The 123831-nt window shown below is 43.3% G+C and overlaps 11 protein-coding genes across 11 annotated transcripts in view; 3 read left to right on the top strand and 8 right to left on the bottom strand.

Annotated features, from left to right (window-relative positions):
- The first annotated feature begins 2434 nt into the window (after positions 1-2434).
- LOC307227713 (serine protease 23-like) lies at positions 2435-5763 on the top strand. The gene is made up of 2 exons (XM_079997128.1): positions 2435-2712; positions 3978-5763. Exons 1-2 carry the CDS (start codon positions 2687-2689, stop codon positions 5158-5160), a joined length of 1209 nt encoding a protein of 402 aa, XP_079853254.1. The 5' UTR covers positions 2435-2686; the 3' UTR covers positions 5161-5763.
- A 1325-nt stretch (positions 5764-7088) lies between these two features.
- On the bottom strand, positions 7089-24137 carry tmem39a (transmembrane protein 39A). The gene is made up of 9 exons (XM_079997566.1): positions 24051-24137; positions 23153-23364; positions 20358-20580; positions 19985-20068; positions 18662-18816; positions 16805-17162; positions 14826-15013; positions 8901-9021; positions 7089-8785 (listed from the first exon to the last, which is right to left on the bottom strand). Exons 2-9 carry the CDS (start codon positions 23263-23265, stop codon positions 8546-8548), a joined length of 1482 nt encoding a protein of 493 aa, XP_079853692.1. The 5' UTR covers positions 23266-23364; positions 24051-24137; the 3' UTR covers positions 7089-8545.
- A 1505-nt stretch (positions 24138-25642) lies between these two features.
- ildr1a (immunoglobulin-like domain containing receptor 1a) lies at positions 25643-32572 on the bottom strand (the record flags this gene model as incomplete). Its single annotated transcript, XM_079997327.1, has 8 exons — positions 25643-25824; positions 27615-28226; positions 29292-29473; positions 29670-29792; positions 30869-31015; positions 31107-31226; positions 31639-31788; positions 32377-32572. 8 exons carry the CDS (start codon positions 32570-32572, stop codon positions 25786-25788), a joined length of 1569 nt encoding a protein of 522 aa, XP_079853453.1. The 3' UTR covers positions 25643-25785.
- Positions 32573-36827: 4255 nt separating this feature from the next.
- LOC307227884 (immunoglobulin-like domain-containing receptor 2) lies at positions 36828-54710 on the bottom strand (the record flags this gene model as incomplete). The annotated part of the gene is made up of 10 exons (XM_079997326.1): positions 36828-38458; positions 39246-39954; positions 41293-41650; positions 42128-42253; positions 42509-42676; positions 42858-43004; positions 45438-45494; positions 48601-48720; positions 51122-51514; positions 54665-54710. The coding sequence occupies 10 exons, from the start codon at positions 54708-54710 to the stop codon at positions 38423-38425; spliced, it is 2160 nt and encodes a 719-aa protein (XP_079853452.1). The 3' UTR covers positions 36828-38422.
- A 2909-nt stretch (positions 54711-57619) lies between these two features.
- On the bottom strand, positions 57620-61595 carry gpa33a (glycoprotein A33 (transmembrane), paralog a). The gene is made up of 7 exons (XM_079998080.1): positions 61465-61595; positions 60590-60756; positions 60186-60408; positions 59888-60052; positions 59605-59721; positions 59383-59512; positions 57620-58889 (listed from the first exon to the last, which is right to left on the bottom strand). The coding sequence occupies exons 1-7, from the start codon at positions 61508-61510 to the stop codon at positions 58460-58462; spliced, it is 1278 nt and encodes a 425-aa protein (XP_079854206.1). The 5' UTR covers positions 61511-61595; the 3' UTR covers positions 57620-58459.
- An 8690-nt stretch (positions 61596-70285) lies between these two features.
- Positions 70286-73059, top strand: grpr (gastrin-releasing peptide receptor; the record flags this gene model as incomplete). The annotated part of the gene is made up of 4 exons (XM_079997325.1): positions 70286-70593; positions 71789-72137; positions 72254-72367; positions 72781-73059. The coding sequence occupies 4 exons, from the start codon at positions 70286-70288 to the stop codon at positions 73057-73059; spliced, it is 1050 nt and encodes a 349-aa protein (XP_079853451.1).
- An 8429-nt stretch (positions 73060-81488) lies between these two features.
- vegfd (vascular endothelial growth factor D) lies at positions 81489-87718 on the bottom strand. The gene is made up of 8 exons (XM_079997451.1): positions 87201-87718; positions 84111-84360; positions 83416-83536; positions 83041-83110; positions 82770-82897; positions 82543-82658; positions 82261-82426; positions 81489-81675 (listed from the first exon to the last, which is right to left on the bottom strand). The coding sequence occupies exons 1-8, from the start codon at positions 87309-87311 to the stop codon at positions 81666-81668; spliced, it is 972 nt and encodes a 323-aa protein (XP_079853577.1). The 5' UTR covers positions 87312-87718; the 3' UTR covers positions 81489-81665.
- A 2037-nt stretch (positions 87719-89755) lies between these two features.
- pir (pirin) lies at positions 89756-100707 on the bottom strand (the record flags this gene model as incomplete). Its single annotated transcript, XM_079997324.1, is given in 6 exon segments — positions 89756-89862; positions 89989-90023; positions 90025-90059; positions 100323-100384; positions 100615-100662; positions 100665-100707. Coding segments are annotated over 6 exon segments (330 nt in total).
- Positions 100708-103522: 2815 nt separating this feature from the next.
- On the bottom strand, positions 103523-108611 carry LOC307228260 (uncharacterized protein). Its single transcript, XM_079997879.1, has 10 exons — positions 108475-108611; positions 108059-108257; positions 107463-107647; positions 107125-107340; positions 106260-106641; positions 105802-105935; positions 105365-105604; positions 105094-105255; positions 104733-104822; positions 103523-103982 (listed from the first exon to the last, which is right to left on the bottom strand). Exons 2-10 carry the CDS (start codon positions 108249-108251, stop codon positions 103836-103838), a joined length of 1749 nt encoding a protein of 582 aa, XP_079854005.1. The 5' UTR covers positions 108252-108257; positions 108475-108611; the 3' UTR covers positions 103523-103835.
- A 3691-nt stretch (positions 108612-112302) lies between these two features.
- LOC307227958 (interleukin-1 beta) lies at positions 112303-113166 on the top strand. Its single transcript, XM_079997406.1, has 2 exons — positions 112303-112393; positions 112928-113166. Exons 1-2 carry the CDS (start codon positions 112310-112312, stop codon positions 113144-113146), a joined length of 303 nt encoding a protein of 100 aa, XP_079853532.1. The 5' UTR covers positions 112303-112309; the 3' UTR covers positions 113147-113166.
- A 1804-nt stretch (positions 113167-114970) lies between these two features.
- The window catches only part of ace2 (angiotensin I converting enzyme 2), a gene marked incomplete at both ends in the record, with an annotated part of 12040 nt that continues 3179 nt past the window's right edge, over positions 114971-123831 (bottom strand). Inside the window, 12 exons of the mRNA XM_079997322.1 lie at positions 114971-115073; positions 115210-115404; positions 118059-118175; positions 118287-118384; positions 118476-118534; positions 118709-118887; positions 119257-119379; positions 119605-119703; positions 120365-120509; positions 120986-121212; positions 123288-123457; positions 123686-123783. Coding sequence (XP_079853448.1) covers positions 114971-115073; positions 115210-115404; positions 118059-118175; positions 118287-118384; positions 118476-118534; positions 118709-118887; positions 119257-119379; positions 119605-119703; positions 120365-120509; positions 120986-121212; positions 123288-123457; positions 123686-123783 — 1613 coding nt within the window. The remainder of the gene's footprint in view (positions 115074-115209; positions 115405-118058; positions 118176-118286; positions 118385-118475; positions 118535-118708; positions 118888-119256; positions 119380-119604; positions 119704-120364; positions 120510-120985; positions 121213-123287; positions 123458-123685; positions 123784-123831) is intronic.

The raw sequence follows: 123831 nt of genomic DNA, 5'->3' as shown, positions 1-123831 counted from the left end.
ATTCCAGTCCCAAAACAACATACTTTTCAAAATGAGCAAAACTAGCAGTGACAGCGCAGGACACAGAGCTGATCAGAGGGGGAAATGGAGACGTTGAGTTGGCAGAACCTTCTGACCCAGATAGACTCTCTGACCAAGTTGGAGAGGGGGAACAAAAGAAAATAGGTGTGTGTGTGTGTCTGTGTGTGTGTGTGTGTGTCTGTGTGTGTGTGTGTGTGCGTGTGTGTGTGTGTGTGTGTGCGTGTGCATATGTGCGTGTCTGTGTGTGTGTTGGTGTTTATGAGAGGGAGTTGATTGTAAAAGCGTTTTGCAAGGTGGGTGCGGTGTTGGGATAATCAGACTCTCGTTTGATGAGCCAGGAAGTCCACCCTGTGTGCTGGCAAAGGTAGCGCTTTATAATCACTGACAGAACGGTCCAATAGGAATTAAATTTCACCTTCAGTGGAAACTGAGCCAAGAACTATACCGGCCTTGATCTGGATTATACAGCCAAAACTCTTGAAACTCGGCATCTGGGGACCGGTGATATAGTGTTCCTATAGGTCCAACAAATACACCTGTCAATGAATACTCCCCCCTCTAAAGGGCTGAGAGGGGACTTGGCTCGCTGTCCGAACATGCATAGAACCCCCTGGGGGGTCATGATTTATGGTGACCGGAGTGCCAAGAGCTCTGCGACGTATTATTTCAAAGATAACGTGTAAGTATGCACGGGTGTGTGTTTAAAAGCAATGACCCACATTGCATATACATTGTAGCACTTTTGGTACTTATTCTATGATTGATTCATTTTTTATTGTCTCTTATAACCCGATTTCATCGTCTTCTCCTCTATTGCTGTCCTCCTCCCAATGTCCTCACTTTTGGACAGGCAGCATACTTTACATCTGTCATGATTTTCACGCTAATGGACCTCGTGTGTTTGCAAACTCTAGGGAGCCCCTTAAGATTGGTTCAGGTGTTCCCTGTTCACAGTGGTGGCGTAATGGAGGCGTGGCCTATTGCTGCTCCACTATAACCCTCAACATACATTTGCAATCGCGAGCGTGGCCTACCCTGTTCCTTTGCGTTCTTCAATATGCAATTGCAATTGCGGGTGCGGCCTTATTTTGTTCCTTCACCACGGAAATGGAGGCGTGGCCTCATTATGTTTCTTTACGGCGAATTGCAACTGGGGGCGTGTCCTCATTATATCCCCTTACAAAATGAAATATGCTTTGCAACTGGAGGCGTGGCTTAATTGTATTCCTTCAACAGGGTAATGAAGGCATGGCCTAATTGTGTATCTTTACAAAATGTCATATGTAATTGGGGTGTGGCCTTATTATGTTTCTTTACAACGCATTGCAATTGGGGGGGCGCGTCCTCATAATGTTCCTTTACAACATTTATTCGTTGCAACTGGGGGCGTGGCTTATCTGTGTCACTTAAAAAATCCTCAATATGCAACTGGAGGCGTGGCCTAATTGCGTTCACAGAGGTACTCAACTTCGGAGCCCAAGAGGGACACATTTAAACCACAACAGATGGAAAGGGCCACAACGTATTAATAATTAGTTGTGTTAAAGGAGTCCCATCTGGGTCATTATGGTAAAAAAACAAAACCTCAGTGTCTGGATCTATCCCACTGCTGATTTAGGATTGCTCATCAATGATTCATTAGGTCGTTCCCTTTGTAAATTACTATGACACCTCCCTTACAATTTCTTTGGTAAACTGGGATCAGGATCTGCATGCAAGAATTGCACTTTATGCAATATTACAAGCTATAATAGAGAATAGAGATATGGTGGTACCATATCTCTGGAGATGACGATTACTTTTAATGCTTAGTACATTTAAGAGCAAATAGCCAATATACTTCTACTCAAATAGACATGTTTGTGGTACGGTCACTTTGACTTCACGGGGGGCAGCATAAAGTGTAATATTTTTTACGCATCTCATGTTGAACAAAAAGTAAGCCTCATAATTGTGGAGAAGGGGTAAACATGTAATGCATTGCGTTTCCATAGTAAAAAAGTTATTGAAGTCGGTTTGCGGAGGACAGCGTCGCATTGATTTAGACCTGCAGTACTCACCCATTGTCATCATGGACAGAAGCATCCCATAGATCTATATGTATATGTCTTCTGTAAACCCACAGCCAATACTTGCAACCATAGTGACCCTGTCAAAGCAATTCCAATTCATTTATCCTGGGATCAAATTTTGTATATTCTATATTTTCTTTGAGACATATCGTATATTTTTGCTTTTTTTGTTTATTCATTTTTCTGTTGTTGTCGGATTGTGACGAACCGCGATCCAACTCGACGTGATGAGGCGGGTCTCAGCCTAAAAACCCGTGGACTGTATCCTCCCCCCGTGGAGCGCTGAGAGCCGGATCACCGCACCGCACAGTGCGCACACACACGCACGCACGCACGCACACACCCACCCACCCACACACACACACACACACACGCACGCACACACACGCACGCACACACACACACACACACACACCCTCCGCGATCCCCAGCGATGCTCTGCACACCCGCCGTCGGCCAGCCAGCGTGTGGACTCCGCTTGCCCTCCACATCCACAGCGTGTGCGTGTTCCAGGAGGTACTGATGCACCGATGCTGCAGGGATCATCGTAGGTTCGGGCTTTTTCCAGTTCCACCTCCTCCCAAAAGTTCACCATGTTCTCGCGCGGATCGCCTCGTCGGTAAGTGCTCTTTGCATTTGCATTTGCATGCTCGAACAAGGACTAATGTGGGAAAAAAAAGTCGGACGCGCGGGAGAGCTCCACTTCGTACAACCACCACCGGTTGAACGCTGGTGTTTGTTCAGGGTTTCAACATAGACGCGACCATCGACATTCAATGCGGGGAAAGGAAATCGCAGCGAAAGAAACAGAGCTGTATCGGATCCATTTATATCTTCCTACAGCCTACATTCATTTGAATTATTCTAATATAAAATAAGGAAGGTTGTGTGAGTGCCTGAGTGTATATATGTACTATATGTGGGCTGTGATATGACGTGACACTACATATAAATACAAATGTGAAAAAATACGGGTCGATGTCTGATCCATTTACAGCCTACATTCATTAGAATTATCTTTATATAAAAGTAAAGGTGAGAGAGAGAGAGAGAGAGAGCGCAGCAGAAAATGGTCATCTGTTGGAATAAAAGTCAGCCAACCACAAAATAACCCTTACACGTAAAACAAATAATAAATAAAAAGCCGAGATGAATTGCTTAACTAATAAAATCCACCCAAACACATTCTCGATACTACAATCTTAAGAGGAGACGAATTATCCACCAGGGCCTACAATAACCTGGTTTTGCCCTGTGACACTTATATATCTTGCCTGGCAATGGTGGGTTTTTGGGCTTCATCTGGGGGGACTCCAGTGTGTATCAAAATGCTTCTGTTGACATAGTTGGAGTGACCTTACCCATGCCCCACAGTCTGGTTGTTATAAATAGAAAATGCTGCTTTTGGGGACATCCAGGCGCACTTCATGGAACAGCAGAGTTGCATGCCTACGAAAAGAAACCCTTCCACTTGCTGTTTCCTGCATCCTGGCCACCAATGCTAAGACTAGAGCCCTATGTTGGCATGACGACACATGTGGACGCTCTGCTGGCCTTCACGACTCGGGACGCCTCTCGCCGGGCCCACGCATGTTTCACACCATGCTAATTTCACTCTCTTGCAATTCCTTTGGATCGTGGTAGTTTTCCTTCGGTTCTCTGTTTTCGGGGTTTTCTATGGCCTAGCCCTCCTAGAAAGGAGGATCCCTTTGTGTTTGGGTCTTTGAGAGTTTTTCCTTCCCTGTGTCTCGTTGGCTTTGGGGGGTGGGGTCCAATCAAAATGTCAGCGAAAATGTCGACGATCACAGTTGAGGATTTAGTCTTGCAGTTTAGTTGCATATCCATCTCACATGCCTTGTTCTGTTTGTCCCCCCCCCCCCCCAGATTTACCTCCATTCACACCCTTCTATTCCTCCTGCTCCTACCCCCTGTTCTCTCCTCCTCCAACCCCCAGTGGGTTGTCCAGCGTGTCCCAGTGGTGCTTCCACAGCAAACGGAGGACCGCCCACCCCCCCAATTCCTCTCCTCTGCCCACCTTAATGTCACTTCGCCTTGTGACCCGGAATGCCACAAGCGAGCCCCGCGCCCCAGTTACTGGGACCTGAGGAGTCTCCTGGCGTACGAGACGCTCCACTCCAATGGCCTTCTCACTGAGACAGCCGTTGGCATCTATGGCTACAACCCCAACGATAATACCAGCCCTGCCTACTCCTCGGAGGCACCCGGGAAGACTCAGCGCTCCCACGTCAGGAGGAAGCGGCAGATATTCGGCCACGATGGCCGTTTTAGCATCGTTGGGCGGGACTTCCTATTAAAGTATCCATTCTCGGTGGCTGTGAAGCTGTCCACGGGATGCTCAGGAACCTTAGTGGGGGACCGTCACGTTCTGACGGCGGCCCACTGCGTCCACGATGGAAAGAACTACGTAAAGGGAGCCCAGAAGCTCCGCGTTGGGTTTTTGAGACCCAAGCAACGAGAGGCACAGCCTTCCTTGACCTCCTCCACCTTCAACAACCACGTCGAAGATGGCCCAGCTCCATATTCCCCACCGAGCAACGACAAGATGAAGTTCCAGTGGATCAGAGCCAAGCGGACTCACGTGCCCAAAGGATGGATCAAAGGGAACGCCAACGACATCGGGATGGACTATGACTATGCTCTCCTGGAGCTCAAGAAGCCCCACAAGCGGCGGCACATGAAGCTGGGGGTCAGCCCCCCCGCGCAGCGGTTGCCCGGGAGACGGGTCCAGTTCTCGGGATTCGACAACGACCGCAGGGGCCAGCTGGTGTACCGGTTCTGTCGGGCCGGGGAGGAGATGCCGGACCTCCTGTATCAGCACTGCGACGCGCAGCCCGGTGCCAGCGGCTCGGGAGTCTACGCCCGCATGTGGGATAGAAGGCGTCGCCGCTGGGAGCGAAAGGTGATCGGTGTGTTTTCTGGGCATCAGTGGGTGGAGCAGAACGGGACGTCCAAGGAGTTCAATGTGGCGGTCAGAGTCACCCCTCTGAAATATGCCCAGATCTGCTACTGGATAAAAGGAAACTATGTGGACTGCAGAGAAGGGTAGCGGCCAATGTTTGTCGCAGACGACCACAAAGACAATGACAAAGCGTAAAAGGGGGAAGGGCTGGTTGATGTCATACTCAGCATACTCCATTTCGTTTATTCTTTTGGCCTAATTATTGTAAAGATTGCACTGTTGAACTTTAAGGGTGGGTACCTACTGTAAACTTTTTTTTTTTTGGTGAATGAATGTAATATTGTGCGCTGCCAAAGTACTACTTCTCTCTTTCCAACACTATCATGTATTTTCTCTAACCCTTGACATGGTATGCTCTGTCTGCTTACTTCAACACAAATATTAATGGATTGACTTCAAATGAAGCAGTTGACTCTTTACGTAAGAACCTCTATTTTGAAACATTTCTTATAAGCCATTACTTTAGAATTGACTTCTAGCGCAACCCTGCAGGAAAGACGTGACACTGCGACTGTCAGTGTCATGACGAACGGGCCACCGATTCCAACTTGGACTCTGGATATAGCAAATACAAACCGTTTCTGATTTGTGTTCCACAAATAGTAAAGCCTGTGGAAATGTATAAGATGTATTTAGAAATAAACTGTTATATATACATGGACCCTTTTCTTCACTCCAGTTCAAATATGACCCCCTGTAAAAAAAATAAAAATAAATAAAACACACAACCAAATGGATGCAGACAAAGGAAAAAAAAAAAAAAGCACTCTTTGATTCACCACCATTCTTTTATTGTCGTAGATGTCAAATTGAAAGACGTTGGCTTCGAGAAATTGGGGAAAACATAAACTGAAGTTAAACATACACCATTGCAGACTCCCTGTGCACACCCTCACAGCGCTCCAGAAATGAGTGGGTTGATTAACCAAGGAGTCACAACGCACCCATGGATGCGGCACGCAGATTAGAATGATATGAGATGACATGCCTGCTCTCTACCAGGAATCACTGTAGGACAATTAGACTTTCAGATCATTTGGAGCCTTGTGACCACAGGCTAGAATGGCCTAATCTGCCATCGCCAAATGCACTTACCAAGGCCATTGGAAAAAGAAATAAAGGGAAGGCCGGTCATCAGGGGTATACACTTTTGACATCCAATTGAAGACTGATTAAAAGAAGCTAAATCTAAAGCAACCCATCATCCAGCCCTCATTTTAGGTGAGAGAAGGATAAAGATAAAGCAAATGCATTGACTCCTCCAAATGTGATTCTGCCAAAACGATGCATTATTTGATGTCACACAGACAGATTCAACAGCGTCGTTGATTTGCAAAGTTACAGTCAAGTGTAAAAACAGCCAAATGCAATCACATCTCCTAATGTACAAGATAGGAGCCAAGGAGTCAATGAAGGGTTGTGTTTACAGACCGGAGAAGACGACATATGTATGGCACTTATCTCGAGCCATTTCAAGGATTCCTTACAAATAGGTTGAGTTTACAGTGCACCACTTTCAGACATCAAGCCCTGGTCGTAGCATACACCGTATCCAATCAGATTAAACCAGATTTTGGACAGTCGAGTTGGTTTTGTTCCACAACAGAATTCCTTTATGGCTTTATTTAACCTCGATAAAGAGGGCCCTGTCTGCGATTTAGACTTGCATACATTTCTTATGTGAACACTAGAAGGGCTTGGCCTGATGAACACAACCCGAGGCTCAACTTCATTCTCTGCACATCGGTAGCAGTCTGCAAACAGAAAGGAAACCTATGGAGGACATGGAGGCATCCATCTTTCTAACACCATTCTGGTAACGGAGGAGACTTGTGCGTTTGTAATAACGGCACATAGACGTTTCGTCGCCATTTGCCTTTACCCTCGGTGCTGTTCTCAACCATGTGACATCAAATTCTGATGGCAACTTATTAGCTTCTGACGCTGTGGAAACCACGTAAGGACAAGCTGACGTATACACACTTGGATGAAATATGGGTACCAGACCAACAGACACCTCTCTCAGCCACTTTTATTCTTTTGTCTGCTTCTAAATGAAGCAAAAGGCGAACAAGGTACCATGGCAAGGTGGATGCAAATTCTGTTATGCCCCCCCCACCACATCGTTGTGGCACAGTGAAAATAAAAATAAACCGTGACTGGATGATCTTAGAGCACATAAATGAGATATAGATGAGCTACATTGTACGATAAAATTTCAACTTGCATGCTGACACAGACAGACGACAGCAAGGCAGGCACAGGTTGACATGCAATAGCATGTCACTCAGGAAAAAAAAAAAAAAAGATAACAGTTTGTCCACAGCCAGGACCGGGAGGTCAAACCACTAATGAAGCAGTTTTCGTCTCACCTGATGGCGCCCCCTGCTGCACTGACTTGGTAAATACTGGTGATGTAACTTTCTGCACGCCGTTGGTAGATAGCCATAAACAAATACAGTAACATGAGGATGAGAAGGATTACAGTATTAGCATAGAGAGCGAGTGGATGGGAGCACATCAGCTGATGTCCCTACAAACTGATCTATGGTCACCGCTTTGTCTTGTCATCATAGCTGCTGGTTACAACCACCAATCTGAGGCCGTGCGTCAAGCAAGTGTACTTGCGTCTAAGAGCCATTACAATGCAGTCTTTTCCAGAGAGGTGTCTTAGCAGGGTAATCGCAGTCATAGCCCCTACATTTGTCCGTTGCATTTCATAGATCCAGTGATTTTATAGTCACCGGTATAGACAAAGTAAAAGAATTGTCTATACTGTTAAGAGCAATGCCTGCGACTACCCTGCTAAAAAACTTCTATAAAAAAGGATCTAGATTTACAGTGAACGTCGACCAAGGTGATGAGAACCAACCAACGCAACGCCGGCCGTACAACCACAAAAACAGCCGTGGCCTCAGATCGAAGCTTTGAGAGGCCTGGGTTTTTGAGTAGGATCAGGTCATGGATCAGTCTCCAGGCACGCCTCCTCGCCACGCTTTCCAATCTCTTCTCGTGAGCGACCAAATGAACAGACGCTAAAACCGACAGGAGGCCTACCCGAATCTGCCGTTGGCCACCTGCACTTTAAAAACATCTTTGGCGGAAGGTCACTTCCAGGCATTCCCTGACTTTCCCCGTCGCCTTGCGAGACATTACGCGACATGTACGTGGTGTCGGTGTGGTAATGCCCGGCGCAACTGGAAACAGTATACAAAATAAAAAAATATTCTTTAAATAGGTATATAAACATTGCATGAAAATAGAACAGTATCAAAACATATTTATTAGTTCACAGTCCATCCCTTGGCCTTCTGCTCCACTGAAAACGTCTGCGCGCATTTCCGCCCTCCCGCAAGAAATGTCTAGAGATGGAGGGCGAGGGATGTGAGCGTGTGGGGCGGGGGCGCTGGCGGCTGCTCCTGCCCCATGCTGTGGGGAGCCGCTGGGAAAAGAGGGAGGGAGGGTGACAGGGCTAATGCACCTTGAGCCCCAAGCCGTCAGCAGAGTGCGGGTGGGAGTAGGCCTTGCCTAGGACGATGCGGTCTCGGAGCAGTTTGAACAGGACGTAGTAGTTGCAGAAGAGGATGAGGCCCAGGGAGAGCGTGTGGTTCCAGCGCTCGGAGCGCAGCAGGGAGTACAGCTGGTACAGGACCACGCTGGACTCGATCCAGATCAGCAGGTTCAGGATCCGGAGTGGCTTGTGGAAGAGGAACTGGAAAGAGAGGCGCAGGACGACGGCGGTCAGACGGACACGGACCACGGCAAGATAAAAAGAAAGGATCTACATAACCACTACAGTAATATTCAGAAGATACTATTTTACTCACGTAAAACCTCGCGTGGGAAACATCTGAGGGCAGAGCCACGTTGTAGGGCCCCACCGCCTTGTACAGGCTGCGACTGTGCCGCACCAAGACTCCCTGAGGCCAAATGGTGCCATCTGACCATCTGCAAGACAGGACCAAGAGCCTCACAGCTTTCAGCTAGGCAGGATAGGGCTGCGCTGGTTATTTCATAATCAGACAATTGACGGTCAATAAACACGCATGCAAAAAACCCGCCATAATTGCTGGCTGTTAATGTTTTTCTAAAATGATTGTATGCGGGGTCGTGTGGAGCGGACCGAGGGACTCTCTCCAACCGCATCAGACCAGACGTCACTGAGAATCGTGGATTCTCAGTGACGCTGAGAATCCAATCCGCTCTCCATTTGCGGGGACGGGGGCTGCGCCGGGCTCGGGTTTGGGGGAGGGCGGGTTCGAGTTTAAATTGCCGTTGGAGGAAGACCCGCCGTGTCAGCTCCGTGGTGCCTCATCGCGGCCGGGAGAGAGCAGAGGAAGCACTGGCGCTGCAGCTGTATGATTGGCTGTTCGTGTCACATGGCTGTTTCCCTGCAGGCTGGACCCCTAATAATAATAATAATAATTATAATAATAAATATATATAGCTGCAGGCAGCAATACACAGGTCCAGTGAAATCTAGTCGTCAAGGTAATTTTAGACTGGATTTTTGGACAATAGCTTCTTCGTCATCTTAGATTTTGGGCTATTTTTCAGCATCTGCAACAATAACAAATACGTTTCATTTTATAAATATATAGAAATGTTAGTTGCAATTACTACTTAATTTATTTTTTCTGTTCATAATCTACAATTGGACAATTCAGTTGAATAGTTTACTTGTCAATATTGTAATGCAGACAACATTTATAGAACTTTAGCATTCATTTGACATTAGAATTATTATGTAAGAACTTATACAACAAACACTTTCTGCCTTTTCATTTAAGTTTGTTAAGTTTAGGTGTAGGAAAATGTTTATACACGACGTTTACTTAAAAATGTTTATTTTTTACTTTTTTTTATTTTCATTGTTACCTCACGTTTACGTAAGTACATGTGGCGTCTCTATCACGTATTCATGTGGATTTACGACCGCGGTCAAACTTACATAATCTAATTTAGTTTATGTTTTTCCTTGGATTAAGTTTCCAATAAATTATGTTTCCACGAAATAAGAAAAATGTTGTGGTACTTCTGTGAGTAACCATTGCGCGGCTTCTATTTTCCGACACCTTGATGGATCTTGAACGCATCACTCAGTCTCACATTTCAGTGGATTCGACTTGAGGTGGTCATGACTTTTTGTGGATTACTTTTTCCTTATTTTTCATTAATCCAGCAAAGTAATGGGGACTACGGAGATAACATATCTATCGAACAGATCCACAGACATCTACCAGGAAAGAAGATACATAAATACACATGTAAATCTATAGTTGGTAACGTCCAAACACTACTGAGTGATGGACTAACACCGCACAGTGGACACTGTCTGAATGGACATTCTCAATCGGAATCTGTACATTTATAGTAAATAGTATAATGACGTCATAAAGTGCCTAAGTCTCATCTGTTTAATTTTGTTTATGAATGGAGGTGTGTCAGTTAAGCAGGACCAGCTGAATATTTGGGGTCAAAGTTGTTTGGTTTTTCACTACTATCTGCTCTGTATGTGGATACAATTTAAACCACAAGATGCTTGTGATTTATCGGTTTTAATGTCACCTGGAACGTGTTCATAGATTCTGTCATTATTGTCTTCCAGATATTTTTAGCTGGGTTGGACATTTTGGTGGTAAATGCATTGGACCGTCTCTGTGATAGATCAAGGTTCTGCCACTGGTTCTGTTTGTAGGTTCTGCCAATTTTGTGTGTTGGTGATGGTTTGAGATTTCAAAATTCTGAGAATGTTCCCAAAACAATAACAAGGGCTATAATAATAATAATAATAATAATAATAATAATGATAAATATAGCTGCAGGCAGCAATACCCAGGGTCCAGTTTAGTCGTGTTAGATACGTATTACAGTTCTCAGATTTCTGTGCAACGTAGCATGAGCTACAATTTTTTGATTTTTACAACCACTCAGCGACGAACCGTGGATTTATACAGCGTTGGTTCATGATGTCACAAAGTGACTGTTCTCAATGTCACACCAATGTTCTTTAATATTTGGTGAGTTTTCAAGGTTTTATCAATATTTCCTGATACAAATGTAGATCTGGGTAAATCTAACTTTGACCAAAACCACGTATGAAACGTACCCATCGCTGTTTCGGAAAAGAACTGGGAAACATTTTTCTTCATTGGTTTCATCTCCCAATAGTGGTGCAGGGTTGTTACATTCTGCTGGTGCTACAGACAAAATGTCATTAAGGTTCTGCTCTAATACTTCCTGTACAATATCAACTGGATGAAAACATGTGTCCATAAATGTACATGTTGTTTATCAGTCAATGTTTCATCAATATTTTCATCTTCTGAACTTCAATCTGCATTTTCAATATTATCAATGCAAATAGATTCATTATTGTTGTTTGTGGTTTTTTGGATCTTCTTCAATTTTGGAAAGAGGATTATTCCACTTTAACATTAATTTGTCATTAGAATAATTATGGAAGAACTTGTCAATACTAAACACTTTCTGTCTATTAATTTAAATCTGCTACCTTTAGCTGTAGGAAAGTGTTTATATACCTTTCTTTAAAAAAAAAAAAAAAAGATCTTTTACTTTAAAGCAAACTTTGTCATTATTATAACTTACATTGTTGTATGCAAGTACATGTGCAATCTTAGTGACGGCAGGTGACGTTGGGTTTAATATATTTACGTAGGTTTACGTATTTATGGAGATTTACAATAGTAGTCAAACTATTTTAGTGGTGACTTTTCTCCTTGAATTACATTTTCAATAAGTTATGTTTCCATGAAATACAAAAAACATTGTGGTATTTTTGTGAGTAATTATCATAACAGCTTCTATTTTTCCGACGCCTCGCTGGATCCTGAACGCATCACTCAATCGCACATTCAAGTGGATTCAACTTGACGTTGTCACGAGTTTTTGTTGGACTACTTTGTTTTGTATTTTTTATGAATCCGGCAAAGTAATGGGGACCAAAGAGACAAAATACCAAGCGAACAAATCTATAGACATCTACCAGTTAAGAAATTACATGAATATATACGTAAACACAGTCTGTAAAGTCGAACCACTACAGAGTGAGGAGTCTGACGGAGTCCACACCGCACACTGGACAAAGTCGGAATGGAGATTCGGAATCAGAACCTGCACATTTATAGTTAACAGTATGATAACATCAAAAAGCGTCTTGATCTAAATCTGATCTGGTTTATTCTGTTTATGAATAGTGGTGTGTCAGTCAAGCACAACCAGCTGAATATTTGGGGTCAAAGTTGTTTGGTTTTTCACTAATAACTGCTCTGTATTTGGATCGATGTGGATGAAACTTCAACCAGAAGATCAATCATTCAAACGAGATGTAAACTGTGTTTATAGGTTCTGCCTTTCTTGTGTTTCAAATAGTTTTATATTTCAAAATTCAAAGAATTTTCCGTGTGCTGGACCCACAGTAAATATAACTGCAGGCAGCAATACATGGGGTCCAGTTTAGTTGTGTTAGGTACGTATTACAGTTTTCCATGTTTCCGGAAGACACACCATCATTTCGTATCAACAGCGATTACAAATTCCTGACTTCCCACTATTCCACAATTCCAGAGTATAACAAATTTCTGCTTGAAATATAGACCGATGTGGATTAAATGTAGACCACAGCACCCGTCCAGGGCGATGCGACTTGGTTGGGTCACACTGGGTAACAAATGTGTTAACAAGTATAAATTTGTAAATTTCCCCAGTGTGGGACTAATAAAGGTTTATCTTATCTTATAAATAAAGACATAAATGTGGCAATATATGTATAAAATACAAATATTTCCAAACACATACACAATAAATACATACAAATATACAATAATAAAAAATGTTATAAATAATAAAATAATAAATGTTCCTTGTGCTATGTAATGGTTTATGGTTATTGTTACAAGTAATTATAATTAAGTTCAAGTTCAAGAGATTATTTGTCACATACATATACATACATTCATACATATATGCAGTGAAATGTCAGGAAGTTTGTATACATTGATATCTCTGCAACGTCTATAAATTGACAGTGATGTTATTCCACAATAATGGACCGATCTGGATCAAACTTGGACGATTGCAGTCGGGACCACCCTGAATACACATTTTATTCATCTTGTCTGTAAGTACAGCAGATCCGTGCGATCCACACACAACTGAGGTCAGTTTTTCATTATCAAAAACAAAAGGGCTCCGACTGCCAATAATAATAAAAATAATAACAATAAAAACAACAACTAGGCTTCTACTACTACTATTATTATTATTATTATTATTATTATTATTATTATTATTATTAATAATAATAATATTAATAATATGTATAATAATAATTTATCCGAATAGGTTTTCAGGGCCGCTGGAAACATAGTCACCCTCCATATATGTATGAATGTATGTATCTATATGTGACAAATAAACCTCTAGAATCTGCCCGTGCCTCAAACTGGTGAACCTGAACATGCTCGTCGTGTTGGCAGAGAATTTCAGCTGAAAGTCAAACAGGCCAGACATTTTATTTTATTGTTGTGTTTGCTTATTTGCTAATTTGTTTATTTATTTAACAGGGACTAGTAGAATAAACAAGGACTGGCCCATAAAATGGCATTTTGGCCTTATCCCTTCAGGCAATGCTGATGTATTTGATTTAGTTTTATTTATTTAACACTACCATACTTAAATGTTATATTGTTTCACATTTTATATTTGAGAATATTAAGGAAGGCCATTTCATTCTATTTGACTTAACTTAACATAATTCAAATGTCGGAGCCAGAAAGACGCCCTGGACAGGCAATGCCGGTCTGTTTTATTTAGTTTTAATATAGCGTACTTTGTTTAGCACTATAACATTTATTTAACCCAAAACGTTTGGAAATGTTAACTGGGACGAGCAGTGGAGTCACCTTAAGCGTGTGACACACACACACTACATTTAGCAGACGCTTTTATCCAAAGCGACTTACAATTGTTCAAACACCGACAGACGCAGCCTTCAGGAGCAATTAGGGGTTAAGTGTCTTGCTCAAGGACACTACAGCATGCTAGCAGGAGGAGCCTGGGATCCAACCACCAGCTCTACCTCCTGAGCCACCATCCATTGAACATCGTCTACCTGTCATCTCCTGTCCTGGTTGCGCGCTATGCGGTCTATACAGTGCAACCCTCCGAAGGCGAATGAGCACCGAGGGACGGAAACCGGAATTATATAACAGTGGTTCATGATATCACTAAAGCACCTCGCTTCACAAACGAATCAAGGTATGCCAAAATTCTTCAACTTCTGGTTGATTTGCATATGTAGATCAATTTGGATAAAACTTGCACAACAAAGTGTCTGCAAAGCCCCGGTTCTAACGAAACCTAAACCATGTCCGTGGGTTCAGTGATTGCCGCGTTCCAGATACTTTTAGCCTGAAAAGCGCTGAGAAGAAAATAAACAAATAAATAAATTGGTAATGAATGTTGAAAACCGGACACTTAAGTGTATAAAAGACATCTGTCAGGCCTCAGGACAGGCAGCCCGAAACTGGACAAACCGGGACGTCGGGTCACCATATGTTAAATCTTTGTTCTGTTCGAAGAAATAAGTGTGGTTGATTATATTGTACTTCTGCTGCCTTTTTGTGACTGGAACACCGCCCCCGCCGCCCAAGACGAGATGATGAATACCGATTGATTCGATTATTGGGCGACGATCGTTTGGCAGCAAAAATTGCTGGCGGGCCACTCACACGTGCTGGGGGGCGTTGCTGTAGGAACCGTGCTCCAGCTTCTGCCAGCGGCCCAGGTGGGCGGCGGAACGGTGCAGCAGGTCGCAGTAGCTGGGCGGCAGCAGCTGGCTCATAAGCATCACAAAGGCGTTGATCCACACCATGATCAAGTGCTCGCAGGACCAGCGCATGTCGTAGTATTGCGTGCTCTGCGGGAGGGATAACACAATCAAAGGCTAATTAATATCTGCTATGACCCTGACACAGGGTCATAAAAATGAATCTACTGAAGGACACCGATGTCACAGAAAATCAACGATTCCACATATGGAATTCAGTGCTGCTAAAGGACATTTTTTCTTAGTAGAAGCCAGTTGTGGCAATTAGTTCTGATGATGCCGTGTGCTTTGTAAAATCAGTGTCACCATCTTTAGCGATGCAGCTTTTCCTCCTTTCCTTTGTTCTTATCCATTCTTGGATGCTTTTAGCTGCGTGTTTTGGGTCATTATCCTGTTAAAGGACCCATGACCTGTGACTGAGACAGAGCTTTCTGACACTGGGCAGTACATTTCGCTCCAGAATGCCTTGATAGTCTGATAGATTTCATTGTGCCCTGCACAGATTCAAGGCGACCCGTGCCAGACGCAGCAAAGCAGCCTCAAAACATAACCGAGTCTCCATGTTTCACAGTAGCTATGGTGTTCTTTTCTTTGAAAGCTTAATTTTTTCGTCTGTGAACACAGAGCTGATGTGACTTGCCAAAAAGCTCCAGTTTTGACTCATCTGTCCAAAGGACATTCTCCCAGAAGCATTGTGGCTTGTCAATATGCATTTGAGCAAATTCCAGTCTGTCTTTTTTATGTTTTTCTGAGTATGAGTCTTCTTACATCCACTGTCCACTGAGTCCACTGTCACTCAAAAAGCAACGGATGGTGCAACGAGACACTGATGTACCCTGACCTTGGAGTTCAGCTTGTACCTCTTTGGAAGTTGTCCTTGGCTCTTTTTCTACCATTCACACTATCCTTATGTTCAATCTGGGGTCGATTTTCCTCTTGTGGCCGTGTCCAGGAAGGTTGGCGACAGTCGCATGGACCTTAAACTTCTTAATAATATTTGCAACTGTAGTCACAGGAACATCAAGCTGCTTGGAGATGGTCTTATAGCCTTTACCTTTAACATGCTTGTCTATCATTTTCTTTCTGATCTCCTCAGACAACTCTCTCCTTTGCTTTCTATGGTCCATGTTCAGTGTGGTGCACACGATGATAAACAGCAGAGTGACTACTTTTCTCCATTTAAATAGGCTGAATGACTGATTATAAAATTGAAGACATGTGTGATACCAATTACAGAAAACAGTTTGAAATAGCACTATAATCCAATTATTTATAATCTTTTCTACGGGGTACCAACAAATCTGTCCAGGCCATTTTAGGATACAATTGATCTCGAGCAATAATTTATCTCTTTTCACAGTTTCTTTGCTTTACTCTATGACATACCAAAGGCATGCAGGTATACATGAGAAAATTGCTTTTAATTTCATCCCTTTGCAGGAGGAATGAAAAGTTTAAACGAGCTGTAAAGGTACCAACAAATTTGTCCACGTCTGTATGTCTATGATGTTAGTGTTACTTTCTGTTTGTCCATTAGATCCTTATCATCTACTATTTGAAGCTGCGTTAAGCAACATTCAAGGAAATTATTTTCCATTGACCTATGGTATCATGTAAACAAGAAGTAACAATAAAAATAAAACAGTTTGACAAAGATCTCATGCAGCGGTACTATAGATTTGGCAGACGGTTGTCAGAGCAATTGGCAGCAGCAATCCTTCTACCTTTTCAATTCATCAGCAGAAATATCACTTAGCGCAGCTTATCCCAATCATCCGGATTCCATTTCACCCTTCTAGAGAGTTTGCGGGTATAAGAGGGAGAGAGACATCAAGCTAAATTCTGACGTTGTGAATAAACAGACTTATCAAACCAACCCACCTTGACGAAGCACAGCGGCAGGAAGGCGACATAGTATGCGCTGAATAGAGAGTTGAAGAGCACCTCCTTGATTCGCCGGTTGAAGTCGCTCTTCAGCTCCTCCACCTCGGTACGGATCAGCTCCGGCGTGTGAGTGTGCGTGTGTGGCGGGCAGGTGTGTGTGGGGGCGTGCGGCGGGCTGGCGAACTGCTCCCTCAGGTTCTCCCGCAGCAGGAAGAGGAAGTCGCGCGGGCGAAAGAGCGCTGCCTCGCTCAGCTCGCTCTGCTGGTGGTCGGACGGGTAGTCGCAGTCAGCCGGTGAGGTTTGGTTCCTCCCGCCTTCCTGGTGGAAGCAGCAGAGAGGAATGTACACCCCGAATCTGGCAGGGGGGGAGGGGAGAGAGAGAGAAAGTGTGAGAGAGAGAGAGAGAGAGAGAGAGAGAGAGAGAGAGAGAGCTGTTGCAGTTGTAACCGTTTCAACAGCTGGTATCAGCATTTGGTTGTTTCCATTTCGATTTATTATCATTTTAATGTTTATAGGTGAGTATTCGCAGAGGTGGTAAATTCCAGGTTCAGAGAGTCCTGCCATGTTTTACCTCCAGCCGTGCACTGATTACATCTGATTTCATTCATTTGTAGTGATCCACCAATTGCAAACGATTCATTCTTAGTAAACAAAAAGCTTTTAAAAAGGAGTTGGGAGTCACTCTGGCAAAAGAGTTTGGTAACTGCGGCCAGGCACACAGGAATTCACTTAGACCCGACTCTCAAACCAAAAGAGCTGAGAGCCCCGAGTTGTGATGATGAAATGATTCTGGTGAAAATTCCATTCACAACTCAAGAGCTTAACCGACTCTTCCAATTTTCATTACACCGACAGGATCAAACAAACAGAGCCTAAAATTGAACTTCTCTTTTTACTGAGTCACTCATAAAGAGCCGACTCTCCAAAAAGAGCCAAACTTTTCAACAAAATTCAACTTACTCATTACGTAGGACCTCTGGGTTGATACTAGGCTTGGGAGACTGGACAAATATATCAACAATTTTTATGGGGCATTTTTTGCCAGATTTTTGTCCTTTTATTTTGCTAATTTAATGGTCTGTCTCCTCAAGAATTCAACTCGGCAAATTAACCTGTCTTCAAAATCGAGTGTGTCGCAGCCGGCAATGATATGCATCGCTTCTGTGTCATTTACTTCCCGGTGAAATCACATGCGCTGTTTATTTTACTGGATAGCGCTTGCTTTCGGCAAACCACATGGCTTTGATGTCACAATGAGTGACGACACTGAGCCAATCAGGAGCTTGATTACTATCCACCACAGTCCACCAATCACATAAGAGATTGTACAGATCCAATCAGCTTCAAGCCATGTGCATCTTTTGGATTGTGTTGTTTTGTTAGTTATTGTCTGCATGATGACGTTACAAAGAAATGTCTAAGGCCACGTAGAAATGGAGATTGGAGACTTTCTACACCAGCATTGGAAATTATTTTTGCAGACAGAGGCAATGAGAAGCAGGAGATTAATCTGAGCCCAATCACCGAGAATGGGGACATATCGCGCAACCCTAGTTGATACTAATGAGCAAATCCAGTGGCTGACTCAAAATCCTGGAGTGGCGTTTTACCTTCTGGACTCGGATTCGTGACCCAAGGCCAAGTAGGTGGGTTTATGTGCAACTGTGTAGAAGCATATAGGATTGGTGTCGAATCGCTATTCTGGCAGCACTGCACTACAACTCGGTACTCCCGTTCTGGACCCAACATAAAAGGTGGGATAAACAATAAAAACAGTACTACTATGCGCGTGTGTGTGTGTGTGTGTGTGTGTGTTTGTGTGTGTGTGTGTGTGTGTGTGTGCGCGACACTCACGGGTAGCCCAGGAACAGCAGGTTGAGGACAGAGTGGTTCTTGCAGAGGTTGACCAGGGTCCAGCACAGCACCCAGCCGCACAGGGTGAGCAGGCTGAGCCGGGCGGCGATCAGAACCACGTAGCGGACCAGCGAGCCCCCGCTGCTCTGGGACACCTGAGGTGAGACCAAAAAAGTAAAATGGGATTGTGTGTGTGTGTAGCGCTTTGTTGACACAATCAAGAAGTTGAAGTTGGAGTATGAGGCAACTTTACGAGTGACAATTTTATTTTTCCGTGCAAAGAGAACGAAACCGAGTGTTTGATCAGGAAAAACAACATTAAAGTTGCCAGCGGGAGTTACTTAGGGTGGGGGGGAAACATTTTTACATCATAGTATCGCGATATTTTGCGTGCCGATATTTTATCGATACATAGACGTATCGATATTTTATAAATTGCAAATACGAATTATATTTTTGGTACTAGAATGATAAAATCAATTAAATCAATAAAACAAGCTTGTTCCTGGTTACAGTTTGTGTTTCCAATGGCAACATTGGAAAGCTGGAATCAACACATCACCAGGAAGTCCCGAAGAAAAACTAAATGACGACAACAAATGACGCGATGTGTCAGCCACGACGTTCCTCCACGTCATGCGTATGCGACAGTTTTAATAATGTATGAGGACCTGAGCACGGTCTTGGCTGTGCATCCTTTCCCAATGGAGGATTTTGATTTGTTTTGAGTTTCGGATTTTTTCTTGCTGCTCTGTTATGTGTTATGTTATTTATGTACGTAAGCAGCTGTAACAGCTACGTAGCGCGTATCATTTTCAGTACCAGCTAGCCACTATTTGTCCTACCATTGGAAACAAAAGGTAGGATTTATTTCCAATAGTCACAACACGACTGGTGAAAATGGGTGGAAAAATGGAAAACACTGTGGAGCTTGTCTCATACGACATGACTATTTTAACAATGGCGCCGTTGGATGTATCCGTATGCGCAAATTGACGTCATGACAGTGTTTTCAAGAAGACCAAAAAAGAGAAAAAAGATGTGTTTTAAACCTTTTACTGCAGTCAGGTGAGAAAGAAATTAATAATATATCACAATATTGTATGTATGCACGATACTTGTATACTGTATTGCAAAACGTAACAAATCGGGATATTATCGTAACGGACCTAAGTATCATGATAGTACATATCGTGAGATCCCTGGCAATTTCCACCCCTCGGAGTTACAGATAAAATACAATTATAAGTAGAGCATAAAACCCAATAACTGACTATACTTTGTGTTTGTGGGATTTGTAGTGCTCCTGTTGATTCTGTTTACCTCAGACACGGCGGTCCAGACAAGTCTCCTGGCCAGCATGACTGTAATGAAGACAGCTAGGTGGTAGTCCATCAGATGGAAGTTCTGTGCAAACAACACAAAGATGAACTATATAGGGTTCAATCCAGAAAGACAGAGAGAGAGACAGAGAGAGAGAGAGAGAGAGAGAGAGAGAGAGAGAGAATCATGGTGTTTTGACCACATTGCAAAAATAACCATTTACAAGGCATTTCCATTAAGCAGGTACATAAAATCTGTGAGGAGTGGATAAGAAAATTAAAAAATCTGATACCTGAGCCTCTACCAAAAAATAGGTCCAGTATAACACACTCATTGATTAACATGGGAGCAGGGTGTGTGTATGTGTTCTTACCAGAGAGGTAGAGGCAGCGGGGTGGCTGTAGGGGTACCACCAGACCGTCCGGTAGATGTTAATGTACTGGACAAACAAGGCCACAAGCAAGTAGAGGAACAGCAAGAACTCGAACAGCAGGCTGCTGTCCAATGGCAGCTCAGGGATCCGAGAGTGACGGACAGGCTCCGGAGTGATGACAGCATAGAGCGGCGGGGCCGACAGACCCACCGAGTTGCTGCTCCTAGGTGGAGGAGGAGCATTCAGCGTTCATTCAACAGTCAGTCGGACGCCGGTCAGACACAAGGCTGCATCAGTATCAGAGAGCGCCGTCAATGAAAACACCCAATACCATTTACGGCTTTTAAGATGGTGCATTTCCTACTGTACTCCAGCCTGATCAGGTTGTGACGAAACTCACTTGTTCTCGGTATCTTTGGGAACCATTTTCCATGGGTGTCTATTAACTTTGCGAAATCTCCCAATGGAGAGCAATATCTTTCAAGAGAGGGGTGTAGATGACAGCAAGTGCGATATCATCTTTTAAAGGCTGTACTAGACTCCCTTTGCTCAGAAATTTGGAGGCCAGTTTCACAGAATGCAAACTCGCACGGTTCTGTTCAGATATTGGAGGAACAACGCAGCAGTGTAGAGTGCACTCGGACACACACACACACACACCTGTTACTGGGGAATGGGGGGGCACCGTCCGGGGGGAGACACAGCCGCCCGCTGCCGCCTCCTCCAGGGAGCAGAGATGCATACCGTGACAGGCTTTCACCGTGATAATTACACTATTTGATCCTTTTATATTTTCATTTTGCTATCTTTTTCAAACGCCAAATTAAGTGATTGTTTTAACCAAACCTCCACACTGTGGCCGGTGAGACCTGGTGCTCCATCCCGGGCAGCGTTTGCAAAGACGGCAAATTACCTATTTTACGTCTTTCAGCTTGCTGGTTGCGTCCGGTTGAAAACCATATAGGATTGCAGAGGGAGAGGCGCATCGGGGCGCATGTGATCTGATCCGACCCACCCTCCATTGGCAAATATATCAACAATCGCCAGTTGTTGGGCTGACGGTTGCCGGTATAGAAATTTTTGACATATCGCCCAACCCTCGTGTGTGTGTGTGTGTGTGTGTGTGTGTGTGTGTGTGTGTGTGTGTGTGTGTGTGTGGAAGCATGTGAGCGTAGCTTGGCCACATTAAACTCTATTAAACTATGTGCAGCTATGCGGTACTCAGCTCTGAGGTCAACCGTGTCAGGGCTTTGCACCTCTAGTCGCACCATCTTCAGGAGGTGCGATTTATAAAGTTATTGGACCAATTTCAGCAAAAGAGATGTTATTTGCTTCTAAAACTACCGGACAACAACATTTGACCAACCGCATCACTGCGGACCAGAACATGTCATTTTGATGTCATCATCGCCAGTCATCTTAGTTCCCACTAGTAAGGCGTGGGCAGGAAAGCACATATCTCTTCCTTGCTTTAATTTTCCCATTTTCAAGGGCTCGACGCAAAACAAATACAATCAATTTTCATCATGGTCTTTTAATTCAAATATAATATAATCTCAGTCTCATGTCTGTTATTTATCTCAATGTCATCTATTATAAGTCTATATTCCAAACCATGCTGGATTAAATATACATTTTCCTGGCATAAGCTGTCAGAAAGCGTTTCTGGGAATTAATATAACAAAACCAGGGGAAATATCACAGGTTTTTAATTGTGATGATTTTTTCAATGAATTTTCAAGCACTTCAGAACAAAAGGGGGCTAATTTCAAGGTATTCCGGTACTTACATTTCTGAGGATGAAATAAAAGCACTGCAAGCACCTCAAGGTCCTGGTAGGAACCCTGCTGACCATCAAAAAGAGTGGAATTCCAGTGGATTCCAGATCCCATAGGTTTGCATCGCCTGCTCCCCTCTAGCGTCACTTTGCCCAGGTGTGTGTGTGTGTGTGTGTGTGTGTGTGTGTGTGTGTGTGTGTATGTCTAAAGCTCCTTTCACACATGCAGTCTGTCCCAGCAATATTCTGGAACAGTTCCGGCATGAGGTCATGTGTGAATGGGAGCAGGGATCGATACTCTGGGAAATCTGTTCCAGTAATTTCCAACCTCAAGAACTAGTAACATTTCCGGGGAAATGCCTGGATGGCTGTGTGGAAGCAGTAACGTGGCCGGAACAAGCACATGAAGTAGGAGTGGAGCCGAATCCAAATATTGTATTTGTTTAATTCTTAAAAATGCAACTTATATCCTAGACATGTTTTTTACAGTTATGGGTGCGGTGCTGCTCTGATGTCATTCTGCATAATAATTAGCCATGTGCTTCTGTATTACATGAACAAGTTAACAAATTAGGTTAACTATAATTTCAACAAACGTTCCAAATAATAATTATAATGAAACATAATGTATCTTTCTTCATCTGTCCATTGTTCACACTGAATCTTCCATTGTTTGTCAAACAGACGCACGTGTCTAATTATTATGCATAATGATGTCATTGGACCTTCCCAGGTGCAATAGGACATTTGGGGTTCTGGAATAATGAGGTGTCAGAACAATGTGCAGTCCCCCTGCCCTCACACCGGAAAAGGGGGACTGCACTGCACCGGAGCGGGAAAGAGCAGACAGGGAGAGGTAAAACGGGTGGAGAACGTTCCTTCTCTGGAGGCAGGCGCAAGACGGAGATGTTCCCGAATCTAGCTGCATGTGTGAATAGTGAATATCACTAGCAGTGCTGGAAAGGTTATCCCAGTAAATTACTGGAAACTATGTGTGAAAGGGGCTTAAACTGTTCACCTGTTTCTGAAACCTGTGCCATTGCTGAGGTTGCCTCCGACCAGAGTCTGCAGGGAGGGCAGCGCAGAGCGACTTAGCTGCTGTCTGCTGGGACCCCTGCGACCTCCTGGCATTGTCCCCAGTTACCGTGGCGACCACGGAGACTGCCCACCAGGCAATGGCCACCTGGACCCCTCCTCCTCCTCAATGACTGGCTGGAAGCACCCAGGTCCCTGAGGAAGGGAGAAGCACAAGGTGAGGGGAAAAACCAGATGTGATTAATGGTGGTTCATTTTTGACCTGCGTCTGTCATTCTGTTCTCTCATTCCCAAACTGTACAGAATGGACTATTAAAGCAACCCAGGCGCTTATACTGGAAACATGTATTCATTGTGCTCTCACAGAAGGCTACAGGCAGCTACTGTCAAACCAGTGCTATTGTTACAGCCTGATTCAAGATGGGTTTGTTTTTTTTATTTTAAGGGCCAACATCCAAGGGCTGTGCAAAAAACGAAGTAGGAAGAATAAAAAATAACGACATACATATGCAAAAAAAAACCATTGCATGTCTATGAATGTGTATGTGCCGCATACCACAGTGCACAACAATATAAGCTCAACGGTAAATACTGTGTACGATGCTTGAGTCAGACACATTATAAACCAGCTCAACTGCCATTTCTGTGTTTAGCTCAAACTTTGTAAGGTGAATATGTGGTAACGTCACACGACCTGTGTGAGTGAGGACACCGTGCAGTTGTGGTGGTGGTTGTTGTTGTTTTCCGCAGCACTTGTAGACATTTCTTTTTAGGCGGTGGGTGGGTGTGGGGGGGCTCCCAAACCCGCGTTGGGAACCATTTACACACCGTGTGCAGCATGAGAAACAAACGGCTTTGCTGTCGGACGTCGCTGCTCTCACCGTATCACTGCCAGGCGGAGGGTGTTCTGGAGGATGCATCAGTCACTCGTGCGCTTTCCAGGCAGAGCAGTCCACACGGCACCAAACATTTTCGTTGCTGCTTCCGGCGTCAATTTTCCAAACTGCGCGAAACTAAAGCGGCCGCCGCTCCCCCGGTAGGATAGCTTACCCTCCGATTCGGAACGGAGACGCGCTCTCTCTCTCTCTCTCTCTCTCTCTCTCTCTAAAAAAAAAAAAAAAAAACCAACTAAAAACAAAAACAAAACAAACTTCCACTGGGGTCTGATGAGCAGCGGCGCAGCTCCTCGCACAGACCGACGTGGCAAACCTGCACCTCCACTCCGCGCACGTCATCAGCTGCGCGACGCCCGCTCGCGCCGCGCAGTCGCAGTTTTGGCGAGAAGCAGCCGGAGACGCACACGCGTGGCGTTCCGCGGGAGCTCGGAAATCTGCGATTCCGACCCCAATGGGATCCGTTGCCTGTCGGGGGACATCGGTGGGGCGGGCGGGGGGCATCCGTAGTAAATGAGTGTTTGGCTGGGTAAGCTTCTACCCCTCGCCTCCGCTGACGCTACCGGGGCAGAGCAGTGGAGATGGGAGGTCGTCGTTTAACGGCGAAATGACTTCAACCGTTTAACGGGGAGTGACGTCAAACTCGGGGCCGATTCCAATTCGTGGCTCGGCGTTAAATGGACGGTTGCTGCGCTTCGACGGTTTTTTTGTTTCCGAGCTCCGATGTCACTGGAACGCAGCATCGAAGGAGTCCGTTCTGCTTGTTGTGTTGACGTAGAGAAGTTATGGAAATAAAAGTTGTTTTTTGTTTTTTTTACAAACGCAAACGCTCTCACATAAAGATAAAGTTCTTTTATTAAGTCTTGATGGGGAGTGTCTCGCCTCAGGTCTACTCATTCATGCCTCTGTCCGTTTCCAAGACGAATGGATCTCATGTTTAGTTTGTGGCAATAGTGAGAAGAAATAAAACACATCCAAACAGGCCGAGCTGCAGCCTTATGTATATTGCCATTTCACAAGCCATTACGCAAAACCCTTCACCACCACCGTGTCACCTCGGAATCTACAACATAGCTGCATTCTTGGATAAGTGAGAAACTTTAATATCAAAGTTTGCCCCCTTCGTTATTCACACGCACACTTTATGCAAAATGTACAATCCGAGCAAAAATGGAGAAAAAACAAAACAAAACACGAAAACTATGACTTGATAAGACATTTAAAATACATTGGTACAGAAAATATAAAATGAAAAATGACACGTAACTAACTTTCGAGGAACTCGACAAAAAAAACCGGTTTGCAATGTCATCGCAACGATGACAAGTTCGGCTAGTACAAAAAATAACAAATTTTATTAAAGCTCAAGGGGGTCCCGGTGAAAAGTACTCAGTGTTTCCTTCATTTAGTTCTTAGACTGACACGTTTCCACTTATATCATTATAACTACAATAAAATCGAACTATTTTTCTTTGCGCAAGGGAATTCAAAACAAAATATTAGTATGAAGCTGACCAACACGTCACGAAAAAAAATGTTTAACTCAAGTAGAATTCACGTCATTTCAGACAGACTTAAAACATTAAAAGCACATAACATTACAAGCAAGCCATGTGCCCTTGTAAAACATAAAAATAAAAGGCTTCTCCAGTTCTCCAATATTAGTGGAGTGTGTGCATGTCCCGCAAAACAGAGACCGCAGTGCACTTCAAAGCAGGAGGGATCAGATGACGACGCTGGTGCCACTGCGAGAGCTCTTGTCCTGAGAGAGACACAGCCACTTTAGACTCACTCCACCAACCACAGGAAGGACTCGGCATTCAAACAAAAAACAATGCGTCTGTCGATGTGTGTGAATGAAAGTGCAATCGTGTTGCTGCTTCTCCCATGTGATTGGTGTGTGTGTGTGTGTGTGTGGGGTGGGCTGTCAAATGATGGTTCGATATTCAAATGCTATTCGAATTGTAAATTTTTATATATGACTTTTGAATCTGAAAATTAACAATAGAAAAAAAAAACCATCTGCAGTGTTTCAGCAGAAATGTTTTTTTCTTCTATAAAAATATTGCTCGCATACGTCCACAAACATCCTCTTTGTGTGCGCATGTGAATGCGCTTTGTCCGTGCGTCGCTCTCCGGTGTCTGTGTATGGAAGGCCGCAAGGATCACAATTGGTCTAAATTTGGCCAGCATTTGAAGTATTGTAAACACCACCGGGGATTTTTAATCTCCGTTCTAGTCGCCTCCAGGCTTTTAAACCCTTTAATAAACGCCTGGTGGCGGTTGGTAATTATCTCCGCCCTGTGGTTTTCACAGCCAATACATTTTAACTGTAAATCACCCAATCGGTAAAGAAGGGCAGACCACAATAACAAAGCACTGATCTCCTTTACTGTTTGTTTGGGTAGCCTAAAGAAAATCCCAAGCGTGCACTTGGGTGTTATTTATTCATATATATGACTGTAGGTACAAATATGTGAAATAGAATGTAGTTATATCAGCCATTTAAGAGGTAAAGGCTGCCCATTCGTGCTTGGGGACTGGGATAAACCGGATTGCCTGCTGTTACTGTAACATTCCTGGGGGTGGAAGCAGAGGACCATTTATAAATTAATTATTGCCCTGTAAAAAAAAAAAAACTTAGGGCCATTTAGAGCTTGGGATTGACACATCATTTGACACAATTTCTATTGTAAGGAATCCATTTTAGTTTTGGTGTAGACTGTTTACTGTGTAGATATTGATGTTATAGAGTGTTATTGCTATTGTAAGGTCCACCGTCATTTTAATATATTTTATTCCATTTGTAAGCTTATTTTATTAAGACCATACGATCACAATGTAAAGACGACAATGTTAGGTTTTTCAAGCCAACATGTCTCAGGCTGTGGTGGGAGCAGCTGTGCCGATCCATCTACAGTATCCATCTTCCTGAACTGATTGTCCCAATGCAGAATAAAATACTTGACTGCCCCATCCACCTTGATTCCTGTGCCAAAACTAGAATGGATTCCTTACAATAGAAAATATGTGTTACTTAATCCCATACTCTAAATGGCCATCGTTTTTTGTTTTTTTTACGAGGGAATATTACGCCCGGTAGCGATTAGAACGGCGTTTATAAACACTTGGTCGTGTTTACAATACTTCAAACACCAGGAAAATCTTGACGAATTGTGATCCTTTGCGGCTTTCCATATCTGTGTCTCCATGCCACCGGCCCCTGAGAACACGGGCGGGAATATTTTCACAAGCGACCGGCAATCTTCTCCACAGTGGAGCAGCAGCAGGAAACGTGATTAAATTAAATACATTTAGAATAAAAATACTGTTTATATTTGTTTAGTTTGGAGAGAATATCGCTCTGATCGGAGCTTTGGAGCTGTAGTGGAACCGTGCTTAACGCCTGCCTCCCCTTCACGTTTTGAAATTGGAATAGATAATCAAATATATTCAAACTTATGTGCTTTTTCAAAAGGAATATTCAAATGTGATTCTTGGCCAATGTTGACAGCCCTAGTGTGTGTCAAACTAAAGCAGTGAGTGCCTTACAGAGTAGCGCTCATTCCTCCGTGCCCCCGGCTTTTGTCCAGGCTCGTATTCAGTGTAGCTGGGGGGCTTTTCCACCCACCCACCGCCTCTCCTTCCACCTCCGCCCGCTCCTCCTCTCCGACTGCTATCCTCATCGTCCGAGCTCCACGAGCCTCCTCTGGATCTCCGCGATGCCGGCGGGGAGTAGTTTCCCCGCGACCTGGTCTCATACAGGTCGTCCCTGGAGCGGGAGCGGGGGCGGCCCGTGTCCCGCCCCCCTCCGCTGCGACTCAGTCCGTCCAGGGAATCCTGGCTGTAGCTGCGCGGGACGCCTCTGGACCGGGTCGGCGACGGGTGGCGCCTCGCCCCGCCGCCGCCTCGGTCGTCGCGGCGATAGGCGTAGCCGGTGTGGCTGCTCTCGCTGGAGCTGGGGGGACGCGTCCTGGGCGCGGGGGGCGGGAACCTGCCGCCGGGGTGAGGCTGCTCGCCGATGGGCGGGAGGGTGATGACGCGGCGCTCCTTGGGGTCGTTGTTGAGTGCGGAGAGCATGCTGGGGGGGCCGGCGGAGAAGGGCACGGATAGCGGCATGTTCTGGGGCGGGGGAGGCATCTGCTGGTAGGGGAGGGGCTGTGGCTGAGGGGAGGAGGGAGGGAGCCAGGTAAGTAACACTAAAATGCTGCAGTGAGGTTCGCATTAAAAACACCTGGAAAATGAGAATCTGCTTTCGACGGCATCCTAACACCTAAACCGCTGGAGGCCATTATTTTTTTCTTTTTTTTTGCAAATCTGAGCATTGATTGTTCTGATATCACTTCAGGAGTTGGTTACGAGTAACATAATCAATAAATAATCCATGTGCCATAATGTAATAAATAGATTGACAGACAGTTAATACAATCAAATAGAAAAAATGGCAATGCAATGCCAATGCATATATGCAATAAACCTAAAAATTAACAAACGACAAAAATAATCTAAAAACAGAAAAGAAAAGATTTCTCTTTTTTATCGTTGATTAAGGATTTAGGATGAAACAAATAAACGATAAATAAGAGAAATTTGGCAGTATACAATAAACCAACAATACATAATTTAATAAATCATTTACGGTTAAAATAAGGTTTATTGTCTATCGGTTCTTGTCCTTTTTTCAGGCTTAAATTTATGTTTTGTCATTAGGTTCATTGTACATTAACATTTCTATTGTATTTTTCCTCCCATCTTAGATTCACCTTTCTGGTTTACTGCTCGCTTCATTTAATTTGTTATGGCATATAACCAAATCTTTCAATTTCTTTGTATTTATTTTCTTACTGTTTTTCTGTTAATTTTTATAGTTTAAATATTTTGTTGTTTATCATTAGGTTTAGTGTAAATTGTCAGATGTTATTGTGCACAGTCAGCGTATTTTGTGTATTTCCACATTTTCTTTTATTTTTATTCCATTGCTTTATTATTATTATTGCCTCGTTTTTGATGTGAGCTGTTGCTGACGCTACAATTTCCTGATACAATAACAATAACCTAAAAAGACAACAAAACAAAACCCCCGAACAACTGTAATGTTGAATTGTTTAAGAAAATAGTCAATAGTTGACGCTAAGAAGACGACAGCATGAAAATAACATTTACATTTAATACATTTGATGGTGATACACTCCTTTTATCCAGATTTAAGGAGACTCCATGGTGGTTTACCTGTAGCAGGGGACTGGCCATGTCCATCCCCCTCACCTGGCTCTCCAGGTAGTCCAGCATCTGGTTGGTGCCTGTGGGCGGATGGCTACTATGGACACTGGGCGGGAGCATGCTGTAGGCGGAGGACTGTGGAGGGGGAAGCGGCATGGGTTTCATGGGGATGCTCTTTCCTGAGGCGGATCCTGGGGAGATTGGGCCAAGGGGAGATTTGTTTTGAGGGATTAGGGTTAGTTACCAAGGGGCTATGGGGTTATGGTGGCCGTCAAACGCAAGCCTTTTAGGACTTTTAATCATTAATTCTGTTAGGCTTGTGTATACAAGTATGTGTGTGTGTGTGTGTGTGTGTGTGTGTGTGTGTGTGTGTTTGTCTACACGTACCTGAGTAAAGCAGGGGGTTCATCTGTGAAGAGGCGTGGCTCATGGGTCCGTAGACAGGCTGCCCTCCCATCCAGGGGACCATGGCCCGCTGAGCCTCCTTTATCATACGATGCTGCATCACCACTAGAAGCGACGCAAAACCATTTTAAACACAGTCCATCCGGGGAAGTGCAATACATCTGAAGATATAGGCGTTTCACGACACTTGTGTATTCGTCCATAAAATTCAAAAATGAATGAGAGAATCGCATATGTCAGCAGTATCGTAATAGACTGGCATTGAAAATAAGCCCAACGACCGTAGTATAAAACCATGAAAAATAATGGATGCAATCATGATGTGATATTTTGGCCATATCAACCTAATTCCCATTTCCGGTAACTATATGTCTCTATATAGGACTTCCAGTTATTGAGAAGACAAAGAATGGAAGAGTGAATCCTTTGAAGATGTCTCCTTTAGAACAGTCTAGATAAATGATTATTAGTATTGCATCGAAAAGTACTATATTTATACTCTTTAATAATTTTTCTCTTTTGATTCTCTAACTCAGCCATTCCCGAACTTAAGAATGCCGCGGCCCAATTTGACATCTGAAAATCTTCTGCAGCCCACCCAAGCCTTTATACACAACTCTGATCAACACACAACTTCTGTGAGATGAAGTGTTTCCCTGAATATTTTTTATCTCATAAACACAACAATTATATGTGAACGTGGACCTACAGCGATGCAGTGCAAATTAATAATCCATCCAGCTTTTTTTTAATCATTCTGTTTCCTGTTAATGTTAATATTTAATCGAAACATTTTATGGTAATCTCAAACTTAATTGCAAAATTGAAAATTAAAAACAATTTATTTTATTTATTTATTTAGTGTAAATGACTTCGCCCACCTGCAGTACCGTCGGCCACCAGGGGGCTGCAGCCCACACTCTGGGGAACACTGCTCTAACTGGTAAATCTTTATTGAAGACGTTTCTCACTTTGATACCAGTACAAGAATTGTACAAAAGTTGTAATTGTTTGTTTTGCTATACTTGTGAGGACCAGTCTCGGAATTAACAATTTCTTTGGCGTAGAAGTGCACCAGGAACACAGGTCCATACTCACCAAGTGTATTTACTTGGACCTCACTGTGTGTGTGTGTGTGTGTGTGTGTGTGTGTGTGTGTGTGTGTGTGTGTGTGTGTGCACCTTTTTCGGGGCAGCAGCATTGCTCGGGGCAGCAGGGGCAGCGGACGTAGCAGCAACAGGCCTGGGGGCAACACTGGCAGCAGCATATGCAGAAGAGGAGGAGGAGGAGGAGCGCTCCGATCACGATGAAGAGCACCGTCAGCCAATCTGCGAGAAGCCAGAAGGAGAGGATTTATCCAGGGACTGCAGAGTTTAACCTCTTCGTTTTTGAAATGTTCGTCCCGGCGCGCCGACGTACGGTACACGATGAGTTTGATCTCTTTATCTGAGTCCCCTGAGGTGTCACCGGCGGCGTCCACGGCGCAGAAATACACCCCGTTGTCCCACCACATGATCTCGTTGAGCACCAGGTCCGCTTCTGCACAAACACAGCAAAAAGTGTCCCGTCAGAAAAGCCTGACAGAGAATGGATAACAACTTGTCAGAGGAGAATCCTCGTGCTCTGTTTGGCATCTGCGCTTTCCGTCAGGGAGGTTTTATGTCACTTTTGTAATCAAAATACATCCTTGTTTATTGAATCTTCATGAATTTTTTATGAATTCTCCCAGTAAGCACAACTCCCATCAATGAAGGCTAATTCTACGTCTAAATCGGGCCCAATTCTGTAATTAACAGTGACAGGGTGCATGACCGTTTTCAGTGTTGTAGCTCTTCTAACAGGTCTCAGGTGGTCGTTGTGTGGAAGTGCTTGCTCTCATCATGATCTCATTATTATTATTATTATTTATTTTTATTTTTTATTTTTTAAATGGGGAGTCGCACAAACTCACTGTTCTGGATGGAGATCTTCCGCTCGCGGTACTCTGGCCCCAGAATGGCCTCATTGGATCCTCTCTTCTGCACCACGGTGCGCACCGTCCGCTGGCGATCCGGGCAGTCGTTGGCCGGGTCCTGCCCCAACTGTAGGGCAGACTGGTAGGCTGCAGAGCCACAGGGAATGGCTCTTAGATCTTTTATTTACGACACACCTGCATCTATGCATTCAATGTCAAACATTATGTTTGATAACCCCAAACAAACAATGTCAGTAGGTAATGGATTGGGTCGATAATTAACTGATCAGGCGATGACTATCCGACATGTGCCAATATCTTCCATGTTTCATGTGAAGGCCAAACCGCTACAAAAAAAAGACAGGCAACGTTCTGACCACCCTCTCAGAGGAATCTGACCAAAGTGCAAGGAAGGAACTTACTTATACCTAATAAGTTAGTTCCTCTTTCCTGCAAATGTTTCCCTTGAGGAAGAATAAAGACCTGAGTTGAACGGCTAGGGGCGGGGTCAACGAGAAGACAAGCCAAAAACACCAGTACAATTGTGTTCAAAACATTGTCATTGGTTTTGTCGTCAGCAAAAAAAAGTCAGAAAGAAAGGACCGCAAACTGATCAACACTCTCCCAAATTGAAACAGAAACTATTGACGGTCCCGGACACGGCCTCCCCCCAGCCCCCACAGAAGAGCGCTCAACTCGCCACACTCCTGTATTTCAGCAGGCGTTCGTTCTTACCTGTGGAGTAGTATTCCAGGACGGGGTCCTTGCAGAAGGACTTGAACCTCCAGGTGACCAGGACATCCTGGAGGTTGGCCGACGTGGAGTAGTCGCAGCGGAGAATCACGGAAGCGAACAGCGCCGTGCTGCGCTCCCTCTGCTGAACGGTCACCTGGATGGAGAGCACCTCTGAGGAAGGACGGGCAGACACCATTAGTTAGGGTGTGTGTGGGTGTGTGTGTGTGTGTGTGTGTGTATGTGTGTGCAGATAACTTTCATGAGTGTATGTGTTATTAGTGTTATTTAAAGAGGCCTTATGTGGAAAGTCAAGGAAGAAAGACAGGGAGAGAATGACAGTAACTTCTGTTTGTTATGGTTTGTGTGTAGAGTGTGTGTCTGTGTGTGTGTAGAGTGTGTCTGTGTGTGTGTGTGTGTGTGTAGTGTGAGAGATTGTAGTTCAATGTGGTAGAACCAGAAAAACTAGTGAGAGACAAAGGCAGGAAATGGCTAAACCCCCGAAACCAGCCACAACCAAATGATAAAGTGATTGAAAAGAGGCCATCATGACTCGCATTAGCAAAACATGAGTAAAATATTGGTAAAACATTTGAAATTTAATTCCAAATCTTACTTCCAATTGGCAATGGTTTCTTTAAATCGAGCCAAATGGCTTAAAAAAACAAAACAAAAAAAAAGACAAACATTGTTTAATAAAGAATTTTAAGTGAAATGATAAGTTGAAAGAGGGATCATGTATATTGATGCGTTTATTATTAAGTCCATTGATTCGGCCGATGATGACGAACCGAATCAAAGTAACGTGACCGATACCCCGCACAGGTTCGTTTTTAGAAACGCTGCCGGTTTACAAAAGGAAAGTTATAGAAAAGGAAAAGGGGGGAAAACAACAACAACAACAACAACAACAACAACAAACATTAGGCAGCTGACATAGATGAGCTTACCTGGTAGGAGACAAAAAAGAAAAACGGCGACAGGTAGTCTCCGCATGGTGGACCCAAACCAGCCGCCAACTCCTGTTCGATCCGGGTGACAATAAATAATAAACTTCCTTTTTTTTTTCCTAAAAAAGTCCTAACTTACACACTGGGTTCCCTGTTAAGAGCCCATGGTTGCGCCGCGGTCGGGGTGAAACGGTGTGAACGCTGCTGTTCGGTCCCTCGGGTGCGGGGTGGAGTGGCGTCCTCTTCTGTGGCGTCCCCACCCCCGGTAAGGGTGCTCCCGGTGTGACGTCACCAGGGAAATAGATACCCAGAAGGGAAACAAACACATTTGCTCACAGTCGTCCGCTCCCTCGCCCTCAGACATGTGACATGACAGACATGATTATGATAACAACGCCAATGTTTTTCCCCTTTAATTTTTTTTTTTTTTTATGAATTATTTATGAAGTCAATTTTTTGGCCAATTACATCATTTTTCATATCTAATTCACGGCCTTCTTTCCCCCCATTCTTTTTGTTGACATAAAACCACCCCTCAAATCACGTCGTCTTGATGAGAAAAGGTTTGCTTTTTAGATGATTTACGCCGTTAGGTTGTTAATTTTTGTTTTATATACTGTTTCATACACCCTCAGCCCAAATGTGCCGGACAGCTTGCAAGAGTGTCCAGCACCTCTTCAACCTCTCTCCCTGACCTCTCTCTCCCAGTGACCACAGGCCAGTGGCACTGACCCAGCACGTCGTGAAGACCTTTGAGCGACCGGTTCCGCAGCACCTTAGGCCCCTGCTGGGCGACTCCCTGGACCCCCTGCAGTTTGCGTACCAGGCCCAAATCCGCGTGGACGATGCCATCGTCTACCTGCCGCGCAGGGATTCGTTTTTGACTCCTTCAGTGCGGCCCCTCCTGCTCGCAGAGAAGCTCTCCGCTAGGCAGGTAGACCACTACATGGTGGCCTGGACTACCTCACCAGCAGACCACGGTACGTCCGGCTGCGGGGCGGCCCCATCAGATGTGCTGATGATGGGCAACACTGGCACACCCCCATGGAACCGTACTTTGATCATTTCTACCACCATACATGTGACTTCAGCCTCATCGCTGGAACACGCCACCTCCAAAAGTTCTCTGATGACGAGGGAGCTTCGTAAGATGGTCTGGGGAGAAGCACCTCCAGCTCAACAGCATCATCATCAAGACCAAGGAACTGGTGGTGGACCTCCCACGGAGCAGGAAGCCTCCTATTACCATCCAGGTGGGAGGAGGTAGAGATGGTGTACTTAGTATAGGTTCCTCGGAGTGCGCATAAACGATAAAACGGACCACACAAGGCTCTCTATCAGAAAGGACAGAGCAGGGAGCTCTTTCTCAGCAGGCTCAGGTCCTTGGATGTGTGCAGCAGGCTCCTGACGTCCTCCCAGTCTGTGGTAGCCAGCACACTTCTCTGCTGTGGCGTGCTGGGGAGGCGGCATCAAGGCTGGGGAGCTGCACAAGCTCAACAAGCTGGTGAGGAAGGCCAGCTCTGTCGTTGGGCTAGAGCTGGACAGTCTGGAGACAGTGGTGGAGAGGAGGATGAGGGACAACATTAAGACCATCCTGGACAACCCCTCCCGACCCCTCTATGACGAGCTGTGGCAGATGGGGAGCACCTTCAGTCATAGCCTCGTTCCCTCCACGTGCAAAACGGAGCGGTTCGGGCGTTCCTTTGTGCCAACAGCCATCAGATTATACAACACTGATTATAGTGATGCAAATGATACTGTTTCAAACTTATTCCAACTTGGTTGGTATACGTTTGAAACATTTTGGTATACTTGTGTTGCAAAAAAAGAAAACAAGAAAAACAAGATTCCATTAATCGGAAATCAGTAAGTTTGTACAAAAGTAAATGTTTTTTCACTGAACCCCCTGTAAACTAGTGAATTTTATTTTATTTACATTTTTCATATTCTATTTCTTTATCTTAATGCACAAGCGTGTATAGTTTTAGTAACTGATATAAAAAATGTAAGTTCTTATTTATTTATATATTTTTATTTGCACTTTATCCCTGTTATTGTTTGGTTTGTTGTCCTCTGTATTTCAGCTGAATGTCTTGTGTTCCTGTTTTCTTTGCATGTGTATGTTTATACTTCCAATTTAAAAAAGGGAAAAAAACAAAAAAATAACTAAATTAAAACAAAACACTGGCCAAAATAATAAGATAAAATGGAGCAAACAAATAAATAAAGAATAAATAAAGCCAGAATAATAATAATAATAATAATAATAATAATTATTATTATTATTATTATTATTATTATTATTAGTAGTAGTAGTAGTAGTAGTAGTAGTAGTAGTAGTAGTCGTAGTAGTATAATTGTAGTCATACAGTATGATGAGAAATATGACCCTTTCTCCCTTTACTTTTTTTAGGTCATCTGTAATTGATGTGTTGATGGAATAACTAAAAGCACCTAGATTAGATGACATCAGATGATCCATTGCACATTAGATCCAAATGGTCATTTTAGATTTGACAAAATTATTATATGATTGTTGCCCCCTGAAAAAAAAGGAACACAACATGGAAATCATTTAATGAAAAATTAAGAATAGGAAAACTATTCAAACTGGTATTTTTTTTTAATTTCTTATTAAATTAAATATGTTTTTATTTGAACACATCGTGGAGACAGCTAAACAGCGTGGTCTAAAAGCAGCGTAAACATTTCCATCCATCCTTTAACCACTAGATGCCACCCAAACTGTGCGGAATTCACCAGACTTCACTCGGGCTCCAATGGACAAACGGCTCAATTGCAACGTAATAGCTAACCTGCTTGTACGGAGCTTCCCTGCTTCACGTTCAAGTTCAAGAGATTATTTGTCACATACATATACATACGGTCATACGCAGTGAAATGTCATGACATCCGGCGATTATGCTTCTGTTCTGTCCTATCTACTTTACATGCAAATAGGGGGATATCTGGGAATTAGTGGTGCAGTCATGCCCTCTAAAGAATTAGATAAAGCCTTGTATGCCATTAGAAATATAACTTAATTCAGTAGACCACTACAGGAGATGCACCTTGCACAGGTTCGAGCTGTAGTTGTTAAGAGAAAAACACGAGGACCGCGGTGATGTCATATTTCCACGCTGAGTATCTCGGTAGGGAGTTGTTCGACTACATTCCTGGAATAGTCTGGAGCTCTGCAGTAGTTACTGGGGCCAAACCCTCCAAACCCCCCCCCCGTCATGTAAGCCGACATCTGTGAGCTACACACATCACTCCACAATTTAAGGAATACTTTTGCACACACACACACGCAAAGAGAAACTCAAAGAGAAAGAGAGATGCCGCACACACTAAGAGACTCTTTCCTTCCTCAAGACAAGGCTGTTGTTTGTTATTTTGTTTTTCTCTCCACTGACTTTATTTGCTGAGTCAAAGAATAAACAACGCTAGTGGTTAAAAACAAACCAGTAACAAAACATAAAAAAAACTAAAACATTACTGCATCCTGCCAGTTTAATAAATAGATTATTAATGCACGGCATGTTTATCTCACTAAGTTAACACTGCTACATACCATTATTCATGTATCATCGCTTATTGCAATGCGTCAAAACAACTTTAATGCTGGTTTCGGTTGTTAAGCAAGCGGCCGTTTCACCACAGTTGTATTTTCAATGTGTTATGTGTGTTTTGAACTTGTCGTACGCTAAAGACAGACTGTGTGTGATTGCAACAATGGACAAAGACTCTGTGGCTCATGAGTCAGACTCAATAACACATTGTCTCCTTTACAACAAAAAACTAAGGAGTCATCTCTACGACCCCCCCCCCCGAACACACACACAAAGCCAGCAGTACCAGAGAAACAAACATTACACCAATGGAGAGAGATTAAATGCAAATATTTCTCAAAGCAAGAACTGATACGAACTTAAACTTGACACAATTTGGTGTGTGTGTGTGTGTGTGTGTGTGTGTGTGTGCGCGCGTGTGTGTGTGTGTGTGTTAGATAAGAGATAATAGTTCAGTTGCACAGTACGATAAGAAATGGCCAAATGAATCAAAAGAAAAACACTGTTGGCAACACACAGTTACAGACTGTGCAAAGACAAACATAATGATACTCAAATCACAATGATTAGAAGGTATTAACACTTGATAACCACCACCATAAATAGCCACGCTTAAGTGTCACATCAGAGCAACAAAAAGAGGGCCCAAGCCAAAGTACAAAAATCTTTTCTTAGGACAAGTAGCTAATGGTTGCCATTAAATTATAATGAAAAAAACCCCCATTTTGTTGTTTTCAATTTCCTTCAAGTTGTTGCCTGACTCCTCTCTTCCTCTGACTGCTTCTCCAATCTACTGCACAACCACGTTTGGCCCCTCTGAGCCTGGAAGCAGAAAAAGTCCAGCACCTCAGCAGGTGCTGGACTTTTTCTGCTGGGCTTTTTCTTCCCTCTCTTATTTCAGTGAAACAAACATAGGTTTGGGTACGTGAGTGGCCTTTCCCGATACTTAAGTTTCACCCCGTCACAGTTAGTGTCGCTGAACGATGCCCTCCATGTCACTGTGTTTCAGGGCCCTTGAGGACCTGAACTTCGTCGAGTCGTCTCCAGGGTAACGGTGATGCTTTAGTCCGGTGGCTGTCCCAGCCGGTGCTAATGAATGGAGACATTATACTGGGAGCGCACGGGACGTCATTCTGGACCAGGGCGCTTTCTAAAGGAACCAGGGCTGGATTTACGGTCCTCGCAGGATTATTAGCTCACTGCTGGTATGACGTCGCTGCTCGATACCGAGGGGAGCGGTGGCGACATCATCGTCCGGCGACGTCACGTATAGAAACCCCACCCCATCCACCGCCATCCCCCGGATCGGTCCAGAATGAAAGGTGAAAAAAAAATGTGCTTGGGTGGAATTGTGCGTGTCTGTCCACTTTGTCGCCCTGTGTCTATCCAGCTGCGTCCCTGCCCCCACAGTCACAGTAGTGCAGTGTTTTTCAGGCTGTCCACCCCCTGATGTAATCCAAATACTGGACCATTTTTAAACCACGTTATGTGCAGTTCCCAGATCCGTGATCACTACCTTTCGGACCATCAGACGATGAGGGAATCTCTGCTGAGAAGGGTATTCTGGTAAAACAAAAAAAGAAATATTAACAAGAGATTAGAGAGTGCAAGAGAAAATTGGACACAAGGGACAAAAATCTTAGTTCTTAGTAGAGTGAGATAGCGGATATTTAACATAAGCTTGTATTAAAGCGCACAAGGACGACCTGGGACAAATGTTTATTTTTTACAACTTTAAAGCTAGCTGTCAGGGTTGGTTCAAGCCTAGGCTCAAGGTTAATTTGCTTGTTTTATTTGATGTTGAATTGTTTTTTGGCCCAGGTGTGGCAAGGTGGAGGCAACCAGGAAAGATTATTAAGAGTTATATGATGCTGTTGGATACAGGGCAAAATATTCTACCTAGATTTGTGTCAGCATGTGAACCTGACCTGTCAAAGGTACAACAAAAACACTTAGATCTATGTATTATAAACGTTGATGTGCCAACTTATACAATATCTCATACAATACTATATATGCTATTGAATATATGACTATATTGTTTATATGAATATATGACTTATTTAGCTGGATCTGAAATCATGGTACTTTCTAGACTAGGCTTCACAGATCGTTGCGGGAAACTTCTTTATACTTGCAATTTTGTGAATCTAAGGGCTATGAACTTCTTTTCCATGATTTAATTACTTTTATTCAAGCTCATTTCATTAGGCAATAAAATATGCAAAGCGATGGGTTAAATAGCAGTAAATTGTGCCACATAGTTTCTATTCTATAATGTTAAAATAACCCGTACATTGGGGTCAAACTGGTCACAATTTGGCAGTTTCAGGCCTGGAAGTTAACTCACCGTTTTCCGTGACTTGTCCCTGGGTTCTTCTCTGCGACCGGCCTGCGCGTGAGGAGGACGGGCGGATGCAGGAAGGGGCCTCGGCGATGGCCTGTCTGTCCTGCTTCTCTCCATCTCCGAATAAGGCGGCAGGGAGTCAGCTTCCCCTTCGGGCCTGGTGCTCGGCGAGCGGCTCTGGTGGCGGCTGGACTCCCCGCTGCTCTTCCTCGAGCTGCCCCTCGAGGGTGTGTCTGAGTCTCCTTCCGCTTTCCCCGGGCCCACCCCCCGCAACCTGGCCTTGCGCTCCAGCAGGCTGTCCAGGAACGTCCCGTCATACTCCTTCTCCCGTGACGAGGAGGAGGGCGGGCTGCCGCGTGGCGGAGGCGGCGCGGGGCGCTCGCCGTCCCACGTGCCCCGCCTCTTCGTAGGAGAGGGAAGAGGGCTGATGTAGCGGCCGTTCTTCTTCTTCTCCCTCCTCGGGTGGTCGCCGTCATCGCGGTGGCCGTTTTCGTCGTTGTGGTAGCGCTGCGGCAAGCCGTCCCAATGCGAGGGGTAGCGGTTGAACTCGCGGAGCTGCACGTCGTATTCGCCCATTTCTTCTTCTTCTTCTTCTTCCCTGGCGCCCCTCTGCCTGTAGGAGTCGGCGGACTCCTCCAGCTCGTCCAGGGAGCCAGTCCGCCCCGCGGCACGGTACGTCTTCCTTTGCAGGTGCTCGGAACGGGGATTCCACCTGCGAAACGAAAATACAACAAGCAAACAAAATGAAATATAACAAGAAGCTGAAAAGAGAGAAAAAGATTTTGGGACTTGGGAAAGATCTTGCGATGCGATGGGGTAACTCCATAACGAGGGCTTTGCACGAAAGGCACGAACTTTTGATTGATTGTAATTATTTAATTAACAACAATATATATTACCACTTGTACTTTTATATAGGTGTGGCTTAAGTGAGCTACTATTTTAAAAGATAATTGCATGGAAAACAATAAACTTTTTGCGCACTAAGCTAGGCTTGGGCCGATATACGATTCAGTCGTCTATGGGTGATCGACTCCGTCATTGGCTATCGACTCCATCAATCGTGATTGACATTGATGACAGACGTTTTTTAGTTTTTTTTATCCGCCAGGAAGAATCAGAGAATTGAACAGTATAAGTGCAGTTTACAGTGTTCTGAAACTGTAGCAGAGAGAGGGAGAGCTCAGAGGGAGAGCTCAGAGCTTCCCAGTGACCACTGGTGATTGGGTCTCATTTGCCCTTTAAAGTGCCGTACAGAGGCTTTGCGCGGGGCAGGGGCTCAAAAAAAAAAGAAAAGTAACATGGACCCCCAGCTCCGATTCTAGACATTTTGCCGCACTGGGCAAACGGAGCAGCACAGCGGAGCCACTGATCACTGGGAGGAGATGCCACGTTGGGTGCCCTTGATCTGCACTCTACTGTGCGCACATTGCAGGTGTGCCGAAGTTCAAGGTTCATGAGGAATCCCTCATGAATATATCTTACCCAAACAATCCGCTACCTTGATACCCATTAATTAAAATACATTTTAAAAAGCGCACCTGATAAGAAGGCCACCGTGGCGTCCATCGGGCAGGTGCTCGGACATCCCCACCATATATGATTATAATATAGCAAACTATAATATGATCTCATAGAGAAAGATTTAGATTTATTTTGTTTCCTTAGTTTCTTAATTGTATGGAAAATGAAAAACGTAAACTTAATTCATTCGCCAATCGCTGCTCCCCAGGAGCAGGATGGAATTTTGCACGATTGCCCAAGCCCACACCAAGCTCCACCAAACTTAATTTTTTCAGTCATCATTTGAAAAGGAATTGTAACCTTGTCCCACTTGATAGGGCTTTCAAATTATGTATAAAAATAATTTCCACTCAAGGAGTCGCCCCTTTAGCATGGTGATTCTGTGTCGTGTGTAAATTAGTGGGTATAGTATGACTCTACACCATATTTTGAATGTGGCTTTGGAATCAATCATCAAAAAATGGCACTGCTCCAATTTTCATTAAAAATGTTCATTTGTGTGGGCTGTTTTCTGTGTGCTCCGTACCTCTCGTGCCGCTCCTCCTGGCCATGGTTGCGCTGGTGTTGGCTACGGTTGGACCTGTGCGTCCGGGAGGAGGAGGACGGGGGGTTGTCACTGTAACGGCGCGGGGGAGCGTCGTCGCCGTGGCGCTGCAGCCCGGCAACGTCGGGGTCGTCGCGGCGGCGTTGGGGGGACGACGGGCCGTCGCTGCGGTAATGCCGCAACTCCGGGCTGCGGTTGCCGCGGTAGTGCTGGGGCTCTGGCTCGGGGTCACGCTCCTGGTCGGGAATGGCGGGCAGAGCTTTCTTCTGGATGTTCCTGTATGTCTGGCGGAAGCCCGTATCAACCTCGTGGAGAGAACTGAGCTCTGATAGGTTGCAGGCTGGACAGGCCACACACCCCAAAAAAATATAGAAATGAGTAAATAACACAAGTCAAGCAAATAAAATGCTAAATTCCCTTTTTTTGATGGCAAAAACAAAGACTTTGAGGAAGGGAACATGACTGCATAGGAGATGTTGAAAGAGAAATAAATCTGATTAAAGTTCAGCAAGACGCTATTGGAAATGTAAACATGCCAAAAACATGCTGACACAGGTCCAAATGCACATGCACGCATCACTTTGTGTTCCTTGACTGAAGATCTATGGACTCCTAAATATGCAAGAATGCTTAGGAACAGAAAGGCATGCCACCACGAGACTAAAAGCGCCCTAAGAGAATGAAAAAAACAGAAGTGATTGATGTTGTACTACTGCATCTCATGCAGACAGAGTGTTCGTTGGGTAGTTAAGCATGCTATAGTGTGCACTAGAAGCATGCAGAGGGCTCAGCCACAGGACTGATTTCGGAGGCTTACACTGGTGACTGGTGGACCTGGCAGGATTGAATTGCGCCAGCTGCTTCTCTACGTACTGTAGCACCCTGAGAGAGTTCTGATCCTGAGACGAGGGCGGGTGGAAGGGAACTAGTCCGTGAAAGGGCACTGGAGACACACAGTTCGCCCATCAGCATACAGGACATTCTGGTGTACATGAGTCTGGGTATTGACATTTGTTGGAATTTGTACTCGGCCTGCAGAACATCTGAAATTTCAGTTTGTTTCGATGGAGTTCACGTGTTATGAAATGGTATTTTTGTATCAGTAACAGAGTATTGGTACCAATCAAGGGACCAAAGGTACGTTGATTGGTTTGGAATGATCTCCAATTGATCATCATGTGAACACACGCGGCTTTACCTGTCCCCAGCAGGCTGCTGTCAGACGGCGGCACCGAGGAGATCTTGTCAACCAGGGATGGGGGTGCGATGGGGAGCATGGTCGGCACGCCGGAAACAAAGTAGGGAGGGAAGGCAGCGATTTGGGGGGTGGGCGACCCCGTCTTTATGCCCTTACCTGCCTCGTACACTGAAACACACAGACGCATTACCTCCTGCCTAACGCAGCAAAAAGAAACAGTACGGATGATACTATTTGAATCAGTGTTGCAATAAAAGAGGCGTGATTATATCATCTAGAATCTAGATTGTAAGGGGGTGAGAGTTGGCGGTGTGTGTCTGTGTGTGTGCATGTGTGTGTGGACACTCACAGTGTCTGGGGCAGCAGCATGTGTCCGGGCAGCACCAGCAGCGCACGTAGCAGCAGCAGGAATGAGGGCAACACTGGCACCAGCACACACCCACCAACAACAGGAACAACACGCTGCCCAGCGCCACGGCAGCCACAAATACCCACTCTGGAAGCACGACACACACACACACACACACACACACACACACACACACACACACACACACACACACACACACACACACACACACACACACACACAGCATTATGGTGGAGGTACACTTCAAAGAAGTAGAAGTTTTTGACCTAAACGAAGTCTTCAGAACAAGATAAGAACAAATTGACGGGGTGATCTGGGTTCGAGCGGTGTTCTCGGTCCAAGCCCCTGAGGCGAACTTTGCCTTTCGTCTTTGTCTCGCTCTGAGAGCTACCCTTGTCATCATTGGTCCAAATGCCGTTGTGTCATGGCAGAGGACGGATTTCAGCCTCCCTTTCCGGGTAATTCAATCTCCTCCTTTTCCCGGGTCAACAATTTTTTTTTTTTCTGGAGCCGCAACATTCAGAGCATGTTTTATATATACTGTATTCCTCAAATATAAAATGGTACTCAAATAAAAACTGGTAAACAAGGCTGAATCTGAGTCAGTGTGTATTTTTTTTTTCTCTTCTAGCGATGCACCGCGCTCCGAGCGCACAGCGCCTCCCGTGCGGTTTCCCTGCCGGTCTTCCTGTGTATGATACAAACATTTTAAACCCAACTAAGGGACATACCGCTTTGGATCAGCACAGTGGATTGTTAAATGGACAGAGAGCAATCTCTGGTCCAGTGTGCATCCTGTGTCCAAACAAAAAAAAAATGTAAGTTTTTTTTAGATGTATTTATTATTGAGGAGCACTCCACCCAGACGGCAGTTGGGGTAAATAAAAGCTGCTGTCACTATTTAAGGAAATATGGGTACTGTCAATAAATTACATTGAAAAAGCCACCGCCGCCTCCTCTCACTGTCAAGTTCGCGCTTCTTTCACCGCCGAGTTATTATGGAGTATTCTGCTGACGGCATTTTGGGACTCCGGTGGTTCTTACGTCTTTTGTTCTCACCTCTTTGTAAATGTACCTCCTAACACTTAAACAGTCATCAAAAAGACCAACCAAAAGGAATAAATATATTGAAATGCCCTCTATCTATCTGTCGGTCTGTCGGTCTATCTATCTATATATTCAGAAAAACAGCAGCCATAAGCATATTGTAAAAAATAATACTATATGTAGTTAGAGAAGTAAAGTCATGTAATCTGCCATGTAGTCTACAAGGACACAAGGGAAGGAAGAGAGGAAATGGCTGATAGTTCCTCTCTGTCACACACAGACACACACACACACACACACGCGCACGCACGCACGCACGCACGCACGCACGCACGCACGCACGCACGCACGCACGCACGCACGCACACACACACACACCCACAGGAAATATGACTACGGAAGGGGAAGGATAGGGACAACTTGTGTTATCTGGGATACTACAGATTTTGGATGTTTTAACAAGTTAAGATTCTGATGTGATGACATTACGAGATTAAGCCCCGACACCAACAATGAGTTGCAGACGCCCCCGTCCCGAAGACTGTTTCATGGAATCTGGTAACAGGAGTTAACCTTGACAAGAAAAGGGCGTAATGCCAAACTAAGACTGGAGATAAGCCTGCGGTAATGAACCTTACTGAATGAATCATACTTAGTCACCGTTTTGGGAGGTATTTATATCCAGGCCCACCAGTCATCATCCCTCCAGTAGTGAATTCACAGAGTAGTGAATGAGGAAAAAATGCACATCATAGGAATTTAATGTGAGGTAAGCTAAACACCCTGTGTTGTGTTTAATGTTTTCCTGGAAGACGCCCAAAAGATTTGTGATGATGAGTTAACCGCAACCATACATAAATAAGATAATAGCTGTTTTCAAAAAGCACATCCCTGGAGTTGCAAAGTCAGCGCATGATTAACTCCTTGCTTTGGGCTACAGTGGCTTCCAACACTTTGCTTTCAACACTCTGCAAAAACACCTGCTGCTTAGGTTACTGACAGACTGTATGAGTAGATTTATATTATATATACCTAGGTATGATATGATAGGTATAAGTATGATTGTATTTGTACCAGACTATTGAGCGGACATGATTGGCAATAGTACAACTCCTTAGTTTACTTTACATTTTTATAGTTTACTTTATAACTAAAGTCAAAGTGCTCCCTGGTATTTTGAATCGATCATCTGCATTTGCTAATTAGCACAACACAAAGGTTGAGGTACAATTAAAACATGATGGGAGCTTCTGAACCTGGAATGATCCAACTCTACTTTGGCACTAAATGGAAGGTTCCCTCCAAAAAAATCCAACCCCCTGAAAGCTCTTTCCTGTCTGCAATTAAAACAATACTGTACCAAAAAAACGGCAAGTTGTCAAACAACCTGCCTCAACCCTCTCAATTCCCTTGTAATGCATTGACTATGGCTATTTTCTTCTCCTGCTCAGTGGTTAGAAGGTTAGATGGAATGGGATGTGTCAGGCAAAGCTAGAGGACAGGCAGCCCTACCTGGCATAATCTTCAAATCAAAGTCTGGCAGAAGGTCTTCAGGATCACTTGAGAAACCTGGAGAAAGTAAGAGAGAGCGGAGGGAGAGAAAGCAAAAGTGAGGAAAGGACAGCAAGAGAAGAAAGGTCAAGGAAGGAAGAGAGTGGAGAGGAGATGGAGCTGAAATAAATTGGGATGATTTATAGAAAGTTACTGGTGCCGCATGCATGAAAGACGGAATAGGAGAGAGAGTAAGAAAGAAGCAGAGAGAGGGTAGAGAGAGAGCAGATGACAGGCAAACACAGCAGCATGCATTTGAAAGTGTGGTGATTGAGGTTCCAAAACCTTTTTGTGTCAGAGCAGCTCAGCTTGTCAGAAAGATTATAGGGCGGAACCGGGGGGGTTGAAATTTGTAGAACTTTTCGGATAAACAATCAAATCTTTCCGAGCAGCTTTTGGTCTAGAAGGTCCCTAGATAATGTCCTAGTCTCTTCTAGAACATTGTCTGTCATGAACTTGAGTTGCACTTACCACATTGCTATCCACAAAACTATCCTTCAATAGGAGTCTCTGGCTACAATTCCATCCAGTAGTAATTGTGGCATTTTATCTACGTTACAATAGTTACAAAAGTCTTTTAGTATTGACAACACCATAAGAAACATTCAGAAGTGATGATAAATCTTGCATGTAAATAAACCAAATTGCAGGGCTGCACATTATGTTCACTCTAGATCAGTGTTTCTCAAATTGGAGTACTGCAGGGGGTACTCCAAAAGTTAAAACAAATGTGTGAAAAGATATTGGTTATATACACATGTTTCAAATAACACATACGACGCACATACAGTACATCATTTATGTCCTTTTTTTTTTTTTTTCCTTTTACTTTCCCAATGCCGGTGAAAGGGGTACTCAGCCGAAAAAAGATCTTAGAGGGGGTACACGACTGAAAATAGTTGAGAACCACTGCTCTAATTGATCATGAAACAATACAAGCAAGCATTTGAGTAATGATCCATTGGAACGACGAGAGAAAAATGTTCTTTTTCCACACCGAATTTCCGAGGACCATCCCATTATCCTATTGTAAAGCTTGACGGTCCAGGATAGTGGGCACAGAACACACCACCCCTCTCTAAGAGTAATCATTATCAAGTCAACAACATGGACTTCCACAAAAGTCTGCCTTTTTATAATTGATTGGTTTATCCTTTCTCCGTGACTTGTGGAGGTGGGGATATTTTTACATCGGAGGGCGCTGTTCTTTTTTGCGACTTTTCATCCATATCGGCAGTTTACTGACCACAACTAGCTACGGCGCTTCATCAATCATGTCACCAAGAAAATAAATGCAACTTAAGAACCTCCTTTCTTACTGGAACTGCAGATGACAGTTGAGTTGTGGAATTCCTTCTCATTCCTGAATTTATCTGCGGGTAACACAAATGCACACACAACCACACACACAAAATCCAGCCCCCCAGGATACACTAGTTATACTGAGAAAACCCTCTAAATCCTCTGCTCAGACTCTCTCTCACCATGTTTATTTTCTCTTCTCCATTCTTACTCTTCACCCTCACTCACTCACTCCACTGCTTAAGTCTCAGCAGCACTCTACCATCTCCACCGTCTCCCCCTTTCATATCATTAAATCTTCCTCCCTGTGAAACTGTTAACTCGACACAAAAGACCCCCGAGCCAGCCCCCCGGCCCCGACGGTTGTTATGGAAACACAAGTGGCTTACATGCCACACTAGCTTGACCCATCGGAGGAAATTCACTACTATATTCCCTATAATGTATTGAAATAACAGATTAAGAAACTCCTCATTAAGATATAAGGTGACATTTTTCTGTTCATAGAATCAGGTGAAATCCAGTTGATTGGAATAGGACTTTGTCGCAGTTACAATCTCAAGACGCTGTTCACGCTCATATTCAATGGATACTTTGGTGGCAATCCCTAAGCCATGGGGTTGGCACGGTGGAACTCCCAATGGGAAAGAACTCCCAAGAATCCCAAAGGGAAGAAGAAGAAACCTTGAGAATCTTGAGGAGCCTCCTTCCATGATGGCTTCACGAGCGATGGTGTCAAATGGGTGAGTCAAAGGCGATGTCTATTTAAATAACGTGCCGACACACTTCACTTCTTCACTAATTAGCCTAAGGTCTAAAAATGTAAGATCCTATTGCGAAAGTTGGATGCATTCACTCATTCAGTGTTCCAAACAAATTCTGAAACCTGCTGCCAAAACTTGTCCTGTGTGTGTGTGTGTGTGTGTGTGTGTGTGTGTGTGTGTGTGTGTGTGTGTGTGTGTGTGTGTGTGTGTGTGTGTGTGTGTGTGTGTGTGTGTGTGTGTGTGTGTGTGTGTGTGTGTGTGTGTGTGCCCATGAGTGCCAGCCAAACAATGCTAAGTCCTAGGATGAATGGGAGCCCACGGAGCCACATGGTCTCGCAGCCATCACTATGGCAATGCCTGTAACTCCCCACAGAAAAGTAAGCTGTCATTGTGAAGACACAACAAACTACAAATGCTACAAATGCTATGACCACATGGGATAGAAGGGATTTGTGTACACACACACTCACACACACGTGCACTCAGAAAAAAAACCTTATGAAGACAGCAAATACGAATCCACATGGAAAAACGTACCAATGAGCCCTGCGGTGCACTGCAGTCCCCGTAGCTACTGTGCAGGCATGTAGAGGAATGCCCAGATAGAGCCATTAGTTTAAACGGATCCGCTCCATGACTCAAGCAATAAATATGTTACACTAAGAAGGGTAAATCATATAACAAGAGGCTCTAAAAATACCAGAATATACAAATGTGTGTTTGATGGATAACAATGTATAATATATTAGGAAAAGATGGGTGTATTGGTGTATGTGATGTTCAAGTTGAAGTTCAAGTGGTTATTTGTCACATACATAAACATACGGTCATACATATATACAGTGAAATGTCATGACACCTGATTACCATGTGACCATGACCATGTGATTACGTACAATAAACTCTATAAGCTCTATAAGCTCTAAAAAAACTAAAAATATTAAAAAGTATGGTTGATTGATTGATTTTCATTACAACTGTGCTACTTTGACGGTTTTGTCTGTTTGTAGCGCTGAAGGCACTTTGTGAAAAAGTGCCTATATAACACAAAGACTTACCTAACACCAGCAGCTCCACTTTGGCTTCATTTGGTCCTTCCAGATCATCTGATATCACAACCTTACAGATGTAGACCCCACTGTCTCCCCACTGGACCTCGCCGATGCGCAGGTCGGCTTCTGCATCGGGAGGAGAGGGGAGGACTTGGGTGAGAGCTCAGTGACCTGTTTCAATTTCATTATTGCAGTTGTTTTATTTTTACAATTTGAATGGAGTGGAAAGAGAGTCGGTGGAGTACAAACTAAGAAGATGAAAGGAGGTGGGATGGAAGGTTTAAGCGGTTCCGATTGAATCAATGGTTAAAGGATAAACAGAGCTAAATGTGCAAGACCATTGGGTCCATTGTCAGGTGGTTAGACATGTCAATTCCGTGGAAAGGAAAAGGGTTGTATAATGCACTTCCTTTTCCTGGTTTGGTTAGAAGAGGGGGAGGAAAACAGGCCGAGCAGACTGCGTCGCTGGAATAAATGACCCATGTGGCCGCTCCCTTTTCACTCCGCAGACTAAAAAAAACGACATGTAAAAATGGCTAAATCACGCAGATCACTAAGAGTTGCAGCCATTGGAGCTCTACTCCTAAATCCACCAAAATAACTAGACTTCCCATATTAAAATGGGCCTGGCCCGCTCCCGAAAAGGCCTCCTGTAAAACAATGAGGTGGAGATCAAGAGCGCAGGAAGAAAGAGACAAGAAAAAAGGGTGATATGAGGGAGGCATTACGTCAAATCCCATCAGTGGAAGAGACGAGTGAGCGAAGGAATGCGGACAGAACTGCGGGGAAAACTAAAAAGGAAATATGAGGACATAAAAGTGAAGGAGAGAAGGGAAGGTGAGAGAGGGCAGGATGAATGAGAGAACATTAAAACTGTGGCTTTTGTCTGTGAGCTTGGCTGGCAAAGAAAAGGCTTATTCTTCACCCAGTTAGGGCTTCATAAATCCCCCCCCCCCCCCCCCCCCCCCCCCACACACACACACACAGACACACAGACACACACTCACACACTCCATGTAGCCAGAAGGCAGCGTTGTGTCTGTGAGATGACCCTTTAATCACATGGATGGTCAGCAAAAGCCTAAAAGCCTGATGCCATCCAGGGTTCCTGGTTCCTGCACATCTGTAATTACCTGACCTGGTATATTTCTAAAATATGATATAACTTTGGAAATATATGGTTCTACTTTTACGATACAGGTTCTCCTCACTTAATGACCGTTCAGACTTACAACCGGCTCTCTGACCAGTCTGTATTGTACGCTGAGTACAATACCGCAGCGTGCGAGGAGGCTCAGCCTCAAACATCTCGTCGCGCATTAACCATTTATATACTATATACATTATATACACTATATACACGATGTACACTATATACTATATACACTATGAATACTATATATACACTATTTATATATACTATATACACTATATATATATATACACCATATACACTATATATACTATATACACTATATACACTATATATACTATATACACTGTATATACTATATACACTTTATATACACTATAAATACTATATATACTATATACACTATATAAATATACTATATACACTATATGTACTATATACACTATATATACTATATACACTATATATATACTATATACACTAAATACACTATATATACTATATATACTATATACACTATATATACAGTATATACACTATATAGTCTTCTTATATATACTATATATACTATATACACTGTATATACTATATACACTATATACACACCATTCTCAGTCAGTCTCATTCCTGCAGTCTGTCAGTATTCACTACACTAGCGTTCACAATGGCCACGCCCCCTCACCGTGAAATAACACGGGTCCTCACTTATCCACCAATTCCCTTAACGACCTGGTCCTAGGAACAGAACTTGGTTGTTAAGTGAGGAGTACCTGTGCATGAACAGCAACATATGATTAAAATCCAATTATTATTCTATTAATAGCTAGAAACATTAATTCACGACCCACTACAGTGTCATATGTTTTTGCTATTTAGGTTTTAAGTCACAGAAAATATCTAATAGCTCAATGAGTAACAAACAACAACAAATATGTAGATGTGCCACACTGTACTGACATGTTCCGAGCTGAAAACGCTTGACTATAGCGAGCGTGTAAGGCTGTATGCACAGGAAGTGATTACTAAGATCCCACATCTTTACATATCATGACTTAGTGCTCATTGGTAAGTTAATTATCATAATATGAGAAACTCGCCAGACAATTTTGGGGTGAAAGTTGAAAATCAGCATTTTTTTACATAATCATTTAGCTGAGAATGCTGCTTCACTGCTTAACGTTCCACCCAGCTATTATTTTATACGCTATACAACATGTAAAGGAACAAGATATTTGGTGACCATTGTGGCTACCACTTGCCTGTCGGGTCATAAAGTCCAACATTTCCAACTGGCCAGTGGATATTAATCTATCATGGCAATGATAGATGTATTGCTAAACGCTGTCCGGAACAGTGCTTTCACTTTGCTCTTACTGTTGATGATGGAGATGTCGCGGTTCTTGTAGTACTCAGACAGCGTGACCGAGGAACCAGAGATGGAGGCCACGGTGCGCACGGTCCGGCTGTTGTCCGAGCAGTCCAGGTAATCTGCGGTGGCTGTCCCCGTCTCGTACCCTCCTCTCCCCGCCGCCCCGCCCCCCCCGCCGAACGTGCCACCCATGCCCCCGCCGCCGAGGCTGTCGGAGAGGCCGAAGGTGTCGCGCGTGCGGTCACGACAGTAGGACTTGTAGACCCACTGCACCACGGGGGTCTGCGTGGACACACTGGTGTAGTGGCACGGCAGGACCACGGCCTGGAACAGAACGGTGGTCCTCTTCTCATCCCTCACATACACCTGGACCCCGGAGCAGCAGTGAGGGAGGACGCCTGGGGAAGGAAACAAACTAACTTAATGGTTCAAAAGTGTGCCATCAGTCATATGTAAAGGTAGTCTGTAGGTATGCAAAGTGTCTGGTGGACAGCATCAGAGAATCATAGGGCTGGGCGATATTTACAAAATCAAATATCAAAATAGAAAAAAAACTCCACTCTAATTCTCTAAGTTAGGTTTACGTTTTGCCTCAAATGCCAAGTGTTCCCAAACAGCACTCCTGTTTTCTTTCAAAACCGGTCGCAGAGGCTCTGAACTTGCCCTCTTCGATGAGCTAACACCACAACAAATCGGAGCGAATGAGACTAGTGAAGGAAGCGAGTTAGTGAGAGGAGGTGGGGCTATGTGGGCGCTGCAGCAGTGTGTGCGTGTGTGTGTCTGTGTGTGTGTGTGTGTGTGTGTGTCAACTCGCTGTCAAAGAGAAGAGAGAGCAAGGAAGCGCAGCTGCTACCAGTCTATCGATAGTGCTGAAAATGAGTATTGAAACTGTTTCAAATATTCAGAATCCATGTGTATAGATTAAGAACAACACTAGCCTGCAGACATTTTTGTTTATCAGACTCGTGAGGGCGGGTATCGGCCGATGCTGATTATCCCAAAATGCCGAAATATCGGCCAAATTAATCGGCTGACCGATCAATTTGCCGACCACTAGAAGCCGTAGTCATAATATGACTTAAGCACAGTAAAGAGGATAAGGTATAGAAGAGACTAAAGGGATGCAATAGGATTATTGGTGAAAGAGATGATGAACATGTTTTCATTCTCGTGCTTACGAGACTCAATATCAGAGGTTTAAAAGTAGAAGAAATATTTTGCTGGTGACTTATGTGGACACTGAGTTTCTTATTTTTATTCTTATTTTTACACATCAAGAAAAATAGTTGAAACCTGTTTTGATTCCAGTGTGCACGCTGTTTTCATTAGGCCAAAGCAAAGACCCGACAGTCAGAACATGAGCCAGTAACAACCACTAGTGTATAATGAGGGGGATTCATGGACTACTACAGGTTCTGATGCTGAGTCAGTTTAGAGAGAGAGAGAGAGAGCGAGAGAGAGAGAGAGAGAGAGAGAGAGAGAGAGAGAGAGAGAGACACTCGGCAGGAGGGATTTCACAATAAAGAATTTGTCTAAATACTGTACCTCCCTCCCTTTCGGTAAAAAAAAAAAAAGGGATGTGTGCGTTTAGCTAGAGGTCGAAAAAAAAAAAGTAAAAGGTTGTGTGTGCAGCGAGCACAACAAGATAACAAGATAAGGGGTTGGGTCGGAAAATGTGTTTTGAGTTCTAACTCTATCCTTGAGGGCCGGCTGTGAGCTGAGCTGACTCGAGGTTCTTTGGGAGCTTCTGAAGCCGCGGGGCTCCGGGTCACATGACGCTCAGGAGCGCTGCTGTTGGACTACAACACACACACACCGGAGAGCATGGCTGTGGGAATAAACACACCCCAGCGCACCCAGAAACAGCTGAGGCGAAGCGTAGGTTTGGTATTGGCATTGTGTAGCCAGGTTTGTAGGTTTGACTGCACCGACGGTCCTCAACTGACGTAGCGGGACAGAGATATGGCGACGGCTGCGTGGGGGCTATCTTTTCTTAAACTAGACCGGGCCTGTGTTGTTTTCTTTCAATTACAATGGATGCACTTAACTGAGCACTCTAACCTGGTGTCTTGGAGCATAGAGCTAGTAATAAAAGCTACTGGCACAATGCACTGCTTTCAGGCCAGAAAGTAGTATTTCTATCTCCAACTAAATTGATTGTTGAGATCTGCTGAATGGGAGTTATTTTATATATAATTATTTTTTTATTATTATTATTTTTTAAGTATGTTATTTTGCCTTTACATTTCCAGTGCAATTGTGCAGGGGTAATAATCTAATCTAAAAGTGAAACGTTACTTACTAATATGTTTCGGCTTCATGTTTGTTTGTTTGTTGGATAGTGTCTCGGTCAAGAAGGTGTTTCCAGCTGCTTGCGGCAGCAGAGACACTGTGTAAACTAATACTTAAAAGTATTAACATAGCTATAACGCTGAAAAAAATCATTGGATTGGCGTCACTTGCATCTACTCAAAAAACGTGCTTGAATTTGCTAAACCTAGATACGTTTTTTTGGTTTAAAATGTGCATCTTAATTTCAGTGACTGAAACAGTTGGCGTGGAGTAGGCATTTCATACAGACAGACAGGTAGTGAAGTTGGGTGGGGGCAGGGGGCGTGCATTTCACAAGGAAAAAACAAAGGAAACATAACAGTTCCTAGAATCAAAGGGGGCCACGGGTGAATGCGGGAGTTATTAGTTTTCCTCGGAGGCCACCTCCAGAGGAGTGCGGTGGAGGAGGCGAGGGAGCTTCCAACAAGACGCCCTGCAAGAAGAGCTGGAGGAAAAAGAAATGGAAGAGTAGGCGTAGCCTAGCTGAGGCCAACGTGCTTTTTTCCCTATCTCTGCAAAGTCCAAAAACATAGGTTGTCCACCACCAAACACTTCTAACTCTTAACGCTAACAACAAATTAAGGATGACTACTACTTTCGGGTAAACCAAGATACTTCCAATTTGACCACGTTTTATTTGGAAACGTTCTTTTAGTTTCGGTTCAATATCATATTTAACATTATAATCAGTTCAGTGTGATTGACCTCATTTGTTGTTTTGTTTGTTTTGCTCTATGTTGAATTCTGAAAAAACAAGCAGATATCATTATATGAATGTATTCCCCATGATTGGTGTGATAAATTCTTGCACATCTTCCCAGCTCTATAGTTATAGATGTTGTGGAGGCAGAAAAAGTGAAGTTAATATGTGTTAACCCCAAGTGCCCTTTATCCCAAACTTCAAATGCAGCCAACTAGCCACAACTGTTTCAATAAATACTTTAATAATCCTCAACCCCCAGACTGGTTTAATCACTCACACATGACTGAATACAACGTCGAAATCAGCTTGAACTTCGCCAACAACCGGAATTGCCATTACATATCTAATTTTACACCGTATCACGATGAATAAAGTGCTTCACAACTTATTGTCAGACGCTTGGTTCCAGGTCTTCAAACCTGGCAACCCGTTAACTGGCCTCTCCATCAAAAACATTTTCCTGGGATGTTTTGTTGCGTTTCGTTTTTTTCCCCCCGTTTGTAAATCATCTTACCTGCCAGGTAAAGGACGTGGATCCACCACGTCGGCTTCCAGGGCATGTTCACCATCGAAGAGGAACGTTTTTGCGCGGGTTCCTTATTCACATCGTCTTCTTGCAGCTTTCCTCCGTCTCTCCGCTGCACCGTTATCACCCCGACTCATAACGGGAGGGACCAGCACTGGGAGCGGTGGGAGGGGCCTGCCGGTTCCCCGGCAGAACAATGGCTGCTGGGGGTGGGTGTGGGTGTGTGTGTGTGAGTGAGTGAGTGAGTGGAGGCTGGGACACCCACTTGTGGCTTTGGTTTCGAAGGTAACATATAATGTTATCAATACTTTTCTCCGTTGGATAATGGACACTATGGAATGGCTGGGCACCTGTTGAGGGCTTATAATTAGCACTTAGGGTTGCCAGTTTAGGGGGGGGGGTTTTCTCACCAAATTGGGTCGCTCTAAAACGCATGACTCTGCTGTCGTCATCTGCTGACGTCATCGGAGAGACGCGACAGGTGTCGTGCCAAAAATTGATCGTCCGCCAAAAAACTGTTTTCCAAAAAGTGATATGCGTCATGTACCTCGTCACTGAAAGGTTATTTGTGACTCAGAATCTCTTGGTTTCATTCATAGGGGTTATATTTTAGAGATTACAGCCAACCCTGTCCCTTTTACCAGTTGAAATATATTTAAAGGACAATGCAACTGATAAAGGGCAGTTTTGCACTTCCCAAACCACAGAATGCAGTTTTTCATTTTCTTTTGCCAAAGTTGAATGGTTGCAGCGCCTACCTTGCGGCTGAAGGGTTGTTTATGCCTCAAAATGACTTGGCTTCATTCATGAGGGTTATATTTGACAGCTTCTAGCCCACCCAGCGGACGGCAACACGTTCTCGGCGGACGGTCACTTTTTGGTACGACACGTCAAGATCGCGATGACGTGTTGATGTTGTAATGCATGTAAGTTATATTTTGTGCTTGATTATATTTGATATCATTAATATGAACAATTATTTTCTTCGTTGGCTAATGGACAATATAACCGTTTACGGCCCGGGCCCTGCTGTGGGGTTATGATTGGCACTCCAGGTTGCCAGTTTCACGGTTCTCTCTCAGCAATGCTGCCGCCACCGTGTTCCAAGAGAGGAATGCGATTCTTCTGTTGTCATGGAATGGTTTTCGCCAAGTTATATTTTCGACTCATCCATCAACAGAACATTCTTCCAATAGCCTTTTGGCTCAAAGTGGTCAGACTGGCAAACTATATACGGGCAGCAATGTTGTCTTTGGAGCGCAGTATAATATATGAACATTAAAGTGGTAATCCTTCATTTTTTTAAATCCAATATTTGAGAAATATCCCGATGACCTCAAGTGAGCAATTAAAAACAAAACAAAAAAACAAAACATTAAAGAAAGAGAAGAGAAAGTAAACCAGATGGTGGAAATAAAATAAAGAAGCATTGCCGTTTCGAATGGAATTCTTGGACTGCCACCCAACACAGTTAAATCTCCGCTTTAACGTCACTGCTTTTTCTTCCATATCATCATACCTGCTCTACCCCTTAATCTAAACCCTCCATCTGTTACTATGTTCATCTTCAGCATTGTGTTGGAGGAAAGATGACCAACTGCGCCTGTCAAACGGCACCATCTAAAGACCAGTTTGCATATTTTCCTCCTTTTCCATGCAAAAAAAGAGAAATCAAAAGGTTTTCAGTTTGTTCGACTTTTATTAAATCTTATTCCAGATCATAGAATACATAAAATTGTCAATAAACAGCATATCAACATAATGTCACTTACAACTGAGTCTAAATAAAACAGTTACAATTATTACATGAAGAATACATTTGCTTTAAATGTTGAGATATACAAAAAAACAAAACATCTTTCCACAGTATGTTGCATAAATCTGTTGCTGATAGATTTTCTTTGATTTTATACATAGGTTGAGAAGTGGGAAATGCAAAATACACAACTTAACCGTTCAGACACATGCCAAACATTTTTGGGGTGAAAAAAAAAAAACCTCACTATCAACAAAAGTAGAACAGCGTCAGTAGCCTCTGAAATAAAACAACTTCAAAGTGGACCTATTATGCACCTTTTCAACAAGTTAATATAGGTCTCTGAGGCCCCTAAAACATGTTTTTGAATTTTTGTTTTGCTGAAAATACCACAATTATGCATTTGAGCCATCCTAAACATGCCTCCAGGACGCTCTGTTTTAGGGGTGGCGCCTCCCTCCTGAGGGCCCTAGTTCTGTGAACCAATGGGTTTTAAGCTTGAGTTCCTGGTTCTGTTGTACTGTATTGCCTCCATGAACTTTCACTGATTTCACCTTATCAGTCCACCAAAATCTATTTTTGAACAAATTTGAGGCGAGAAATAAGCAACCAAGTTGCTACATCTTCCCTCATATTTGATCTACAAGGCCTAATTTAAAAGTTGGTTCTGACTTTGCGCAATCCACAAGCAGCAATCCATGCAGCAGATTAACGTTACGGACAATACACAATTACTTTATAACTTACATTTCCCTCCTCTGCAGTTTTGTCACGGACATTTGGTATTAGCTCCTCTTTCTTTTAAAAGATTTGTGCTGGTCTCTGCAGCCAACAACAGAGCACCTCCCATGCTTAGCTCTTAGCCACCAGACCCGCTAGTAGTGTAGGTGGAGAAACTCGGATGCGGGGTGGTTCTAATTCTAAGGATTGAAGATTCAAGAGGTTTATTCGTCACATACATACTTTCATACATATATGCAGTGAAATGTCAAGGAGGACACCCAATTTGACTTAGGCTTGGGAGACATAAAAGGTCACCTTTCACTCCTAAAAAAAAAAATATATATATATATATATATATATATATATATATATATATATATATATATATATATATATATATATATATATATATATATATATATATATATATATATATATCTCAACAAAAATAAAAAAAACCTAGCAAATATAAAAACCGTAATAATTTTAAGACAGATTATTTGCATCACAAGATGTTTGGCTTCATCTTTGATGCAAAAAACCTTAACAAAGTACTTACACAATTGGACTACCACCTACATGTACACACCATAAACAAGAGGAGCCTGGTAAAATTATCATCTTAAAACATCCTGTAAGAGAACATTAAATTGACTTACTAACTACCAAATGGTTTTCCCCACACATCTTGCAGCTTATGGATAAGGTGACCTTGTTTTCTCTGGTCTGCCTGCTCGGACACAGTGTCTCTGCTGCCGCAAGCAGCTGGAAACACCTTCTTGACCGAGACACTATCCAACAAACAAACAAACATGAAGCCGAAACAGATATAGCCTCGAAAATCTGAGCGTACGGCCTTAAAAATAAAAAAATAAAAAGCATACAGAAAATACTTTCAGACTGTGTGAAGTTTAGTTCCGAGGGCTGATTCAAGGATGCAGCTAAGAATCCAGGGCCTCTTGATGGAACACTCTCGCCTAAGGGGTCCCTTCTGGCTTAGAGTCCCCAGGAAGAGCTGCTTTTCAAAGCTTGGTGGCGTGGTACAGTAGCCTACAAAACGTACGTGTTTGAAAGGATTAAACGGCTGAAACTCAGGTAATCTGGGTGTCGCATCTCATTTGTTCAACATTATTTTACACAAGTACAAAAATGTATTGAAAGGCAACCTGCAGTAAAAGCAGTAAGGTAACAGGTTACCTCACTATTATTATCACTAACAGGCCAATCACCTGACCCAGCTAATGGAGAACAAGGCAGTAAAAAAAAAAAGAGGGGAGTTGATATCTGATAACCACTGTGGCTTTTTAGATGTTGTGATCCATCCTTGACGGCTTGTTGGAAGGCACGCTTGGGGGCCTGGCACGTTCTCGCTCGTCGTATGGCTCGTCATAGTGGTCGTCGCGGCGGTCTCTGCTGTCGTAACGGCGGTCGTCGTAGTGGCGGTCGTCGTCGTCGTCGTAGCGTTCGCGCCGGTCGCGCCGGTCGTCGTAGTCGCTGCGGCGTTCGTCGTAGTCGCTGCGGCCTTCGTCGTAATCGCTGCGGCGGTCGTCGTAGTCCCGCTCGCGGCGGTCGTCGTAGTCCCGCTCGCGCCGGTCGTCGTAGTCCCGCTCGCGCCGGTCCGAGTTGCTCCGCACACTGTAGTCGTCGTCGCTCCTCACCTCCTCCGGCCGGTCATCGTGCGGACCCTCCCCGTTGCTCAAGGGCTCCTTGTCATACACTCCCCCCTCAGGAGCACTGGGACACACACACACACACACATACTTTAGTTTAAAAGGATATTTTGCCATTTTTCCTCGCCGGGCCTGAAGGAAACGTGCCACTCTGGTTAAATGCAGCTCAATGAGGCAAACTTTCAAACCTTAAAAAAATGTTTACGCTCCGAATCAAAAATCGGAAACTTCACAAACTTCATGTTTGTGAAGAAAACATGTTTTGAATAACAGTAATATCACATTTTATTTCGGCAGTACATCCAGAGCGTAACTTTGCCTACAGTAGGTCGCCAGTGAGAAGTGTCATAACTTCCTGTTTCTAGTCTGAGCGCAGATGTAGCCAAAAAGGCCGATATGGAGAAGTGCAAAAGAGTCAATGAAACCCTGAAAGACCACATAAAACTATAAAAAAATGATATATATATAAATAAAAAAGGTCTCAATGACATTTGAGGGGGACTAATGCATGTCATGTACTGATACGTATGTGTGTAATAGTGAGAGAAAGAGGGTACCCCAAGGCGTATTCCTCCTTATCGTCCTTCTTCTTCTTTCTGCAGCAACAGCAGATGACGATAATGAGAATAAGCAAAACCGCAGCAACCCCGCCGATAATGCCCGCGGTGGAGCCGATGTTCATGGACGCTAAGGGAGGAGTGGGGAAGAGCAGATAAGCGGATTTAAGTAACTGCAGAAAATTGAGAAGTCTAGGTGTTGGGAATTGGACCGTTTCGTACGCGGCATGACCGTGACGGTGAGGTTGCAGGAGGCCGAGCGGATCTTGTTGGTAGATGTGCAGGTGTAGTATCCGGATGTTTCAATGGAGATGTTGAAGAGGGACAGGACGCCACCCACTGAGAAGTGGTGAGGAAAAAAAATGTAATGTAGTCCATTATAGTCAGAAAATATGCGTCCGTGCTCGGTTCCTCTTTCAGCCCAAATGCTACCAGTCAACAGTTTATTGTTACAGTGTAAACCACTGACTACAGGACACACACACACACACACTTACACACTTACTTTCAGTGGTCCTGGGCTGGGGAGCGCGAGGCATGTTTCGGACATCGCGACTCTGCCATTTGTAGGTGGGCGCTGGGGAGCCTTCCGCAGATAGGCAGGTCAGGTTGATATTCTGGCCATATTCCGCTTTTCCCACCAGCTTACAGACGGGCGTTGATGGAGCCACTAAGGACAAATTCAGATATAGGAATTAAGATTAGGTGTATTTGTACTTTATAGGTGCCTTTCGTCGGTGGTAGTAGTATCTTTAACGATTGATTTAGAGCATTCTCTCCATTGACTTTAATTCACCCGTTACCTAGTACTACCAGCCGTGTTGTGTCGGCCAGCTTGCCGGTGTCGTCATTTGGGATTTGGACACGACACTCGAAAACCTTGTTGTCTAGCAGTGTGATGGAGTCAAGCTTCAGGTTGCCGTTCCCCTTCGTCACATCCCCGACAAACTGCGCTCGGCCTTCGTACTTGCCCGTGACGTCCGTTGTTTTGGTGCCGCTGGTGTAGTAGTGGGTGAGGACCACCGACTGTCCAGAAGGAGGGAGAAAAAAAAAAAAAACACAGGAGATGATTGAGGGGAAGAAAAAAATAAATAAGAAAAGACACTTTGACGGACTCAACATTACTTGTAACAAAGGACAAAGAATGAGCAAACACAAGAGGGAACCATCTATAAACAGAAGTGTCGGTGGCGGAGTGTGGTTGTACCTCAGCAGAGCCGGGTTTGACTCCCTCTACGGTCCAGGTGACAAACACCAGTTTGTTGACGGTGTTCTTGGCAGCGAATTTGCAGGGCAACGTGATGTTGTCTCCCCTCGCAAACTCATATTCCTTTTGAGGGATCTCTACCTCGAGCGCCCTGGCAAGCGAAAAAACTGGGAGAACAAGTACACAAGAGACTTTTGATACGTTAACGATCACGTTGCTACGACAAGCTTACCGTAAGCATCATCTAAAAACACATTTCCAAATATGCAGACGTACACACAGAGAGACAAACAGTATGAGGTTTGCTTTTTTTTTTTAATGCCAATAGATTTTCTTTTGGAGAATACAAAGGAAAACCCCACCCTGTGACTTGAGAAGACATACTGAAAAATAAATAAATAAATATATATATATATATATATATATATATATATATATATATTAGTTAGTATCGTCGACATGGCAAGCGAGCGATACATACACAGAGATCACTGTATGTAAATAAGATCTTGTGTTTACCAAATCAAATAAATACTCAACTACCTAAAGCAAATAACTGATTCAAGATTGTTTTCGTTTGTCACATGCGGTGCAGTGAAATGATATAGGTAGAAAAAATATGATATATTACAAATCATTAATGTATATACAAGAAAGCAAAAATATGAGCATTATATATATATATATATATAAATATATATATATATATATACACACACACACACACATATATATATATATGAAAGAAGAATATCATTAAGAGGAAATGTGACTTCGAAAAAAAATTGCGGCCTATCTTCAATAATGGCCAACAGTGCCGAAACAGGTGTGGCACAAGGTGCGAAGTTACATGATTATTTGAGAATAAAACTCACCGAGACAATTCAGAGTCAGTAGGAAAAGTCTTCCCTTCTGGGCCATGGTTGTCCTTTAGAAAAACCGACCTGCGATCAATCGGCAGATTAAAAATAAATACATAAATATATATGGTATTTTCTAATCGGTCGCGCCTGGACTGGGGAGCATTTGCATAGAAACCTGCGCCTGGCTGGGATGAGCCGTTTGGGGTGTGGCTTTCCGACGTGATTGACACCCCTCTCCACCAATCACGGGCCTTGTTTTGCCCCGGGGCCACATTCTTTGTCCTGCCCCTCTGATTCCTGCCGCAGCTTGCCCTGTTTCCCTCGTTCCAGCCTGGCCGCCTGCTATCTTCAGAAAACTTTATTAACATTAGGGTGTGTAAAGAGGGACTTTTATTTGGTTATTTGTCCTGGCATTCAAACAAACAAAAAAAAACAACAACAACAGAGACATACAAGTAGAGCCCTAATTCGGTAAAACAGTGTAAACACTGTTTTTTTTAAATTTAGCCTACATAGAGTACTATGGCTGGTGTTTTTCAAAAGTTGTTATTTATAGAGGCAGATACAAGCGAAGGATTCAAAATATGAAGGTGGTGGCTTCTTGAAAGGAGATAGGCCTATTTGCTGTGAAATAAGCAACAGGAGAGGCGTCCCGTCCTGTTGGACTGGTTTGACAAGGAGTTGAACTGAATCGCACACACACACCTCCCACAAACAGATACCCACCCGAAAGTGTCTGTTTCATAAGTGTGTGTGTGTGTGTGTGTGTTTCCAGTATCCACACACAATGTTTTCCATTATCCATGTAAGGGCTGAGACAGACTTTAATCCAACAGCACGCTCACATACACAATCAAATAGACGCAACAGTTCTTTAATGTTCGGGCAGAAGACAGGGAAAAAGACAGTTGAGGAGGTCAATCCAGGAAACCAGTCCGTAAGGCTAACAATCCAAAAGGGGCAGGCGAAGGGTAAATCCAAAATCCATATGGCAGGGAACCAGGCTGGCAGGATACAGAATAAGAGACTGGACTGAAGCAAGCTTTTCTGACAGGCTTGAGCATAGAAACATAGAACGTTGGGTGGATCTTCATAGACCAGGGCAGGCAAAAGCGGATCGCCGCAGGGTGAATGACCTTGGCGACAGGGAATGGTCCCACAAATCTGGGAGCCAGCTTCCTGCTCTCCACAAAGTCTGGTAATGGAGTCCAGGGATATGTGGGACGAAGGATGATGAGGCAGAGGCAATGGCTGGACGAGGCCAAAGCGAGCCTGTAGCACATTCTTCAGCTGGGCACAGATGCGACAGGTGGCAACAAAATCCTTTGTGTCTTTCTCGATAGATGTCTACCAGAAGCATTGGGGCAGCGGGGCCAGAGTGCATCTCACCCCAGAGTGAGATGCGACGAGTGACCCCACTGGAGAACCTCAGATCGGACAGTGCCTGGCACATACAGGCGATGAACAAGACAGGCACTTGGAGATGGAAACTCAGAGTGAGATTCCTTAACCCTGTTCTCAATGTCCCATGTGACAGTGCCACCCACCTTCCGCCCAGTTGGTGACCCAGGTGGGTGGAAGGATGCCCTCAGGGTCTGCTGAGGACGTGGCAGGCTGAAACTGGTGAGATAAGGCGTCAGGCTTACCATTCTTGGTAAGTCAAATCGGTTAAAAAATAGCATACACCTGGCTTGACTGTAATTCAATTACTTGGCCGAACGGATGTACTTAAGTTTCTTGTGGTCCGTCCAGACCACAATGGGCTGCTCCACCCCCTCCAGGCAGTGCCTCCATTCTTCCAAAGCCAGTTTAACTGCCAGCAGCTCGCGATTACCAACATCATAGTTCCTTTCAGTGGAAGACAACTTGCCTGAAACAAGGCATATCACACACAAGGCAGGGATGCATCTTCTGATCCTTGACTGACCTCTGGGAAAGAATGGCCCCGACCCCTGAGTTGGTGCATCCATCTCCACCGCAAACTACAAAGTAGGATCTGGGAAGGTGAGAAAAGGGGCCGATGTGAATTTCGCCTTCAACTCACAAAGCGCCTTTTATGGGACGTGAGGGCTGTGAGGAAGACCCACCACTGAGCTGTAGTTCCGAATGAAGCAATGGTAGAAGTTGGCAAACCCCAGGAATCGTTGGAGGGCATTGAGGGTGGAAGGGACAGGCCAATCTGTGACTGCCCGCAGCTTGCCAGAGTCCATCTGAACTCTTCCGGTGTTGATAACGAACCCCAGGAATGACACCTTGGACACATGAAATGCACACTTGTCTGCCTTTTCTTTATTGTGACGTCGTTGAGACTTCTGTAGTCAATACAGGGCCGGAGGGTCTTGTCCTTTATGTTCATGAAAACGATTCCGGCTCCGGCTGGAGATGAGGAAGGGATGATAATCCCTGCTGCCAACGACTCATTGACATAACTTTCCATGGCCTTAGTCTCTGGAGCCGACAGCGAGAAGAGCCAACCACTGGGAGGTGAGGAGCACGCAACAAGGTTGATAGCGCACTCATAGGAGCGGCGGGGGAGCAGCGCCATGGCCTGAGACTTGTTTAACACCTCCTTCAGGTCCAGATAATCAGAGGGAACTCTTGAAAGATCAGGGAAGACAGCGGGGTTAGATGTGGGCAAGCAGGCAGATTTGAGACAGACAGCATGACAGTTGTTATTACCCAGTCCCAGTCCCTGGGACTGGGTAATGCTCCTTGGGGCTGGGCATGGGGGTTGCTCCATGGTCCTCTGGCTTCTCTGGGGGCCTGGGGGTCTTCTGTGGCTGCAGGGCAGGGTACTCAGGGCTTTCCTGCAGCCGTAGGGTGCCTAACGGGAGTTTGGGGGGCTTTGGGGCCCTTTCCGCTGCTTGAAGGCGCTGCGACATAATGCCGACCTTCTACACCAGTACCAATGGGGATAAGTCATGTACACTCACCGGTGGACACCTTACACACACACACACACACACACACACACACACACACACATACAGGCGGTCCCATCACACACACACCACCACACCTGCTTGGAGTGCACCCCAGCACCCTCCTGGTTGCATCCCTCTCCTTTCCTTCTCATTTGCTGCCATAAATATGACAGGAAGAGGCCCCGTGACCAGTTGTAGTTCCAGTTTTCCTGGACCTAATTAACTGTTTTTCAATACATGTTGTCATCCAATGTTTATGTTTTTGTGTAAATGTTGTTTGTTTCTATGTTTATTTGTCTCACCCGTGGTGATTCTCCCCCTCTTGGAGTAGTGATCAGTTGTTTATAGACCCAAACATGATAAATAGTTCTCCAAAGAGGGGGGTTGGTGGTGGTTCTCTATAACCAAAAACTGTGCTCTTGTCATTCTACAGGTCATCCACAGCACAGAGTTATTGCAGCAGTTCTTGATGATTAAGAATTATTAAAGAGTTGCATTGCAGGTTGAGAACTTGAACTCCACTTGCAGACTAACTCTGTCCTAGATGCAATGACATACAAATACTAATAGTGTTGTATGGCCAGCATGCTGACAGCACAGGTTAAAACAATAAATAAAGAAAGAAAGGTAAATAAAGAACTTCTTCACCTTCATTTTTTTATACAGTATATATTTTTCACCATTTTCTTTAAATTGATAAAATCAGTCACCATTTTGTTGTTGGTATGCCTGACAGAGAAGTAAATGTGATAAATCGTCGTTGGAATGCGGAAATGATTGTCATCAAGTTGGTCATTTTGTATTTAAGAAACAGAAACAGAAACAGTCTTTATTTGTCACACAACACACCACACTACAACACATGCTTATACACACACACATATGCACATGCTTTTGGATGGTGGCTGGTGAAATGGTTCCTCTGCATTTAACCCATCCTGGCCTGTCCTTCCTCCGGGGCCACAGCCAGGAGCAGTGGGCAGCATACGTGGACGCGCCCGGGGAGTTCAAGGTTCAAGGTGTTGACTTGGCCTCTGAATTCCCCAGATCTGAATCTGATCGAGGATCTGTGGGATGTGCTGGTACAACAGCAGAAGTGGGGGTGACTTGATTTGGGACTTGACTTGACTTAACTAAGCACTCGACTTGACTTGACTTAACATAACCTGTGACTTGACTTGCCCAAGGAAAAATGACTTGGTCACATGTGTGGTTTTTTGTGATTGGTTACGGCGACAAGTTGCTGCAGTATGATATATTTGAATAGAATGTGTCTGTAAATACCTTCAGCTTACTTTCAACCATTGACCTGTTCAGCCTATCAGAACCCTGCGCTCATCTCACCCTCACATAACCAATCACAATCAGGTTCTTGTAAAAAGGCTGCCGATGAAGGATTTTACAGGAGCACAATAGTCAAAATAAAAAATGTCTCATCTGCAAACTAACGTAGTTTATAGTAAACCAGGTTGAGCAGTCACATTCACATTGTGGCTTTTATTGCCTATATTCACACAGGCTAATGGTGCAGAAAATGAAAACAAATTAAAATATTTATTGAAGGCCTACTTTATTTTTTTCAATCTTTGATTTTTTCGAAGCAGCACAGTTTGAATACCACTGCCCGGCAGTCTTCTTTAGGAAAACATTACGGGTGAGAAATGGGTGTGAGGGGTGTGTCCATCTTGAATAAAAGAGTCCATCGAAACCCAGGAGTGGGCTCAGTGGCTCTCTCCAAACAGCTGATGTTGTGTCCGTCCTCACACGTCTTGTTAAAGTGGCATTGAGCAGGCAGAGATGCAGTATTTTTTAAGGTTCATATTTCTATTTCTTTTGTGAATTTATTCTTTTTATTTTATTATTATACATTTTTCAATACTTTTTATAAATTCTTAATTTATTATTTTTAGGCTTATACTTGTTTTTCTTATCTTTAGGTTAATTTTTCTGGTTCACTGTTTATTATTATTTATTTTATTGTGTAAGGCCAAATCTTTGTGGTTTATTTTCTCAGTCATTTCTATTTATTTTTTAGTTGCTGTTATTGTTTTTCTGTTTTTTTTTTTTTTGGGGGGGGTCATCCCAGAATTGGAGGACAGTTTTGGCATCCCAACTTTTGAAAAATTGACACTTTATTTTATAATTTTCTGTTAACTTTTTATGAAAAACAGGTAATGAACCTTCAAATAATTTAATTTGTCCAGCTCAGTCATCAACGGTACACTTTTTATGAGACGTTTTATTTGTTGTACGTGCCATGAACCTGAAAAAAAAAGTATATTTTAAAATATTGTTTAATAAATCCTTTACTATTAAATAAAGAAAGTCAAATTCACATTGAATACTCAAAATAGTTAAAACCCGTGAGCTGAGAAAATAATAATAAGATGATTTTAATAGAAATGATATCATAACAATATTGAACTCATAGTAACCGGGTGGTGCAAAGAAATAGGGTTGAATGGATACATTACTTTTGATTGTAGATCATGACATAAATGTGACAAATAAATGCTCAGGATACTTAATGATATTTTAGATATCTTTTGGCTGATGAAGTATCAACAGGATTACTCCGATTACAGTAACAGGGTTGCAAATCATGTTAATGCTAATGCTGCTAATGTTATCGTTTTCTCAGGAATGGATGCTAGCTGTGGGATGTAGCGTTACTGTCAAGGTCCAGGACAAACTTAATTATACTGTTTAAATGAAGAAAGAAAACTTTGGAATTCAGAGTAACAGGGTTGTGTTGGTGAGAGTGACACACTCAATGAAGGCTGAAAAGACGAGAAAAATAATAAAAAAGCCATAGAGATGGCTTGGTGAGGACGTTCCCTGCTTGACATGCGTCTCACTGCTTTTTCTCTTACCCTGTCAGGCTAAATAGGTTCCGTTACAGGGTTGGGGGCATGTTGTGGGACATAACTTAATCACGGGTGTCATGACATTTCACTGCATATATTTGTGACCGTATGTATATGTATGTGACAAATAACCTCTTGAACTTGAACTTGAACTTGAAGTGCATAATTACTATTATTTTTAAATATGCTGATGGTTAAACAAATAGTTTTAACAATTACAAGAGTCATATATCAACAAAATCACACCAACAAAAGTATACATTTTTTGACTGTTGTATTTGATAGGCAAGATGGTACAGTTAACGGTTTTATTTATATTTGAACATTTTTCCAGAGATTACCATTTTCTTTTTTCTATTTTTACTCCATTGCTTTATTATTATTGCCTATTTTGATGTGACACTGCAATTTCTGAATGATGAATAAAGCACTATCTATCTATCTGTCTGTCTGTCTGTCTGTCTGCCTATCTATCTATCTATCTATCTATCTATCTATCTATCTATCTATCTATCTATCTATCTATCTATCTATCTATCTATCTATCTATCTATCTATCTATCTATCTGTCTATCTATCTATCTATCTATCTATCTATCTATCTATCTATCTATCTATCTATCTATCTATCTATCTATTTGTCCATCTATCTATCTGTCTGTCTGTCTGTCTGTCTGTCTGTCTGTCTGTCTGTCTGTCTGTCTGTCTGTCTATCTGCTATATAATGGATAATGATCAATCTCGACATGGTTGTGTGCTCTTAGTGCTTTATTCCACTGCTGAGAAACAAAATATATAAGAACTCATCTTTAGCTGAACGTTGGTGAATAAAACAGGATATGGTGCTACAGCACAATGCCTCGTCATTTCTTTACTTTCTTATCAACTGTGTGTCAGCTTCCAAACGCGTGGTGTTGTTTTGGAGATCAAAAGTTGCTCATCTGAAGCAATTCCCTGAGCTGCATTGGATGGTGCATAAAGTGGTATATTCCATGCAGTATTATGACACTATCAGGGTGTGAAATTTGTGTTTTTTCACTTGAATTACCCCCCGAGCAGACAAGCCCAGTCTGACTGTGAAAATGGACATCGCAGACATTGATTGCGGCGTGCTTTTTTTTTTTCACAGGCGGGTGGCGATGAAGGACAGTCGTGGAAATGACTCCTGCCAAATTGGCCGCAATGCTCCTGACAGGAAACGCTCATCTTCTGTCTAGCCTTTCCATGACATTTTGAGCTTGATCAGTAAGCCCGGGCAGGCGAGAGTAATTGATTTCAGGTAATTCGACGAGACCTTGAGAAAGCGTCGAGACGTGAACTACAGCCGCATGGTGTATATACATCCGTCAGCTTGTGCCACGTGCAAACGAATGTGCGCGATGGGTATTTTTGGGTAGGTTTGTGCGCTTTTCTTTCATGCCCTTCCCTTTATTTGGAACAATACGAGGCCATAACCCGTCTTTCTTTTGTGAGGGGATTACGTTCAACCCTTTTTTAACTTCATTTGTCCGTGTCTCGTCCGTGTGCTTTTCAAACTAATAAAGTGGACAATACGCCCCCGCCAAAACAGGATAATCACAGAGATTAGAAGTGTTTATGGTCACATAGCGCACCAGGGGTTCATCGGCCACCATCGATGCGAGTGTTCCCTTTCCCTGCATGGGGCTCAGATAATCACATCCAATCAGACTGTCAACAAGCTGTGTGTCAGATCCCCGGAAGACACTTACCATCTTCCATTATTTCCCTGCATGCTACCTAGTATACCGCGGGGCACCCGATGGATTAAGATGTATTGCAGGATTCTGTGGGGTATGGTTCCTGGTTTTCCTCGAGGGTTTACCATCTATTCAGTGTGAACAGAACAAATCTCTTTAATTACCCACACAACATCATTTTGAAGCAAATAATGAGCAATGCCACAAGCCATTTTGTTGTCGCCCTGACGTAAAATATCAGAAAAACTCTTTTTTTTTCATCCTAAACCTTATTCTTCTACCATTGCGAGACAACAAGGGTGATTGGCATCATCATTTTGAAAAACTGAGCCAACATTAAGAGAAAAGCTTCAGAGCAGCTTGCCTGGAAAACAAGCGTCAAAATAAAGAACCTTTTGTGTGAGTTTTCCTTAAAATTTTCCTTAAATTTTTGACCCATCTGATCATAGATTTTCTTCACTGAAAAGCAGTCAATGGAATAAATCTTGCATCGGGTGGAGGGTTGGTATAGTCTTCATAAGGCAATCTGAAATAAAGGAAATACGTCAACATCTTACACCTCTTATCACCAGACAAGCTCCGGGGACCAGGTCATTGAGGTTCCCAGTTGGGAAAAACTATTTTTTTTTAGGTAAACGCGCCGCTTCCGGCCGAGTGTCAGTCACTTGACTGAGAGGCGGCGTCGGCGGACGTTATAGGGGCCGAGGCCGGACAGTACTCGACGGCGCTCGGCAGTATCGCTTGCCGCTGGAGTGCGGGGAATTCAGGACGGTCGGCTTGATTCATAAATAATACAGTCGGGCAGCATTAGTCACCGCGGAATCGGGCCCAGCGCCCCGCAGGCGCGGCGGTGGAGTAGGGTTAGTCGTCACAGTCACGGCAATGCATATGGGTCTAATTTATACTTATTATAGATCATAGACTGCAGAGTCTGTTACATTTTGGAGAAAGTCTCAACGACGAGGATAATGAACGAATTAAGTTTACGTAATTATATACAATTATCATAGTATTTAATTTAAATAATTTCATTTCATTTAATTAATTGAATTGTATTTTATATTGTCTTCATTACTTTCGTAAACGCTTTAAAAAAAAAGTATGTTGTGCATGAATGATGCTATGCAAATGACAGTTATTATATTTTGTATTATTATTATTATGTTCATGTTATGTTCACGCTGACGCACGGACCCGTGTGTGTGTGTGTGTGTGTGTGTGTGTGTGTGTGTGTGTGTGTGTGTGTGTGTCCAGTCCAGTCCAGTCCGGCAGCACTGACTTGAGGTACGCCGCAGCGCAGCTCCTCTCTTCTCCACCCCGGACCATGTGGCACGCCGGCGTCGCCATCGCAGCGGTGTACGGCGTGATCATCACCCTGGGACTCGTGGGGAACGTCACGCTGATCGGGACGTTCTGCTCGGCGCGGTCCCTGCGCAGCGTGCCGCACCTGTTGATGTGCAGCCTGGCGCTGGGCGACGTGCTGCTGCTGCTCACCTGCGCGCCCGTGGACGCGAGCCGCTACCTGGCCGAGGAGTGGCTGTTCGGCCGGGTGGGCTGCAAGCTGATCCCCTTCATCCAGCTCACCTCCGTGGGGGTGTCCGTGTTCACCCTCACAGCGCTGTCCGCCGACAGGTGAGTGGATGCATGAATTAGAAATGTACCCCCCCCAAAAAAAGTATTAGACTGAAGGCTGCAGCCAAAATAATGATTAATAATAATTAAAATAATAATAATTTTTTGAGTTTATTGTGCAAAACTCTACACAGGCTCATTTAAATGCATGTAGACAACCATGCAGAGTGGGTCAAAGGACCATTTTGTACTTCTTCAAGAAACTAACTAACTAACCAACAAACCAACGCACTAACTAACTAAATATCTATATAAATATTATATTGTTAATCTGTCAATTTTATTTCCATAAGGAACAATGTGCTTTCCCTGTAATGAGTCATCATTAGGGGGGGGGGGGGGCAGGCCAATGAATTATTCCATTTATAATGAATCATTATTGCTTCTTTCGGTGGATAATCACGAAAAAAGAGGGGATTGACAATGGATTATTTTAATTCAAATTGAATGTTATGCTTCATCTCCACAAGATATAATATAATAATAGAATTCATAACATGTTGTTAGTGCATGCTGTTCCGGACGTTTTCCAGACACCAGTACTAAAAGTAGGTTAAGTCTGCACTTATGAAATGTCAAATCTGGCAATGCTTACACAGCAGTCCAATCAAATGAATGCCGGAACGGTTGAAGGGCATCTCCAAACGACAGCTTTTGAGGGGTGTTCCCAGTATGCAGTTGTTAGTACTTCCCGAAAGTGGTCCAAGGAAGGACAACAGGTGAACCAGCGAGAAGGTCATGGACACCCAAGGCTCATTGATGCGTGTGGGGAGCGAAGTCTAGCCCATCTGGTTTGACCCCACAGTTTTCTAAGCATCTCAAAAGTGCAAAGTTGGCTGCTCTGGGTGTGCATCTACTGTATGCTGTATGACATAACCATCTCATCTTAAATAAGGATGAGATGGTTATATGGCTTGACATGAAGGTAGCCCTTCTTTGGTATCTTCCATCCTCTCCCTGCCTCTATCTAGCCCACAATGTCTGTACCTGTTGATTAACAGTACCATTAACAGTTCAATAAAATATTCCTTAACAACTATGTTAATGTATGAGTACAAATGGCTACCGTAAAGCCATATCGTCCAATCAGTTTCTTCCTTTCCTGAGTTCCTTACCGCTGGCTGCGTCTCGTCGCCAGCATCACTTCATCCTGCTCACTCTCTCTCCCTCTTTCTGCGCATGCTTTAAATGACAGATACAGGGCCATCGTGAAACCGCTGGAACTCCAGGCGTCCAGCACCACCAACATCGTCCTGCAGGCGGTGCTGATCTGGCTGCTGGCCGCCGCGCTGGCTATCCCCGAGGCCATCTTCTCGGACCTTCGCACGTTTCAGGTCGCCTCCACCAATGAAACCTTTGTCACCTGCTCGCCATATCCCCGCGCAGGGGAGCTGCACCCCAAAATCCACTCCACCGCGTCCTTCCTTATCTTTTACGTCATTCCCCTGCTGGCCATATCTGTGTACTACTCCTTCATCGCGCACAGCCTGATCAGAAGTGCCTCTGACCTGCCTGTGCTAGGAAACCTAAGTGCCAGAAGAAAGGCTAGTGCCTGTGTTCATGTTTCAAACATATGATCATGTTATATATGGAAAAATAAATGTAAAATGTGTTTATTTTACAATCAGTGTTGTAGCTAAATTTTGCTGTGCCCCTACAGGTGGAGTCAAGGAAGCGCTTGGCCAAAACAGTTCTGGTTTTTGTGGGCCTATTTGCAGTGTGTTGGCTGCCCAGCCACATCATCTATTTATACCGCTCTTTCCACTACTCACAGGTAAAACAAACATCTTTTCCACTCACTAACCCAACACAAATCTCTCTCTAGATGCCGTGATTCATGTCTCGCTGTCTGTTTAGGCACAGTCTGTGGTTATACAGACCTTCAGTTCTGCATTGTCCCATATGATCAATTTGCAGCATTGGAAAAAATCGGGGTTCAGAAATTTTAATTCCACCCCAGGATTCTGAGCCAACTGTGTGGATTCTCTCATGAGCGTCAACCCAGAGGTCCAACTACCTGATCAGTGCAGTGCCGGAGCAAAACCATGGCAGGCCTTTTACTTTCTGGACCTGGGACTTTCCATCTAAGTCCATTTGGCTTCTAGCAAGACCAACAAACACACAACGCAGCAAAAAGAACCTTAAGCTTATCCTTCCACATCGCCTCTCTCTCTCTCTCCCGCTCAGGTGGACACTTCGTTCACCCACTTTGTGTGCAGTGTGGCGGCTCGCATCCTGGCCTTCACCAACTCCTGCCTCAACCCGTTTGCGCTCTACCTGCTCAGCGGGAGCTTCCAGAAGCAGTTCAACCGGCAGCTCTGCTACTGCCTCATTGTCCTGCAGCGCTCCTTCAAAAACCCTGTGCACTACAACACACACACCACCTCCCTCCGCAGCACACACCTCTCCGCGGGAGCCCAGAGCATGAGGAACGGGCGGCAAGCGTTCCAGGAAGACTATGTGTAGGGGAACGCCACTGTATTTCAAGACATCTGTATTATTTATTATTATTTATTTGTATTTGTATTTTGTATGTGTGTTTGTGTGTGCGTGTGTGGTGGGGGGGTTCTTCTTGGCTTTGAATTGTTGAAGTAGTTCATAATTATTTATCGCTTCGTTCAAGACTGGGTAACCTTGGAAACCTGTACCTGTCTTTCTGAATGTCCAACAGTATTACTTTTCGTTATATTTTAAATGTGCCCTAAAATAAAGGACCTGTGCTGTGCTTAAGTTAATCCTACTGTCCAGTATTGTGTATGATAATGTGGAATTGTCAGGTTTATTACAAGCATACTTTGTAAAGTGTCATTTATTTGATTTATCAACAGTGAATGTAGCCGGTTTAGTGTATTCGTTTTGTGATGTTTCCATTTCGTAAGTATAACACACATGTTTTCTATCCATTTTCACGTTGTACATATCCAGATTTTATATCTAAAGAGACATTTGAGGGAAACCTTGTTATGTGGATTTTGTGGTCCATTTTCCAATGACATTGAAGATCATAATAGAAGTGATTGAAGTAAGTGCGTGGGAAGAGGTGCTTTACAGCACTTGTGTTTGTCCCACTCAAGCCAACGCCATGGTCTGGTTTTATTCATTGCGATGTTGAATGTGTACACAGATCCTATAGTGCCTCTCATTGGACCAGGTCACAGCCCACACTCGAGATACAGTCATAATATTGTACGATAAATTCCTTATTTGGTGTCTGGCGAAGGGAAAGGACTATACCAGAGGTGTGATGAGTGGGTCTGTAACTCAACTTGGAGGGTGTTTGTTTAATCAGGGTGCAGAGTGCCCTGCACCATCTCAACCAACTACTTAAAGTACTGCTTAAAAATCCGGGATAGCCTATATATTTATTTTTAATAGGAGAACGTTTGGCCTCAAAAAAGGACATTTACACTGTTATAATGTAATACATGCATGATTTAAAGGTCTGACCACTGCTCCCTCTGTATTTATTGTTACACTGCATTTATATACATACGAAGTTTCTCAGAAACCATAAATACATCAAACGTGTTCACCAAGCCAAACAAACATCCACCGCGACCATTCTCCCAACATCTCCTCATCCACACTGTTTATTGTTTAATAGATGGACTCTGTGGCGTGATGTACGGTGGGCAGCAGAACAGGACGAGTGATGAGGTTAGAGTGGCTTTTCAAAGAAAAGGAAAGGTCAGTTTCGGTAATGCTCAAGCGTGGTGTGAGAAATCAGGTGATGTGTTACTGGGATGAGAAGTTGTTACTTGTGATGGAAGTCTGCACATTTGTCCATTAGGTGACAGCGGTGCACCGCCCTCACACTACTCTGTGAAGCTAAAGTGGGTAGAAAATAGAGGGGAGGAGAAGTAATTGCGCTCGCTAAATTAATACTTACACCAGGAACTAAATGCCTTAAGATCTCTTCGGCAGAGTTGGAGTCGGGAAAGAGACTTTTTAAGCCGGGTTCGGTAGCACTTCGGTAAGTATTATTCATAGTATTACTCTTTGATTGATACACCATGGTTGCCATGGTAATTGAAAATACATTGTGGGTTGAATAAACAATTTCTCTCTCTTTTTTATGCAAAACTAGTTAGTCGTTTTGTATTTTTGCACATTTTTCCTGCATGAGTTATGGGATCATAGTAGCTTTTGTTTTTGTTGAAGTAATTCTGCTGTGGATTTAAAATGCAAAAATTACCATAGTTGTGCGTGATAGGTTCTGCATTGTAATTTTATTGTGAAAGTGAAAAAATACATATTACATGTATTAATTTTAATTGCCTTGTCTGAATATACTGTATGTGTTTATTGTTATCTTCCTCATTAAATTGCTGACACAACTATACAACCAATTGCTGATTGATGAAGGAGCTGTGTTCTCCATAGAATTAGTCTCACAAATCAGACTTTTTTCAAAAGTTATTAGAATCTGTTAGATATTTTGTGTTTCGCAGGTAGATGCATTGTCGCGAGTGTTGGGAGTACACACACATCTGTTTGTCTGTTCCCCGCCTCTAGTTTTCGGCTCCTCATAGACAGCAGTTGTTATGTGTGTGCGCAGAAGAGACAATCTTTTCATTTTCATTCACAATTTAAAAAAAATCACAGCTTGTGACTCCAGCTTTACAAGCTCATTCCTAGTGAGATTGAGGGAATAGCCCCGACCAAAATTCCCAGATCTATGAACACATTATCCACCCAATGGGATTGCTATGATAAACAATTGAGACCCAATTATGAAATATAATGTACAGAGTTCTGCGTTAATGTTGTAATATTACATCCATGGGCTCTGCAAGGTTAATCATGTAAAATGTGCAGAAACTATGATTTATTTGGAATAAACTAGTCCTCCTGGTTCTTTTATTTTATGATATTAACCTGGGACTTTGTGGCTTCACCTACTAGATTTATAGAATAGAAACAAAATAGTTTAGGTTTTTCTTTTGGAGCTTTGACATTTTATATGTTTTGTATTATATACCCATTTTTAGGTTACAAAGCATTTTGTAACCTATTCTGTTTTTGCTTTTTCAATTAAAAACCGAATCGATAATATATGCAATAGACTGTAATGCAGAACATTGTTCAGTCGTCCTATATTGTTAAAATATAACAGTTAAAAAGAATGTTTACAAATAAATAAACCATACATATTAATATTCTTGAAGAAAAATATAAATATATTGGCTTTTATGTTATATTATATTGCTCAATATATGTCAGTGTTGATTTTCCTTAGAGGTGTTCTTCCTCTATAGTTGTGTCGTGACTCATACAACATGTGGGTGTTTATCAGAAACACAATGGACGCTAATTAGAATCTATCTTGAGAGGCCTCTTACTTTGTGAGAGTTTTGATCCTGCATTGCACCCTGACTCATCTGAAGCGACCGCACATCCAACTTCAAACAAATTATTTTCATTTGATATCGATCACACCCTTCAGTTCCAAGAGGAAGAGGCAGGCACCGTCCCCGGCACTGCCGCTCCTCTCTCTCCCCACTCCCCGAGTAAAGAGGTGATCAATTCATTAGTATGTTGCATTTTTAACTCTTCCCCGTTTTGCAATTCTACCTCGAGATGTGTTTTGGAACTCTTCAGCTTGCTTCACACCGAAGCCAACAAACGATCAGAATAAAGCGGAAGTCCGTTCATTTCGACGGAGAGTCGGATTCCGAAATGGTAAATGTCCAGCTGAGCAAACTATACTCACTGTTGTACTGGATAAAAGAGCTCTCCCATTTTCCTTGACAAATTTTGTGATGCGAAACCTTCTTCCGGTGGCCACTAGGGGATGCGGTGGCGCATTCGGTGTGAAGTGGGCTTTCCACTTGGTTTGAATGTTACCAGGATTGTCCTTCTGCGTCCCGTGGGAGGGTGGCCCGTCGTGCCGGGACTGGTTAGGTGTTCCGTCTGGTCCTGTCAACCGGGGCTCTGAACCTGGCTGGGTGTGCTAGGCTCACCATGTGACCTCCTGCCGGGGTACCTGTCCTCTGGCGCTCTCGGTGCACGGGGCACTCGTCGCTGGGGGTTGGACCGTGGGTGGAGGTGCCGTCTGCAACCCTCTGTTCTGTGGTCTTCTGGGGGCTGACCAGAGGCCTGATGGGGGCGCAGAGCTGCCCGGCGTGGCGGAGGCGCATGGCGGGCCGCCCTGCGCCCGTGGCTGATCGCTGTAGGTTGGCTGCCACCAGGTACAGGAGGTGGGTATGCTAGGGCTTGCCGGCAGGGCGGGCGGTTCAGGCGAGGTGTCAGTCTGTTGGAGCGGGGCCGGGATCCGGGATCCGGGGCCTGGGTCCGTGCCTGGCGCCTGGGGCCCGGGTTCTGTGCCTGCGGCTGCATCGTGTGCCTGCACTTGGGGGTGGGTTGTATGTGTGCACCCCTGGGGTGTGGGGTCTCCTCGGGACTGGGTTACGCTCCTCGGGGCTGGGCGTGGGGGTTGCTCCACAGCCCTCTGGCTTCTCTGGGGGTCTGGGGGTCTGTAATGGCCGCTGGGCGGGGTGCTCAGGGCTTTCCTGCAGCCGTAGGGTGTCTATGAGGCTGCAGAGCTCGGGGGAGGCTTCGGGACCCTTTCCGCGACCTTCTTCACCAGTACCAATGGGGATAAGTCAAGTACACCCACCGGTGGACACCTTACACACACACACGCACACACACACACACACACACACACACACACACACACACACACACACACACACACACATGCACACATACAGGCGGTCCCATCACACACACACACACACACACAACTACACCTTCTCTGAATGCACTCCAGCACCCTCCTGATTGCATCCCTCTCCTTTCTGTGCTCTTGTCATTCTACAGGTCATCCACAGGACAGAGTTAATAAAAATAAAAGAATGTTATCAGGATTATTCAGGATATACTTTAGGAGCGCTCAAGCCTAACGTACAATCAGAGAAAAACAACACATAAAGAAATGGTGAACCTATTTTAAACCACATTGGTGACTAGATTTTTAATATTACGTTCAAATAACTTACCTATGCTTTCTAAATTAATTACAACGTTTTTCCATAATGCCCCAATTTATCCTGAAAGGACGAGGCTGTTCCAAGCAGACTGTCCAGCTGTAATTTCCTCCGGAATAACCCTGGACTGGCAAAATATTGTTAACAAACTGATAAGAAGGTCTTCTTTACTACACAAACACAACAGTATGTCTCTGTGGTCTCGAACCAAAATGGAAATGAAATGAATTAAATTGAATATCTGTGTCGCATCCTTGTCACCCGCCAGCTGCCTTCTATTGATGTATTGTTGTACCTTTCTTACGCTAACAACATATTTTTCTTGTAACAATGATGTATTTTTCTTGCTAAAACTACATATTTTCTCCTTATTGACACACAACTGTGTAATAAACTGCAATAAGTCAGACCTACTCCAGCTGTTGTTTTCTGTCCTTGCGTCCGTACTGCTGTATGGATATTATTCATAATGTACAGGAGTATCCAACTATATTTATACTCCCTCAATACTTGCATACTTATTAACCCCGGTAAATATACAGTAGCATTCTATCACAAAATGATGTTGTTGTTTTTTGGCAAAATATACAGTAGCGTTCTATAACAAAATGGTATGCTTATTCTACATATACTATACAAAATATAAATAAACTATAACAAACTACTCAATTCAATGAATATATGTATTATGAATATTCATATATATGAATATATATGAATTTATTTATATGAATCTTTGGTATTTTTGTCATATGTAATGAGGCGTGCTGGGTAATATGTACAGTTTGCTGCTCTTGTCCAATTCTAAGTCTCAATTTGATCATGTGACGTCACCAGACCATACAACTACTTTAGTTTTTTACTTTGTACCTTAGAGAGAGAAAAGAGCGGGGGGAGAAAGTCGCAGAGCTCCCGCAATGACATTCCTTTGGCTTTTTTTTTTTTACCAACAGTCGCCAGCCCCACGGACGACCCCCCTCTCCCGGCCACAATGCAGCAGCGCGGCCGGCAGCAGCACCGCTGCCCCCGGCGCTGTGTAAACAACCATGCAGCAGGTATCTTTAGGCTAGCAAGCTACATATAATGCTAGTGCTAAATAACCGTCACGTTAGGCTTTTATATATATATATATATATATATATATATATATATATATATATATATATATATGTTATAGTTTATATATATATATATATATATATATATATATATATATATATATATATGTTATAGTTTATATATATATATATATATATATAAACTATAACATATATATATATATATATATATATATATATATATATATATATATATATATATATATATATATATGTTATAGTTTATATATATATATATATATATATATATATATATATATATATATATATATATATGTTATAGTTTATATATATATATATATATATATATATAAACTATAACATATATATATATATATATATATATATATATATATATATATATATATATATATATATATATATATATATACACATGCCTAAGTGTGTGTGTGTGTGTTACGAAGACAGACGATCATCCGTCCTGGAAGTACAATACTCTTCTGATGGGTTCTGGCAACACTAAAAAATGCAATTTGGCCTCGAATGAGGCAGGCGAGGCCATTTGTAATTTTATTTTCGATTTTTTATTTTATTTTATTAAAAGCCATTGATGAGAATGCTTTGTCCGCAAATGGTTCATTATTTGCCGTTCTTTCTTTCAGTCCCAGCGGTTATGGTCATAGTTAGAATAGTGACACATTAGTCCAAGAGAGTAGTTCATTATACACTACGTATAAATAATATGTGTTACTGAAAGTAGAGCCGTCAAGGTTTTGGAAGTATACATTGAAATATGCTGTATATTTATGTCAATAGACCCCCCAACCACTCATATAATCTGCATATTATTGATATTTCATTAGGCTTGATGTGTTGGTCATTGTTGATCAGTTCACTTTGTTGGACAGAAGGCCATCCTTCAAATTCATGTGTTACAGAACACAAATCAAAGTTGGATTTTGATGCTAGAATGACGCGTGTTTCTCATTCATGAATAAAAACAACAACAACGGCGTTAAACAATTCACTGTATTGCCTGAACTTTAATAAGGAGATATGCTATGAATTTCGTTGGGTATCAGGGAAGACCGGCTGTAATGGAAATTAAGAGTCAGGCATTCCAGGATTTTAACGTTGAAATAAGACAAGATAAGATAAACCTTTATTACTCCCACGACGGGGAAATGTACATCTTTGAAATTGGCTCATATTGGCGAAGAAGCGTTGAATTGTTTCAACTCTAGCGCGTCTGAGTTGTGTTAACATTGACCGCAGAGGCTTGAGTCAAAGCCAATTTCTTTTGGTCACAATCACATCCTGAAACACAGCAAACAGAAGAAAGATCATCCCTCCACCTGCGTAAACAGAACACTCACAGGGGGCATGTTCACCGAGATGGCTTGGCTTGTGGCTATTTTAAGGGTACTTCTACTGTAAATCAAAATAATAGATAATACCTCAGATGTGGATGGTCTCTCCTATCAGTTCAAATAAGGTGTTTTCTTTGTGGTCGGATTCATTTCGCCTGCTACATTTTACAAAGCAATGTTTTGCTCCTTCTTGCCAAGAGTAGTTATTGGTTGGTAGCAGTTCTTTGGATGGACTTGTCATGGTTGTCACGCCGGTGATTTGTAGAATACCTACCTTCACAGTCTCTTCCGATAATTATGATGAGTTTCTGTCGAGCACTTTAGTGAGGTTAGGTGAGATTCTCTTCAGTAAGTTTAAGTATAAGAACGTAAAAGTACATTTGACAGGCCTGATGTGTATGAACATAATGTGTGTGTGTGTGTGTGTGCGTGTGTGTGTGTGTGTGTGTGTGTGCTTGAAACCTGCAGTGTCTCTATGACTATTTGATGCACTGTTCTGCCGAGAAACCACCGAAAGTACGTCATCGAAACAACATAAATAGCATAAAAATGCTAATTAAGACACAAAATGTCAGACAAAAACACTGTGGCCCAAGTCCCAATTGGGTTGGCCAGTTGGTCAGCTTGACTGGGTTGACGATTGACAAGAGATTTAAAACAGTTCCATGTCGCTTTGCAGCGGAAGCGCACTTGTTGTGTCAAGCTGCAGAACATGGATTGCCCCACAAGGGGGCAATAGCACTGCTTTTAGATCAACCCACTTAATTTTTTATTAGGTCCAATGTAAATATAAATGCATTGCAGAAAAACATAAAAAAAAAAAAAAAAGCTTTCCACGGCATCAGGATATTTAGTGTAAGAATCTGCAGCCGAGGAGAACCCAAAAGAAAAGGGTGAGACCAGATGGAAGGGTGTGGGTAGGAGGCTCTAAAAGGTCTGCCTTTATTTCAGGTACAGCACTATAGAGCCTTATAGAGAGGACTTAAGACTAAAAGTCGACCATTATGTACTCTGCTGCCGTCTGGCTGTGGTTGGTATGTGGTCAGTCAGGCTGAACCAACGTTACAATATTCATCTCTCTGCACCTTCAGAGAGTATAACTTAAGTATGAACTTGTATAAAAGCCACAGATTCTTTTTTTTTACGAGACCCAGTTTGTTTTGAAGTAAATTCATGTGTAAAGCTTAAGTTCAACTGACAGTTTATTTGTTATTTTGGGGCTTTGTGTGAAATAGTCAATATGGCCCAAATGGCGCTTTGCTGCGATCTGCTCAAATATGATTTTCCAGTCAAATAGAAGAAGTGAGTGGGAAGTGTTGACTCAGACACAAGGCAAATGTGACATCAGTGAAGTTAATGATCGAATTATAAAAAATAATCAATATTTAATGCAAACAAAATGTTTGTTCAGTGCACAAAAGACAAATGTACAAATCACAAATTTCTATACATTGATTTAAAAGTAGGCATGTTAAAAGATAGCTATTAACATGGTCACATGAGTTAATATCAACTTACGAAAAGGATGAAGGATGTTTATTTTATTATTAGTTAAATAGGATTGTAAATAAATTATGAGCACTGCCATCTCTGCCTCCGTACTTCTCAGCTCGAGCAGATTGTCACTTGTGTCACTTGCAGCTGTGAATGAAAATTATTCCATTCGTGACTTTCATGACACTCGGTTTTGATGAAATAACAGCTCCTCAACCGACCCTGCGCACTTTCATTTGCTTGGTTTTTCATGTCCATCCATTCATCTGTGCATTTATCCATCCACTCATTATCCATCCATATATCCATCCCTCAATCTGTCCATTCATCCATCCACCCACCTGTACATTTATTCGTCAACCCATTTATCCATCCATCAACCCTCAATCTGTGGAAATCATCATTCCAGCCAACCATTCATCATCCACCCATCCACCTATCCCTCAATCAGTAGAAATCATCCATCCAGACAACCATCCATCCGTCCACCCATCCTTAAATCTGTCGAATAATCCACCCACGAAACCATCCATTCATCCCGCCGTTCGTCCATCCACCTATCGGTTGAATCATTCATCCACCCATTCATCCGTCCACCTATGTTAACCAACATATTCCTTACTTTACTCTGTATGTATCACAATTCTTTAAAACCCTGCTTAAAATTTCTGAAAATAAATGTCTCTATTATTATTATCGATTAACCAAAGTTTGTTCCATCTAGGTGACTACCTGCAGGAGTCCTCTTCAAAACGTTGTCCCTTCTTGGCACAGTCAGTGGAGTTGAGCAGACAGCGGGAGACGGGTCTGGGTTGGGGTGTTGTCTGGAGCCTGGGGAGACAGTCGCAGCGCTCCACGTCGATCTCACAGTCGGGCATCCATGAGCTCAGCAAAAACTCTGCACAGCGAGGGAGCAAGTTGGGAGCAGGTCTGAGGAAAGTTTGAAGGTATTCTGCGGGTTTGTATAGGCACAGAAACATAGACAAACTGAGGCCAACACCATTCCACACACACCTGGTGCAGTGGAGGGGTAGGGTATGCATCTGTTGGCCGCGCAGTCCCACAGCAGCCCACTCTCACAAACTTGCCTGGTGTCCTGGGTCTCTGACAGCTGGCGCATGGGCGAGCAACTGCCAGCAAAACGACAACGGGCAGAGTGGAAAAGTGTTTTATCATGTGAAAAACAACACACCGTGGCTTTTTCAATCAAGGGATATATGTGGCTGAGATGATGGATTTACCCTCTCTTCTTGTGAATGCGGGCATTGCGGCGTATTATGGCAGGCTCCATGCATTTGCACTCAGTGTGATTGGCCACTTTTATGAGGATGGGCTCGGGTCCAAATTTGAACGGGATAACACTTAGAAGCTAAAAGATTCACATAAATATAATGTATATAAACTCACACACACTGAATAACATTTATTGTCCAATGTAAGAAGTATTTAAAGTCGGCATTAAGGGAAACGTAATGGAATGGGAGTTGCCTATTTTGAGGGTTGGACACTCACGGTTTTGTTGACATAAGTGGTGGTTGTGTTCCTGCAGGTGGCAGCCTCTGTATTGCAGCAGCCATTACACCTGTGGAAACACCTACGAGTTAGATAATGGACACTTTCAACACCTGATATATTGACATCGGAATTTTACAGCAAATCTTTCAGTAAGTATATGCACAAGAAGATGGAGATAAGTGATGAGTTTACCATTGGATAAGAGTGAAGCAAGAAACAGCCAACACTGTGATGTGTGTCAAAAGCCAACCAAAATTATGGTTGACATTCCTCATCTGAATCAATAAATCGGTTGTGTACGTTTATATCTATTTATTTACATATCTGGTCTTATATCTGGTCTTAATGCTGTTGGAATGCTGTAAATCCTACCTGTAAACAGACACGCAGGGTGGCTTGAAGAACATCGAGGGGTCGGTGCCCAGTTCCTTGGCTATGTCCACGCACGTCTCCCTTGGCATGCACTGGGTCCTCTGCCACTCTTCATCTATGGCTGGACACACACACACACACACACACACACACACACACACACACACAAACACATACAGGCGGTCCCATCACACAAGCTCACACCACCACACCTGCTTGGAGTGCACCCCACCACCCTCCTGGTTGCATCCCTCTCCTTTCCTCCTCATTTGCTGCCATAACTTTGACAGGAAGAGGCCACGTGACCAGTTGTAGTTCCAGTTTTCCTGGATCTAATTAAATGATTTTCAATACATGTTGTCGTCCAATGTTTATGTTTTTGTGTAAATGTTGTTCGTTTCTATGTTTATTTGTCTCACCCGTGGTGATTCTCCCCCTCTTGGAGTAGTGATCAGTTGTTTATAGACCCAAACATGATAAATAGTTCTCCAAAGAGGGGGGTTGGTGGTGGTTCTCTATAACCAAAAACGGTGCTCTTGTCATTCTACAGGTCATCCACAGCACAGAGTTATTGGAGCAGTTCTTGATGATTTAAGAATTAATAAACAGTTGCATTGCAGGTTGAGGACTTGAACTCCACTTGCAGGACCGGGACTAACTGCGGGCTGGAACTGGAAGCCACCTGCTTTACAAACCTTTGAGTATTTCCAAGCTGTAAGAGACAGCGGCATAACGCGTGGACCGGTGTGACCCTGCTGAGGAGGAGGAGGAAGAGGAAGAGGAGGGGAAGGAAGAAGAGGAGCGGAACTCTGGCTGGGTGTCAAGCTGCTGCAGTTTCAGACGACACTTCCACAGCTTCCAGTCGGGGAAGTCAATCAGCCTCAGCAGCTCATCAAGATTGGACGCAGACCTGACTTTCCTCTCCCACTGCTCCTGAGTTAATACCTGGGACGGGGGGGGGTTATGGTCAAAATAATTCAACTGTAGCCAATCAATTTAAGTGAGATACAGACCTGCCAAATGAAGAAAATGGTAAAAAGACCATTTTACAGACCATTTTAATGCTAATATTATATATACTGTGGTGTGGGGATGGTCTGGTTGAGCAGCAACACCTGAACTGGATCTAGGTGATTGAGTCAGAGTGGCTGTGTACCTGTTGCTCCTTGGTTGGTCTCACAAGCAGCAGTTAAAACCGCCATCCCCACACACTCAGGATAGCAGCCCTGTCATGACATGTTCTATCTGCTTCTGGCTAATTCCACCTGACCCACTCTCTACAATTAACTGGTGTTTACAACCCACCGTCATCTGCGTCTCTGTGCCGGAGGGCCCTGAAACGCCACATGGGTGGCGTGTGGTAGGAGAAACTGCCACAGTGGCACCTGTACGGGGACTCTCCGGTATAGGGAAGCCACCAGGGGGTCAATGGGTGGCCCCAGCACCAACCCTCTCCTGACTGGCAGCAGCAGCACCCAGGGTGTCCGGCGGCGGACCGGTGGAGAAGCAGCCACAGCAGCCACCATGGGTAACTGTCTGCAGCTCGTTCCTCTGCCCAGTAGTCACCGCTGGGACCATCCAGCAGCCAGGCCACCCCAGCAACAGCCCCCAAGTCCGGCCACGCCTTCACCAGCCAGTGCAGCAGCCCGAGGCCCCCGCGCTCCGGAAGGGAGGATGGGGCAGTCTGTCGTTGCCCTGGGGGAAGGAGGGCGGTCAACCGCGCTGCTCTGGGAACCACGTCCTCTGGAAGGGGACCAGTCAATTTTTCTCTGTGCCGGAGGGCCCTGAAACACCACTGGGTGTGTGTGGTAGGAGAAACTGCCACATATGCCAATACTGATTATTGGCAATATCACCTTGGCTTGCGATGTAGAACTAACATTCTTTCTACAGAGTAAAAATTATCAACAGCTGTATGTGTGCGTGAGTGTAGCCTCTGATCTGATAATTCTGTTTCTGGGTAGGGCTGAACAGTGCTTATTGTTAGAAAAAAACCTCAGCATATTTCCAGAGAAACACCTGCTGAAGTTCTCGAGAAGGAGAAGCTCTCATACATTTTTCAAGGACAATTTTTCACGGAGTGCCTTTTGATGATTAAGTGTTTATATTTGTGTAAGACCTTATCCTTCCTTCCATGTAAACAGGTCTGCTCTGCCTGAAAAAGAGCGGGGGTGGTTGGAAGTCCTGGCTTGCAAAACGCTCACCACTGAGGCTGATAGCGGTCGCTGGTCGTGCAGCCGGTGCAGGGGCATGTGGGGCGGGGCAGTCATGGAATATAACACTTGTTTGTGCAATATTTTTTTTATTTCTTCTAGACGATCCTAAGTGTCTCAGCCCTCTGATGTGTTCAGCGTGTTGCGGGAAGGAGGGTGGGGTAGCCTTGCTGGCTGGCTATCTGGCTGGGCTGACTGCTTCCACTTAAACTTAAGGTTTCCTCTTTAGTGAGCTCGGGGGAACATACCCGCTAATGAGAACCAGAGAGGGGAAGCGGGGTAGGAGGGGAAGAGAGGGATGACGGGGCATAATGAGGTGGGATCCAATAAGGGTTGGGAGCCCTTCTCTCCCTCTAGGAGAGAATTAAAAAAGAACATTTACCCAAGGAGAGATAAAGTTAGTTTTAGGGAAAAAGGGAGTAAAGAGGGGCGGATGAAGGGTCATAAGGGGCCGAGAAGTCCTGGCACCTCCCTCATCATGGCACAGAAACAGTGTGTTGATACTGAACATTTTACAACTATTGATGTGTTTCATTTCAGTTTACAACATGGGTTATACGAGCAAGTTTACACTTGCATGCATCATTACATGTAGACACACACACTCTGTTACCATTTTTACACCAGCATCTAAATGTGGATTTTTTAAATGTGAGTAAACCCGCTAAAAATAGTTGATTGACTAAGTTCCTATTGCCAAAAAAACCTTTTTTTCTGGTGTGTAACATTAAATGTCACAAAGCCACCAGAAAAGGGGTGTGTCATGTTTCCAGTGTGAGATTTGGAAAAAAACTGTAGAAAGCATGTTACATGTTACATCCATGCCGGCAATGCCCGGGCCCGGTCCTACAGCAGCAGGGAGTGGAGACGCTCCTCCCGTTCAGAGGCTGGCTGTGGGCGGTGCTGGAGTGGCTCAGAGCCCATGCTGGTGGTCCCCGACCACTCCTGGTTGGAGCGGTCCCCATGGAGAGGTTCCCACACTCAAAACATTTTACGGTCCCGCATGTGGGCGAAAAAAGTCAATAACTTCTTATCTTGATTTTGGATTCTAAATTGGATATAAAATGATCTAATGATATGTGGATATTCCTGTCTATTCCGTGCCAACGTCCAGAAATGGAGTGAAAATTTGCGCGTCTACCCAGGCGTCATGTTTCCATCAATGCCGTTCAAAGCAAGCTGGAGCCGATAAATACCGCCGATTGTAACCTTTCACACTAAAGACAAAAGCCAGATGATCGCAGGTGTGCACTTGTTTTTTGTGCAGTGAAAAAGAAGTATAAGTGATCCGGTTTTTGATTTGAGTGATTGTGTGTGTGTGTGTGTGTGTGTGTGTGTGTGTGTGTGCAGTGCATGGGAAATATTCAAGAGAAACAAGCATCAGTCCATGTACCACCAAGATGGTGTTGCATTATATCCAGAGCCTAAGTAAACTCTGCCTTATTGGATGAGTTGAACCCAAAACAATTATGCAACTTTCTTAAAACACTTTCAATTTTTTTACTTCAGTATCGTCAAACAAGTTTGAATGACACAGATTTCCTGAGCTGATAAATGTGAATCCTCACTTACCCTGGCTCCGTCCATGTGCATGCTCAGGCCCACTTGGATCCACATCAGCTTCACCACCAGAGTCACTAGCAGGGACTCTCTGCACGCAGACAGGCTTATCCTCATCTTCATCACCTGGCTTTGATTTGCTTTCGTGGAGAAGCACTGAGTTTTCCTTCACGTCTGCTAGTCCGTCCACTCGCGCTGCTCTCTGCAGAATTGATGTTTCCGAGACGAGCCGTTGCCCAGACCACACACACGCTCTCCAACCCTCTAGGTTATGTGTATGACACACAGACACACACACACACACACACACACACACACACACACACTTCCAGACAAACAGAAGTGGATGTGTTTGTGTCCAAGCCAGACGCAACCTGTCACAGGCACCCAGACACCCCTAAGCCAAATGGAGTAGCCTAAAAATCCTTTAAAACACGGACGTCTTACAGCGCAGGCTTTGATGCGGGTCCTTAGGTCTCCAGTTAAACGAGCGTGGTACCAGCAGTGAAAGCAGCTGAGTAACACCTTTAGTAAACACTCAAGTCAGGATTCCCTTTTGAGACTTCTTGCGAGCCTGCAGTCTTCCTTCTTCTCAAAAACACTTTCTTTCCATTTAGTCCAAATGCAGGTTGCGTCCTCTTTTGAGGTTTAGCGTCGGGGCCTGTGGCTTGGATGATCCTCAGACGCTCCTCTGTGCTCGGACTCAGATTTACCTCTTCACCACTCTTCTTCAAAAGCCCACCTCCGCTGCAGGATACTTCAGTCTAAAACCTCAGACTCCCCCCTTCTGTTTCTCGAGAAAGCTGTTTCGTGCACTGGCTGGGCTCCCTGACACTCCTTTTCTATCAGTGCAAAAGCTCTGCAGTTCCCAGTGTGGCGTGTCTGTGTTAGAAACGGCCCAATGGTGTAAGCGTTGTCACACACCTAATTCCTCTCCATTAGGATCAGGGTTGAGGCTTTTGAAGACGCCACTATGGTTTTGTGTGTGTCTGTGTGTGTTATATGTCTCCCAGCGGTTGCATGTCTTGTTGTTTGTCTGTCTGAGGGTTTCTCTCCGTGTTTGTTTATTTTCTCTTGTGTTCCAGTCGTCCCCCTTTAATGACAATTCATCAAGTATTGTCCATTAAAATCCATAAAAAAAATTGTGTCTTGGTCTTCCGGATTTACCAAAACCACGTAGCCACGAAGCAGTAACATGTGTTTTAAATGTGATCCAGACATCTGTAATATGTGAGTGCAGCGAGCACCACCCCTGTCCCGGCAATACCCCACCCACTGCTCCATCCATCCAGACTCCATTGATTCTGGATTGGCTGAGTTAAGGAAGGAGGCTGTTGTGCATAATGAGATGAGTAGAAATATGACGACTCCGTATTCATGTGTGGATGAATAGTGCCTGGGCCAGGCGACACTTTGAATGATTATATCGTGGGTTCTGCAGGGTTCAACAAGTTAAACTGAAGACTTTTTAAGACCTTTTTGAGACTGTTTAAGACTACTAAATGTAATTTAAGACCTATTTCACGTCCATACTGGCAAAAATAAGTCTGAAGGATAATCGTAATCTCACAGGTCTGACATATACTTGCGGTGGTAGACAATGGGGATGCGGGGAGGGTTTGTATTACAGACACAGATTGCAGTTTTCCAAGTTCCCGTGAGCACAGCATCACTTCCGACACCTTTTACAGTTTTCCGAGTTCCCATGAATGCAGCAGCACTTCCCACGCAAATTACAGTTCTCTGAATTCCTATGAATGCAGCATCGCCTCCGACACAAATGACAGTTTTCAGAGCTGTCGTAAACGCAGCACCACTTCCTGCTTCGGAGCTCTTTCAACCCGGAGAGCCGCATCTGCGTCTTCTAACGTAATACCATAGAGCGAGTCCACTAGTTACTCAATCGTGGATGGCTTCCTTCTCTCAGATGGATAAAAAAATGAAACTGGAAACCCTAACCTTAATAATAATCCTTAAAATTGGTAAAATGGGTCACACCCCCCGCCCCCCAAAATAATAAAAATAAAAAACTTCAGATATGGATGATTCACACATTCACATTTTGGGGGAAAAAAAATTTAAATAAATCTTGTCAAAAGGCAAGCAAGCACTCGCACTCACAATTTATTCTGATAATTGAATTTCACAAGACATTCCTTCTCATGCTTCATTTTTGAGCTCCCCTAAAACCATGGTTAATGGCAGTGTGAAAATGTAAAGAGCCGGAAATTTACCAGAGCAGTGGAAAAGGGAATGTTATTTAGATACACATTTCACTAATATGTGCACATAAAACCAATGGTATCCTTGAAGAACTTTCACTCAACACTTCTACAAAGAGCACATTCAATACAGTGAGCAACACAAACGATTCTTTAAATTTTGCGGTTTTGATTTTTGTGTTACTTTTATCACTTTTTAATTGTATTTTATTTCTAAATGGCCTTTAAAGTCTTTTTAAACTGTGAAGCGGTACGTAACCTCTGTTTGGATAAGTGCTGTATAAATAATGTTATAATTGTGAGAAAAGCATATGTAATGGAGACACAATCCTTGCTTCTCTCTATTCAGATCTTGGAGCTCCAGTTGATGGCTCCCTCGAAGCCGTTGCTTTTGGTCTGGTCATCTCTGATAGCTTCTCTGATCTCTTCCTCTGTGGTCATTACAAACTGACCTGGAGGGCAGAGAATAAAATTACAATGTGCAAGGCCATGTAGTAACAATCTTTCTGAATACTTTGATTGTTCCGAGCAGTTAAGTGATTTGTTCTCTGTGCGGGGGAATGCAGGAAAGGACCTACCGTGTTGAACCGCAGGCTCCTTGATTGGTTCTCCACAATAATCTAATCACAAAGTGAGAGACCTCCGAGCTCTAGAAAATCAAAGAGAGAATACACAGAATCCAATTTCATTATCAATTGGACAATCCAACCCAAGTAGTTATACTCTGGAGTCTATAGAGTTTGTGTTTCTTGGGAACAAGTTCCTAAACCTCCTTATGCCAAGGACCCCCACGCCCACCACCTTGTTGAGGCCCCCCACTGACAGAACATTGCTGTAATGGGTATAATTCAAGATTTTTGATTATACTTTTTTTTTCGTAGCATAATCAAATTGTCTTAGCCTCCCCCAGGGTGGCCTGGACCCCTGGGGGAGGACTCTCTACTCTAGGTACAATACAGTAGAGCCACTAGAATTCATGAGAACAAGTCTTTCACCTTGTTTCGAAACTCCAAACAGTCTCTTCTCCAAACAGGACAGTGTGGTGAGGCTCCAACATCCGCTGCCCCTAATCTGGGCCTGGAGCAGCAGAGCACAGGAAAGGTCCGAAATAGTCCTAAAATATGTATACTGAGTTTCTTAATAGCATGTTTAATTGACTTTACCATTGTCCAAAAGTATATGCATATGCACATATGAGTGTGAGAAAAACTTTGCATTCTTAATGGAGTGATTTGATATTTAGTTACTGCCGACCCCAGTCAATCTGCAACATATCAACATATCAATCAAACATATTTACTATTCTTTCCCTCACCATTCTTTAGCCTAAGTCGGGAAACCACTGACGTTTCTTGTCTCGGAGGATTCTGACGCAGTTCCCTTTGTTTGCATCACCGCGCCGAATGCCGTCCCTAATTCTGAAATCCTGGGAAAACCAGACTCTTCCCTTTGTGGCCGACGCATTCATCCCAAGCCAGCTGGTCCCCATTCAACAGGACTTCTTGTAGAGCTGGAGACCTCGCTGCCTAAATAACCACTTTAAAGTTAAAAAGCCATTTTCATTTTCTGGTCCGAAAAACATCTGCCCTTTATTATAGCTGGTTTGCAAGATCCCAATGTGTGCAAAGCAAGTGTAATCAAATCATAATGTAACTTTGAGAGGGAATATTGAGGCACAAATTCAGAATAAAAATGATGAGATTTAAACAGGCTAAACAGAAGCAGTGCTCGATGAAGGATGGCATTAATGGGGTTTGTTCTCATGCAAGGAAAATTCCCTTTACTCTGTCGCATTATCCAGATGGAAAAATAAAATGGAATTGTCAACAATTATAAATTAACATCAGGGTTTGGGTTTTAAATTGTGGTTTGGGCCAAAATGAGGGGTGGCCCTTTATTTGTTCACGCAGTAACACAAAAGATTGAATTTCGCAACGTGAAGAAATGACATTTCCATCTTGTAGGTGGTGCCCATGAAAAGCAAGTGATGTAGGGTAAAGTTCAATCAAAACAAACAGGTCTTTCCCAGTTAATGCTGTATTTTACTTTCAGCTGAATGACCAAAGGACACCCATACAGGGAAGTTATCTGAAGAAAATAATTAGAATTACAAAAATCCCCCTCCATCTGCTCATGCTGCTCTCTGTGCACTACTTTTCGTACAGGTAGACAATTGGATTCAGCAAAACTTACCGTCATCAATGGACCCTGATACTGTGTAGATGAACGTTGTCCACCCTGTTGAATAAAAAAATATATATATATTCTACTGTTCCAAATTCTATGTACAGTATGGAGACACAATTTGTCTGTTTTGAGTAACTGCAATGCATAATTTACAGTAAATTAACAGTATATTAAGTTACCTCAACCTACTGTAGGTCACATTATACAAAACATAACTCAATGATAAACATTAACTTGAATGAATTAAAACAGCTTGAAACTGTGGGGAACATTTCAACTACAAATTGTTTGACTGCTGTAAATGTCCTGCTGAAGCTTATGAGATATGACATTTAAAAACAAAATGTAGTCCCACTGTAATCAACAAGTAACACATTGTTTGCCGTAAGGTCAGTGAAGCTGCTCTTTTCTTTTTTAAATATCCCATTGAGTTGAATACAGTAACTATTATGTGGAGTCAAGATCTTCTCTTTCATATTAAAAACATAAAGATGTTCAGTTCCCTGTTTACAGCACGTAAATCTCAATCATGGCAAAGAAATCCATTTGCATGCTGTCTTTAAGAATAAGGCTGTTGCAGAAATGAATCTTTTCAAGTGGCTGGTTTGATTCTAAAGGTTGCCATGGCAATTTTGATAACCTAGAGGAAAAAAACAGCATGTCAAAGGGACAGGAGTGGGATTGATTTGAGGAAATACCTCTTATGAGACTCTAAGACCATTTTCTTCAATTTAATGTTGTACCAACATTTTTATTTTTATGGTACTTCATATAAGAAGCTGTTTTTTAAATAATGAAATGCATAGTATTACATAAAAGTAAATGAAAGCTAAACTTTTTCTAAGGACAAATTTGACGGCAATCTGGTCAATTTCAGATGACAGGAGTCAGTGTGGTTATTTCATGGTCATTTTTATGAGGCGTCTCTTTTGAACTTGTCACGCCATTGCAAACAACATTTTCCGTGGTTACGTATTCAGATGGCTACACAAGAAATGTACTTATTTTAGTTTTGGTTTAAGTTACCATATCAGTAACCTTCCATTTATAAGAACTCTGTCAATAGCAAAGGTTGACTCATATGGGGAATGTAGTGTGGAATTTTACCAAACCAAACTGTATCCCTGGCATGCTTTTGTGCGTGCGCTGTTTGGTTTGTGGTTACAGTTTACGGTGGTGGTACCTCCCCAAGAATTCAGTGGGTGGATTGCGGCAGGTGAGGTCATTCAGTATTAACGTTAAACGTTTAGACGTACTTTATTGGAGAGATAAAACTAACAAATGACAAGCAGTAAGAGGTGAAAAAAAATGGCCATTTCGATTGGCAATTCTATTACCTGTGGGCACAGGCTGGAGGTGCATGGCCCCTAGGCACAGTCTAAAGTCCAGGTAAAGGGTCCTTGTGAGGGTCTTAGACTTGGAATAAAACCAAATATGTGGGTAATAAAGGTTATAAAGCATGTATACTGTAAACACACCCAGGAATTAGCAACCGATATCAGTGCTCCTCTCAATATACAGTAGGTGGCTTCTGAAATGTTATTTGTCCATATATCCATGACTTCGTCATGTGCACAGAATTGACAGATATCCTGAATGGAGCTTAATCAAAGAGGAAAACTTTCACTACTCGAGAAACGCGGCAAGACTAAGCGTGGCGTGCACAGGCTACAGCAGTGCAATGACCGGTGTTAAACCCAGTGGTTTTTATTACCAAAGTCAACTCTCTCTGTGTCTCTCGCCCTGCAGTAACCTTTTCAGCGTGAACACACACACACACTCAATCACAGCGTCTTGTAGTGGTAGGCTCATGAGAAGTGTGTACGCATTATAGTCACATATCAAATCTCAACTCTCTTATAAGTGCTTAACAAATACTTTGATACTGGTCACACAGCAGCATACCATAAGGTATTTTGTAAATAATAATAATAATAATAATAATAACAATAATAAATACCATAGCCATATTAATAAGTTCAAATGGGGGATTTGGTTGTTAGCTTTTTTGGACACAGAAACATATCTCGAATGAATAAAATAGGGTCTTTATATTATAATACAGCCAAAGTCAATGTTGTTTAGAAAAATGTATAGCTGATTGGGCAGACTCGGTAAAGCTGCAGCGCTACAGGGCGAGGCCAGCCCCGTCACAGCAGGTAAAACCCCCATCCCCACACACACTCAGGATAGGAGCAAATATACATGTCATGACACATGTCTATCTGCTCCGGGCTGATTCCAACTGGCCACTCTCTACAATAAACTGGTGTCTACAACCCCGTCTTCTGTGTCTCTGTGCCATAGATCCCTGAACACGCCCCTTGGGTGACGCGTGGTAGGCGAAACTGCCACAAGGTTTTTCTGTAATTTTGTATCTATGATTAGGGATCATTGTATGTCTAGGAACTGAATATATTAGTGTTGTGAACCAAACAGCAACATATACATGGAAAAACATAAACATAGAAACAGAAGACAACATGTACATGGAAAAACATACACATTGGACGGCAACATGTATCGAAAAAAGTTAAGAGTTAATTAGTTCCAGGAAAACCGGAAAAGCAATCGGGCGCGTGGCCTCTTCCTGTCATAGTTATGGCAGTAAATGAGGAAGAAAAGGAGTGGGATGCAACCAGGAGGGTGCTGGGCTGTGTTCAAAGCAAGTGCTGGCGGTGTGCGCGCGCCTGTGATGAGACCGCCTGTACGTGTGTGTCTGTGTGTGTGTGTGTGTGTGCATGTGTGTGTGCATGTGTGTGTGAATGTACAGGAGTGTACGGGACTTATCCCAACAGGTTCTGGTGTATAAGGTGGGTATTATGTCGGGGCGCCTCCGAGCAGTGGAAAGAGCCCCGAAGCCACACCTGAATCCTGCAGCCGCATAGATCAGAGAAGGTTTAATTGTGTGTGTGTACAGTATGTGTCTGTGCACTAGGTATGGGCACACACACACACACACACACACACACACACACACACAAACTGTATCCAGTATAATTGAAGGAGTACCATAAAATATGCTGTAGCATGTGGAGTTGATTTCCAGGTTGTGATGATTCACAACAGGGTGAAATGACTTGAGTTTAATGGATTTTCCCTCTTCCATGGAAATTTCCACTCTCTACCTTCACGCAGCTTGCATTATGAATATTCATCCACAACTATGGCAGTTTTCTTTTTACTATATACTTTATACTCTCTTTTCTTATATACTGTAAGGGATAACATTAGCAAATTGTTAAAGCGCCAGTGAGTGAGAGAGGCACGGATTTGTGGTTGCAATGTGAAATTTCAAATGTACAGGTACACAAAATTCTGACACCTGTCAGTTTGGATTGATATATTTCGTATACTTCTGGGTCAGAACAGTGGCTGGACACAAAGGAGAAACCCAGCAATATATCAACATCAAGGACCTAATAAGGAGAAGAGCCTTCTGCCTTCACAACAGCTGCAATGCTTCTCAAAACACTGTTGTACACTGTACACTGCTGACCTGTGTGTGAAGATCTGGAGGAAGGACAAGCCAGGATGGGTTAAAAGCAGAGGAGCCATTTCACCGGCCACCATCAAGCATGTGCATGTGTGTGTGTGTGCAAGCATGTGTTGTGGAGTGTCGTGTGACAAATAAAGACTGTTTCTTCTTTCTTCTTTCTTCTACACTGCTGACCTGTGTGTGAAGATCTGGAGGCTTTCCTCCAAGAAGAAAAGCCTCCAGTTCTTTGAGGGGCGAAAGAGGTGGAAAACCGCTTTGCACTTTTCACTCCATAACCTCCCACAAAGGTTCAGTGATGTTCAGATCAGCGAGACTGTTCGGGACGACTCCCCGAAGACCGCAAAAAATTCGGCAATTTTTTTTGACCGATGCACCTGCAACAACTTTGGAAGTCTTTTACTTGGCTCATGTTGCTTGGAAAACTCAGATATCAAAGTACTAATTGTCAGAGCACTTTTATAGCTCACACACAGTGCGGATCAACCCATTATGACTCATATTACATGCATTTGTAATTTGTGGGTTAGCTACTTCAAACTTATTCTCATTTTCATGTGATGTTTCCATTATTTTGTGCATAGTATATAACTATGCATCTGTACTGTATATAAGCACATACACTACAACGTTCTGCATACTACACAGCGCATTCATCGATTTCATCTTTCACTGAGGGATTTCTTCAGCATTCAAGTTGTCGTGGTGGTTGCCGTTTCCTTTAATGGTGCAGGTCTTTACCAAAATATTTGTTTGTAGTTGGAGCATCTGGAGCACCTCCCCCTCCATGGGACTAAGCTCCTACAGTGTGTGCACATGGTCGACTGCTGCAAGCTCAGCTGAGCGGACTGAACCTCTGCCGGCTGTTCGAGCTGAGTCATCCCAGTAGATGAGTGTGTGCGTGCGTGCGTGTCCCAACAATCGTGGGGAACAAACCATAGAGCATCATTTCAAATTAGAATGAGCATATAGTGGCGTGATGTACATACAATGACTGAATGGGTTACAACAGTTGTGCATATCCTCATCCTTTTAACTTAATAAACTAAAAAAACAAAACATAAATGTAACATAAATGCTGTGATGTCGATCTAATAAAACCAAATCGTTAATGTGTCTGTCTTTTAACAACATTTGCTCATCTCAAAGCTTTTCAATGACTTGAAAATCCCCTGGTGTCAGCTTTCCTAGGTGATGGTGATCATTTGAGTATATTTAAGTGATATACTGAGCACATATTTTGGTGACATACTTTTAACCCTAGTTTCTGAGATTTTATTTCGATACGTAAACCAAGAGTTGAGGATCCTCTTTAATAGTGCCAAACTGTCAATTTCCATCTTTTCATCAGTCCGATGAAGTGTATTAAAAACACATTTTTCAACCCAAATGTGTTCTTCAAATGGCATTGTTCTGTAAAATTTGTGCATTAGTAGATATATTTTTATTCCTGATATGGTTATAGGGTTGCACATATTGCCATTTCTTCGCACCGTCTCTGTTAGATTCGCTCCAAAAACGAGGCAGAAGCAGAGATCCGCACGACCTAAAATGCATGAGTGTGTTCCGGTGTCTTCCTCCCCAGTGGTCGGTCTGGGCAGGAAGACATGCACCTGGGTGGGTGGGGGCGGGGTCAGGGGTTAGAAGCGGACATCTGTTTGAGGGAAGCGAGAACGGATTCCCGCGGCGAGAACCCCGTGATTCCATCTGCACAGCTGCGTGATTTGAAAGGTCATGTGACTGTGAGAAAACACACCTGCTGAAAGGCATGCTGGGAGGACACCAGCCGGCCTCGCATGATCCCACCCGCACCGGGGGTTCGGATAGGGAATTGCGTCTCCTCTGCCAAGCCAAATAGCTAAAAAGGAACTTGTGGCAATCCAGAGAAACATTTAGCGCTTTAAAACTTTTTATATTTCACTCCTGGGTGAGGAGCACGGTTTCGGTCCAGACAACTTTTGTGCCTAATGGCCTCAACAGATTTTACTTGTACGAGGGACGCTTTTAAATCAATTACAGTGTAGTCCCAGTTTGTATATAACGTTGAAACCAGATGATTATTTTGGCTTACCGTGTTTTGTTCCTCAAGGCAGTTTGTTATAATCGAGTCTCTTGCATAACTTTAAAAATACACAAGCAAGCCACAGTATTGCAGTGAGTGCAATTTTCACTGAATCAATTGAAGTTGAAATGATCCATGCTGTGTGAACGGAGCTTTTAAAGGCGCAGTACGCAGTGCTGTGAAAACAGGCAATGACAAAATATCCCCAAAATATAGGACATATACGATACAATAATTAATATAGTGTGTGTGTGTGTGTGTGTGTGTGTGTGTGTGTGTGTGTGTGTGTGTGTGTGTGTGTGTGTGTGTGTGTGTGTGTGTGTGTGTGTGTGTGTGTGTGTGTGGCGTGTGAACGGTAATGGTGCAATCACAGACGATCAATAAAAACATCAAGAGCAAAGTAGAGATTGGATCCGCATGTGTGTGTGTGTGTGTGTGTGTCTGGACATTATTAACTGTATTCTTTTCAGTTTCATACTGCTAACATGTTCCGGTTTATTTTTATATTTTTCCTGTGATGTTTGTATATTTGTATTGTGTACAGTTAACCTTACGTTTTTATTATATTTCATTTTTCCCCCCATATGTTGCCTTTTGATGTTTATATTTTTTAAATTTTGATATTTGTTTTAATTCTATTGTTTGTTATTATTACTGCCTATTGTTTTGATGCGAGCTGCTGGGACATTGCAATTCACCCCTGATCCCTCCAAATCCGGAGGCCTTTGACTCCAGATTTAAAAACAGACACGGCAAGGAGACAAGGAAGCCTGCTCTTCCCAAAAGGGAGTCGTCCAATAGAAAATCTTTTCTTTTCAGTCTTCTAGCGGTTCCATTTACACATTCATACAAGAAAACCTGCATCACATTGCGTTAACAAATTGAACTATGAATGGGTGTATTCACAATGGGTCACTAAATCTCACACCTCGTGGATGCAGGTCATGTGGCAAACAGTATGCCAGTGCACAAGGAACGTTTTAAGACTGTTGGCTGAGGTAGAGTCAGAATTCAATAATTTCACATGCAGGGGGAAAAAAAAAATAGACCACAAGAGCCGAGCGTAGTTCCACAACAATACATCAAAAGCAGATGGTAATTTTCCTTGTGACTTTTGGAGGAACTTTCATCCTTTTAGCGGGAAGAGGGGAACAATGTTGCAAAAACACAGTTTTGCAACAGTGTTTATCTCCAACAAGCGGATTCATGGTGAGAGCTTTTGAAAGAAAGCCCCACAAATGTTCGTCCCGTCATTTCACTGATAAAAGGAAGAAATTTAAAGAATTGCCTGAGGGATTATTTTACGAACATGCAAACCAGGGAGTGGACGATATTTAGATATTGTTATTTATTGGCTCATATTGTGACAGGAGGTAGGGAAGTGGCGGGAGGTAAGGAAGGGATGATGGAATGACAAAAGGAAGGAAGGAGGGAAGAATGGAGTAAGAAGAGAAGGGAGCAAGGAAGGATGGAAGAACGGAGGGAAGAAGAATGGAGTAAGGAAGGAATGGAGCAAGGATGGATGGAAAGACGGGTAACAGATAGAGGAAGGAGGGAGAGAAGGAGGAAAGGAAAGGAGGGAGCAAGGGTGAATGAGGATAGAAGGAGAGAAGGATGGAAGAAGGAAAGGGGAAGCGAGTGATGGAAGGAGGGAAGAAAGGGAGCAAAGGCAGGAAGGAAGGAAGCCAGAAAGGAAGGAAGGAAGGAATGAGGGGAGGAAAGGAAGGGATGATGAACGAACGAAAAAAGGAAGGAAGGAAGGAGGGAGGGAAGAATGGAGCAGGAAAGGAAGGCAGCAAGGACGGATGGAAGGAGGGAGGGAAGAAGAATGGAGTAAGAAAGGAGTGGAGCAAGGATGGATGGACAGACAAGTAACAGATGGAGGAAGGAGGGAGAGAAGGGGGAAGGGTGAATGAGGAAAGAAGGAGAGAAGGATGGTAGAAGGAAAGGGGGGGGGTGGATAAAGGAAGGAGGGACGGAAGGAAGGGAGCAAGGAAGGATGGAAGGAGGAAAGGAAGGTAATAAGGTAATAAAGGAGGGGAGAAGGACGTACGGAGGGAAGAACTGGGCGGGGAGGGAAGGAAGAAGAAGGGAGGAAGAAAGGAATGGAGCAAGGATGGATGGAAAGGTGAAGGATGGAGGGAGGGAGGAAGGACAGCAGGCTATCAAGGACTTTATCTGAGCTTTACCTATATCAAATATATTCTTCCACTTCCGTTTGAAAAGAGTGACGACACATTCTCTGAGGGGAGTTCACGTCCCTCAGTCATTTCTATGACCCGTGTGGAATGGGGACGTACGCATTTATTTCGTCCCGTGGATTAGATTTTCTATTTGCTCTTCATGACTTCGTTGGAGCCAGGACATAACACAAAAACGTATCCTATCCTTTGGGTTTGAATCACGGGGGGCATTGATTTTTAAACTCGTCGGTGAATGAAAGATGTATTACTCTTTCCAATAAGGATCATTTGCTGTGCAGGATTTGCTCCTCCGTCCTTTTTCATCCATATTTATATTGCTTCCGTCAGCCCTTCTGGTTTTACGCGTTACAGCCCCTTCTCACGGGACTATGACGTGTTACTACCACCTCGTGGTCAAAATGAGAAGCTACAGTGACGTTGACGCCAGTGCCGAATGGAGAGAGATGTTCTTTCTGATGCATCGAATAAAACCAATCAGCCAACAAGACGTGACGTGGGATCGTCCGCACTATATTCCATTGGATCAGCGTTCCTGGTTCGTCGAAAACAGGGACAGTTGTCGGCGCCGTATTTGACTGACGGGAGGAGTTCAAAGACTGTAGGCACCAGCGAGCGCTGACGTTGTTTATGTGACATCATCGAATGGAATTCTAGTTAAGCAAACAGAGCCTTCCGCTCATCTTGGAGCCTGAGGGGCCTGGTTCTCTGCTCCCTTGGCCCGATGTTCCCTTAACACAAATGTAGGCCCTAGGGCTGAGGGAGCATAGGACCCAACATGAGATAAAATTATTATGTGTGTTTGTGTGTGTGTGTGTGTGTGTGTGTGTGTGTGTGTGTGTGTGTGTCCGTGTGTGTCCGTGTGTGTGTGTGTCCTCATAGGGCTGAGCACAGAGTGGACCCCAGGGACCCCCATCCCACCAGTAACCCTACACAGCTTCAGGGAAAAAAAACTGTCCGTCTTACGGTCTCAAATCCCGGGTGGGGGTGATCTGGGAAGCCTGCTGGCTTGCTCGCCCGAAGTTCATCTCACGCCAGCAAAGGATCCGGGTCCCTGGGCTGAAATGAAACACAGTTAAAATGTCACAAGCTCCTCTAATGTCTGAATCAAAGATGGCAAGTTGGAGAGGACGTTCGTCCTACCAAATGGAATGTGGACAACTCCTACGTGTGGAATGTAGGAGTTGGCTGCCAAACCGCACGGGCCTGACAACCACAGGTGTACAGGAGGAAGTAGCAGGCGTCGTGGCCGACTAACCTCCTTTCTGCTCAACGCTCCCTCGGACACGTGCACCAACTGCCTCGCCTGCTCCACACTTAGAACTGTCCTCTCAACCCTCCTGACAACCATCTTTGCTTGTGAAACAATGAGCCTACCCTGAGTAGAAACATGCATGCACCCACGCACGCACGCACACACACACACACACACACACACACACACACACACACACACACAGTAATTGAAGGAGCACCAAAAAAGAGGCATTACGGTTTTTCACAATTATTTACATATGTTTTCTGATAACATACCTCATACTCTCAGAAGTCTACACACAAATCCGAAAACACACGCAAAAGGCAAATCTCCCGCTAAATGAAGCTCTGCATTCAAAACAATGTTATGTCTTCTGAAAACTGTGTTTTGTGTTGAAATCACACGCCACACGTCATATGAACAGACATTTCCAAGAAGCAAACACTCATGTGCTCAGTGTAAAACACTATGAATGGAAAACACTGGTACGAACGCCTCATCAGGAGACTTTTTCCTATTACATGTTCAGTGTTATACTGACGACGTATGTACAGTAGTTTTTGTATAATGTTTTTATATTAAATATAAAACACACAAATATACTGTTATATAAACAAATGCTGTACAGAACAAATAATATAAAATGTGCTGTATACAGTAATCATTGAGTACTGTATTGATATGAAATACAGGTACTCCTCACATAACGACTGCGTTCCGTTCCTAGGACCAGGTCTTTAAGCAAATTGGTCGATAAGTGAGGACCCGTGTAATTTCATGGTAAGGGGGTGTGGCCATTGCCAACGCTAGTGTAGTGAATACTGACAGACTGCAGGAACGACACTGAGAATGGTGATGAGATGAGATGTATACAGTGTATATAGTATATATAGTATATATAGTATATATTGTGTATATGGTGTATATCATATATATTGTATATATGGTGTATATAGTGTATATAGTATATAAAGCATATGGTATATATAGTGTTTATAGTGTATATAGTATATACAGTGTATATGGTATATAAAGTATATTGTTGTTTAACAGGTAGGTCATTAAGTGAGGAGGACCTGTACTACAATACTGTAATGAGAGTAGATTTCGTACCGATTAACATTTGGGAAAGTCGGGACGATGGAGGCTACTGTGAACCTGCTCAGGTTTGGTTGCACTCTCTGCCAGGCCTCCCTCATTGTTACACCAGGGCTGACCACATGGTCAAACAAAGTGGCCCGGATTTCATCAGAGATGATGAAATCAGGGGCCACTTGGTCTTGCTCTTCCTCCCCCTCCTCCTCCTCTTACTCTCACTCGTCCTGCTATGCCTCTCTCTCTCTCTCTCTCTGCTGCCATCGGTTGCTCCAAAACAGAAGCGCTGGTCCGTGCTCATTTTGTTACAGGAAAGCTCTGACTGATAATTAAGCTGTGCCCATGTGCAGAGTCACGGTGGACAGTAGGACATTTAAGCTCAGCATTTTGAACGGCAGTGTTTTCCACGTGAACACAAGAGGTTTTATTCATGAGGTTTGTGCCAAATGGAGAGAACCGTGTGGAGTGATTTGAAAAGAAAGCGCGGTTTAGAACTGCAATCTGAGTATAAAGCAGGGAACGTGCTTGCATTTAGGAGAATTAGTTGAGGGGATTGGTGCATGGGTACATTGTTGTGGTCATTGTGTCTCAGGTACCAGTTTTGGTGTGTAAACAATTGAGAAAAATCTGTAATAGCGGATTTATTCTCATTTATTTCACAGAACATCAGCAAGAAAGAGCAATGTAGGGCAATGTGTGATTAACCAAGACAATATAAAATACCTATAAAGTTACTGTTATGGAAATAATATTTTTGCTAGATTATTATATTATTATTATTATTATTATTATTATTATTATTATTATTATTATTATTATTATTATTATTATTATTATTGTTGTTGTTGTTGTTGTTGTTGTTGTTATTGTTATTATTATTATTATTATTATTATCTAAATTATCATTATATTATATACATTATTGTTAAAATAAAAATAAGTACAAAGTTATTTTTAGATAAATTATATCTTTACCATATTATTATATTTTATAAATGATTATATATAATATAAATATAATAATATTATTATTATATGCACCTGCACCAGTGGTAGAAAGTAACGGAGTACAGTACTACATTACTGCACTTCAGTACATTTTTCACGTGTCTCTACGTACAGTTTTGCACACTTTTACTGCACTTCATTTCAAAGCAAATGTCTTGTATTTTTTACTCTACTACCTAACCCCAACACAGTCCCATTGCTTTATTATGAGCTGAACTGACAACATGAAGCGGCTCAGACGGGGGTGTCCGTGGCTCCACCGGCCCCGTTAGAAAACACCAGCCAGTCAAAATGACGTCACGCTTACCTGACAGCATCACACACGTTCTCCATAGGGCGATATGAACGTAACAATCCAGACTTTAAGGCACCTCTGTCAGTATCGCTACAACGAATGAAGACAGTATTTTCTAGAAGGCTGCTGGTGGACTATACTGGACTGGACTGCTCTGTACTGGACTAGACTGGACTGGACTGGACTAGACTAGACTGGACTGGACTGAAATGGAGTGGACTGGACTGGACTCTACCGGACTGGACTGAAGGCTGGAGCACTGGTATCACGTGAAGGGCATCACCTGATCACCTGGGTGAGAGTTTATGGAAGTGGAGGTAGTTACACAACGTATAGTTTGAGGCGTACCAGTATTTGCATTATGGGGTGAGAAATGAAAATGAACAAATAAAACTCAGTGAGACAAGCCATAGAATGTCAGGCGGACGGATGAGTCAGTCAAATCCAATCTGTATTGAAGTAGGCAAAAATAACACACAAATAATAACAATCCCGAAGATAAGATAAGATAACACTTTATTAATCCCTGGAGGGCAGTGGCGAAGTAGGGTGCAAGAGATTAATAATACAAAAAAAAAAACCAGGAGTAGGTGTTAAAAAAAAAACAACGTGACAAACACACTTTGATTTTCCCTTTATGAGAAGACAACTTGACCAGTGGTCTCCAGGTCATTTCAGTTTGAGACCCCTGATCTAAAGGCACTAAAACCCCAATTCTAAATGATATCTTCGGTAAACAATAACATGATCACAAAGCCTCGCATCATAGCCTACTTAAACCCCCGGGAAGAGGAAAGTGAGTGAACAGCACTAAAAACAAAGATCATAACCACAGAAGGCCGCGCATCTGTTGCACATATTCCTCTGTTCTGGCTTTGCCCCCATGCGGCTGCAGCCGGCGGAGGATGTCCTTCGAGATCCGCGTGCTGGCCGCCTGCCCTCCAGCCAGGTTCACCGCGTGAGGCCCGACCTGCACCAGAGGACGTGAAAACGATGTGGCGCGGGAGCCAAGGAACGGATCGCTTCATTCAATCAGGTTTATCCGCGCAGTCCTCCATCACCATCACAGTGTTAACAAGTCCACGTTGCAACAGAAATGTCTTCCACGTGGAGATCTCAACTCGCAACTCGTCATTTATTTCGGCAGGCAGCCAAATGCAAACACTGATATCATGAAAAACATTGATATATAAAGAGCCATTTATTTGACATAGTATAATCTTCATCATATGTATTGAAAAATATAATTAGTAATATATTTGCGATGTTTAACAGAATGTTTCCCACATTGTTCAAAAGTATATACGTACATACAGTATATACTATATATTAAGCCTTTTTAACTCATATTTTAAATATATTAACAACATATTGGAATGCATTAAAAAGAATATCTGAGGAATTCCTCCATCTATTAAAATGTAATTTTACACATTGAATTACACTACATTGTTTGTCAATATTTGTCGCTGATATGGTATTTTTGTTCCATAAGGGAACCTCACAAAGCACCGCAAAGAGTAAAATAGGAAGACACTTAGAGAAGGTGTTCAGAAGAGAGAAGCTGGCTGGACGGAAAAAAAACAACCATGCCCCTAATAAAACAGCCAACGGGAAATGTAGTAGTGAGGTAAAATAGTGTGGGGTGTTGGGAGCGATTATGATTGTTCTAACCTGGTCATAGCACATCGTAAACACATCAGTAGACAAGCATACCCACCTGCAGTGCAGTGTACTGCCCCATCAGATACAGAGGACAGCCCGGGGCCCACTGCAAGCTCTCTGCTATGCAGGGCCAGCCGTCTATCACCTGTGTGGATCACATCAACTGGATTAATCATACTTGTGAGTCAATAGTAGTATGATTTGATATGATCTATCTATCTATCTATCTATCTATCTATCTATCTATCTATCTATCTATCTATCTATCTATCTATCTATCTATCTATCTATCTATCTATCTATCTATCTATCTATCTATCTATCTATCTATCTATCTATCTATCTATCTACTGTATACATCTATCTATACATGAATTTAGTCAGTTTTAAATGATTTTTTTCTATCACCCACCCACCTGAATGGGGAATTCCCTCCACAGCCCGGAGAGCAATGGATCCTGCCTGGCATCCAACTTGCAGCCTGTGGCCAGCCAGATCCTGTCCCCGCTCCAACTGTCCCCGGTGCTGAGCGCCAGGCTCCAGACCTGATTCCTGTAGCACCACTTGGCCTCGCTCACCTGGACCGTGACAGGGGAGAAAAGCACGGCATCTCATGTCATGTCACCTCGACGTCATCTCGCCCTACCCCCATTGCTTTTTTAGGAAAGACATTTTCTTCACTGCCACCTGGCAATATGTCTTCACGTCCACCCGTCCGCTCCGTATGAAAGGCTGCAGCTGGACGTAGGCCTCTGGGGTGACCGCTCCGCCTTTCCGCGCCTGCTGGATCATGGCCAGGCGTCTCTGCAGGCTCCTCTCGTTGTAGAACTGCCGCAGGAAGGCTTGGCCGTCCATCTTGATGCCGTGCTCCACGTGGGAATAGCGACCCACCAGGCCTTCCACATCGCCCACGTCAAACTGCTTCAACTGTGGAACAAAGCACAATGAAATCACTCTCTGGAGCACTTTGCTCTATCAGTCCTTCAGCATGTTTTAGACACATTGAAATCATGAGACATGGCCAATACTAAACCAAATTGAAGCCAATGCTTTGACCCATTGCCCCAGTTCACATGAATGGTTGTTATACTTTGCTCCGGTCTTCCTTCATTCTGGTACAGGACCTGAAGGTGTTTTCTCATGACCCAGGTCACGTGGCTGGCTCCCTGCTGCACGGCAATGGAGACAATGTGAGCGCTTGTTAGTCCTCCACCGACCACCATCACCTTCTGCCCCGCACTGCACACCACCCACGACCCTGGACAAACACATGAACGCCCTGTAAATCCAAGATCAGCGGCCATCAAGGCCAGGTTTTTTTTTTTTTTTTTTTTACGTCAGCAACCCCGAGGTGGAAAATTCCAGGTTCAGAAAGTAAAAAAATTCTGCCGTGTTTTTGCTCCAGCCACGCACTGATCCAGTCGATTCCATTAATTTAGTTGGACCTCTGGGCTGTGCTCAAGGGCAAATCCGCGTGGTTGACTTCACTTTCTGAACCCTGATTTTCGACATCTGCAATACACTGACAAACGAAAAGGTGAGATTACATTATATGTACAGATATACAGTATTTATGAGTTACCCGGTGTTAAAGACCCCTTCTCTCCCTGATGACCTTCTTCCTCGGCTTGCTGTCGAGCGGCGGGCAGGTGGTGCATGAGGTGGGCGGTGTGCTGTAGGTGCTCCTCTGGGTAGCTCTCTGCGATGCTCCCCACCCAGGCTGGGATGTTGGCCATCTGGGCCCGAGTCGGTCCTGTCGCCACGACGACCCGCCTGGCCTCGAGCGTGATGCCCCCCTGAAGAAGGACTCGGAAGTACTTCGCTCTCCTCGTGAGCCCCACTCCCTCTCCTTCCCGCCTCCCCTCCTTCTCCTCCACCTCTCCCTCATCTTGGTCCTCCAACACCGGGGTGATGCTATCCACCGTTCCTTTCACAAGCACTCTGTCCAGCTTGTATCTCTCCACCTGTATATGTAAAAACAAAAGCATTCTCCAACTCCATTACCATCAAAGGAAAGCTCACAGCAGTGAAGATTTGAAAAATGATATGTTTAGAAGCCTTTTGAGAGAGTCTCATTTATCCTTTGTAAACAGTTGTGGTGGTACAATTTTTGAACGGCTATTGAATCAACCATATATCAGTGCATGACTAGAATTTTGCACCATACCGTCATGCAGATTTTAAAAGGGGGGGTTGATTTGGTTTTTCATGCTCGACATGTGAACGGCAGCAGTCTTGATAGAATGACAACACGACGCAGATTATACAGGAACATGGTGTAAATTCTAGTTTATTGGCTTCATCAACTTGTTCGATCAATTCAGCGATCACCACCCAGCGGGCACGACAGTATGTTGTGGTGCCGATGCAAATGCGGACATTCAACACGTCATGCTTTATAATGGAAAAATGCATACACAAACCACCGCACAGGCACATAGTCCAACCTGGTCCTTAAAGAAGTCCACACTAAGTTTGCTTCCTGGTAGACTTAAGGACAAGCTCTTCTTGAGGCTCCTCTTCATGTTCAGGCGTCTTCGCTCCTTCTTGCCAAGCCGCATGTCATTGTAGAAGGCGTTGTCATCCAGAATATAGGCCCGGTCCGGCAGGCTGTGAAGCTCTGCTCTGCGGTCGTGCGCCGTCACAAAGTCCTGCAATGCCTTCTGTTGAAGAGAGAAGATCCAAGTATCACGATTTATAGTCGTGCTGAAATCCGTCCCTCGTTATCTTTACAAGGCTCCATTATCCTCCTTATAAGGAACGGTGTGTGTTACTGTGTGTACACCTTGTTGAGGGGGTCCGTGTGAACTAGCGCGTGGGACCGCAGGTGAGGGATGTTGAGGGCGGCGAACTGACTCTCCCACAGAGCCGTCCACTCGCCGTAGGAATCTACCACTCTGATCGTCAGCGGGGGGGTCCGGACCACGCCCGAGGCCTCAGGCGGCGCCGGCCTCGCTTCAACTTTCTGGCCTTGCAAAGCACAGTCTGAATGATTACACGGCTCTGTGGAACACTCCATTCTGATTGGTCAATGGTGGCACTCAGCCGTCAGTTACTTCAAAATAATGACCTCTGATCTGTTTTTACCGACTTGTCCGCCTGGAGTCGTTTCCCTCACATCATAGGGCAATTTTATTTTGTAGGGTAAATAGTTCGCTACACTGTTGAACTAGGCATACTATTTATAAATCAATATTCCATCTTAATGTATTTATTTATTTATTAAGTAGCTCCGCAATAAGCAGGATAATGTGCAGCCAGCCAGTCATTATCGTTAAATAACCCCCTTCAGAGGGATACACGGTCCTGATCACCCAGGCAAGGCTTTTTTGGCTGCACATTAACCCTTACTTACATCTATTTTACCACAACTAAACATACAAGGTTGAACTCTCTTCTTGTGCTTGTTCCTGGTGCAATTCTTGGACGTCCTCTGGTTTGTTTGGGGTTCTGGAAGGAGCGGGTCCTGCTGGGCGCTACCTACCCCCAGCTCTGGCTCTGAGTCGGGGTTGGATAGCAGCGTGGCCAGGGTCAGGGCATGGGGTCCACCCCCGATTATTAATACATCCAGCATCGTTGTCTGAACACACACACGCACACACGCACGCACGCACGCACGCACGCACGCACGCACGCACACACACACACACACACACACACACACACACAGAAAAACACATATTCACCAAGTTGAACTTCTACAATGAGTGAAGCATTTGTAAGCAGTCAGACAAAAAACATTTCCCGAAATACAGTCAGCATGGCAGTACCGAGCCTTGGTTAGTACAGAACAGTACCTGGTTGTCTCAGGCTTCAAGTGTGTGTCAACTGATTCCGACTTTAAGACGATGGGAACGTGGACGCTTCGTCAGGTCCCACATACTGTAGCGTACGGCAGACCTGTGAACTCATGACAGTAGTGTGCCTCTCGTGTAATTCAACCCACTGGTCGGCTGGGGAAAGCTGTAAATAGATTTCAGAGTGTTTGTGTGTGTGTGTGTGTGTGTGTGTGTGTGTGTGTGTGTGTGTGTGTGTGTGTGCGTGTGTGTGTGTGTGTGTGTGTGTGCACGCGCGTGTGTGCGTGTTTGTCCACTTTATCGTGCTCAAAATAACAGCACGCTTTCCCCAGATGCCTCAGTAAATATTGAATTAAATGTTAAAGTGATTAAAACTATTCAAGAGAGAATAGATCATCAAACCTTATATCCTGCTAAATGTTAAATCTAAAATATTGTCCAATTGAATATTTACCTTAATGCGAAAGCCAAATAGCATTTTTGACAATCACAATGTTATACAGGAACAATAATAAAAATAAAAGGAACAAATCAATTGAATAAGGAATTATGTCATGTCATAAAGGAAGTAATATTATTATTAAATAAAACCCCATTCTGCCATCACTTCTTCCTCACTCTCAGTGATTTTGTTGTTTAAATTCTTCTTTATAATTTACAACAAAATAAATGTTTGTCCTCTGATATTTGTAAACAGAATTCAGCATCTGAAAGTCCAAAATAACTGGACACTTAATAACATCTACAACTATTAGTACTTATGGAGAAGATTTGGATAACTATATGTGTGTGTGTGTGTGTGTGTGTGTGTGTGTGTGTGTGTGTGTGTCTGTGTGTGTGTGTGTGTGTGTGTGTGTGTGTGTGTGTGTGTGCGTGTGTGTGTGTGTGTGTGTGAATGACGCAGTCAATGGACGCATTGTACGTTGTGTACGGCACACTGTATTCTGCATATTTTTTTCTGCTGCTCAGTTCTGCTGCTCAGCTTTCGTCCAACCCGACAGACATCGACTGACATTTATGGTTTGCGTTCACTTCCTCCTGTGGCATCACTTCTCTAACAACTTCATGACGTCAGCCTCTTCCTTCTGGTTCCTCTTTTATCCATGTGGTATAAAGAGAAGTCAGGTCACCACCTTCACCAGCTCAGCGTTCTGGACAGCAGCCATGGACTCTCAGGTAGGTGACTCAATCCCAGTATTCTGTCTCACAGGAAGGATATAAGGTGCTAAAATTGAACATTTTTGGTCAAGAAAATAAGTCGCAATTTGTCATTTTTGAGGATCCTCTCATGAAAGGCGGACTGAAGATCGCTCACAACATCCACGAAGGCAAACACCGGTATGAGGTGCGGGATGTGGTCAAATTCAAGAAAAATGGAGGAAAAGCTTTTGCCAGGTACAGTATTTGGGGCTTGACTGCTTAAACTTGGGTAGACTTCCTGCCAGTGTTTTTCTGTACGAGATGACCTAAAGAACCGGAAGTGACCTGAGAAGACCAGAATTGAAGGCCGGGTTAGGGCAAATAGAGCAGATCTTAACTTGACTTGATTTGACTGATGGAGATGTGCATGTAGCCCGTCATCAGATCAGTTCCACGGACAGCTTTCACAGCAGCCGGACATGTGTTCTGTGCAGGGAAGGAGACACGCTGGTGTCCATTAACCAGATCAATCTGGAGAACCTCAAACCTGAGGAGTTTGCACACTTGCTGACCAAGGGCAATCCAAAGCTAGTGAGTTCACGGGCCCCGTTGTCTATCATTTGAGTTGTTTTCCATTTTGTTTTTGTCCGAGTGCTTCATCACTGTAGTTTTGACGTATAAAGACTTCGCCTCACAAAATCTCACAAAGGTGTGACTACTAATAATGCACTACTCAGATACACTTATTTGGATCCCAGTAGTATAATAACTATGTCATGGTTCAACTCCACTACGGTACACAACATTATGAAGAATATTTGAAATCAACTGATACAATACATGCTATAACTGACTATCAAGTTTATTAAAAATCGAAACGTGACTTCAAATTAGCCTCATCAAGCCCAAAAGAAATCACTGTCATGACACAACAGAGAAAAGACCTTTGGACTCGTCAAGTGTCTGCACTGGGTAGTACACCGACAGGAAACCAAAACCCTTGTACATCCATGCCTCCATCCTTCCATCTCCAGATCCTGCACCATGCCGACCAGAAGGAGGATCCCGCCAGCCAGCCGAGCCCCGCGGAGGGCGAGGCCTTCTACCCGGTCTCCAAGGAGAACACCCTGCTCCACTTCAGCCTGGAGATGAGGAGAGAGGAAGAGGGGGCCGAGTGGCAGGAGGGGGAAGGAATGGGAGGCGGCGGGGAGGAGGAGGGCTGTCCCGGGGAGAGCGGCGAGGAGGGGGAGGCGGGAGTCCTGCTGGTCACCATGACCAGCACCAGCATCACTGTGCTGACGGGGAGGGGCTGCGACGCCGCAAGCCCCGCGCACAACTGCATCGGTGCGGACTGCACCTTTAAACAAGTTGTCATGGTGGCAACTTCCAGCAAGGTGACTTTCGGTAAATATGGTGGCTTTCCTTCCCTATCTTGTAAGTACGTCAGAAGTAAAGGATAATGTGCAGCCGGTCGGTCAATATTTCAAAATCATGGAGATCATAAAATGGTGATCAGGACCCCAAGGCCCAAAGTGGAGGTGCTTTGTATCATCCTGAAGGGGGTTCTTGTGCAATATTGAGTGGCTGGCTCCACTTATTACAAGGCTACTTACTAAATTAAGGATACATTGAGCTGAACTAGTTTTTATCTAGTTTTTTTATAACTTGTATCCCTAATTTTTGAGTAACATAATCCACAACAATTGACCAATCACTATTGACCAATCAGAATTGAGTATTCCAGAGAGCCGTGTAATATCGAGCTTTATGGAGCTTTTGTTTTTTAGCAATTCATTGAGTCAACATGCATATGTGCAAAATGCACACAAACACTTAGAGCAATCTACAGCCTTTTATCTGACACTTGGGAGGGCGCTCATTCCACAATCTGGGTGCCAGGACCGAAAAGGTCCGATTACTGTCAGCCCCTGATCACATGTTCTCAGTCTCCTGGTGGTAAAGTCTCTTAATTGTCTTCTTAATTCTAGAGGCTGGTGTTGGGGTGATTAGAAGCCTTGCAGTAATATTTTCGTTACTCATTGGAGTCTTACTCTATCACACTGACTGATGCACGTGAACAATGCATTGCATTAGTCCTTGGAAAATGGCTGCCTTGTCTGCTATAATTTAATTTCGAAGTTCAAATTTTGAATTTTAGCTAACTGTATTCTGTATTTCATATTTCTTGCCAATAACACCCATTCCGATGCATGGATTGTATTCTAGTACCCAGTGGCGCTGGAAGTTTCAAAAAGGAAAAACAAATCGACAACATTTCAATCGAGCATGTTGTCACACAGCAGTACCTCAGGAGCGTCTGTGTGCAGAATAGCCTCTACATGTCCCCGAATCCAGGTCTGTGGTTATGCAGTACAAAGCAAACTTTCACATGAATCAGTTTCATATCAGTTTTACTATAAATCGTTTAGTTTCGTCACTTGAGTGCCTTAGCAAATTGGGTTAGGGTTAGGGTTAGGGTTAGGGTTTTGAATTTGCCATTTTTGCATTTGATCATAAGCTTGGTTTTGGCAACAGATTACATTCCATAAGGTCTATTTCATTCAAGTCCTTTCTGTATTTTCGGAGAGGAAATGGCCCCAACAATACTCTAAACGCATGACTGTGTTTTGTGTTTTCAGAGAAGATAACCATCTACTACTACAAGTCAGACAGGATGGAACAGCCGTTCAGAGGAATGCCCGTGGTCGTGAACTTCACCGACTCCAACTGTTTCCTCAAATGTTGCAAAGATGGAGAGAGAGTCCTGCTCCAAGTAGAGGTATTCTTCAGGGTGACTGGGCCCTTTTCTGCTTATACAGAGGGGTATTTTCCTTTAGCTGGTTGTCAACAAACCCTTATTTCACCATCCCAAAACCATTGAGGAAGAATCCTCAATTCCAATTGTCTCCAGTTACAAAATATATATAAATGCATATTTTTAAAAGAAAATATGTGCCTTTACTAATACAGAAAAAATATAGAAAGAAATGAACAAAAATTAATATCATTATTAATTCAAAGTAAAAATAGGAAACATTAAAAAAGGAAAATAAGTATTGTAAATTTTGAAAAGTATTGGAAAAACTGTACAAATCAGGCAAATAAATAAAAAAAAATGCATGAGAAAATAAAATCAATTGTAATTAAAAGCAAATACATTCCAGAAATAGCAAATAATCTAAAATTGAAAGAGGCTTGATATAAATGAGTGCGGTGGCCTCTTGTTGTACACCATACAGTTTAGTGATGCGTTATGCGACTGAACGTTCATACGTTTCCCATAATGTCTGCCATCTTCCTTCCATCCTTTCAGACGTGTCCGAGTCAGAGGCTGAAGCTGATCTCGAAGGGCGACGACAACAACATGTCGTTTGTCTTCTACATGAAAGCCACCAAGACCAGGAGTCGGCGGTTCGAGTCGGCACGCTTCACTGGGTGGTTCATCCACATCGCGGACACCAACGCGGTGGAGATGGGCACCACGCCGGCGCCGGACGACGACCCCACGTTCTACTTCATTATCCAGAAGTGAGGCACCTTTGGCTTCAAATTGTTACCCCTGAAATTGTACATTTATCTGTGCCTGCGTTTATTATTAATATCATGAAAACATATTTACAATTAAGATTTCTAATTCCTTTGGATGTGGGATTTGAGGGTCTACCATATAAAAAAATACACATGGGATGCCACAACTTTTGAAATATTTGTAACTTACAACTTGTAACTATTTCAGGTATTAATAATACCATAGTGCTATAACAGATATTCTGCTATTGCAGAGGTGTGCAGATATGGATTATACCAGTTTAAATAAAAAAAGGTGTGGACCCTTATGTTGCTGGAACATACAGGGTAAGCCTGTAACAATTATGATGTCAATTTATTTTTGTTTTGGTGTGTAGCTGTGGTTATAATAAACTGTGAACATGTGAGATGATAACATGGTGTGGTATTTTTTGTGGATTTAACACCCCAATGGGTTTTTTAACTGTATCTTTATGTAAACTCTATGGCGAAGAAAAACGTATTCTTCCTTGTAATAAAACCACGGATGAATGACAAAACTAAGAGCATTGAGAAATCGCTTATTTCCATAATTCTTTTTGGAGACTTTTTATTAATGATTTTAGTCGAAAACAGTAAAACAATAAAACATTTCCGTGACACAATATTAAAAAATATATACACTACCAAAACATTTTAGAGAACACAGGACGCGAAAATCTTGAAAGCAAAATCAAAGAAAAAAAAGAAAATTCCCTGATGAATTGTTCTAGATATACACATATATCAATCACATCTAAGAAACATAAAACCTAATAAAAGAGACATTGGCTTTGGCATCATGACATCATTATATTTTTATTGTTTTATAAGGACCAATTTACCTTACATCGATCAGCCACAACATTAAAACCACTGACGGGTGAAGTGAATAACATTGATAATCTTGTTCCAATGGCACCTGTCAAGGGGTGGGATATATTAGGCATCAAGTGAACAGTCAGTTGTTGAAGCTGATGTGTTGGAAGCAGGAAAAATGGACGACTGGGTCAGAGCATCTCCAAAACGACAGGCCTTGTGGAGTGTTCCTGGTATGCAGTGGTTAGTACCTACCAAAAGTAGTCCAAGGAAGGACAACCGATGAACCAGCAACAGGGTCATGGGTGCCCAAGGCTCATTGATGAACGTGGGGAACAGGTCTAGCCCATCTGGTGTGATAAAATGGAAGAGCTACTGTACAACAAATTGCTGAAAAAGTTGCTGCTATGATAGAAACGTGTCAGAACACACAGTGCATCACAGCTTGCTGCGTATGGGAGTGCTCATGCTGGCCCCTATCCACCGCCGAACAAAGGCAATGGAAGAAGGTGGCCTGGTCTGATGAATCACGTTTTCTTCTACGTCATGTGGATGGGTGGGGTTAGGGTCCGATCCGATGGAGCATCTGTGGGATGTGCTGGAACAACAAGCCCGATCATGTGGGCCCCACCTCACAACTTCCAGGACTTAAAGGATCTGCTGCTAACGTCTTGGTGCCAGATACCACAGGACACCTTCAGAGGTCTTGTAGAGTCCATGCCTCCATGGGTCAGAGCTGTTTTGGGGCCACGAGGGGGAACTACACAATATTACTGGTTATTAGAGATGGTTTTTTTTGTTGTGGCTGATCAGTGTATGATAATAATTACTCTTGAAACACTTGAAAACAAATGGGGGAAACTTGTGTACATACAGCTATGTAAAATCTACAGACAGTGGGAAAAGTAAGACATGGCTTTTTTGGAAAAATAAATTCCATTTGTTCATCTTCCTCAGTTATCGCGAAAGTATGTATAAGAACATAAAAATCTCATAATCCAGTTTGCTCGCCGTCGTCATTTTCGTAGACATTGTTGGTCAATCCATTCAGGTTTGTCTGATAGGGGTTTTCCACCCCTTTCACCGTAGATGCCCTATAACCCAAAATCACATTATTACTTTTCAGGAGTGAAAAAAACAACAACTTTGTAGTCTGCGTGTGTGTGCGTGTGTGTGCGTGTGTGTGCGTGTTTGTGTGTGTGCGTGTGTGTGCGCGAATCACCCACTCACTTTTTCCTGTCTCGCAAGCCGGTGACGATGAGGAAGACGCCCACCAGTACGACCACTCCCATCACCACCCCGTACACCACCAGCCACACCGTCACTGCCTGCTGCACGGGCGGGGCCAGCGTGCCCAGGAGGCCCTCAAACTCCAGCGTCTTGTCGTCCAGCTGGAAGGCGTCGTTGATCCGGCCACGGGATGCTCTAGATTTTGGGGGGTTTCAAAGTGGCTTTGTGATGGACACGTACAAACGTAACTTTGGGATGCATTCGGTCACACACCTTGTTTTCTACTGAGAAGAATGAAGAGCACTGTTTGAAGCCCTGAATTCAACCGGAGCCCAACAAAAACTAAACTATAGTACTACTACATCGTACTGTATATTTAAGTTAGGGATAATGTGCGGCCATTATCGCACCTCAACCTAACCCTAACCCTAACCTTATACCTAACCCTAACCATCTCTAACCTTATACCTGAACTTAACCTTCTCTAACCTTATACCTGAACTTAACCATCTCTAACCTTATACCTGAACTTAACCTTCTCTAACCTTATACCTGAACTTAACCATGCCTAACCTTATACCTGGATTTAACCATCTCTAACCTTATACCGAAACTTAACCATGTCTAAGTTTATACCGAAAGCTAACCATCTCTAACCTTATGCCTAAACTTAACCATCTCTAACCTTATACCTAAACTTAACCATCTCTAACCTGATACCTAAACTTAACCATCTCTAACATTATACCTAAACTTAACCATCTCTAACCTTATACCTGAACTTAACCATCTCTAACCTTAACCGAAACGTAACCATCTCTAACCTTATACCTGAACTTAACCATCTCTAACCTTATACCTGAACTTAACCATCTCTAACATTATACCTGAACTTAACCATCTCTAACCCTAACCCTAACCCTAACCATCTCTAACCTTATATCGAAACGTAACCATCTCTAAGTTTATACCTAAACTTAACCATCTCTAAGTTTATACCTAAACTTAACCATCTCTAACCTCAATACCTAAACTTGACCATCTCTGACCTTATACCTAAACCTAACCATCTCTAAGTTTATACCTAACCTTAACCATCTCTAACCTTATACCTGAACTTAACCATCTCTAAACTTATACCTGAACTTAACCATCTCTAACCTTATACCTGAACTTAACCATCTCTAACCTTATACCGAAACTTAACCATCTTTAACCTTATACCTGAACTTAACCATCTCTAACCTTATACCTGAACTTAACCATCTCTAAGTTTATACCTAACCCTAACCATCTCTAAACATATACCTGAACTTAACCATCTCTAACCTTATACCTGAACTTAACCACCTCTAACCTTATACCGAAACTTAACCATCTTTAACCTTACACCTAAACTTAACCATCTTTAACCTTATACCTGAACTTAACCATCTCTAACCTTATACCGAAACTTAACCATCTTTAACCTTACACCTAAACTTAACCATCTCTAACCTTATACCTGAACTTAACCATCTCTAACATTATACCTGAACTTAACCATCTCTAAGTTTATACCTAACCCTAACCATCTCTAACCTTATACCTGAACTTAACCATCTCTAACCATATACCTGAACTTCACCATCTCTAACCTTATACCTAACCCTAACCATCTCTAACCTTATACCGAAACCTAACCATCGCTAAGTTTATACCTAAACTTAACCATCTTTAACCTTATACCTGAACATAACCATCTCTAACCTTACACCTGAACTTAACCATCTCTAACCTTATACCTGAACTTAACCATCTCTAACCTTATACCTGAACTTAACCATCTCTAACCTTTTACCTGAACTTAACCATCTCTAACCTTATACCTGAACTTAACCATCTTTAACCTTACACCTGAACTTAACCATCTCTAACCTTTTACCTGAACTTAACCATCTCTAACCTTATACCTGAACTTAACCATCTCTAACCATATACCTGAACTTCACCATCCCTAACCTTATACCTGAACTTAACCATCTCTAACCTTATACCGAAACGTAACCATCGCTAAGTTTATACCTAAACTTAACCATCTTTAACCTTATACCTGAACATAACCATCTCTAACCTTATACCTGAACTTAACCGTCTCTAACCTTATACCTGAATTTAACCATCTCTAACCTTATACCTGAACTTAACCATCTCTAACCTTATACCTGAACTTAACCATCTCTAACCTTATACCTGAACATAACGATCTCTAAACTTACACCTGAACATAACCATCTCTAACCTTATACCTGAACTTAACCGTCTCTAACCTTATACCTGAATTTAACCATCTTTAACCTTACACCTGAACTTAACCATCTCTAACCTTACACCTGAACTTAACCATCTCTAACCTTTTACCTAACCCTAACCCTCTCTAACCTTTTACCTGAACTTAACCATCTCTAACCTTATACCTGAACTTAACCATCTCTAACCTTATACCTGAACTTAACCATCTATAACCTTATACCTGAACTTAACTATCTATAACCTTATAACTGAACTTCACCATCTCTAACCTTATACCTGAACTTAACCATCTCTAACCAGACATTTTTCCGACTATTGGGGTTTGGGAACTATGGGCCACTGGAGCAATGGGCAGACCCCATGTAGGCAGCCTGATTGGAAGGACGCGAATCCAGGCAGAGAATTGAAGGCCTGTGGTATCGGTCATTATTAACAGATCAGTGGTGATTATTCAGAATTAACTGCTCCCGCTGATTGCCGCTATCGACCAATCAGAATCGAGCATTTCACAGAGCCGCGTGCGAATCGAGAGTCGTTGATATCCGACGTGTCCTCACCTTATGGCAGCCTCCACCTCTTCCTTCGGGACGAACGAGGACGGCTTGGCCGGATCCGTGACCGCTATGTAGAAGGACACGCGAGGGGTCTCTTTGTAGGCGAAGACGTTCTCCGATCTGGAGGTACAAACTGAACTTTTTGTCGTGGTCTTGGGGTTGAAAGTAAAAAAAAAAGAGGCAGCAAAGGCGGGAGCGACTCAGATCTGTGTATGAAAGGTCGATACTGACGTGAAGTGAAGGGTCCTGTTCTTTCGGCTGTAGTACTGCCTCATGGCGTAGGCGACGTTGGTCTTGAACAGGTACAGCTCATTGGCATTCCAGGGATACTAAAAAAATAATAATAATAATCAATCAATCGATAATCATTGGACACCCAGGCTAAGTTGTTCAAATTCATCTGAACTCTATTTTACTTACGGCATCACTACCCAAGGCAGTCTTTAAACTGATCCTCACTTTGATGGCATACACTGAATCTGTAGATAGATGGAAGATAGAGAGACAACCCACTTTAACAACACATACATGTCAGGCTTTGTTGTCGATCGTATTTTTCAAATAAAATCCAATGAATCGATCAATGGAGTGAAGGACCCGGCTCAATCAAGGACGTGTGCTTGATCCAGCGTACCGGGACATGAGAGACTCACATGGATCGATGTTTGTGTTCCAGCCCACTTTTCTGTTATTCTTCCTGTTTTCTTCCACCAGCCAGTCACGGAGGGTTTGGAAATACTCCAGCAGCGGCTTGGCGTCCATCTTGACGTCGCCGGAGATCATCTCCAGAGCCCTGGTCCACGACTTAGACCTTCCGAGCTCCAGCATGTTCCTGGAGAGGAGAGGTGGCGTCACCGATTTTGGCGGTCATGACGACACTTAGCGGCGACAACAATGCTCAGCCCAACGACGTGATGGAGAGGTCTGATATTGTAAAAGGAAAACTGCTGCATTATTGAACATCATGATCAGGCACGTGCAGAGGCCGCAGAGACCCCCCCACCTCCCGCTCGTCGACAAATTGATCAGAGCGGCAAAAGCTGGGGGTCCATGTGCCTTTTCTTTTTTTCTCTTACCGTCTCTGCACAGGCCGCATCATGATATATTGGAGAATAACCGATGCACCATAGCATCACAGGCAATCAAGATAGGAAAGGATGTATTTTTTCGCATGACAATATGGGGTGGATTTTGTCCACACCTCAGCTTGGCTCCGGCCTCCTTGGAGCCAGTGATGTCGCACTTAAACAGGGCATCCGTGTGGCCCGCCGCCTGGCACAGCGCCTTCTGGAACTGGAACTGGTAGATGGTTCTGGTGAAGTACCTGTTGATGTGACCCCACATAGATAAGACGAAGGAACCATCTGATGAAACGGTTATAGAAAAAAAAAACACGCGTGCACACACACACACACACACACACGCACACGCACACACACACACGCACACACACGCAGTACATTCACGTGTTCTGTAATAACAAATCCAGTGGTTTTGACTTGGCTTTATCTAATTTCAAACTGAGGGAATGAGAGAGATGGAAAGATACCTGATGAAAGAGTAGTCTCCAGACACATGGAACAGAGCAGGAGGGTCGCAGTAGGTCTCATCTCGGGGCAGAGGCTCCACCACCCCCACCAGATCCCTCCTGGTGGAGACATTCACACGTCAACACTGACCCCTACTGGCCGGCTCTGGAATCACAGCCCACAGCACCGCATCGCACATTAAATATCCACATTATGGATATATAAAAATATATAACAATTTCTGTGGTCTCATTCCTATAATTATGTATGTATGTATGTATGTATGTATGTATGTATGTATGTATTTATGTATGTATGTTTGTATGCACAAGAGATTTTTTCTTTGTATATATATATTTATAAAGATACACATTTTATATTTATCATATGACACATTATATATATATATATATATATATAGTTTGTATGCGCATTATTTACATCTTTTTTACGTTCAATCTTTTTTTAAACAACTGTTAGTAAAAGATAAATGCTTGGCAACGTACACCTTTTTTGTTTAGTGAAGTAGCAGTTAGTTTAATGAAGTAATACCTGGTGCAGTGCATACTAAATAAAAACACTGTTTCACACACGCTGCTAAGATGACCATAAAACCATAAAAAAATACAAATCTCAGCTGATTCAGGGATCAGGAGTCCAGCGCACATTTAGAGCAGCTAATCAAGAAGAAAGAAGAAGTTAGAAGAAGAAGTTTATTAACCACTAGGAGTGTCTTCTCCACACTGTGTGTGTGTGTGTGTGTGTGTGCTCTTAACTTACTTCATTTCCCACCACTGCTTCATCCACTGGTCCTGCTGGAAGTCTCCCCTGAAGACCTGCCACCTCCACTTCTCCAGCATGTAGGTGAAGGGCAGCGTGGCCACAATGGTGAGGGCTTGCTTCAGCAGGAAGTTGATCTCCGTCTCTACACGAAAGCAAGGCAGGGCAGATGTCGCTTCGGGTATTTCGCTTCAGATGATGACAAGAAATAATGCGAAAGGGTTTTCAAGCATGTGACTGAAGTCTATTGTGAATTTTAGACCATATACAGTAGTTATTACTCTGGAACTAGACATGAACTAGACATCTGCCTCGGACACTGTGTTGATGTGCTGGAGTTCAATCCGTCAAGCCATTTGAGGGTTAAAACAACTGGTCCAAGGCCCTGATAGGATACGCTTCTTTATCAACAGAACCAACAAGGTTCTCTCCCGGAACGTCAAAGAGCAACCTTTGTCCTGGGTGCGGCCAGGAGAAAGATGACACGAGGTCCTGAGAAGCACTATCCGGTCCTAATCACCCCTGTTGAGATCCGTATCGCCACTACAATGACAGTAAAGAGATATTCTATTTCATTCTACCACTCAGATCGTATACGTGAAGTTACCACATGAGCACTACCGTTATCTGAGGTGAAGCTGTCGGGCAGGAGGCCCAGGGCATGCAGGTGTTTGGGCGTGGCAGCGGAGAGAGACATGATCTCCCCGACGGCCTCGTGGAAGCCCTCGTTGGCGCCATCCCTCAGGAGGTATGACAGGTTGCGGTAGGCCATCTGGTACTGGTTGTGGCCCATCTCGTGGTGCGCTGTCAGGAAGTGGTCCATGTTGACCTTGGTGCACATTTTGATCCTGGAACCAGTTAGACAGATACAGACGCAAGTTACTGAATCGGAGTTAAGGCAGATCGAGCAGATCAAGACTGAGTTCAGGGCTTGGCATGGCTAGGAACAGGATAGGGAAGTTAATAGTAAATTTAAGATAGATAGATAGATAGATAGATAGATAGATAGATAGACAGACAGACAGACAGACAGACAGACAGACCGACAGACAGACAACAGAAAACAACAAGCGATAATAATAAAGTAATGAAGAAATACAAATTGTCAGTATGAAAAACGAACATTTTTTATTTTATTTTATTAAGTTATTATTATTATTTTATTAATAGTATTAATACTGGAATAATAACAATAAATACATAATAAGAATAAATAAAATAATTGATACGTTATTATTATTATTATCATTATTATTAATAATAATAATAATAATAATAATAATAATAATAATAATAATAATAATAATAATAATAATAATTAATATAGCTGCAGGGAGCAATACACCAGATCCAGTTTAGTTGTGTTGGTTGTGTTTCCTGGATTCTCTGAAACGCAGCACAATATATAGAGCAATAGAGTGGAAATAGAGCTGCACTCTCAGTGACGGGTTGCTGTTTGGTGCCGTGTCAGGCACGTCATTTATTTGTTTCGTTACATTACATTTTCAGTAACTTGTGTTTCCATGTAATACGAAAAACGTTGTGGTATTTCTGTGCCTGGCTGGATCTAAAACACATCACCCAGTCGCACATTTCAGTGGTTTCGACTGGATGTGGCGACGACTTTTGAGGCATTACTTTTTTATTGTATTTTTCATTAATCTACCAGGTAAGAAGCTATATACTGTAAATATTCACATAAATCGATAAGTAAATAACGTCCAACCACTACAGTGTGACCGAGTCTACACCGCCCATGGACACGGTCCAACTGGACATTCCCAATCAGAATCTGTACATTTATAGTAAATAGTATGATGATGTCATAAAGCGTCTTACTGTAACTCATGTCGTTCAATTTAGAACGAGACGTGTGACGTGTCAGTCAACCAAGAGCAGCTAAATATTTTGGGTCAAAGTTGTTCGGCCATTCATTAATATCTGCTTTGTGTGTGGATCGATTTGGTTGAAATTTAAACCACGAAATCCTTGTTGACATACATACAGACATTAAATGACACCTCAACCGTGTTCGTAGGTTCTGGCGAAGTATGTGCCCCAGATAGTTTTAGCCGGGTTGGAAATATTTCCGTGTAAAACGCACTGGCTCGTCCCTGAAACACCACAAGGTGTTTTGTGACATCGCGGTTCAAACAAGATGACAACCGTGTTCGTGTGTTATGCCGAAGTTGCTGTTCCAGATAGTTTTAGATTAAGAAATTCTGAGAATTTCCTCCCGAACAATAACAATAATAAATTGTTATAATATTGTTATAATATTAATATTACCAATTAAAAAAATATTTATTGTAGTCATGATATGCCGTTCAGAATGAAAAGGATTAAGCAAAAATATTCCTGATGTCTCTAACAGTTTTTATAGGTGTTCTTATGTAATTCTTCCCCTCCTAAACCCCTAAAACAGTAAAAGCTGAGCTACATGATTATGAATGAATGTTTAATAATATTTAACATTAATGTTTAATAATATTAAACATTATTCCATAATTGTGTAGCTCTCTCATTCCGTCGTAAAGATAGAGAGTGGTTATAACATTATTCCAATCACTCTCTATCTTTACGACGGAGAGAGAAGTCAGTCTGATCCATCCCTTACTCTCAATCATTACCCAGAGTGAGATAACGTGAAATATCAAACTACCTCATAAAGTAATCAACAAAATAAATGAATTATCCTTGATAAAGATTTGTCAAAAACAACCAGTTAATCCAGTTCAGGGGATTTCAGGATTAATAACGTGTTCTCTTATCTTATATCATCTTATAAAATGAACCTGCATCATACCTTTATTTCCTTATCCATTTTTCATTAAGAGCTTAGACGTCACGTGTGTGTGTGTGTATGTGTGTGTGTGTGTGTGTGCGTGTGTGCGTGTGTGCGTGCGTGCGTGCACGCGCCCACCTGAAGTCCTTTCCGTTGCCCATGTCCCAGGCCGTGGGGTGACACACCACCTGTACACCTTCGGGTTTCACCAGCATGGAATTGTTCCAGAAGTTGTCGAACATTTTGTACAGGCCCACGGACATGAAGAACTGCTCTGCCTCTTCGAAAAGCCGCCTCTCAGTCCAGCCCTGAAAATGGCGTGTTTGCCGCGCAATCTCGTTTACATTTGAACACTTTGCCGGAATGTAATAATGTCTTCAAACGCAATTTCTGATTTTCCTCTCACTGTAATTACTAACAAAAAAATGAGTAATTACCAGTGAGTAATTGTTCCTTTTCACATTTTTCTCCTTTTCAATTGTTGTGAATTATCCCCGTCATTTTTAAAAGACAGACAGTATCGCTCTTTCTCGTACCTGTTCTACCATAGCTATGCTGACGTCGATGTCCGGTTTTTCGGGGAAGGGGACAGAGAGGGGGTACAGGTTGTTCCAGAATCTCCCCCACATGTCGCCTGAGAGGAAAAGTTCAAAGTAATATTATATCATTTTCGTTTTAAACG

This window comes from Zeus faber (assembly GCF_960531495.2).
Source record: "Zeus faber genome assembly, chromosome: 3".
NCBI lineage: Eukaryota > Metazoa > Chordata > Actinopteri > Zeiformes > Zeidae > Zeus > Zeus faber.
This window is presented reverse-complemented; position numbering and strand designations above follow the sequence as displayed.

Bases quoted from the DNA above. Each gene is read 5' to 3' on its own strand.
- LOC307227713 (XM_079997128.1), top strand. From the start codon at position 2,687: ATGTTCTCGCGCGGATCGCCTCGTCG. The intron at 2,713-3,977 runs GTAAGTGCTCTT...CCCCCCCCCCAG, and splicing joins TCGCGCGGATCGCCTCGTCG to ATTTACCTCCATTCACACCC.
- tmem39a (XM_079997566.1), bottom strand. From the start codon at position 23,265: ATGCCAGGAGGTCGCAGGGGTCCCAGCAGACAGCAGCTAAGTCGCTCT. The intron at 20,581-23,152 runs GTGAACAGTTTA...TCCTCCACCTAG, and splicing joins GGCACAGGTTTCAGAAACAG to GAGCAGCAACTCGGTGGGTC. The intron at 15,014-16,804 runs GTGGGTTGGTTT...TCCCTCCCGCAG, and splicing joins TGCCGCTGTGCTTCGTCAAG to AGCACGCAATACTACGACAT.
- gpa33a (XM_079998080.1), bottom strand. From the start codon at position 61,510: ATGGCCCAGAAGGGAAGACTTTTCCTACTGACTCTGAATTGTCTCG. The intron at 59,722-59,887 runs GTAAGTGTGTAA...ACCACTTCTCAG, and splicing joins CCAGCCCAGGACCACTGAAA to TGGGTGGCGTCCTGTCCCTC. The intron at 58,890-59,382 runs GTACCCTCTTTC...TGTGTGTCCCAG, and splicing joins AAGGAGGAATACGCCTTGGG to TGCTCCTGAGGGGGGAGTGT.
- vegfd (XM_079997451.1), bottom strand. From the start codon at position 87,311: ATGAAGATGAGGATAAGCCTGTCTGCGTGCAGAGAGTCCCTGCTAGTG. The intron at 82,898-83,040 runs GTGAGTGTCCAA...TGAATCTTTTAG, and splicing joins CCACTTATGTCAACAAAACC to CTTCTAAGTGTTATCCCGTT. The intron at 82,659-82,769 runs GTAAATCCATCA...TTTTGCTGGCAG, and splicing joins CGCATTCACAAGAAGAGAGG to TTGCTCGCCCATGCGCCAGC.
- LOC307228260 (XM_079997879.1), bottom strand. From the start codon at position 108,251: ATGCTGGATGTATTAATAATCGGGGGTGGACCCCATGCCCTGACCCTG. The intron at 105,936-106,259 runs GTAACTCATAAA...GTGTTTGTCCAG, and splicing joins GAAGGGGTCTTTAACACCGG to GGTCGTGGGTGGTGTGCAGT. The intron at 103,983-104,732 runs GTGGGTATGCTT...CCTCTGGTGCAG, and splicing joins GGCAGTACACTGCACTGCAG to GTCGGGCCTCACGCGGTGAA.
- LOC307227958 (XM_079997406.1), top strand. From the start codon at position 112,310: ATGCCCGTGGTCGTGAACTTCACCGACTCCAACTGTTTCCTCAAATGT. The intron at 112,394-112,927 runs GTATTCTTCAGG...CCATCCTTTCAG, and splicing joins GAGTCCTGCTCCAAGTAGAG to ACGTGTCCGAGTCAGAGGCT.